The 144,179-nt window shown below is 44.0% G+C and overlaps 1 pseudogene; it reads left to right on the forward strand.

Annotated features, from left to right (window-relative positions):
* The first annotated feature begins 85,042 nt into the window (after positions 1-85,042).
* LOC144820908 (5.8S ribosomal RNA) lies at positions 85,043-85,182 on the forward strand (annotated as a pseudogene).
* Positions 85,183-144,179: the final 58,997 nt, after the last annotated feature.

The raw sequence follows: 144,179 nt of genomic DNA on the forward strand, positions 1-144,179 counted from the left end.
TTTTTTCACTCCCTCTTCTGCTGCTGAAAGCCCGATTCACCCGCCCAGCGCCCGCTCTCTCCCCTCCGCCCGCCCTGGAAAGCAGAGACGAAACCAAACTCGGGCGAACAGCAGGCCGTGAAGTGCTTGGCTTGCCTGGGACCGGGTACGGAGTGCAAACCTGCCAACAGTCCGTGACCAAAAAGACTTTGGACATTTCCAGTTTTAAACCCACTAATTCGCAGAAAAGAAACCACATAACTTGTAACCCAAGATGAACTTACTGGAAATCGGCCTATACAACATGAAGCCCTAATCAATAACCATGTCCGCCCGGTCCGCTGCTCCTCACCGGCCGCTCATCACCGCTCCTTCCCCGCGCCATGTCCGCCGCTCCTCCTCGCGCTCCTGACGTGAGCATGCAGGTCGCGGCCGGCGCTACTTCTCAGGGACTATTTTTTTTATGTAATTTTTTTAAATATAACGTATTTTTTTACTTTATATAGCCTATGTCCATCTGCACACCCTGAGGATTACAAAGATGTATCGGGTGTGTGCATTGGCACTGTGGTTCCCGAGTTTACCCACCTCAAAGCCTCAAAGTTCTTCCTTTATATAGTAGTATAGATTACCACACACAAAGTAGGTGTTGTGCGACGAGGTAAAACTACTGTTATTCATACCTTCAATGTTCAGTACAGAAATGCATTCACTTCGTCCTACGGGAATTCTCCCAACACTGCCAATACATAAATCTGCTTTTGCTCTTGTTACAGATATCACAAAGAGTCCATTGTTTTTAATAGTCCTCACATTTGTGATGACATATGTGTCGAAATATTGTCTGGTTGGTATTCATCCCATTCCCATTTAGTCCCTTTAGCTTGAGGATAACCATTTTCATCTTGGTAACATTCTTTATTCAATTGAAAAATGATTCCACCTACTGAAGGCTTCCCATAAGCAAACAAAAGAGCATACCAAGCTTGACATGAACCATTATGGGAAAACGGTGGAGGAATAAAAGGTGCTCCTCCTTTCTTCTGGTGTGCAGGTATCATCCCACACACCCAACAATTGGTAGTATTCGTAGCATTGTGGGTATGATGCAACATCTGAATTAATGTGTTATTCAAATAGGATTGTCGATGTTTCTGCTCATGATAAGGAAGAGTGTAGTAGTGATGCTCCAGTGGAGATGGAGTAGTTGCAACAAAAAGCTGTCGAGCAGGAACTGCTTTCTCAACAAACCAAGTTGTTATTGCCAAAACCACCAGGGCAACAACAAACCCTACAGCACAAATAATTCTCTTAATATTCATTTCAATGACAGCGATGATCAATCTTTCTAAGAACCTGTTGAAAACAATTGTTGGAGTTCTTCTCCCTTGGGCAGCCGTTGATTTCTTCACCACGGGCCAAGACGGGTGTCACTACACTAATGCAAGGCTGATCCCCCCTTGCCTCATTGGCTCTCCGTTTCACAAACCCAGGGTGGTAGCTCAACCAGTCTCGTTCTACACTGCAGATTCTTTTCTCGGTCTCAAATTGTATCGCGATGCTCCAGGAATTCTGTGGTCCGGTAAGACTTCCATAGACTCGTCAGATGAGATAGCTTGACCTTTCTCCGTCTCCAGAATTTCTCGATTGTTGGTCAGCACAGCAGGTTCCACCAAGGCGGGCGATACACGCTTGCAATGCGTGGTGTGGAGCCAATTCTTTTTGTTCGTCACTCGAACTGCTGTCCTTGTAGCCAACAGCACCTGCTCAGGGCCTCGCCACCTCCAGTTTGATCTGTCGAAGACCTTGACCATCACATAGTCACCAGGACGGAGAACATGGCCCTCACCTGTAGATCTGTCACGAAGAGCTTCTCGAACCTGTTGATGAATAAAAGGTCAAACTGTCGGTTAACTGTGCCAAATAACCATTCAACAGAACACAAGGTACATCATGTATGGGGCGTGGCTTCGGAACTCCCCAAATGTTCATCGGTCTTCCAAATACCACCTCATACGGTGTAAGACCTGATCGTGAGTGTGGCCCCGATCTTATGGATAACAGTGCCAAAGGCAGTGCATCTGGCCACTTTAGGGACGTAGAAGCCAGTATTTTTGCCAGCTTCAATTTTAAGGTAGCATTATACCTTTCTACCAATCCTGCTGATTGCAGGTGGAAGACTGTATTGAATTTATGTTTGATCCCTTATCCTTTCATGACATACTCAACAACTTGCCCAATCAAATAAGGTCCGTTGTCCCTCCACAAAATGTTACAAACACCGTACCTAGGAAAATATTCCTTCAGAAGCACCTTTGCTGTGGTAAGAGCAGTATTATCCTTTTTAGAGTACGTCTCTATCCATTTACTGAAGGCACATACCACCACTAGGACGTATTTTAGATTATTGCAGCGTTCAAGTTGGATGTAATCCAACTGCAAAACTTCAAAAGGTGAGGTTGGTGTAGCAAACCCTCCTGTAGGAGTTTGGGTCCCTTTTCCAGTATTGTACTGCCAACAGATCAAACAGATATGTACTATTCTTTTAGCTGTGCTGGCAATTTCAGGATGCTCCCAGACTTGTGTAAGGAATTTAGTTATTGCTAGAGCTCCAACATGTGCCAGCCCATGTGCCATTTGAATCATAGGTTGTAAATAGGCTGCAGGCAATTTCCATTTATTCATTTCTTTGTTACGCCAACAACCCTCATCATCTAGCATTCCTTCTTTAGACCATTGCTCAAGTTCTTCCACAGAGGCAGATCTCTGTATATCCAATACTTCCTCTCTAGCATCATGCCAACGCTCAGCTTGTGATTTTACTACATACATAGATGTAGTGCTTCGCTGTATTGCATGTTCACGAGCTACACGATCTGCAAAGGCATTTCCTTGTCCTATTTTATCAATGATTTTCTTGTGTGCCCTACACTTCATAATGGCAACTTTCTTCGGCTATGTAAGTGCAGTCAAGAGATTATGTACTAATTCTCCGTGCATTATCTGCATCCCGTGGGATGTAAGAAAGCCTCTTTCTTTCCAGAGTAGGCCAAAATCATGAACCACTCCAAAAGCATAGCGGCTATCCGTGTAAATGTTCACACATAAGTCAGTACTAAGCTCACACGCTTGTGTCAAAGCTATTAGTTTAGCTGCTTGAGCTGACTTCTGTGGTATGCGAGCTGTTTCCACTACTGTCTCGAGTGTGATGATTGCATATGGAGCTGAGTTGTGCCATCTGGTAACTTCAAACAGGACCCATCAACCCACAGCTCCCCATCTAAATCTGGAAGGGGAGTATCTTGCAAATCGATGCAACCCTTTGTCTGTTCCTCAGTAAGGAATATACAATTGTGAGGCTCCTTTGATTGCAACTGAGTCGCAGGATATGGCAACAAAGTGGCTGGGTTCAATGTCGCGCACCTCTTCAAGGTAATATGAGGTGCTAACAGTGTCAGTTCGTATCCCGTCAAGCGAGCACTAGTTAAATGCTGAGTCTTAGTCTGATTCAAAAGGGCATCCACTGCATGGGGTACTAGCACCAACAGTTTGTGTGACAAAACTATCCCTTCGCTCTGACGTATAGACACAGCTGTCGCTGCAGCTGAACGAAAGCATCCAGGCAACGCAGGAGCAACAGGTTAAAGAACTGCAGAAAAATATGCACAGGGACGCTGCTTGTCACCGTGTGTCTGTACTAAAACTGACAATGCACATCCATCTTTCTTGTGTACATAGCGTGTAAAGACCTTCGTGTAATCTGGTGTGCCTAAAACTGGTGCAGAGCAAAGAGCTTGTCTTAACTGGCGAAAAAGGAAAGGAATCAAGTTGTCTTTTTAAGGCTTGACTATAGATACTCGGACTCTCGGTGTACCCTTGAGGAACTCTACAAAATCTGTATGATCTGTTATTCAAAGTGAAACTGAACAAATATCGGCTATCAGGATGAATGGGAATCGAGAAGAAAGCGTTCTTCAGATCCACTACTGAAAATGTTGTTGCTGTTGGAGGGACCAAGGTAAGCAATGTCGTTATGTCAGATACTACAGGGTACTGTGGTACTACAATCATGTTGACTTCTCGCAAATCGATGATAAATCTATAATTCCCAGTGTCAGCATCTTTTTTCAAAATAGGAAGAATCGGACTATCGCAAACATTGTAAGGAACTTCTTCAACCACCCCCACCTTAATCAAATCCTGTACAATACGTGTAAGTGCTTCTTCTCCTTCTCGAGAAATTTTATACTGAGGCAATCTCTGCAGTACAGCACCCTCCTTGACACTAATATGTACTGGTGGAATAACTATTTGTCCTACATCGGTGTCTGAAGTAGCCCACAGAGTACTAGGGAGTGAAGCTAGTGCAATGTCCTCTTTAACAATACAGAATCTCTCAATCATGGGGTAGTTGTCATTTAAAATAACCCGTACTCCTTCCGGAGAACATCGTATCGTAGCCCTGAAATATTTGAGCTTATCAAGACCCACAATATTGTCTGGTGTATTTGGAGAAAGCAAAAACGGGCATGGAGCAGTAAACTTATCAACATGGAGTGTAAGTGGCTGTGACAATGGGCTAAGGGAAGATGTTCCATCGAAACCTATCGATGTAATAGTTAAGCCAGACAGGGGAGCCCTAGGAATCAAGTGTTTAGACAAGGTGCTACGATTAGCTCCTGTATCAACCAAAAACTGATCAGTAGAACCCAAAACATGTGCTGTAACATAGGGACCCTTCTGATCTACTGGAACATCAACTGATTCCTTACCCCATATCCTAGGCAATCCTATGCATAAGCAGAATCTTGCAAATCAGGCGGCTCATAGCCGGACATTTGATATTGGTTCCGTCTGTCAAAAGTATTAGACCCCTCTTGTCTACGTGTATTAGTATCAAACTTAGCATGATCATTTGTGTTTCCTCTAGGCCCTGAATATCCTGAACAATTTCTCATGTGTCCCCGACCACGTGAACCCTGCTAAGCACGCAGTACTGGACAATCAGAAATCCAATGTCCAAATTTCTTGCAATACGCACACTGATCAACAGACAAATTCGAATGAGTATAGGGAGGAAAGGAGGCACCATAAGATCCAGGTCCACCTCTATTATTACCTCCAGAAGGTGGGCCATAAGCTTGAACCATCATAACCTTAGTTTTCAACTCTTTAGATTTTTTATCCTCCTTACGTTTTGCTTCTAATTCTTATCGTTCATAATACTGAGCCATAGTTAAGAGAGAAACCGGAGAGGAGGTAGTCCATGAACTTTCACTGGCCTTTAGGCGACTAGCTATTCCTGGCAAAAGGTTTGTGACATATTTATCGACAAACAGATGCCTACCTGTGTCATATGTCAATGACTGGCCGCTAAAATCGTGGAATGCTTCTTCAAAGCGTGTGACGAAGTCTGAAACGGACACATCTATCTTTTGCTTACAAGACGCTAACATAGTCCAATCTATCTTTTTAGGGGGAATAATCGTCTTTAATTTAACCAATATAGCTACCGGAAGATCCAACATTAACTGACAAGGTTTCTGTGCAGGTTTTCTATCTTCATCTAAATGTTCTAAATCTTTCCACGATGCCCCAAATGCCACACGATCATCGACTTTACACACAGTTCTCCACATATCAGGCAGTAAAATTAATCCAAAAAACAAATCAATATCAGACATAGTCATAGTACAAGAGCTAATGGCACCCTCAATTTCTTCATAAAAGGCTGTTGGATTCTTTTGCGGATCAGGCAATGCATTTTTAACAGCCATGTCATCTGCTCTATTCCAAGGAGTGTAAACCCAATTATAAATAAAGTACCCTTTCGCGTTGGTAGAAGTCTTATCATCACTTGTACCTGCTCCTTTAGGAAGAACATATAAAGGTGCGGCTTCCCGCATGGGTTTCACATTTACAACATTCTTATCTGTTTCGGGCGTCAAAGCTTGTGCCATGTTGATTTGTGTTGTTTGTGCAGCTGCGTCTGCTGCCTTTTTCTCCTCCCGCAAATGGACTTCTTCATCACGTAGTTTAACCAAGCGTCTGATCGTGTCAGTCACCTGGGAGAAGACAAAAGAACCTTCACGTAATTGCTTACAATCAGCTGCTATATCATCTGGCTCTACTTCCTCCGTTTTTTTCCGTAAATCGTTCAACAACCTCTGCAGCAAATATCTTGGTAAAATATTTTTGTTCCTTTTCCGACCAATTCCTAATAGTATCTAGAAGTTCAGAAGCAGTGATAATACTACGATCGGCTTTGCGTGCCACGGATCTAATCTCAGAGGAACGTTCGGTAGTTAACATTGAGCGAGTATCTCGGATTTTATCCTGCTCTGTAGGAGAGTCCTCATCTGACTCATCAGGAGCAGAGGGAAGAATATTCGAAGGTGGACAACGATCTAATGAGAGAGAATCATCTTGGGGTTTATTAAGAATAGGATAAAGAGGCCTACGAATAGCGTATTGGCCATTTACCTGTAACTGACGCTCCCTAAATTCCCTTTCTTTAGTTTCTTTCATTTCTTTATTTTTCCTTTCTAATGCTTTCGCATACACACTCTTACGTTGTTCTTTTTTAATCAAGGCCTGCTCACGCTTCATTCACTCACGCACATCTTTTCTCCCATATTTGCACACAATCGAACATATCTTGCCTAGCCTTTGGCTTAAACATTCGTTGCTCCACATACTGGATCTTTCGCAAATCAAATGACCCATGCATAGGCCAACGCAACTCAGGATCCTTACGGGTGTATTTGTTCCATAACGTGCTGTACATTATGGACGAAATACCATACTTAATATACATGTCCCTATTAGGCGTCCCCTCCGGAGGGGCTGGTTGTGCTTCATCAAGTTTCAAAGTGGTACCACTACAAAAGCAACACATCCTACGAAGTGTGCTGGAAACAGGTATGCCAAAAATAGTGCAAAATTTGCAGTATTGTAATCAACAGTAGCGCTTAAGGTACTCTTCGTACGTTGCGCCGTTCAAACAATCTTAGATACAGAAAAATCTCCTCATTACCTGCCTATATGTATTTCAACACATATATATATATTTATCAAACGAGATTTAATATTGGTCAATTTCATAAACAAAAGCCACAGTAAGTGTTGCTAAACTACCTTACCAGTCAAAAGTGTCAAAACCAACAGCAAGTGCAGGAAAACAGCTCTTACCAACCAAATGGTGTCTAGGTTCCTACTGCCAAGTTCTCAAATCGACCAAAACGGTCACTGCACGGCGAATCAACAGAAGAGATCTCAGTCGAGGAGCGGCGCCACCTGAATGGTCAGATCAGAAAGAAATTGAAAACGCCATGGATGCCAAGACTCGGGTCTCCTCCGGCAGTGATCACGTCCAAAGCGAGATTCCAATCCTTCGTCTCGACCACTCCTTTGCGCATCCGAGTCGCCGATGAGCCCCACGTTGGAAGCGCCAATTTGTGGTGGCAAACCTCAACCAGGCCTCCCAGTGCAAGGGATTCGCCCTTCTCTACACAGAGTCCTTAGACCAATAGCAAGAAGTTGGCACAGAAACTGGAATAGAAAAGACAGAGTTTATTAAACCTCATGATGTGGAACTACATTCACAAAACACCCTTCTGTAGAGTATGAGGTAGCACACTGACTTGAAGGAGCTTGGACCTTTAATACCCACACAGGGGCTGAAATGAAGGCGGTACAAGGCACAGTATGCTGATTTCAAATACATGTACGGTCATACAGAGAGTGTGCTGGCAACAAGTGGGAAGGGCTGACAGTTAGCTAATTCTGGTGGACACATCTTGACAGTTACAAGTTGGCGACAGTTGTAAGCTCAACTGGGCATGTGCAAAGCAGAAGAGGACAAATATATCTGGTCTCTAGGCAGATTTCAAGAGCAGTTGACAGGAAGGTAGGACAGAGCACATGGCATACAAAATCGCCGACAGAAATACAAAATGGATTCCGTAAACGGACAAGATACTCTCTAAATACAAGATGTCTTCTGCTAATGCTTAACCTAATCATTGCTAAATGACAACAGGACAATGAAACACAGCTGCAAACAACTGGACAGAAGATAGTGCACCAGCAGAGACACCACAGGCCTAGCCACCTTCAAGTCAGCCCACAACAATTTCCAACAGCGACTCAAAGATGCAAAAAAGACACCCTGGCAAACTGCATCACAGTAAGCGCCAACCACACCGAGAAACTCTTCAGCATTGTCAGAGAGTTCTCTTGCCCCATGGCCACCAAGAACATGATCTCCCCCCCCTTACAGAAACTGTGCGATGCTCTAGAAGATCACTTCCCCAACAAGATATTCTCCGTCTACAAGAACTTTGAGCCCTAACACACTGACCTCTAAATCCTCCTCACTCCAACGGAACCCTCTCCTGATCGGCCACTCACTGCTTGGGATCAGTTCCCCACACAGAACACCACAGCCCTCATCCAATAGGGAGAACCCACAGACCCCTGCCCCCACCACCTCTTCAACCTTGGAGGAGCAAGAATATCAGCCCAAAATTCATCACCATCCTCAGTGCATCCATCGCCACTGCCACCTTTCTCGACACATGGAAACACGCAAAAGTCGGACCTCTCCTCAAGAAACTCTCCGATCACTACAGCGGACTTCAGAACTACCACTCCATATCACTGCTTCTCTATCCCCCAAAGTCCTCAAGAGGGCCATCAACCAGCAGCTCTTTCAATACCTGGAGAGTAACAACCTGCTTGATGTCTCCCAATCCGGTACCCACTACAACCCTAGCACCTGATCCTCCTCGACCTCTCTGCAGCATTTGACACAGTATCCCGCCACATACTCATCAAGAGACTGCGATACATCGGGATTCAGAAAGATGCCCTCAGACAGGTTGCATCTTCCTCACGGGATGAACTCAGAGAATCTGCCTACCGTCCTTCACCTCAGAATCTAGGAGCACCATCTGTGGCATCTCTCAAGGTTCAACCCTCAGCCCCACCTCTTCAAAACCTGCATAGCAAGTTCAGCCGACATCATCAGAGCCCACGACCTCAACATCATATCCTATGTCGAAGACACCCAGCTCAGCAGATCCCACCACCACAAAGACCAACCTCCATAACTGCATTAAAACATTTCACCGACTGGTTGAATACCAACGTTCTGAAGCTTAACACTGAAAAGACCAAAGTGCTGATCTTTGACAATGACGCCCCCCTCCCCCCCCTGGAAAGACAAGTAGTGGCCTGCAAAACTTGGACCTACTCCCTGACAGACCATGCCTACAACCTTGGCCTCATCCTGGACAGCAAGCTCACCACGAAGTGACAGATCAACACAGTCTCCTTCACCTGTTTCCACACCCTCTGTATGATCCGAAGAATCGTCAATTGGCTCCTCATCGGCACGAGGAAAATCGTCACTCAAGCCCTAGTCACCAACCGGCTGGACTACGGCAACGCACTGTTCGCAGGAACCACCACTGAACTCATGGAGAGACTGCAGACTATACAAAACTCAGTGGCCAGACTCATCCTCAAACTGCCCAAGCGGACCCACATCACCCCACATCTTAGGGAGCTCCACTGGCTCCCCGTCGAGAAAAGATGACAATTCAAGATACTGACACTTTCTGGTTTAGGATGTTAACAAAGCACCATCCAAACTTAAAGTTTTTGATTTCAGCAACTTACATCTGTTCAGATTTCGTATATCGTTGTACTGTGCCTGAACGTGTTACTAAGGTCTTTAACCAGCATATATTCATAAATAAATCTAATGAAATACATGAACAGCACTGTACAGAATTGTAGCTAAGTGCATTGTTCTACAGCAATCTAAAGCCAGTTTTTTTCTGCTACAGAAGGCAGTAAAAAAGTGCAGCGCTTTCCTGTTTTAAACACAGACCACACACACACTTCCAACTTGCATCTGTTCCAATAGCGCTTTGCATCTGACGCCCCCGGAGTCCAGCGCTAATCTTAGAAGCTGTTTTATAGGCGGATGGAGAGTGAGAGAGCGGGGGCACTTTGATGTACAGTTAGAGTGTAATACGCCGACAGCTCATAAATAATTGTCTTAATGCCTGTATATTTAGCTCCTTGTGATGACACATTCACGTGGCTTTCTTGATATTTGTCCTTAAAAGGGTTTTATTTATTTATTTCGTGAACACAAGCCCATTTCTATGAAAATCTCCGAAATTCAAGAGGCGAATTTTGCTTCTTGGAGAAATTGCCAGATACTGATAACATCTCGGCGACTGTTTGGGCCCTGGTATGAAGTGGGCTCCCCCACCCCCCAATATTAAGTAGGCACATTTTGCTGCTTGGAGAACCCCATCTCTTTCCGTCTGGCTTGGGGAGTGCTCTCTTGCTTATCGGCGGTGCGTTCTAGTCGGAGCCTCTAGGGGGCAGCCCTGCACCTTATTCCGCTGTGAAAAGAAAGTTAAAGCCCTGCGCCCTTTAAACCACGAAAATTAAAAATACCGAAGGAACATCTGTTCCTCTACGTCTAAGGTTGCCCATGTACACGTCATCACTTGGCTGAGAGACTGAATTAAAGGCTTTTGTTTCTTGTTATAAGCCTGTCATACTCTGTAAAGCTCAGATCTAGCTTGAACTTTTTAAATGACTGCCACTAATTCTCGCATTTGGACGACGTGGATTTGCAAACTAACAAGATTGGACAACAGCTTTCTTTCATAACATTGGAATCTTCTATAAGTATTTCAGTTCTGTGAAATCGTTGTTAGTGCAAAATGAGTTCACGTGTTTCTGGGGGAAAATGTGTACTCTGTTCTGGGTTTGCATGTTAACTTAGAAATTGCACAAGGTACGCCGCAACTTGGGACCATAAAGTGAGATTTTCTATCCCATCCTGTGTGGTATAGTAAACTTGGAGCAACGCAAGTCAGGGCAAGTCGCTGATTTGTGTTACTTTGCCCTGGGAAGGTGTTCCACGGGTGGAGAAAGGGAGTTCCCATGCATCCACCCATTATTTTTGCCACGTTTCCAGATTTACTAATATAATAACAATAGTAAACCTGGGACTGTGTCAAAGTGCTACTAGGCCTACCCATGGGAGGTGTAACAAGGAGAAATATATTTATATTGCCTCCCATTTTTCTCTTTCTACGTGTCCTCCAATCTGCAGCACACCTAGAAAGAGGAAAAAGCCTCAGATGACTGTTTTCGAGCAGGATGATGCTCCTTCCTGCAAAAAACACAATCCTGCGTGCAATGTAGGCACTCTTGCGCCATGGTGCAAGGATGCCTGTATTGACGCTTGGCAGCCACTTGTGCACCAGCTCAAAGAGAGAGCAGGAATGTGCCATATCTTAGTAGATACAGCACATTCCTGCCCTCTCCATTTCCTGTAGTGCAGCAAGTTGTCTTGCTGCATTGCGATGTGTCATATATTGGTAAATCTGCTACTTGGTTTTGGATGTAAAGGCAGCCGCTGCCGGTAGTGGGAGTACCGGCCGGGTGGTGACGTGGGGAGGGGCAGGGTGGGAGGTAGTAATGTATGGATTACAGACTTTAACAGGCAAGTAAACAGAAAAATAAATAAAACGAATTTAGTTGCGCGCACTGAATCGCATTTGGTGATGCAGTGCACCCCCCATCCTGCCTCTCCCCCTCCCCATGTCACCGCCCGGCCGGTACTCCCACTACCGGCCAGCGGCTGTGTAAAGGAAAAATAACTGGAAAGATAATTTTAGGAATAATGTTTTTTTCATGTTGATAGCGCTATGAATGGCACTCTTGTCTTTCCCAACTGCTGTAAATAACAGATGTTATTGTTCACCAATTTAATATTGGTGAGTTTATTCAGCTCAATATTCTGTAATACTAAGCAGGCTGTGATTCAAATTCGAGTCCTGCAGATCACCAAATATATCAGCACCAACTATACTGCTCTCACCAAGTAGAGGTGGGCGAGTCACTGAGAGCTTGAGCCAGGCTCGAGTCTGAAGCCTGGCTCTGGCTCAGTTCAGGTTCCTGTTGGACCTCGATCCCATAACAAGCTGAGCTTTCATGTGGCTTCTGACTGCCTCTCTACCTATATCCTGGATGTGGTGCTAGGGCCAGAGCTGCCAACTCTGGTCGTAGAGAAACAGGTTCAAGTCTCAGCGGCTCAACATCCTGTGATTCTGGCAGGGGCGTAACACAGGTCCCCGCAGCCCACGCATTGCGGGGGGGGCACCGCGCTCTAGGGGTCCCCTCACTCAGTAGTATAGCCAGTAAGCAGCAAGCCTCTACAACATCATGATAGTGTGCATGCCTGCCCCGACCTCTTAATAAATTAAATGTGTGCATGCCCGGACCCCGGCCTAACTTCAGAGGCTCTTTCTCATTAATGAAATGGTGGGCGCTCTTGCCTCTGAAGCTGCAGGCTGCAGGCCAGGGCAGGCCTCAGCCGAGTCTGTCCAAGGTAGGAGACGGCAACGACGTACTATGTGGCTGCCCCAGGCCACCGTAGGGGGCCTCTCAAGAGGGGGGCCTGTTAGTACCATCGGGCTTCCCCCGCCCCCCCCTTCAGCCTACTCCTTGTCCCCAAGGGGGGGTGCCGAGAGGTGGAGTCTCGTCGGGGGTCGTGGGGAGCTACGTCACGTCCAGTGCATCAGGCAGGGCAGGGGGTACTTAAGCCCCCCTCGCCATTTACCCTGCCTCTTTGATACACCGGGCGCGACGTGGATGCATCGGGAGGGGACACGCTATCTATTGTGTGCCCAAGAGTTGCGATCTGCCTCACGGTGAGTCTGGATCTTTGCATCCCCCCTCCGCTCGCTCCCTCCCCCCCCCCTTTGGGGGTTGAAGCTGGGCTGGGCGGTCTGCTCAGGCGCGGTCCGCTGTTGGGGGGAGAGTTGGCTGCAGGCCTTGCAGGGCCCCTGGGGCCGCCAACATAGGGCCAGCCTTGGGCAATGGGTCCCCCGAGGGCTAAGGGGTACAGCAAAGTGCCGGGTCATTTACATCGTAACACTGTAACGCTGACCCCCCCCTCTTTGCCCATAGGGGATTCGGGCGCGAGGCCTGTAGCTTGCAACACACTTTGCCCCTGCCAAGGATAACAAAAAACATGTGGACCGGGGCAAGATTCAGTGTGGAATAGGTACTGTTGGGCCTGTGTTGTTTGTCCTCTCTAATTTCAAGTGCCTTTATGAACAAATGAGGCCCCATCCACTGAGCAAAGGGTAGATGCACAGATAAGTGTAGCGTACTTTGAAAAACCCAGGAAGGTACTATGTCCTTGGCTCAGTCTGATCATTTCAAAATGCTGGAATGTGGATAGTCTTACTAGATAGCCAGTAAGTTGGGTTTCGATACACACATGTAAGCTGGTTTTGGCTGAAAGTTTTCGGCAAATGCTTTGGTTGTATAGGTCCATATTGTCCAGGCATGATATCAGTTAAAGCTGGTGGCAAGAACAGAAACTGCAAAATGCCAGCCGGTGGCACAATAAGCTTATGCAAAAATGCCAGCGTATGGGTCACCCACATACATATGCATTGACCAGGGATACAGGAGGTGCCGACACAGCATCCATCAGTGCAGACGACGGATGGGTTTGCAGGCTATTAGGAGGGGGTGATCCACCCTTGCCTTGGTTTAGGCAAAATGTCACACCGAGCGGCCTGGTAGGGCATGAGATAGGTTAAAATTGCACCATGTTCATTGGCTGTCGCAGCATTTGGCCATCAGTCGGTACCCTGGTACTGGGGATCATCCAGGTAAGGGGGGCGCCCCTTTAGGACTTAGTCACCCTAGAATCGTATGCACAAAGAAGCTCTGCGAAAGGCTGTGACTGCATAGGGCAATCGTCTACAAGGGCCTCCAGGAGGTACACCGGCTGGCGCCATATAGAGACATGTCCAGATATACACTGGGGGGGCATCCCTCTGCCCCTAGGGCAGGTTCCAGGTCGCGTCAGAAGACTTCTTCACCCGGGCTTTAGTCAGGGCAGCATGCGGGTGATGTAGGCGTCATCTAACGGGTGTGCAGTTAGGTTTGGTAACACAGCGTTAGAGCCATATGGCGACAAGGTATTATTAGGATTTGCACTGAAAGTTCACATATGGTTCCCACAGACTGACCTGCCCCCTGGGTCCTACTCCATGGGTTAGAGCCTGAGACTTGAAGGGGCATCTCCTGCCTTGGTGTCCCAAATACAGTGATAGTCTTCGCTGGGGTAGATGTACTATGAAGGGCCTGATTACTACCTGGGTCTTCCCCAAGCATTGGGGTCAAAATTGGTGGGAGCATTAAGTCTTCAGCCCTTAGGAAGCATTCAGCAGTCTTTCAATCCAAAGGCAGAGCTTCAACCACTAGGGTGCCAAGAGGCAAGAACCAGTTAATAGTTTTAAGAGGTGGGTCTCTGGCCTTACAGCTGTGTGAAGTCACTACCTTTTAGAGGCATGCCCAGGCGAGACTAGGGCGCTGCTTATGTTCTCATGGCCTGCGCGGTTAGGGTGCCAAGTAGCAAGAACCAGTTAATGGAGTTAAGAAGTGGGTCGCTGGCCTTACAGCTTGTGCCTTTTAGAGGCATGCCCAGGCGAGACTAGGGTGCTTCTTATGTTCTTATGACCAATGCGGTTTGTAGTACCTCCCGGAGGACACACTGGAAGTGTGCTGCAGCTAGCATGAAACTGGGAACCTGGGTTTCCAACACTGACCATGCTTGGTGGGTATGCGGTAAGCCAACCTAGTATGCTGCCGTCCCAATAATGGAGAACAAGGCGCCAAGCACTATGGGAACACCAAGCTGTTGGTTTAAAGTCATCCTGGGTCGCAGTTACCCATTAGGAGCGTTACATCGGGGTGGAGCCAGTCCAATTTAGAGGTACGCCTGGGGGAAAATGGTGCACTCCTGGAAGGTTCAAATGACCTAGGCGGTGAGTGGCACCCCCCACATCAAATGTTAGGCACCATGTTACAGACAGTGCGCCCTGATCGTATCAGACAGATTCTCTAAGCTGGTATGCCTAGGGGGCTTCACCAGAGGGAGCGGAGCGGATGTAATTCCCATAATGAATAAGGGACGCTGGCCAAGTGCTGGAGGGCAGCCTTGCTCACGGTCTCATATGCCTAGTGATGGACATTCCTGTTAGTCTCACAGGAATCTTTGGCGCAGTAGCGGTGCAGGAAAGGACAAGAGCGGTTTAGTGGGGGGCCCTGGCGGTAACTGTTGCCACCGCCAGGGCTGTGGAGGAGTTACAGGGCGATCTGGAAGCATATGGGTACAGAAGAGTACCTCAGCACGGCACATAGGGGTGCCAGAGCCCAGGAGCCTCATGGCAGGTTCCTGGAAACCGTGTTGGCACCCCGTTAGTCCTTCGGGCGGTTGTGGGCCTGAACAACCGGGGGCTTGCCTAGCTACGCTCCGCCCCAAAAGGGGTGTGAATACAAGGGACCAATGGTCAGGTGATCCTGGAAGGGATTACCAGAAGGGGCAGTACATAGGTGGTTCGCCACAGTGCTGCTTGGCTCATCAGGCGGGCAGGTGGCATGAATGCTGCCTGCCCTTGGATCGCCCGTAAGGTAACCCACAATGATTACATAACGTTGTATGTAATAAACCTGCAGCAGTTTTTCCCAAGTTAACACGTGTGTGGAGTGTTGTTATTTGAGGGATGCATGCTAAGAGGGGTGGGGGCCTGTTGCCATGATGGTACTATGACAAACTGGCGATGAAACTGGAGTTAAAGCTTGCAGACATCCATTCTGAGAAATATTTCATTGCTCTTCCTTCTCAAGTGCTGATACCAAAGGGTACGTGGCTTCACAAGGATGATACACTGTTATCAGACAGCACTGGCTTATAAAACATTGTGCTACGTTTGCAGAATTTTAATATGCAATGCAGAGCTCATTTAGAGCTGCACTTTGACTTATGGGGCCGTTTAAGAAGTATGTGATGTCGGTTAAAACAATTCCCAACACTTTACCGGGCTTGTACAGTTAAGCCAAGAACACACTTTCCTTGGTGCCCTGCAGTATTGACACACAAGATTGGACTTTGTTGTGCAAGAAGAATAGATCATTTATGTTTATTAGTCCGGTTTTGTCCCACGGTATTTGCAGCACCAGAGTATGTCAGGGAGTTTGAGTTTCAGGTCTGAGGATATAAGTTAGGCTGCCACGCTTTCCAGTACTTTTGCAAAGAAAGCCAGACAAGGGTCCGAAGTTTAACCTGGTTTCACGACGAGTCTTAACGTATCTTTTGTACTTGTGACATTACTGTTGCATGTATGAGTTGCGGGCAGGCTTCCCTGTAGATAGCAAGATATTAGATGATCTCTTAAGGCTGGTGGCCACTCCAGTAAGGCCACTATTGAGAAACGTTCTGTTTCGTGTCTTGTGGGAAGGTGCATTTGTATTTAATAGCCATATTATTACCCTATGTTTGGAGTGGGGTAAATGCAATGAGAAGCACTTATTATGATCAGCTCTCCAGCCAGAGAAGCAACAATAGTTATTCCGGCTGTGGATCTAGTCAGGTTATTTAGAAAAACACACAGCTGTTACAGACTTCAGGGGGGAAAAAGGCCTTTTTGCCCTGTGCTATTAAATAGCTACAATTTTCGTGTAAATCTTTAATAATTAATTTTTAACGTTCACAAATTCTCCTTCTTAAGTAGAAGTGCCCATTTTTTGCCTGATGCATGTTAGCTTGTTGCTTCGCCAGTAAACCTACAACAGTCTTTGCTCAGCCATTTGTTGTAGTCTGGACCTCGCTTTTTTAACACCCTTGCCCTTTAATTTAATTAGGTGGCCGTCATTAGTTAACTAGGGTGCGAAGAATTGTTCTCTGCCTCTAGCCTTCTCTCTATACCTATTTTGAATATAATAAATTAGTTGATGAAAGGAGTTTCGATATGGTTGTTGCGTCAGCGAGGACAAATAAGCAGCTGATTAGGGCTGGAGCAGGGCATGGATTTTGAAAGTGTTTTGATGGTGGATTATGCGTTGAGATGACTGCACAAAAAGATTTTTGAGGAAGGAGGGCAGAAGTGATATTTGCTTATCAGTGGAGTCTTCAATGATTATGGGAGAACTTTTAGCGTGGCAGAGTAATGAGTGTGGTTTTGGGTCTGGAGGGACAATCCAGGAATTGGGAAGCTGGGAAGTAGGTGGGAGACACACAGGCTCAATATGACTAGGTTTAAGAACATAGACAAGAAGAAACTTGGCTGTTTAACTTAGATAGGAGATTTGGCAATATTGGCTTGGGAATCACCATGGGCATTCAATTTTTCATTATGGCGATATCCCTCAACTCTAGTGTACTGAACTATTGATCAAATGCAGCCAGTTTGTGGCCATGCGTTTGCATTGTATTTTTAAAGCACTTGTTAGCATTTTAGCAAAAATTTCAGACCCCCAAGATATGGTGAAGGTTCATAACAATTGAACACCATCAGGTAAATGGCATACAGCACATCAGAGAACTAAAATCCTTTTCAATCGTCCTTATACCAACTTGCTTACAATGTGGTCTACAACGCTTGGCCACATGCTGAATAAATGTGTGCATTTATCGTGAAGATTTATGCTACAAGCGTACAAGCCAACATTTTAGTAGTCGAAAGTGGGAGATTTAAAAGAAAAATAATGGGGCGAATATTTTTCCCCTTATTGACCTCTATTAAGAGAAAGGTCATTTTTGTGGCAAGCAGCCAAAATGAAGCAATTTTTTTTCTTCAAAAATCGCGAGTCTCTGCCTGAACCGGATCTATTGGCATGTGTGTACAAGTGTAATTCGAACACACTGATTATTGATTTGTATTTTGTATTTTAATTAAAAGACCAACTCTCAGTAAAAAATAAATACAAAACTTTGGGTTCTTGGTAGGGTGCATCATTTACATATTTTTTATTCCTTATGAAGCATTGAAGCCTTGTATTTATACAAACAATGCAGCATAGCTTTATTAGATAAGCATCTCTTACAAAAGAAATCTAATCTACATGTAGCTTTCAAATTTTTTCTGACAGCAAAAAGCAAATTTTCTATTCCTTGGTTGTTTTTATATCTAATTAAATCAAATGATAATACTTCCTGGAATCTGTTAATAAAATATCCACTCTTCCATTTTTTTCAAGCACATAGCAGCTATTGAGGGAGTGTTATGTTGCGAGAACAATATTATATTTTCCCTATCACACCTTCCAGCAGTTTGAAATACTGGGTTGCCAGTCTTTCCATCAATCACATTTTCATTTAGCTCAGTTTCATTCATTCGTCTATTAAAATCACCTCCTGTAATAATGAAAGAGTTGGGCAGAATTCATCTTATCTTTCCAACCTCTCTCAGTTGTGGACAATTCATCTATAGAGAAGTAAACATTTACAATTACTTTTGAGTCAACAGTATTAGTATATTATTAGGGAAAGTGTTATAACTGCACACACATATCAATGTAAGTTTAATCAAAATTGCAGGGCACCCTTTTTCACCTAAGAAGCTGCACTATGAAAAGTGACATAGCAATTCATGTTTGGAGATGCGAGGGACCAAGTCTCTTGCACTTATATAAAAGAGCAATCAATACGTTTTTCATATTTGACAACCTAATTTATCCATTGATTAGCCCCAAATATGTTCTATGAGACAATTGTGAAATTGATATTCTTTCTGATATTTCACGCTTCATTCATTTCTACATGTTTGTACTTTCTTGCAGTTTTCCTGAAGCTATGTGTCATGTTTGTTTTGAATAGGATAATGCTGGTTGCTTACAGTTCTGTCACTTAAGTAATTCAAATGTGATCATTTATGGTTATAGTTCTTTGTGCATTTTATTAATTCCCTTTCACTCAACTGACGAGCAGTCCTATATATTTGCTCCCCTGGCAAGGTAAAAAGGGCTTACAGCTGCACCGGGGCTATGCCTCCATCTTTCCAATGTTATCATTAGCAAGTTTGAAGGCTATTAGCATGACAACATAACACAATTCTCCATCCATGTCAGTTGTCATTTTTCACATTATTAGAGAGTAGAAGGCTACCTGTGTATTGTGTTATTGGCATTAAACACACACCTAATTGTTTTAATATCTGTCCTTGAAATACCATCCATCTTTGGAATGGTTGCAAAGATTTTTTGCAGTGTGCTCCTATTTAATGGCTTAAGTTCGGGCTGTAAGATGCAGTTATTTGCATTGTCCCCACAAAACATTGTTCCCTTTAGCACCTTATTGTTATGGTTAAATCCAGCTTTTGGGTCAACATAAATGTCGTTTCTGGCGACCACAGCCTTAAGGGCTCCTTTACTACAGACTCCAACCCCTCTTAGCCTCATTATGATCGTTTGGCGCTTCTATCTTAACCATTAAAATCAGACTTTTCTTTCTATTTTTTTTAGGTGTCCTCAGTTTAATTAAGGTATGATTGACGTCTTTTACCTTCTGCGTTGTTTCGCATTGTATTTTAGTGTTTCAGACTTTGGAACATGCACAATAGATTGTACTTGATCATCAACTTAATTTCTTCCATTTACTTCTGACCCTTGCAGTTTTGGTTTATCCTTTATCTGCTTATGCGCTTTGTATTCTTCTTTAGTTGGCTATCATATTCACTGTTTGTCATACCAAGGCAGTCCAATCAGCCAACAGGGGATCCATGACACATAGTCTTTGTGGGTCAGTGGCGTAACAAAGCCCCCCGTAGCCCCTGTGGTGTGGGGGGCCCTCTCTGGCACTGGCAGGCCCCTAGCGTGAGAGCTTCAGCTTCTCACTGCATCTGGAGTGTGGGGGCCCACTGCATGTACTTTGCAGGGGGCCCCTTCAGGTTTCGTTACGCCACTGGATTCTGGGCTAATCACTTCATCTCACCATGCCTTGTAAACAATGAATGCTGACCTAGCCTACTGTAACAGTTATCTCTGTTACTTCTCGCTCTATAAAAAAGTACTGAAAGGTACACAAAGAGAGGAGAAAAAATCCTTAACATAAGGAACATTGCTCTATCATATTCTGGGCAACGTACAAGGGTTTACCTTTAAAATTGTTTTGTCTCTAAGTTCATTAATGGTTGTGTTTAAAAATTACCACTTTTAGTAAAATACTTCTCAGTGCAATGTTATAATGTGACGCATTAATGTCAAAGCTTTCACATGCTAAAGAAACAAACCTTTTTGAATTTTATAGAGACTTTATCATATTTTACATGATGTTTGATCTATGATTTGCATAGCAAACATGTTCAGGTCTCGGCTCGGGCACGAGCTCTAAGATCCAAGCTAGATCCTGGGATCGGCTTTGGATTAGCTTCTCTCCATTAATTGGTTGGCTTGTCCACATGTATCCCTAAGGCCCATTGGCCAGAACAGATTTACCAAATGGCTTTATGCGCCTATTGCTTTTGGCCCAATTAGGGCCTAATTTGGATGTCGTTGGCATCCCTGCGGTTTTGAAACTGACCTCGGATTGGCAGTCCGAAACCACAATTATGATGCGACTGCACATGGTGTGGTCGCAGACTTCCATTTCCCTATGGGAGCTTGTGTGGCGGTCAGAAACCGGCAGCAGCACAAGCTCCCATAAAGAAATGTGAGTTACTGTAAATCACTGCACCGTGTGGTAGGCACATCATGGTGCTTGTCACACGGTGAAAGGATTTACAGTCCCCCCTCATCCCTGAACTGGAGGCTGCGGAAGAACGTGGTGCTGCTAGGGGCCATCAAAGTCACTTTCTGAAAGGCTTTCCATGTCGGAAGGCCCGACATGGAAAGCCTGTCGGAAACCAACATCACAATTCCGACGGCGGAAACGCCGTCTGTACAGGATTATGTGGCGGTTCCGACTGGCCAGGCAGATTGACCGGCCGGTTTCAAATGCGGTTGCCATCATTATAATATGGCGGTCAAATTTGAAACCTTGGACGTCGATCGAAAATCCTCTGACCTGTGGTTGGAGAATTTCCAACCGACATCCACATTAGGCCCTAAATGTTTTTCCGTGTGTATTTTTAATACAGTATTCCACTGCATGCAGAATTGCGGTACAGGAAATTCGGGGGAAATACCTCAAGCAGTAAAATTGCATGTGGACTACTTGCTTCCCTGCTATTATAAAATGGGACAAACCAGAACGACCTAAGGAAGTTCCTCTAAACTCCTCCTTTTGCTCTGCAGCAGATGGTAACGGTTGCAGACCACAACTAGAAAACTTTCACAACCCAGAAAACAATGAAAGCACAGAATCACAATAAATAAATGCAAGCGTGAACAATAAAATCATACACCACTCAAAGTCAATTTTGCACATATTCGAAAAGAAAATGCATGCCCACAGTACAATCACATTTGCACATTGTGAGAAATTGGGTTGTTGGTTGACTGGGGTGTGAACCCTGGTCAAGCAGCAAACACAGTTCTTGTCAGGGTAAGGCACAAGCATGCCCAAATTAACCTGTGCTCATCCCCTGGTAACCTGGCACAGAGCAGTCAGGCTTAACTTAGAGGCAATATCAAAAGTATTTGTTCAAAACTACAAACAGTAAGACAGCAAAAAGAAACTCACAAAAATATCCCACACAAAGTTAGAAAAATAGAGTACAATTTAATTAATGAAATAAGACCAAAACAACAAAAATGTAATCAGCAGAACTGGAGTTATGAATTTTTAAAGAATATACTGTAAAATAGGACCTAAAAGCACAAAGCCCAACCGCTACCATCTGGTTATGCTGGATTGGGTCACAGTCAAAATTTCAGGCTCACCGCGATGGAGAATAGGTCGGGACAGTCCCAGGATAGTCTCAGTGAAGGTTTACTTTCTCAAGTATTGTGCCAAGAGTTCCCATTCATGTTGGAGAGGGCTGTTAGAAACAAGGAGAACATTGCAGGAGGCTGTCGGCATGGCGTGAAGAGCAGGCCGGGCTTCGGAAATGGGTGGGCTGGAGCTTAGCTCAATGCTACAGTGTGAAGAGACAGGCTAACGGGGCCTCGTGGTAATTTTCAGTGTTAGGGACAGGGTCTTGGTGCAAGCAGGCCCACTTGATATCAGCACCCGTTAACCACAACAAGGGTCCAGGACCTAAGAGGCACCACTTGGGGGTCAGGAACTCACTGCAGCTGGGTCCAGGGGCTTGTTCAGGATGTTGGGGAGTCTTTTATGTCCCTGAACCTATGTTCAGGAGGCCAGCAGACTAGCCCTTGGAGTCATCTGGGGTCCTGGGTTCAAGATTAGGTTGCAGGTCCAGTTCTCCGTCCCCATACAAGAAGGCAGCAGGCCGCAGGTCAGCACAGCAGGGCAGCAGTTACTTTGAAGCAGCAGTCCAGGGAAGTGGCAGCCCTTGTAGCAGCACATAAGTCCTTCTTCCTGTCAGGGGAACCACAGGTCCAGAAAGAGACTGAAGTTTTAGTGTCTGAGGTCCATCTTTTTTTTACAAAGTTGTGCCTTTGCAGAGGAGAAAAGCTTCTAGAGGCATAACTTTGCAGTGCCTTACTGGCTCCAGACTTACTACAGGGGATATACAGCCCTCTATGTGAAGACAGGACACAGCCATTTCAAGTGTAAGTAAGTCGGGGGGTGCCAGAGAGGGTGCACAATGAGATCGCCGCTCACTAGAGCAGCTCCGTCGGTCAAGGCCATTATTCATTAACATTTTGCAGACCTACTGAAGAAAACGGCCTTATATTGATGAATCCGAGTGTTGTAGGATTATAGGCACTTCGTGACTGAGGAAGCATTGCTGGGGATGCTGATCTGACGACGGCTGCCGTGGGTGAGTGCCCGGGCCTGTTCTGCTGGACTGTGTGGCACGTGTGTCCCCCTGTGGTACACAGTGCGGTAGCCCGGATCCGGCCAGACACTAGCGGTGTTACCACTGCAGCACGGGGTACGGAGCGAGGTGCGTGGACCCGGTGGGCGACTGACATCAGCCCCACAACCCTCTGCGGCCTGAATTGCATCAGATATCCTGAGCGGGCGCCCGGAATCACTGTTCCCCAAATCGCCAGATATTGGCACAGAGACCCTGAGGTACGCTGCAGCGTAAACGTGCTATTTTTCCAGTGCGGTGGGCCCGATATTTGAAGAGATACCGGCGAGCGCTGGAGAGGCCTGGGGGTTCGTCTGAGAGCCTTGGTGGTGCGAACTTCACTTCCACATGTCGGCCTACTTTGGGGCGGGTCAGATCCCTTCCTGCACTGAGACTGACTGCTTCACAGGTCATAGATGAGGTATAGAACTCAATTTCTTTGGCGAGTATTGGCAGGCTCCGCCGTGACAACTGAAGCCTCCCTGACCTACTGGCTCCCTGCTATTATGGCCCGGACCTCTTCTCTGCCCAGCGTCCACTCTTTGGTCTTCTGAGCCATACCTAGCAACACCCCGCATCTCTTATATATGCCCCAACGTGTGCAGTGCTGGATTGCAGCAGTTGCAGACCGAGCATTCTCGTGATTTACCCTGTGCCAGCCTGGAGGCGCTGCCTAAGAGTTGCGAAGGCCAGTATCCATTCACCACTACGTTGTGATTGCACGGAGTCCTATTTGAGCTGCTTGGACTGTGTCATACTGCCTTACTCTGTGCACAGTGGCAGATCAGTTCATATAGCTGTCCCTTTTGCTGTACAGCCTCATAAGCCCTGCTGTCTGCTGGAACAGTGCACATTACAACCTGAGTCACGCATGTGGTGTCTCTTTTACTGGCAACAGATACTGCCGGGTGCGACAGGGGTCCAACTTCTGTTTCGGGCCACTTGTGTGATGGACCTGCACTGCTGCCCATGGAGTGACAGTCTCAGACACCCACATTAACTCGGCGTTCAAAATGGGGAAGCCAGATCGGAACCAACCACGCCTCACTTTTGAATCACGACGCAGCAGTAAGACGACTCCGCATGCTGCCTCAGATAAGATAAGAAATACTAAAGAAATAACTCCATTTACCTACCGTAACTGGGAAAAAAAGATCGCATTATATGCAGACGATTTGATGATCTTCACGAAAGATTATGTCTCCTCCAAATCGACCATAGAAAAGATCTTAACTACGTATGGAAAGATTTCAGGCTACCTAGTAAATCACTCCAAGACTGAAATAATGACATGGAATACGCACTTCAAAAACTCAAATATCAAAAAGGAAATAAAATATCTAGGAATCCTGATAAACCATGATCTCGAAAAAATCCCACAACGTAACTTAAACAAAGTAGCAGGAGAAGTGAGAAAATTACTCAAAGTATGGTCCTGTCTCCCTCTTAGCATAATTGGAAGATCAAATATCATCAAAATGTCTATTCTGCCCAAGTACACCTATCTCTTTAACACCATCCCCTTGGAATTTAGAAAATCTCTACTAAAAAAATCACAAGGAGAAATCGCCAGTTTTATATGGGCCTCAAAGGGAACAAGGATAGCCTGGAGAAAACTTAGAAGAAGCAAGAAAGACGGAGGACTAGCAAGCCCAGACTTGACGGAATACTGCAAGGCGTTTCAATTAAAAAATATACGGACATTACTCAGAACCCAATATTATTATCCAGTATACTTGCAAGCATTAACGGATTCAGTAGATCATTTTTTATTCAAATTCGGACACCCAAAATACTTCAAAAAAATACAATTAAAGACCTTAAGAGAGGCGGCGAAACTCTGGACTCAAATCAGAACAGCTTTGAATATCCCTTACTACAGCAGACTGGCCCCTATATGGGAATCACCAGGAACTCCAGAATTTCTAAAAGATGCACTGGCAAACCCCTTGAAACTAGCCAATGTTAACTACTGGGGCCAAATAATAAAAGGATCCTCTCTGGTAACTTGGGAAGAATTACAAAGTATTACTAACGATTCAATAGCAAAATTCAAATATTACCAAATGTCAAGCTGGGCTAAGACCACCCTCGGAAACAATCAAGATAGTGAGAAATTGGAAAAGGATATGGTAAAAGACTTACACATCAAAAAAGAGATTGCAAAATGGTACTGGATTCTTATTGAAGCAACAAATAAGGATACACGAATGGAGGATGAAATCTGGGGGAGAGACTTGCAAATAGATAACTTGGAGAACATTTGGGAAAAATCAGTTGGGAAATGTTGGTCAACTCTAAAGTCAGCGGCACTAAAAAGAAATCACTTATACACAATACATCGTGCATATTGGACTCCGAAAAAACTCTCCAAATTCAAGAATGCTGACATTAAAAAATGTCCGAAATGTGGGGAAGAAAAAGCAGATGACATCCATATGTTTAAAAACTGCCCGTCTTTGGAAGATTACTGGGAGGAAATCGGTAAAACCGTGAGTAAGATCTTACAGAAACAACTAATTGTAAGTACAACTTTAATTCTTTTTGGAATAGAAGACACTAATGATGAAATAAGGTTATCTAAACATCATGAGAACCTTCTATTCGTATTGATAGCATTAGCGAGAAGAGAGATCTGTGTTAACTGGTTGAATGCGTCACCTCCCACTTTTGGGTCATGGTTGAACTCTGTTATAAGGGTTAATAAGCTAGATAGAAAAGGGACAACTTCCAAAAAATTTAAATTTTGGGAAATTTTGGAAAAATACTTAACTTCTAACTTAGAGTTGGCACAAACAGTCCTATGATTAATGCGAAATGACATCTGGTGGACAAGTAAAGTACTTGCCGAGTAGTCAATGTGGCTAGCTCTTACCCCATTCGCAATCCAGATATCCTAATATATAATGGGCTGAGGATACTCCTCTGCGTAACTCCTCGAAGAGGAAGATCAAGGGACCGCCCCGAAATTCACGCTAAGAGGCAGAAACCTAAAGTTCCATTCATATATAAAATCGCAATATGAGGATAAAAAAAAAAAAAAAAAATGGGGAAGCCAGATCGGAACCAACCACACCTCACTTTTGAATCACGACGCAGCAGTAAGACGACTCCGCATGCTGCCTCAGACTCCGAGGCGGAAGCACCCACCGACCAACTGTCCAATATAGATAAAACCCTGCTTTCAGTGCAGGCTCGCCTGCAATAAATAGATGGGAAGATCGACCATCTCAACCTGCATATGGATCATATGGCCACAAAGCTAGATAAACACGCTATGACACTGGTAGAGGTGGAAGGTCGTCTCTCTACAGCAGAGGATGAATTACAATATGTTACAGCAAAAACAGCCTCAATTGAAAAGGTGTTGGCGGTGATCCAAGCACGCAATGAGGATTTGGAGGCTAAGTCCCGGTGCAACAACATCGGCGTCACAGGCCTGAATCTACAAATACTGGTCGGTTAGAAACCTACATGGAACGACTCCTCCAAACAATCTTTGGTGCGGAGAACTTGTCTCCCGTCCTAATAGTCAAAAGGGCCCATCGATCTCTTGCCACCCGCCCGCCCGCCTCCAATAGCACCACGCATCCCATCATCGCACGCTTGCTCAATTATAGAGACCGAGACACCGTCCTTTGGCTAGTGCGCAAAAAAGGCACCATTATGCACAAAGGTAATACCCTTGCATTCTATCCTGATTTTACAGCTGCTGGTAAGGAAGCACGACGTGAATACCAGTCAGTGTAGAAGCTCCTTATCGCGGAACAAATCCCTTATGCGATGTTATACCCAGCACAACGGCGCATTGAGGCTAACGGAAAACCGAGGATTTTCACCACCCCTAAATCGGCAATGGACTTTGTCAAAACCCTCAAACGCTGCAGTCGAGATTCTCCCAGCCCTGGAAAAGACAAATGCAGAGGGGCCGGTGCGGCGGATAAGTGATGTTGCTGAGTGGCATGGACAGTTGGACTCTTCCTATTGCCCGCTCTCCGCCGCACCTCGACTGGTTCCCAACCCTGCACTTGACAGTTAATGATCAAGACGGTCGTGCTACAGACTTCTCCAGGACACTGGCAGTGTGCAGATAAGATTTTATGTTTTCATTCTAGTTTACACGCCGTTATGTATGACGTTTGAATGTTGCAAAATGAAAGATTATCCTTTGATGGTCAGACCGCCACTTATCCCCTACCACTTTATTAGTATCTCTTGGGCGTCGGGGTGACGTATTTTGGTTTCTTACCTTTTAACTGCATAGGCAGGACTATGAACACTTGTTGGCTCAACCACCTCCCATAGAAATGGGAGGAGATGTGTGCTCCAGTGTCCCCCACATGGGTGTTCCCCAATCTGGTTTATACTTTTCGGAACTGTTATGAGTTGCTTGGGTTGGCTTTGGCGATTTGGGGATGCCAAAGTGGGTGGGAGGTTTTGGTGGGAGGGAGGGATGGGGGAGGTATGGTTTTTACATGACATGTACTATGTTGGTGTTTTTGGATCATATCCTTTTTTTTGGGATCTGTTTTTGGGGTTGTGGGATGGCTTTGGCGAGTTGGGGTTGCTAAGGTGGTTGGAGGATGAGGGGGGAAGGAGCCAGTTGGTGTTTGTTTCTGTGGCTACCTATTGTTGCTATCCAGCTGGGTGTTGCTTTTGCACCCTTGTTCATATATTGGACTTAAGCAGATTCCTTATTCCACATGAGTTACGCTTGCTATGCACAGTAATGGTTTGACAATCTCTTGCCTCACAGGAATGTGCGGGGGTTCAATTCGCCTAAAGGAATTCGACAAGTGATAGCTCATTTAGAACGCCATAGTGTTGACATTGCCCTCCTTCAGGAAACTCACCTCACGCACCATACAGACACATTGGTTGGGGCTCGCTGGGCTGTGTAACGTCTGGCCTCCTCCTATTCTTACTATAGCCAGGGGGTACTCACTTTGGTTAAGAAAGGCCTTCCTTTCACAGTACATCACACGCATGTTGACTCTGAAGAACAATATGCCCTGGTACACGGGATGTTGGCAGGCAAGCTGTTCACCGTTGTGAATTCATATGGTCCTAACGTGGATGACCCTGGCTTCTTCGAGCGCCTCCTCGCGGTACTGCGCGATTGGCCAGATGCTGCGATTCTTTGGGGAGGCGATCTTAACACTCATCTGGATCCCAGTAGGGATAAACCTAGTGGTAAGGAGGGGCATTCCCCGGGTGCGAGTGTGATCGCTAGTGGGATGGTGGAATTTGGATTGCTGGACATATGGCGTCACAGACATTTGGAGGCGCGAGAGGGCACACACATTTCTACAGCGTATGGCAGCTGGTCTCGTCTCGAATACTCATTGGTGGGTGAGGAGGTTGTGTGCTGGGCATTAGGGTGGAGCATCTACTGCGTACACTCTCAGATCATTGTCCTGTTTGCCTTACTATTATCATACCTCAGCAGGTTCCTCGGGCCTTCACATGGTGCCTCCGCACTGAGGCACTGCTGGACCCCCTTTACTTGGAAACTATTCGGGGGGCCAATGTACGTTATTTTGATCAGAATAAGGGATCAGTTGATAACGCCTGGGTTCTGTGGGAGGGTTTTAAAGCTACCATTCGAGGTGACTGTATCAGTACCTCCGCTGGTATTTTGAAGGATTTGAGGGGACAAATTACAAAAGTGGATACCACACTGTCCGGCCTTAAACGGGAGTAAAAGAGCGCACCATGCGATGCAACCTTAGCAGCAATTAAAGAAACTATTCTTGAACATGATAGATTAGCAGATGCAGAGATCCGATACATATCGAGACGCGCTGTGGGTTCGTGCGGAGAAGGTGGGAGATCGGGACATCACTTGGCCACAAAGATTAACCCCTTCACTGCGGGTTGTTTTCCCCCCGCTGTGCGGGGGGAGGGGGGCCGCGCACGGTGCCACCGTGCTTGTGACGAGCTCAACTCGTCATGCGGCACAGTGGAGCTGCACTCATGACGAGCTGAGCTCGTCACAGCCACACCTGTTATGGAACGTTCAGCACAGCGGGGAAATTATCCCCACGTGTGAACGTTCCAACGGCCGTGACGAGCTCAGCTCGTCATGAGTGCAGCTCAACCGTGCCTCATGACGAGCTCAGCTCGTCACAAGCACTCAACGGGTTAAACACCGTATGCATCACAACATCATTACTAAAATCACAGATGGGGCTGGGCAGGACCATTTTAGCGCCACAGATATCTTAGAACAGTTCCGCCGAACAGACATGAACTTATATGCTTCGCAGTGTGATGCAGCTACTGGGGAACTGGAGGACTACCTGTCACAAGTAGCCATTGCTTGGCTGTCGGACGGGCAGAGAGCATATATCAGTCACCCTATCACTGTGGAAGATATTCGTGTGGCGATAGCCTCTTTTCCTAATAATAAAGCACCAGGCCCGGACGGATTCCCACCTTTTTTTTTGTTTTGTTTTTTTGCAGAGTTTTATATAGCGCGAACTAGAACCGAACCGAATCAGTTATCAGAGCGCTTTACATAGCACCAGTTACGTTACATGAGGACACACTTTCATTTTAGGCACGGGGAGATTAAGTGATTTGCCCAGAATCACAGGGGTTTTTTGGCGTCGTTACCGAGACTCGAACCAAGTTCCCTAGGTCCGAGGTCGAGCGCCTTAGCCGTTAGGCCAACCCCTCTCCCAATTAATTAGCCACCTTAATTTTACAAGGCATATGCTGAAGAACTCACCACCTTCCTGATAGAAATGTACGCCACTTCCCTCCGAGAGGCGCTCATCATTACCTTATTAAAAAAAGACAAATCACCCGACACTTGCGATTCCTATTGCCCTTTATCGCTCATAAACACGGATGCCAAAATAATGGCCAAGATAATCGCTACTTGTTTCGAGCCACTCATGCAAAATTTTGTGTTACCTGATCAGTCTGGGTTTATATCTACGTGCTCCACCACCCACAATCTTAGCACTTTGTTTGCCATCTTTCACAGTCTTTCTCCTGAACTCCCAGCAGCAGCTGTCATGCTTACCGCTGCCAAAGCTTTTGATTCCATTGAATGGGGTTATCTCTTCTTCATCCTCCAGCTTATGGGTTTTCCCCCCATTTTTGTCAGCTGGGTACGGCTTCTGTATGCCCGTCCTACAGCGCGAGTCTGGGTGGGTGGGCACACATCGGATCCCTTTCCCATCACTGGAGGCACCAGTCAGGGGTGCCCCTTGTTGCCCTTCCTGTTTGCATTAACGCTGGAACCGTTAGCATGTCTGATACGGCAGTGTCACAAACTTGCGGCTCTTAATCTGCACCGCCGTCCCCTCATCATTTTACTGTATGTGGATGATATGTTGCTTTTTATTCGTGAGCCCAATTTGCATCTGTTGTCTGTGCTGCGGGAGTACATACGCTTTACCAGAGTTTCCGGGTTACATGTTAATTGGTCTAAGTCGGTGATACTACCACTGACTGAAGCCACACGTCTGCATGAGCTGGAATTCCCTCTTGAATGGGTGCAGGACTCAGTTAAATATCTGGGGATTTGGGTGCATCGCAATCCCGAAAGAATCATTAGTGAGAACTACGGCACTGCTGTCACTTTGTTAGAGCAGATTGACAGATGGGTTTGATTACCGCTTTAACTCGCCGACCGAATTGCAATAATAAAAATGGTGGTATTGCCTAAATTCCTCTATCTTTTCATCAACATTCCGATCAGTCTTTCACACCCCTTTTTAAAAATGCTGCAATCATCCCTGCTCCATCTGATTTGAGGTGGAAAGCAGGCCCATGTAAGCTGGCGCACACTCACCTTAGATTATAAGCATGGGGGATTTGGGGTGCCCGATCTCTGTCTACAATCTATGTGCGCAGGCACAACACGCGCATTTTTGGTTCACTGATCACAATTTCATCCCACACGTTGCGGTAGAACACTGGGACGCGCACCCCATCCCATTAACCTCCATTTTAACACATGAGAACAGGTTCACCCACCGGGCTACGTTCAACACTATTAACATGACGATCGCAGCCTGGCAGGCGTTGGGCAGGCTGGCTGGGAAACTACCACTGTACTCTCCACTACTGCCTATCGCCTATCACGAGGGCCTGTCGGTGACACATGAGAAGGGAGTAATGAATTTACTGGCTCAGGCAGGTATTGATAAAATTAAGGAGCTGTACCCCAATGGCTCTTTTTTAATGTCCGCTGACACGGCTTACATTCAGCATCAGACTCTATTATTTACTTTCTCGATACACAGACTTAGGCAAGCAGCATGTGCCTACTATCCAACGTTCCCTACAGAACCTCCAGAATCCCTTGCATTACATGTCTTACTCACCAGTCACACTTGACACAAACTTGTCACTAAATTATATCATGCCGTGAGAGAGGACGGGGCGCTCCCCGTTGATAAAAGTCTGGACAAATGGAATGAATATTTGGACCCCCGTTCTCTCAGGACTATTAGGTGCACTGTTGTAGCTTGACCGGAGCCCTAACATCAAACAGGAATTTGCATAGTATACATTTCAAATTTCTTCATCAGGTTTACCATACACCCCATAGACGTTTTAAGTACGCGACACAGACACATGCACGCGATGTGGTGCTTTGGATGCGGACTTCTGGCACCTAGCATGGGCCTGCGGGAAGGTACGGGCATACTGGAATGCGGTGGTTGCTAAATTGTCAAAAATCCTTGGGGTGGATGTGCCCTGCACACCACAGGTGTGTTTACTGGGTTTAATCCCCTTTCTAAGAGGGGCAAGGGGTAAGCTGGCACACGTGGCACTGCTTATTGCCAAGCGGCATGTGGCAATGACGTGGAACAGCAGTAGAAGCCCCACGCAAGATTTGTGGCTTAGGGACTTGATATATTGTAGAGAGAACCTAGTCCTGTATGCGGAGGAGCTGCCTGTGACCTCCTGTCCGAATGATATTTGGGAGCTCTTGTTGATCTATCTACGCACGGCTGTCCCATCACGTACCCTGGATACTATGTCTACGTAACTTCTGAACAGAGTTTAAGTATATGATGTATGTCAGGTGTAACCATATGGAATCTGCCCCTGTCTCTTGTAAGTTATGGCCACAGAGTTGTTGGTTGGGATGCATTTGTTTTTGATTTTGTTCTTTGATATCACTGCCATTTATGTCACAGAGGTGTACTGCATAAGTCTTTCTGAATCGGTCACAATAACTTAAACAAGAACTTGTCCCACATGACGCGGCCGTCCCGAAGTGGTTGTAGGCGGCTTGCTGTGTACTCTCTTCCCAGTCTATCATGCTTTGAAACACGGTGTATTGCGATACCGGTCTGGGGATGTAGGCACCATGCTGTGGTCGACGACTCTTGCCTCTAATAAAGGTTTTTGGGAAAAAAAAGTGTAAGTGAGTTTGGGCCCAGCTCCTCCTTCCCATCCATCCTGCCAGTGATGGGCCATCCAGTCACACCTAAGCATCTCATTGTGTGTGACTGTCTAGGAGGAATTTACAAAGCCCAAATGAAAACTACACCCAGTCATGTGATCCAGAAGCAGGCTGCAGGCACCAAATGGCTAAGGCAGCAAAATGGCAACTTTCTAAAATTTGAATTTTCAGAATTGCAATTTAAAATCTAACTTTACCATAAGGATTTTAAATTGTGATTCCAGAGACACCAAGCATGAATGGGTTACCTGTTCCCATTTGGAAATTGCACTTATAAAATGTAATAAGTTAACTCAAATGTTATCCGATGGGAGTGGTAGGTCCTGCAGTATTTGAAAACTAATTTAAGAGGTTTTCACTATCAAGTCATGTAAACTTAGTATTGCATGTCTTACTTTTTAAATTCAATGCACCCTGCCCTCCGGACTGTCTATGGTCTACCCTAGGGTGACTTATATGTATTAAAAAGGAAGGTTTGGGCCTGGCAAAAGTTTAAAATGGCAGTTTAAAACTGCACACAACGACTCTGCAATGGCAGGCCTGACACATGTTTAAATGGCTACATAAGTGAGTGGCTCAATGAGTGCTACAGGCCCACTAATCACATTTTATTCACAGGCCCTGGGCACGGGTAGCGCCACTTTACTAGGGACTTACAAGTAAATTAAATATGCCAACTAGGAATAAGCCAAACTAACATCTTTTAAGGAGAGAGCACAAGCACTTTAGCATTGATTAGCAGGGGTAATGTGCACAGAGTCCTAAGGAAGGCAAAACATTAGGGGAAAACCACACCAAGTATCCAGGTCTAACACACAGGTTAGCATCAACTAACTTACACATCAACTGTGAAACATGCATTATAGTAGCGACTCACAACTAAATCTCATGGCCCAATGAGGCGCTTGAGAAATAACTTAAAGCAGTAAAAAGAAATTGGCACAGTAGGGTGGTGGTAGCCTCAGTTTCAAATTACCTGCCAACTAAGGGGCCTATTATGATTGCGGTTATCCTGCATCCTCCGGGCTGGCGGAAGCCACCGCCGGCCCGGAGGATGCGGGAAAACCGCCGCGGAGCCTTGAAAGACCCACCGCCATATTGGGATGGCTGGTGGGTCTTGCATTCCGTCCGCAGCTTTTCCGCCGCGGTCGCCTTCCGACCGTGGCGGAAAAGCTTTAACATGGCTGGCGGTGTCTATCAGACACCTCCAGGCATATTAGGATGGTGTACAAGTCATGCTTTTCCGCGGCGGCTTTTCCACCATGGAAAAGCATACGGACCTTCACTTCGGGGGCCCGTTGTGGGCCCCCTGGGTGAAGGGGGTAGTGGGGGGTGCACATGGGGGGTACCTATGGTACCCCCTTGCATTTGCGTGCACAAAGCAGCAGGCACCGTGCGGTGCCTGCCGCTTTGTGCATGCAAATGCGAAGCATGCATTTTTAACATTGCCGCGGATGCAGCTTGAAGCTGCACCCGACGCAATGTTAAATATAGAGGATGTGACCGCCACCCTGGCGGTCACATCCTAATCGGCTCGGAGGGAACGCCGCACACCATGCGGACGTTCCCTCCTCCTCAGGGGTCGCGGACGGACTCAAGTCCGTCCGCGATCCTAATCGACCCCATAGTTAGCACTGATATAAAGTCTGCATCCCTGACACTTCAAAACAGGATTCTCCAACAAGTAGCTAGTAAGCTACTGGTAGCTCTCCAGCTACCCGTGGGTGGCTCTCCTGTGTGCAGCCAAGCCTGCAAAATTAAAAGGTTTTACTTGGTTGAATTAACAAATCTATACCAAAAATTAAAAGCATGTATTCAAGAGAAAAAATGTGTGTAATTTCAGACTTCGTAAGCTAATGCTTGGAGACAAATTGGTTCATTTTCAGAATACTTAAAAAAATTATGCAGCATTGGGGAGGCCCATTACTAATATAATCACTTGGTGCCAGGGGCACAACAACTATGGTTATTATGTATTTCCATGCAGAGGCATTACAAACCAATAAAGCTAGCTCTTTACATTTCTGCTGACAACTGTCTGATGCACAGAGGTGATTTCTACTGGTAATTGTGCATATGTTGGCTACTAATATAATCTTGTCGGATGTGATAACAATTACAGTACTAGTAATAATAATAGCAGCTCAGGATGATTTTCAGTGAACACGAGTAGCTCTTGTTATAGAAAAGTTGGAGACCCCTGCTTCAAAACCACATCAGGTGACAAAGAGAAATAAGATAAAACAGCATCTCCCAATGGAGGCCAGAGAGGTCGAAGAAGGAATCTGTACATCATGACTTAGAATATCCCTCACAAGTTATTCGGTTGCAGTTGCCACACACAAGGACATTTGCATCAACCTGCATAAGTAGACTTGCCTGTAACCTGATACCATTGATTCCAAACACACAGCATAAAACATTAAAAATGAAAGTCCACACAAAGTTAAGTCTCAAAAGGTTTATTAACCACCCCACAAAGCTCCCCTCTCACTCCCCAAATAGCCATACATGGGAGAGAGGAGGCGGCCTAACGGCTAGGGCAGTCTACCTCGAATCTAGGGAACTGGGTTTCAGTCTCGGCAACAACGCTGAACATCCTGTGATTCTGGGCAAATCACTTAGGGCCAGATGTAGGTCGGCAAATACCGGTTGGTAACGGCCGAAAACCGGTAATTTCGGCTGTTACCGACCGGTATCCAGGAAATGAGATGTAGGAGTGTAATTTTTTCCGAATCGGAGAATATGAGTCGGTATTTTTCCAAATCGGAAAATATGAGTCGATATTTTTCCAATTCGGAATATTCCGAATTTACAGTTACCGAATTCTTACTTACCAAATCGGTAAATAAGAAATGGTAAAATAATGGGCATGGAGATGTAGGAAACCCGAAAAATACCGAATATAAGGAAATTCGGTATTTAGGAGTCGGTATTTACCATGGATTGAATGCAGGTGGTAACCAGGTGCAGGCTATAAAATAAGGACCCAAAATGCAACAGTGTAACCAGAATGGCAGCTTTCTACGTCATAGCAAGGCAGCAAAGGGAGGAGCAAGTGTACAGGCAGAGGATAACACTTTCCCAACTGACAGAGCTAGAAATACTCCAAAGGTACAGGCTACATCCTCAAACCATCCTGAACCTGATCAGGGACCTACGCCCACTCCTGGAGCACCCAACACCAGGGGCGCACGCCATCCCACCCCATGTGCAGGTGCTGTGCAGCCTACACCTGCTTGCCTCTGGGAGTTACCAAAGTGTGATAGCTGCAGTAGGTGGAGTGTCACAGAGCTGCCTGTCCCGTTTCTTCAGGAGTTTCCTTGACGCCATGATGCAGAGGATGGAGCATTATATTTCATTCCCTGACACACCTGCGGAACTTGCATACACCAAGTCTGATTTGTATCAACTGGCACACTTCCCTCACGTGATAGGTTTCATAGATGGCACCCACATACCACTCTGCCCACCTGCAGCCACAGAACACATATACAGGAACCGGAAGTCGACGCACTCCATCAATGTGCAGGTTATATGCAACGCTGGCAACATCATCACAGACATCGTGGCGAAATTCCCTGGGAGTAGCCATGATTCGTACATATTCCAGAATAGTGGGATATACACATGTCTAGTTGCCGGAGATTTTGGGGACGGATACCTGCTAGGTAAATGACATTGACACACCCTGACAGTCACAGTAGATGAATGTATCATGATAATGCAACTAATGGCAAACTTTCTCCCCCCTAGGCGATAGTGCATATGCCCTGCGGTCCTTTGTGCTCACCCCCTACCTCAACCCATCCACCAGGAGTGAGAGGCGTTACAATGTGGCTCACAGATCTACACGCAACGTTGTGGAGCGCACATTTGGACTCCTCAAGAGCAGGTTTCGCTGCCTCCACAAGAGTGGAGGGGCACGCCAGTACACTCCAATACTGTGCTGCAAAATCATTGCGACCTGTGCCAGTTCACACAATCTTGCCACCAAGGAAGGCACAGAGGTGGAGATCACACATCATGAGGACATTGATGATGACACAGAACAGGCAGAGCCCTATGCTACAGTAGCAGCACCAGCAACAGATGGGAGACTAAGACGGGCAGAGATCACACAGCAATATTTCTGAGTGAGTAATGAGACACAGACAGGCTAAGATTATGATGTACGTAGTTTAATTTTCACTACGCCATTCCAATAATACCACACAATGGTAACACAAAATATCAATGTCCATGACTGGGTGGTCACAGTTAACCCCACCGTGACCTGTCCTTTGGGTTGAGGGCATAGTTAATGTTTCCATCCACGGATTACAGGGTGGGACTGACATGGCTGTGTTTCACGGCTTTCGGTGTTGCCTGGCTCTGTGGATTGACGCCTGCTGCTCCTGTGTATTTCCGGAACAGGAGTGTTTGCGCCACTCCTGCTGGTGGATTCTTCACTTTCAACCACACATGTGTCGCCTGTAGTGGCTGCCTGTTGCGTAAACAGCAGTTCCATGGCAGAGGTGACTCTGCCCATCCCCATGGATAAATCGGTGCAGCAGTGCACAATTGCATCCTGCATCGCTACTGACCGTCTGCACAGCAGGGAGGTTGCAGTTATGAAGCGGTTTAATGCTTTGGTCTGCTGGCGCAAACCCACAGCCTTGCGCCTCTCCAAGTGGTCCCTATCCAATTTGTTGCACAGGACAGTCATGCACTGGGTCATGTCTGTCATGCCATTTTCCAGCGACTGCATGCTGTCCGAAATGTTCCCTATGCCCTTGTCAATGTTATCCAGCTTGCTGTTAATGCTGCGCAACTGCCTCTGAACATCCATCTTTGCCTTTGCCTGCAGGCGCTGGACCTTCACCATGGTGGCCTCCAGACCGCAGAAGACCCCCTCAACGTCCTGCCCTTCAGCTCTCTCCCGTGCCCTTCGGCCTCGGACACTAGCCCGCACAACTCTTGGAGTGGGCTGCTGCTCAACGTTGGCTGACTCTGGTGGATTGCTTGCCATGTCACCCTCCTCCTCTTCCTCCTCAGATGTTTCTAGAATGCGGAGAGGGGGCACTTCAAGCCGCCTTGCCCTTTCCTGCACAGGTGACCGTTTTGTTGGTGTGCGGGAATGTGCTGCTGCTACTGACTCCTGAGTCCCAAACAACAAAGGTGACTGAGGCTGTGGTGTGGTTGTTTGCTCAGGTGTCTTGGCTGCCTGCTCTGTGTTCTTCCCTCGCTGAACTGTGCTGGGACCAGCTTCTTCTCTCTTCTTCTCCCTATCCATTGCTGTGCTGCGCGATGACTCTCCTGTGGACAGACATGGACATTGTATCGGTGGAGTAGTTCACCTGTGTGTCTTAATTAAATCACACTACTATCACACATTTGCCTGCTCCTCATTTTCTTCTGCTAGTAGTGTGTTGCATCCCTTGCTGTATAGTATGCTGACTGCATTGCTTTATCTACCCATGACTACGTCTCCCATGAAGCATTGCTGGGCATTAGTAAAACCTGTTCTGGAGTGTGATGTAGGCACACAGAGTGGGGAAGGGGAACATGGAAATGGGTTAATGATAGTTTCCATGCTTCTTACCTTGTTTCTTTGCAGCTCTGGCGGAGCTGTCAGCGTCCCCAATGCCATGGATGCTTTCCGGCTCTAGAGTGGATTCCACAAGCTCCTCAATGTCTGTGAGTCGTGGTGCTCGGTTTCTGCCTCCCCATGTTGCTGCAGCTTCTTTTCTGTGGGCAGCTAGTTTGTTTTTGGTGATAAGACGCAGGTCATACCACCTTTTTTTTAAGTCATCAATTTCCCAGTGGGTGACCCCGATGGCATTTACCTTTGCTTGGATATCAATCCAGGTAGTGCACTTGACAGACTCTGCAACATGCAGAGACGGTAAACACCCATTACAACGCATTTTTTACAACGCACTACCATTACAACGGAACTTTTACAACGCAAATACTATTACAACGCATTTATTTACAACGCATGTTTTTACAACGCAGGTACTTTTACAACGCATACCATTACAACGTAAGTATTGGTAAGTATATAATTATATTTAAAATGTTATATGTTAGGTTTTTTTTAAAGGGGTATTTTTAGGGTTCAGGGTCAGTTTTGGGTTTTTGGGTAAAGGGGTATTTTTAGGGTTCAGGGTCAGTTTTGGGTTTTTGGGTAAAGGGGTATTTTTAGGGTTCAGGGTCAGTTTTGGGTTTTTGGGTAAAAGGGTATTTTTAGGGTTCAGGGTCAGTTTTGGGTTTTTGGGTAAAGGGGTATTTTTAGGGTTCAGGGTCAGTTTTGGGTTTTTGGGTAAAGGGGTATTTTTAGGGTTCAGGGTCAGTTTTCAGTTTTTGGGTAAAGGGGTATTTTTAGGGTTTAGGGTCAGTTTTCAGTTTTTGGGTAAAGGGGTATTTTTAGGGTTCAGGGTCAGTTTTCAGTTTTTGGGTAAAGGGGTATTTTTAGGGTTTAGGGTCAGTTTTCAGTTTTTGGGTAAAGGGGTATTTTTAGGGTTCAGGGTCAGTTTTCAGTTTTTGGGTAAAGGGGTATTTTTAGGGTTCAGGGTCAGTTTTCAGTTTTTGGGTAAAGGGGTATTTTTAGGGTTTAGGGTCAGTTTTCAGTTTTTGGGTAAAGGGGTATTTTTTGGGTTCAGGGTCAGTTTTGGGTTTTTGGGTAAAAGGGTATTTTTAGGGTTCAGGGTCAGTTTTGGGTTTTTGGGTAAAGGGGTATTTTTAGGGTTCAGGGTCAGTTTTGGGAATTTTAGATAAAGGGGTACAAGAAAAAAATAAAATAAAAATAAATATAAATTAAATTAATTAAATAAAATAAAATTAAATTAAATTAAATACAATTACATTAAATAAAAATAATTTTAAATAATATACAATTAAAAAAATTATATATACTTACCAATACTTACGTTGTAATGGTATGCGTTGTAAAGGTACCTGCGTTGTAAAAAAATGCGTTGTAAATACATGCGTTGTAATAGTATTTGCGTTGTAAAAGTCCCGTTGTAACGGTATGCGTTGTAAAAGTATGCGTTTTAACGTCATACATCCTGCAGAGACTGTTTGCCAAAGATTTTGCTGTAGTGTTTGACCACCTCTTCAACCAGCACCTGCAGTTCTGCAGGGCTGAATTTCAGTTTCATCCTGCGCTCTGCTGCATCCCTCTGGCCATCCTGGGTCTCCATTGTGCTGTTCAGGTAAGCTCAGGGAAGCCTGCTCCTCTGTCTGTCCTCCTGCTCTCCTGACTGTTCAGTTTCTGCACCTGCATGGGTGTGGCCACTCCCAGGTACTGGGGAGGGGTGCTTGATTCTGATTGGTTGATTCCACTGTACCTTTGTTTTTGGGTGTGGTTGGTGTTTCTGATTGGTTCACAGGCTCACATGTTTGTCAGTTTCAAATTTCCGAATCGGTATTTACTGAATCTGTAATTTCCGATTTGGTAAAACCCATTCATTCCCATGGGCCTCCTGGCCCATAGGAATGAATGGGTTTTACCGATTCGGAATTTACCGATTCGGAATATACCGATTCGGTAAATACCGAATTCAGATTCCGAGTGATTTCGAATCGGTACATTTTACCGATTTTTTACCTACATATCAATTTCCGATTCTGAAATACCGATTCGGTATGAGTCGGTATTTAAGAATCGGAAATATTAAATTACCTACATCTGGCCCTTAATCTCCCTGTGCCTAACAAAAATGAATGTGTCCTCATGTAATGCAACTGGTGCTATGGAAAGCACTCTGATACCCTTGGTGCACACCGCACACCTTTAAAAATATTTGCGTACCTCCGATTGCGTATGCCAGTCGTGGAACTCTACCCTACATTTACTACTGAGCCACTGACACACAACACTCTCAAAATTCTTTTAACAGCACCTACACACCAATGTTTAGTGACACACCTCTACAATGCGGGCCATCTGGAACAATTTCGAGGAGAGAAAAAACTCTACAGAGATGGGAAGAGGCACTGGGCATCCCCAATGCCAAGGAAGATTGGGATTATAGCTATGAACTAACACACACGCTCACGTAAAATTGTAACTTACTCATTAAACATTTCAAATTTATACAACAAGTATATTATACGCCGACGCAATTATCTCTGGGTGATGATGCTGGAAATGTTTTGGGTTGCGGACTGCGGCTGCCGGGCAGTATTGCTTGTTGGGAAATGGCTATGATGTGTACTAGAAATGTTTCAACATATTAATTTATGGACTCGTAAATGAAAAGCTGCAAAATAACTAACAATAATGTGAAATCTGCATACTATGCTCGACCACAAATAAAAAAATGAAAACAAAAAAAAGCGCTCTGATACCTGATTCGGGTCAAGTTCGCACTACATAAAACTCTGTTAAAAAAAAAAACCACTACATCTATAATAAACTCTATCTAACCACCAAGCTTTCCTACCTACCTGCCACCTGACCTCTAGCGATACCTTAGTAGCTACATTCATCCCTTGTATGTTCCCCAACAAATTCCTAACATATACCCGCATCCCTTCTACTACTATAGTCCCAAACGAACCCCAAATATTTAATGAAGGCTTATGGTGCACTTTTTTGCGGGTGAGGTGTGGGCTGTGACAGAGCTGGGTGGTGTGGGCTGACCTCCTTCTTCTGTGGGTTGATTGTGGAGACTTGCTTGGAAGATGGTGGGGCGGTGGGAGAGGGTAGGGGAGCATAGGGGAGCATAGCTGCTGGTACTGCTGCCTGTACACAAATCTGTGTGCTGGACAAGTGTCCCTGGACATGGTATGCTCCTCCAGCACCCTCGCCAAGCTCATATGTTCATCCAGGATGATCCTTGAACTCATGGACATCATGTATTCTGCAACAAATGGCCTACCACATAGTTTTTGCTCAGCTAAGCGCACATTTGGGCTGGCCTCTTGTCACTGCACAGCTGGATCCGATGGTGCATGGCAGACCAGTACACTTGTTGCTGGAGCCTAACTAGCTGACCAATGTTGTGACAGACCATCACCTGTAAGTTCACTCCTGCACTACCTGCATGTTGGCAGGTGCTTCTGGCAGGTGGAATCTGCTATGTGATTCCATGTGGAATCACAAGAGTTTGCCTGTAGTGCCGCATGGCCTGCCTTCATAACAGCAAATGTGGATCAGTGAATAGGCTAATGCAGCTGCCTTTAGGTTGATGTGCTATGGCTGGCGCTTGTTATGCCTCTTTCAACCTGTTGGTGCCAGGCCACTCTTCTGCCTCTTCTTCTGACACTAACAAATTTCTTTCCTCCCTTGTTCCACTTCCTGTGTGACACCATCTACTGCAGACTGTCAGATGGGTGCAGCCCCAACAGGTGTTGCAATAGAGACAGTGAGTGCTATTGAGCCCAAGACACCACAGTGGTGGTCCACACCAAGGAACAAGTGTTCCCCATTACTGAGGCCCTGATACATGTTGGTGCACAGGTTACAGGCCAAATTCCCTGGTTTAAGCAAGGCTTGATGCACCAGTGATAGGGCATCCATTTGTGGAAGTGGCAGGCACTGTGGTGGCTGAAGAACTGGTGGTGGCAATATGAAGGAAGGGTGTGATGCTCTTTGGACTTCTAGCAAGTTCTGTTGGTACATAGTTTATACAGGGCAGTACTGTGTTTTTCTTGATGGTGTCACTTGCAAGTACAGTAGGTGGGGATTGCTCAATTGCATGACACTAGTAACTCAGGATATGCAACTGCTGCAATATGATGCTATGAGTGAAAGGTACATGTAAGCAATGTTTCATCTGCTATCAGCTACCCATGCCAAGACCAACATTTCAATAGACTAGAATCTATAGAACCAGCTTCCCCTCTTTGTCAGGCAGTACATTGTTGCCAGATTTTTTCACCATTCATGCTTCGTGGGAACATTGCATATGGTGACTCACAAGCATTCCACAGAGGGATATTTGTCTCTCCTATCATAGTTGTAATGTGCCTGCTAAAGGCAACTACATATCTAGCAGTTTACCAAACTAATCTGTCACAAGTGGGTATGTGTACCATGACTGTGGTTTCCCAAAAGCATATGGCAAGTTTACCCTCAGTCTTTAGCCTGGAAGCAAGTGTATGCTTTATGTTAGACACTCACCTGCATCCTCAACTCTTTCTGCTTCATCCCACTCTAAATATTGGCCAGACTCAATATACCACAGGCCTGCTCCTTCACACAAAGTAAAGGTCAGCTTTGGTGCAGCTCCACCCATAGTTTCTCCAGACAGAAAGGGGCTATTTTACAAGCCAAATGCACCCCCCTGGTGTGTCACTTTTTTGACATACCAGTGGTGCAATGGGCTTGCCCAAATCTATAAGGCTATGTAAAGTCCCCCAGCGTGACTTTTCATGCCCTTGTAAACATGGGCCTCTTTCACGCATTTCTCTGTGTGAATGAGGCTTTCCATGGGTGTTGCTGTGGGTGTTTGCATGGAACATCCTTGGAACTTGACACATTCCCAGATGTACAACATTTTGTAAAACTGGTAATGCGTCAGAATCCTACACCTCCCCAGGGAAGGTGTAGGAATGGCGCAACAAAGAGATATACTTTTATTTCTCCGTGTTTTTCCTCTTTCTATGTGTGCTGCCATCTGCGGCATGCATAGAAAAGAAAAATGCCATTCATTATTGTTATTGTTTTTGTGCAGGAAGGTGTCCCTTCTTGCATGAAAACAATCATCCCCACAGTGCAGGCACCCTTGCAAAATGAAGCAAGGGTGCCTACGCTGGCACATGGAAGCCAATTGTGAGCCAGCGCAGAGAAAAGCACAGGATGCTTTGTATTGTTGTTAATACGACGCATCCCTATGCTTTTAAAAAGGTGCATCACAGTACAGCTAAATGGCTTGCAGCGCCGCACTGCGTCATTTTCGTGCAGATGAGGCCCAAAGTTTGAGGTCTTCAAACCTCTTCGTGCAATTTAAAGTCTTGGGGTAATACCAGACCATATAGACATTCTAGATTATCTGCTACCAGATCCACTCTCTTACCTGGGAACACTTGTGATAAACATACATGTTATGCTTTTAGATACTCTGAATGTGTGTAGCCCTATATGCACTGGCCAGCCTTGGAACACTATTCTAGTTTTGTTAAGCACACCCTCATTCTACGGTGGGTCTCATGGTGCACTGTACATTGATTAGGGTCTATTCTTGGGCATAACCATTTAATTGAGCTGATTTCTGATATTATTTGGCAAATCATTAATTTGATTCAGTTGTTGTTGTTAAAAACCCCTTTATTACATTAACGCATAGTTTCCAAATTCAATACTTCCATTTAATCTTAACAATGATGGAAGGTGCCAATGATTGTTCTGCTGGATATCGACACTAGCAATATCGTAGTACCAGAATATCAAGGATATAATGTCAAATAACAAAATATCAAAAAGTAAGTGCATAAAGGAAAGAATAGATTTACTATTACTGACTCCAGATTTACATGCTTTGACGATATATGTACAGCACAGGTACATACATGTTAGGTGCAGACGATACAGAGATTTATCATAAATCAATACTCTAATTTGGTCTACTTTAAGTTTGAGAAAACATGACTGAAAAATGGTACTCGTAAATTGTAAGAGTGTATACTAGAAACTAATAGTGGTGGAAAATGGCTATTTCTTCCTGTTTTGATACAAGACTTTGCCCATTGTTTAATAGTGTGCCATAGGGTCTTTTAATTTTCAGTGGATAGCATCCAAATAGCATGCTAGATCTGGTGTTTTTTTAAATAAATGTACAACAGGCTGATTTTTTAATCTTTCTGTAACAAATGTAACCTACGTCCACACTATGGTTCTGGAAAATGACCCTAGATTACCCTTTACATCTGGTGCATTTGTGAGGACAACTAGGTGTACCACATCCTTTTGTTTAATATGCAGTGAATATAGGTGTTTGACCAGTACTCAATATTACATCAAAACTAACCAGAATGTGCAGATTAAACTTCAGCAAAAAGAACAACTGATGGACAGAAGGCAGAACAATGTCATACATTCACCCCAGTACAGAGATCTGGGCCTAAATCCATCGTTTTTTTGCTCACCATGCCATTACAGATTGGACCCAGCCATATGCAAATCAGTCTTGACCCTGCGCCCAATGGGAACAGTCCAGCCCGAACTGCCAGGCCAGGTCCTCCCTAGACTGGAAACAATCATCCTTGGTTCGTTTTCTGGCCTTCAGCGCCCTCATCAGCCAGGATAGCTTTACTCCAATAATGTTATTGCTGAGCAAAATAAGCCTCTAAGTCCTTGAAAAATACTTAACCCCTGCGCTGCGGGGGTTATTTTCCCGCTGTGCTGGGGGAGGGGGGCGCGCACAGCGCCCGCATGCTCATGACGAGCTGAGCTCATCATGAGGCACGGCGCACCTGTGCTCATGACGAGCTCAGCTCGTCACAGGTGCATTACCTGCCGTGGAACGCTCAGCACAGCAGGGGAATTATCCCCGCATGCGAGCGTTCCACGGCTCATGACGAGCTGAGCTCGTCATGAGCACCGGATCGCCGTGGCGCATGACGAGTTCAGCTCGTCATGAGCATGGAAGAGGTTAGAGCTATCTCTATTAAGCACACATGTACAGGGTGTGGGCAACCAGCTCACCAGGGAACAGAACTTCCTCTCAGGCATAGAAAAAGTAATAAAATGCTGAATGAAGAGAAAAAAAAGAAATGATTTGCCTATTGTTGAAAACTACTATCTTTTGTGTGGTGAACTTCCAGGTTTTTGCCTTGACTTTTATTTGCTGCTAGCCGTAGAACTTTGTGCACCTGCTGTAAAGTTACTGTGCTCCCCCTTTCAACATGAAGAAATTGGAATACTTCTATTCGGTAAATTTAACTTACCTATAAGACCCTAGTATATGGTACAAAAGTGTATCTAGGGCCTGTCAGTTAAACGTCAAAAATGGACTGCAATGTCCATTGTGCCATCCACTACAGTAACTGCAAAAACAACAATGATGGACAGAATGTGGATCAATGTCACACATTCACCCCAGTCAAAAGATCTGGGCCCAAATCCATCGTTTTTCCACTCCACACCACCCTGGGTTAGACAATGGCGATATGCAAATCAGCGCTGACCCTGTGCCCCATGGGAACAGTCCAGTCCGAACTACAAAAGCCATGTCCTTCCCAGAACGGAAACAAGCATCCGAGGACCGGCCCGGTTTCGAGGTAACACCTCTCATCAGCCCGGCTAGCTTGCTTCCAGTGGTGTGGAGTGCCTGGGACTCACGTCTGAGCATCCCCAGTACACTTAGAGCGGTTACTGCAAAAACAACAATGATGGACAGAATGTGGATCAATGTCACACATTCACCCCAGTCAAAAGATCTGGGCCCAAATCCATCGTTTTTCCACTCCACACCACCCTGGGTTAGACAATGGCGATATGCAAATCAGCGCTGACCCTGTGCCCCATGGGAACAGTCCAGTCCGAACTACAAAAGCCATGTCCTTCCCAGAACGGAAACAAGCATCCGAGGACCGGCCCGGTTTCGAGGTAACACCTCTCATCAGCCCGGCTAGCTTGCTTCCAGTGGTGTGGAGTGCCTGGGACTCACGTCTGAGCATCCCCAGTACACTTAGAGCGGTTACTGCAAAAACAACAATGATGGACAGAATGTGGATCAATGTCACACATTCACCCCAGTCAAAAGATCTGGGCCCAAATCCATCGTTTTTCCACTCCACACCACCCTGGGTTAGACAATGGCGATATGCAAATCAGCGCTGACCCTGTGCCCCATGGGAACAGTCCAGTCCGAACTACAAAAGCCATGTCCTTCCCAGAACGGAAACAAGCATCCGAGGACCGGCCCGGTTTCGAGGTAACACCTCTCATCAGCCCGGCTAGCTTGCTTCCAGTGGTGTGGAGTGCCTGGGACTCACGTCTGAGCATCCCCAGTACACTTAGAGCGGTTACTGCAAAAACAACAATGATGGACAGAATGTGGATCAATGTCACACATTCACCCCAGTCAAAAGATCTGGGCCCAAATCCATCGTTTTTCCACTCCACACCACCCTGGGTTAGACAATGGCGATATGCAAATCAGCGCTGACCCTGTGCCCCATGGGAACGGTCCAGTCCGAACTACAAAAGCCATGTCCTTCCCAGAACGGAAACAAGCATCCGAGGACCGGCCCGGTTTCGAGGTAACACCTCTCATCAGCCCGGCTAGCTTGCTTCCAGTGGTGTGGAGTGCCTGGGACTCACGTCTGAGCATCCCCAGTACACTTAGAGCGGTTACTGCAAAAACAACAATGATGGACAGAATGTGGATCAATGTCACACATTCACCCCAGTCAAAAGATCTGGGCCCAAATCCATCGTTTTTCCACTCTACAGTAACAGTATACACATGACTGCAAGCCAACCCTCTGTAGCCTGGTTGTGAAGTTTTAAGACTGCAAATTAAACATGTCAAACTAACCTCTTTTCACAGGCCTAAATCTTTTTTTAAAATATTAATAATTCACCCCTAAGAAGGCTGTACTGCCCATGAGGCAGGATGAAAGGTATTTGAAATTAGGACATGTAAAAGTTTAATGTTAAGCATCTCCTTACAGTGAAATGACCCCAAAGCTATTTTCACTGTAGCAAGATTGGCTGTTCTATAGGAAAGCATTGGGATACATTATAAATAAATTGTGGGACACCCCCGCGCCGCACGGCCGCCAGCTGCTGCGTGTGCCCCCCTAGCTGCTCCTAGCTGCCTCGCTGCCTCGCTGCCGACTGACCCTGCTGCCGTCAGTTTGCCTTCCTTTGCCACGCGCTTGTGCTTGTTTTTATTTTTCAAATCCCTCCCCCGTGTTCAGCCTGTTTTTGCCAATCACTTGTGCCTGTATTCTTCTCTTAGGCTTTTTTCTCCGTGTTTAGCTATTTTGTCAATCACTTGTGCCTGTATTCTTCTCTTAGGCTTTTTTCTCCGTGTTTAGCTATTTTGTCAATCACTTGTGCCTGTATTCTTCTCTTAGGCTTTTTTCTCCGTGTTCAGCTGTTTTGTCAATCACTTGTGCCTGTATTTAAGCGTTTTTCCCCGTTTTAGCCTGTTTTTACATTCCTGTCTGCTTGTCCAGATTCTCTATCCTCTACCCGTGTTAGCGCTCGGTTTCCCGCCTCCCTCGCCGCCCCCGCTTCCCGCCACTACCACCGACCCCGCCCCTTTTCCCTTCTGTTCCCTCCCCGCTCCCGCCTCCCAGCTGCTCCGCCCACCCGCGCACTTGGCCTTATATGGCGACCGTGCGACACAGGTGAGTGTGACCCACTTGTGGGACACCCCCGCGCCGCACGGCCGCCAGCTGCTGCGTGTGCCCCCCTAGCTGCTCCTAGCTGCCTCGCTGCCTCGCTGCCGACTGACCCTGCTGCCGTCAGTTTGCCTTCCTTTGCCACGCGCTTGTGCTTGTTTTTATTTTTCAAATCCCTCCCCCGTGTTCAGCCTGTTTTTGCCAATCACTTGTGCCTGTATTCTTCTCTTAGGCTTTTTTCTCCGTGTTTAGCTATTTTGTCAATCACTTGTGCCTGTATTCTTCTCTTAGGCTTTTTTCTCCGTGTTTAGCTATTTTGTCAATCACTTGTGCCTGTATTCTTCTCTTAGGCTTTTTTCTCCGTGTTCAGCTGTTTTGTCAATCACTTGTGCCTGTATTTAAGCGTTTTTCCCCGTTTTAGCCTGTTTTTACATTCCTGTCTGCTTGTCCAGATTCTCTATCCTCTACCCGTGTTAGCGCTCGGTTTCCCGCCTCCCTCGCCGCCCCCGCTTCCCGCCACTACCACCGACCCCGCCCCTTTTCCCTTCTGTTCCCTCCCCGCTCCCGCCTCCCAGCTGCTCCGCCCACCCGCGCACTTCGCCTTATATGGCGACCGTGCGACACAGGTGAGTGTGACCCACTTGTGGGACACCCCCGCGCCGCACGGCCGCCAGCTGCTGCGTGTGCCCCCCTAGCTGCTCCTAGCTGCCTCGCTGCCTCGCTGCCGACTGACCCTGCTGCCGTCAGTTTGCCTTCCTTTGCCACGCGCTTGTGCTTGTTTTTATTTTTCAAATCCCTCCCCCGTGTTCAGCCTGTTTTTGCCAATCACTTGTGCCTGTATTCTTCTCTTAGGCTTTTTTCTCCGTGTTTAGCTATTTTGTCAATCACTTGTGCCTGTATTCTTCTCTTAGGCTTTTTTCTCCGTGTTTAGCTATTTTGTCAATCACTTGTGCCTGTATTCTTCTCTTAGGCTTTTTTCTCCGTGTTCAGCTGTTTTGTCAATCACTTGTGCCTGTATTTAAGCGTTTTTCCCCGTTTTAGCCTGTTTTTACATTCCTGTCTGCTTGTCCAGATTCTCTATCCTCTACCCGTGTTAGCGCTCGGTTTCCCGCCTCCCTCGCCGCCCCCGCTTCCCGCCACTACCACCGACCCCGCCCCTTTTCCCTTCTGTTCCCTCCCCGCTCCCGCCTCCCAGCTGCTCCGCCCACCCGCGCACTTCGCCTTATATGGCGACCGTGCGAACGCGCAGCGTTGACGCGCAGCGGGCGCGCCGATTGTGCGCCGAAGGCGCGCCAAAGGTAAGCCCGTCTGCGCCCGTCCGCGACCGGATCGCGACCAGCGCCAGGACCCCTGGCCCCCACCGACGGAAGCCGACCCGACGAAACTACAGCGCCGCCGACCTCATCGCACTCAACACCGGCCACATCCCAGGATGTCACCGAGCCGCCCCGAAGCACACCCACGGACCCTTCAGCTGCCTCGCCTGCAAGTTCACCTGCATCCGGACCTTCCCTGCACCCGCCAAGCCGAACTCCAGCAGCACCCACCTCAAGTGTATCCTGCTCAACACCCGCTCCGTCCACAGACACGCCGTAGAACTCTGGAACCTGCTCGACACCACCGCCCCCGACGTTGCCTTCATCACCGAGACCTGGATGAACGCCTCCTCAGCCCCTGACATCGCCATCGCCATCCCAGAGGGCTACAAGATCACCCGGAGGGACCGCGACAACCAGACCGGAGGAGGCATCGCCATCATCCACAGAGACACCATCCGCATCAGTACCAACACCGATGACACCCTCACCACCGCTGAACACCTGCACTTCCAGATCCACACCAACCCGAAGACCACCCTCAGAGGCACCCTGATCTACCGACCCCCGGGACCACGCACACGATTCAGCGAGGACATCGCCGACTTCGTCAGCCCGCACGCTCTCCCCTCCGCCGACTACATCCTCCTGGGGGACCTCAACTTCCACCTGGAGAACAACAACGACCGCAACACCATCACCCTGCTCGACAACCTCGACAACCTCGGACTCAAGCAACTGGTGACCACCCCCACCCACCTCGCCGGACACACACTCGACGCCGTCTTCTCATCCAGCAAAGACGTCACCTTCAGCCACGCAACAGGACTCCACTGGACGGACCACAGCTGCGTCCACTTCACCTTCAGAAGAACGACGATCCACCACCTCCAGCAACAGGTTGCTCGAAGAAGCTGGAACAAGATCACAGCCGACCAGCTCACCGCCTCCCTGAGCCAGCACCCTCCCGCCAACTCAGCGAACCCCAGCCAGGCCGCCGACAACCTCACGAAGTGGATCAGCAACTGCGCGGACGAACTCGCCCCTCTGAGGACCCCGCCCAGCAGATCCTGCAGCAGAAAAACACCATGGTTCACCGACGAACTCAAGTGCTCCAAGAAGAACTGTCGAGCCCTCGAGAAAGCCTGGAGAAGGGAACCAACGACGGACAACATGACCACCCTCAAGCTCGCCACCCGGAAACACCACCAACTGATCCGCGCCACCAAGAAAAATGAATACAAGGACCGGCTGGACAACAACGCACACAACTGCAAGGAACTCTTCAACATCGTGAAAGAGCTCTCCAACCCCAGCGCCGGAAACAACGACATCACCCCGTCGCAAGACCTCTGCAACTCCCTCGCGTCCTACTTCCACAACAAGATCACGGACATACACAACAGCTTCAACAACCAACCAACGCAAGCCACAACCGCAACGACGCCACCCACCACCACCCTCCGCACCTGGACCCCGATCAGCACCGAAGACACCATCCGCACCATGAACTCCATCCATTCCGGATCTCCGACTGACCCCTGCCCTCACCACGTCTTCAACAAAGCCGACGCTGTCCTCGCACCCCACCTGCGGGACATCATCAACACCTCCTTCGACTCCGCCACCTTCCCTGAGAGCTGGAAGCACGCCGAACTCAGCGCTCTCCTCAAGAAACCCACAGCAGACCCCACCGACCTCAAGAACTACCGTCCCATCTCGCTCCTCCCGTTCCCGGCCAAAGTCATCGAGAAGACCGTCAACAAACAGCTAGCCGCCTTCCTCGAGACGAATGGATCCCTCGACCCATCACAGTCCGGCTTCCGAGCGAACCACAGCACCGAGACCGCCCTCATCGCCGCCACCGACGACCTTCGAACTCTGATGGACAACGGAGAAACAGCGGCCCTCATCCTCCTGGACCTCTCCGCGGCTTTCGACACTGTCTGCCACCGCACCCTAGTACAGCGCCTCAGCAACATCGGAATCCAGGAGAAGGCACTGGACTGGATCACCTCCTTCCTCGACGGAAGAACACAAAGAGTCCGCCTACCACCGTACAAGTCAGAGGCCACCAAAGTCATCTGCGGCGTACCCCAAGGATCCTCGCTGAGCCCAACCCTCTTCAACATCTACATGAGCCCCCTCGCGGCCATCGCACGCCAACACAACCTGAACATCATCTCCTACGCCGACGACACCCAGCTGATCCTCTCCCTGACCAACGACCCCGCCACCGCCAGAGCCAACCTGCACGAAGGGATGAGAGACGTAGCCGAATGGATGACGACCAGCCGCCTGAAACTGAACTCAGACAAGACGGAGGTCCTCATCCTGGGCTCCACGCCCTCCGCCTGGGACGACTCCTGGTGGCCCCCCGCCCTGGGCACCGCACCCAAACCAACAGACCACGCACGCAACCTGGGCTTCATCCTGGACTCCTCCCTCTCCATGACCAGACAAGTCAACGCCGTCTCCTCGTCATGCTTCAAGATCCTGCGCATGCTACGTAAGATCTTCCGGTGGATCCCCACCGAGACGAGGAAGACGGTCACCCAAGCCCTCGTCACCAGCCGACTGGACTACGGCAACGCCCTCTACGCCGGAACCACTGCCAAACTCCAGAAGAGACTCCAGCGGATCCAGAACGCCTCGGCGAGACTCATCCTCGACATCCCCCGACGCAGCCACATCTCCGGACACCTGAGAGACCTGCACTGGCTCCCGGTCAACAAGAGAATCACCTTCCGGCTCCTCACCCACGCGCACAAAGCCCTACACGACCAAGGCCCGAGCTACCTCAACAACCGGATCAACTTCTACACTCCCAAGCGCCTCCTCAGATCAACCAACCACGCCCTCGCCGCCGTCCCCCGCATCCGAAGAGCGACAACAGGAGGAAGATCCTTCTCCTACCTGGCCGCCAAGACCTGGAACTCACTTCCGACCAATCTGCGCCTGACCCAAGACCACCTCTCCTTCAGGAAGAAGCTCAAGACCTGGCTGTTCGAGCAGTAGCGGCACCCCCCCCCCCTCCCAGCGCCTTGAGACCCTACGGGTGAGTAGTGCGCTCTACAAATGACCTGATTGATTGATTGATAAATTAAGTTTAATAATGTTATCTCCGGCTAGGATGCACCTACAAGTTATATTCTTGGACTTTTGGAAATGTTTTTTACAAACCCAATTCACTGGTGAAGATGTAATTTCCCTGTAGCCTGCTGCTGTCAGCTGCTAGAGTGCCTTTTGAATCCCAAGTGCTGTCCCAAGGTCTTGTACCCTTGGCTGGTGTTAAGGGGTCTTCTCTTAACAGATCCTGAAACGTGGGACTTAAAAACCTTTTGTCTTCATAGACCTCCGAAGCACCAGGACCAGCACACCAAGCTGATCTGACAAAAGTGTATTGCCGCTGGGGCAAGATTTAGGTTAAGCATTTCTGAAGCAGCAATTCTGATTCAGCAGGACTTTGCAGAGAAGGTGTCCGGCCTCATAGAGCCCTCTTTGGCTACAGCCTGTAGGCTTGCCCTGCTGGAAGAATCAGAGCTACAAAAAACTGACTACGTCGAATCTAGAAATCTTCACCAGGTGAAGACACAAAAAGTATTCAGCCATAGAGGGACCTTCCTTGGGTGAGACATCAATGTTCTTGGACTTGGAGCTTTCCTGCCAAAAGTCAATGGCTTCACTGAACCTCGTCCAGCGGCTATTGGAATACATGAAAGCCTGCTGCCTTTTTCTGCTGAGGATTTTTCACTTCCACTTCCAATAAGGGACTGATTTAGATGTTGGCAGATGTTTTACTTCATCACAATGGTGATGGATATCCTGTCCGCCAAAATATAAATCCCATTATATCCTTTAGGATTTATATTTCAGCGGACGCGTTATCAGTCACCATTGTGATGGACTAACCTATCCGCCAAAATCTAAATCGGGCCCTAAGTCTAAAGGTAAAACTCCGACTTGGTCAAACCTGGTTTCCGTATCTGACTCGTGCTACCTTGCAGTCGGCCTTATCTTTCACCTAGGTACTGGTCAAGTGCAACCTGATGATGATGACCGCAGTTGGCACTTAACGCTTATTGACGCTATAAAACGTCATAGCTCAGGTTTCTCTTATTGGATTTTTTCATTTTGATGCCAATTTATTTATTACAATTTACTTCATTTAAAAAAAATTGTTTGGGATTTTTTGTATGCTGTGTTTTGAATGCATTACTGTTTTATTTCAGCATAATGATTTTTCACATAGCTTCTAAATTAAGCCTGGTCGCTCTGTGCTATAGATACCAGGGGGTTGAGCCCATATTTATTTAGTGTTAGTAGTGGTTCACCGCTTGTGGCTATAACTTGATTTGATTGCCTGCTCCCCTCAGCTAATACTCCAGTTTCATTCTGCACAGCATCTCCAATACTGTGCATTGTCGCTAAAGTTTAAAAATTAAAAAATGCCTTTAATGTGAGTGCCAAGTCATTTTGTAGGTGTGCACATCATGCCTGCTGATACTGAACTGGCTTGAATTGGTTACTAAAAATAAAATAAAATGTGCACAACACTTTGTTAGATCAGGCAGTGGGAAGAATGAGAGAAAGGAGACAGAAGCTCACGAGGGGAACAGCTCGAAAATACATACTCTCCCATGCAGTGCTTAGCTGGAAAAAAAGTAGTGTTTGAAAAGCAAGCAGTGGACCAGAGATACCAGCCAATCAAAGCCACGCTAAAGAGGCAATACTGCATGGAATGGACAATCACAAAATTGACAAGCAGAGACAAGAATAACAATTAGGCAAATGAGAGTGACAAGAAAGCCAATCAATGATAAGCAATTGGTGGTTTCCAAGCCTCTCTATGTTCCTGGAAAGCCACAATATGCTTTGCGACAGACATCACATTCACGGTCCAGTAAGCTCAACCTAAAAATGAGGTAAGAGTTCCCCATTTCCTAGAATACAGTAGCAAAAAAACACTTTAAAACTATTATAAGTAGTTAGTAATTCATTTTAATGCATCATATCACTCGCCATAATATAGCTATCTCTATGTACTTTTTATGTAAAATCCCTTGTGTGAATTTCATTGGCACTATACAAAAAATTACATATAAATACATGGAATTCATGGAGGCGTGTAGTATGAGCAGTCTAAACTGTAATGTTGCCCTTGAAGGAGGGCAATTATAGGAAATTACACACACCTCGTACAAGTGGCAAGTTTCCTATGTTTCCATAACGCTGTATTGTCAGGGTAGCCTAATGTTCATTCAAAAATGGATGGGACATTAAGATGTTTAGATCTGATTTGGCCACATCGTGCTCCCCCTCTGACTCCTGATCCTAGGGGACTTCCCTGATGTCTTTTCAAGGTACATTGGAAGCTACGGGATTTGGAATGACTCCATTACTTACCGGTAATCTTCATTTCCCTGATTCATAGTCCTCTTCATCCCAGAACTAAACAGTGAGGTGACTCTGCCTCCGACTGAGGTGTCTACTACACCCTGGGTTGAAGATGCTGTCTGCATGCAGACTTCTTCCATTTTTTATCACTAGGATGAATAGCTCCCTCCTCCTTGCACACGTCCTGTAATACCATATTGAACTTGATTAGAGGTGCAGAACGTGAGGGAGGAAGGGTTGTAGTCTGAAACAAGAGGATTACGAATCAGGGTAATGAAAATTACTGGTAAGTAATAGTCATTATCCCCCCATCTTCATATTCCTTGTCCCAGAACTAAACCGTGAGGATATACCAAGTTACCAAAACATACACCAACAACAAATGATGCTCAAACTAAATTTTATTTGAACAAAAATTACATCATTGTAGTCTTCAAAACTGACGCACCAAAAGAACCCGCAGAATTCGTCAGATCCAGTCTGTAGTGCTTAACAAACATTTGATGGGTCTATTAAGTGGCAGCACCACATATCTCATGTATAGGCACTCCCCCTAGTTCTGCCCAAGATGCCGCCACAGCCCTAGTGGACCAACCCTCGATGTTCAATGGAATGGTTCTCCTGCCTGGGATATTGCTTGGCGAACCCATGTTAACCTTGTTACCCTTGTTGGCTGACCCATATAACAGAAAGAGGGATTTGGATGACCGAAACTCTTTTGTTCAGCCTCAAAGCTCTTTTAACAACCAGTGTAGAAGCAACCTCACTATCTGAATCTGAAGGGAAAACAGGAAGGACCACCTCTTGTGCCAGATGAAAGGATGAATGGACCTTGGGAATGAATTTAGTCTCCAACCTCAAGACCACTCTATCTGGCAAGAACTAGAGATATGGAAAAAGAGCCATTAAGGCACCCAATTCCCCTAATCTTTTAGCAGAATAAATGGACACCAAAAAGGCCTCTTGGTTGACAACCACGTTAAATCTGATGATTCAAGAGGCTCAAAAGGTTCTAATTGCAAACCTCTTAAAACAACTGAGAGAGCCCATGAAGGGATTGGATGTGTAGTTGTTGACCATTTCCTTGTGAACCCCGCAGCAATCTGTATAAAAACAAATGTAGCTTACCTCCAGTCACGAGGACGGAGAAAGCACAGGACAGCTGGGAGGGGGTGGGAGCTATTTATTCTAGTAAAAGAAATGGAAGAAGTCTGCATGCAGATAGGGTCTTCGACTCAGGACATGGTATACACCTCTGTCAGAGGCAGAGTCGCCTCACTGTTTATTTATTTTATTTATTTATGTAGTTTATAGAGCGCACAGCTACCCCCGAAGGGGTGTCCCGGCGCTAGATCCTGAGTCTCTAAGGGGGGGTAAGGAACGTAGAGCAAGGGAAGCAGCAGGGGGAAATCAGAGTCCAGAGAAGAGCCAAGTTTTGAGTTTGGCTCGGAAGATGGATTCGGAAGGGCAGAATCTCAGATCGATAGGTAGAGCGTTCCACAGTTTTGCCGCAATGACACTGAACCCTCTGCCACCCATTCTAGAGAGTCTAAAACGGGGAGAGATCAGGAGGCGGAGGTCATTGGATCTCAAGGATCTGATGGAGCGAGATATAGAGACACGTTTTTTCAGGTAGTTAGGTCCGAGGTCGTTGATGGCTCGGTAGGTAAGGGTAAGGATCTTGAACTGGATACGGCTGGCCACTGGTAGCCAGTGAAGCTCCCTACGATACGCGGAAACTGACTGACGGTAGGGAATGTTACCAATCAATCTGGCCGCCGCGTTCTGGACAATCTGAAGCCGGTCTAGCAGATACTGGGGGGCACCAGCATAGAGGCTGTTAGCATAGTCCAGGTGGGACGTGATGAGGGCATGGGTAACTGTGCGGCGGGAATCCAGAGGGAGATAGGGGAGTATTTTTTTGATCATGCGCAACTTCAGGAAGCAGGCAGAGGTCACTTTATTGACCTGAGTTTTGCATGAGAGGGAATCGTCAAACTGGAAACCCAGGTTACGAGCAGAGTGAACAGGAGAGGGAGCGGGATCAAGTGCTATGGGCCACCACCAAGAGGAGGGGATGGGATCCTTCTGATTGAAGAACAGCACCTCCGTTTTGTCTGCATTTAATCTGAGGTGGTTATCAGTCATCCAGACACTGATGTTATTGAGGCACTGGCGAAAGTTGGAGAATGCGGAGTCCGAGTGGTCTCTGAAGGAAAACACCAGCTGAGTATCATCAGCATAGGAGACCACCCTGACTCCGTAGGACTCCACAACGTCGGCCAGTGGGGCAAGGTAGACATTAAAGAACAGGGGGCTGAGGGCGGAGCCCTGTGGCACACCGCAAGACAGGGGTTTTTCATCCGATTTAAAAGGCCGCAGCTGTACCCTCTGACTTCTTCCCGAAAGGAAGGACTCGATCCAGCTGAAGGCGGTGCCGCCAATGCCTATCTGTTTGAGTCGGTCGAGAAGGATGGGGTGGGAGACCGTATCGAAAGCTGCTGACAGGTCGAGGAGGACCAACATGGCCTCCTCGCCCCTGTCCACGCATTCCCGAATGTTTTCCGATACTTCCAGTAATGCCGTCTCGGTGCTGAATCCCGCTCTAAATCCGGATTGTGTATCGTGCAGTAGGGAGTGGTTTTCCAGATATTCCGTGAGTTGCAACTGTACTGCTTTTTCCAGGACCTTAGCGGGTTTGGGGAGAAGGGAAATGGGGCGATAGTTGGCGAAAACAGTGGGATCGGCATCCGCCTTTTTTAAAATTGGAATTACCAAGGCCTCCTTCCAAGTGGTAGGGAAGAAGCCATGGTGAAGGGAGGCGTTCCAGATGGAGAGGAAGGAGCAGGCTAGCGAAGGCGCCAGTTCTCCCATGAGTTTCGCAGGGACAGGGTCAGAGGGGGCGCCGGATTTGCACTGTGTGAGTAACCTAATAGCATCGTCCCGGTTGAGTTTATTAAAGGAAAGAAAAGACGGAGAAACTGGGGGACTAGGGGGGGGAGGCAGAGGGACTAGCCCTATGGGGAAGGAGACACAGAGTTTGTTTATTTTATCGAGGAAGTAATCTGAGAGTCCCTCGCATAGAGCCTGACTCTGGGACAAGGAGGATGAAGATGAGGGGGTAATGAGAATCAGTGTGGAGTGGCCAAGAACATAGAGGCAGGTGTTGCTCTGGCCTGGTAATAGGAAAGTTCACCCTCCAGCGCTAGGGCCTTTTGGTTGGAATTATTTTTCTTTATTTCACACAACCCTACTGTCGAAGCGTGCACAGGTTATTCCAATAGTGGACTGCATTATTCCTGGTAAGTGAGAGTGCTCACACATTATTAGACCGTGATGGTTTAAGCCCCCAGTTAATCGTAGTATTTACTAACTTTTTGTTTTTTTTCACTTAGTTCTATTTTCGTCCTGACTCGTGCAGATCCGGTTGCTCCCCTCTGTCCTCCTGGGTATCGTAGCGCTACTCCTACGCTGCTTGTGCTCTTTGCATTCTTCCAGCTGTATTTCCATTGCGCCGCATTGTATTGTATTTTAAAAGTGCTCTGACCTCAGCGCTGCTTTGCTGCTTTAATCATTGCACTGTGCTCAATCTCATAGCGCCGCCTGATACTTTTAATGTGCTGTGCTCATAGCGCTACTCTGTCTCAGCCATTTCATTTGTAAAATAACTATTTTGTAATAAGCGCTCCACTGCTCGCCCCAACCTCTCCCTGCGTTAAGTAGTTGTTATTGTTGCAGCCATTTGCTTCTTATGACGTCCAAGCCCGTCCCTCCAATCACGCTCCCGCCTCCCAGCTGAGCCTGCCTCCCACAGATAGATTAGGCCGACCCCTCCCCTCCGAGAGCTGTGACCGTCCTGACTCGTGCAGATCCGGTTGCTCCCCTCTGTCCTCCTGGGTATCGTAGCGCTACTCCTACGCTGCTTGTGCTCTTTGCATTCTTCCAGCTGTATTTCCATTGCGCCGCATTGTATTGTATTTTAAAAGTGCTCTGACCTCAGCGCTGCTTTGCTGCTTTAATCATTGCACTGTGCTCAATCTCATAGCGCCGCCTGATACTTTTAATGTGCTGTGCTCATAGCGCTACTTTGTCTCAGCCATTTCATTTGTAAAATAACTATTTTGTAATAAGCGCTCCACTGCTCGCCCCAACCTCTCCCTGCGTTAAGTAGTTGTTATTGTTGCAGCCATTTGCTTCTTGTGACGTCCAAGCCCGTCCCTCCAATCACGCTCCCGCCTCCCAGCTGAGCCTGCCTCCCACAGATATATTAGGCCGACCCCTCCCCTCCGAGAGCTGTGACCGTCCTGACTCGTGCAGATCCGGTTGCTCCCCTCTGTCCTCCTGGGTATCGTAGCGCTACTCCTACGCTGCTTGTGCTCTTTGCATTCTTCCAGCTGTATTTCCATTGCGCCGCATTGTATTGTATTTTAAAAGTGCTCTGACCTCAGCGCTGCTTTGCTGCTTTAATCATTGCACTGTGCTCAATCTCATAGCGCCGCCTGATACTTTTAATGTGCTGTGCTCATAGCGCTACTTTGTCTCAGCCATTTCATTTGTAAAATAACTATTTTGTAATAAGCGCTCCACTGCTCGCCCCAACCTCTCCCTGCGTTAAGTAGTTGTTATTGTTGCAGCCATTTGCTTCTTGTGACGTCCAAGCCCGTCCCTCCAATCACGCTCCCGCCTCCCAGCTGAGCCTGCCTCGCCCCTCCCCTTCCACTATCCACTTATGACAGAAGCTTTTGCGCGCAGCGGTCACGCGCAGCGGTCGCGCCTCAGTTGCGCCGAAGGTGCGCCAAAGGTAAGCCCGTCTGCGCCCGTCCGCGCCCGGACCGCACCCAGCACCCGTCCCCCTGCTCTATGCCGCTCCCAACCCCCCAGAGTAACTTATGATGCCGCTACTCTCCTCGCCCTCAACCCCGGACGCACCCCACTTTGCTGCGCAGCAACCCCAGGACGTACCCACGGCCCATTCTCTTGCCTCTCCTGTAAGTTCAACTGCTTCAGGACCCTCACCAAACACACTTCCTCCACACTCAGCTCCGAACCCAACGACTTGAAATGCATCCTACTGAACACCCGCTCGGTCCACAGACATGCAACCGAACTCTGGGACCTAATCGACACCGCGTCACCTGACATCGCTTTCCTCACTGAAACATGGATGAATGCATCCTCTGCCCCTGACATCGCCATAGCCATACCGGACTCTTACAAGATAATTCGGAAAGACCGCACCGATCAAACTGGAGGAGGCATCGCCATCGTCCATAGAAACACCATCAAAATTACAACCAGCTCTGACGACAATCTTGCATCCGCCGAACACCTCCACTTTCAGATCCACACCGACCCCAGGACCACACTTAGAGGAACCCTCATTTACAGACCCCCAGGCTCCCGATCTCAATTCAGCGACGTCATCACTGACTTCGTCACCCCGCACGCCCTCGCCTCAGAGAACTACATTCTTCTAGGAGACCTCAACTACCACCTTGACAACATTCTCGACAACAACACCACCACTCTTCTGGACAACATGGCCAATCTCGGACTCAAACAACTTGTTAACGCCCCCACTCACACAGCCGGACACACGCTCGACCCTATTTTCACCTCCAGCAAACACATCTCCTTCGATCACACTACAGCTCTCCACTGGACGGATCACAGCTGTGTTCACTTCAGCTACAAAACAACCCTGACCCACAACCGTCCACAACCCATTCCCCGAAGAAAATGGAACAAAATCACCACCGACCAACTCCTCACATCACTCAGCCTAAATACTCCCACCCCTGCAACGGACCCAGACCAAGCGGCCACCAACCTCAGGCAGTGGATTACCCACAGTGCAGACGAACTAGCACCCCTGAAAAAACACCAGTTGAAATCATCCAGCAAGAAGGTTCCCTGGTTCAATGATGACCTTAAAAAATCCAAGAAGACATGCCGCACCCTGGAGAAGAATTGGAGAAAAGAACCAACCTCAGACAACATGACCTCCCTCAAGACAGCCACCCGCAAACACCACCAACTGATTCGATCCGCCAAGAAATCAGCATTTAAGGACCGTCTCGACAACAACTCTCATAACAGCAAGGAACTCTTCAATATCGTCAAAGAATTCACCAACCCTCCCGCAGCATCCAACGACATCACTAACTCCCAAGTCCTCTGCGATGCGTTATCCTCCTTCTTCTACAACAAAATTGCCGACATCCACAACAGCTTCAAGAATACTCCCAATGAACAACTCATCCCACCCCCTTCAGATCCCACCCTTCCAACTAACTACCTTAACTCTTGGAACCCAGTCACCATTGAAGACACCATTCGCCTCATGAACTCAATCCACTCTGGCTCACCTTCTGACCCCTGTCCCCACTACATCTTCAACAAAGCTGACTCCATCATCGCCCCCCATCTCCGCGACGTCATCAACTGCTCCTTCAACTCCGCCACCTTTCCAGAAATATGGAAACACGCCAAACTCAGCGCCCTTCTGAAAAAACCAACAGCAGACCCCTCAGAACTGAAAAACTACCGACCCATTTCCCTCCTCCCCTTCCCGGCCAAAGTCATCGAGAAAGCCGTCAATAGCCAACTCGCAGCCTTCCTTGAATCCAACAACTCCCTGGATCCCTCACAGAACGGCTTTCGAGCCAAACACAGCACCGAAACCGCCCTCATTGCGGCGACCGACGACATCCGAGCACTCCTGGACAACGGTGAAACAGTGGCCCTCATTCTACTCGACCTCTCCGCCGCCTTCGACACTGTCTGTCATAACACCCTCATACAACGCCTCAACAACATCGGCATTCAAGGTAAAGCCTTGGACTGGATCATCTCGTTCCTAGCCGGGAGAACCCAGAGAGTCCGACTCCCCCCTTTCTACTCAGAGCCCACCGAAGTCATCTGCGGCGTACCTCAAGGCTCCTCACTCAGTCCCACCCTCTTCAACGTCTACATGAGTCCCCTCGCCTCAATCGCACGTCAACACAACCTCAACATCATCTCCTACGCCGACGACACCCAGCTAATCCTTTCCCTCACCAAAGACCCCAACACCGCCAAAAACAACCTCCACGAAGGTATGAAAGAAGTAGCCGAATGGATGAAACAGAGCCGCTTAAAACTAAACTCAGACAAAACGGAGGTGCTCATCCTAGGATCCTCCCCCTCAGCTTGGGACGACTCCTGGTGGCCTTCCGCTTTGGTATCAGCGCCCTCACCCACAGACCATGCACGTAACCTTGGCTTCATTCTAGACTCCTCTCTCTCAATGTCCAGACAAGTCAATGCCGTATCGTCCTCCTGCTTTAACGTCCTTCGCATTCTCAAAAAGATCTTCCGCTGGATCCCCCTCGAAACGAGAAAAACTGTCACCCATGCACTGGTCACGAGCCGACTGGACTATGGCAACACACTCTACGCCGGAATTACAACAAAATTGCAGAAAAAGCTCCAGCGCATCCAAAACGCATCAGCGAGACTCATATTAGACATCCCGCGCCAAGAGCACATCACCGGTCACTTAAAAAACCTCCACTGGCTTCCCGTCAACAAAAGAATTACTTTCCGCCTTCTTACCCACGCACACAAGGCCCTTTATAATCTAGGACCCGAATGCCTCAACACCCGACTGTCCTTCTACTATCCCACCCACCAACTAAGATCATCCAATCAAGCCCTCGCCGCAGTCCCGCGCATCCGAAAAACCACCATGGGTGGCAGATCCTTCTCCTTCCTGGCTGCCAAGACCTGGAACTCACTCCCCACCCACCTCCGCCTTACTCAGAATCACACCTCCTTCAGAAAAGAACTGAAAACATGGATATTCGACAAACAATGAACCCCTCCCTCTAGCGCCTTGAGACCCTCTGGGTGAGTAGTGCGCTTTATAAATGCCTGAATTTGAACTTGAACTTATTTTAGTGACTAATTTGGTTTCCATTATGTAGTACATGCCGCATGTTATTCTTTTTCCGGATTATTGTTTTCATAGTCTTTACACCCTCTATGAAAAGCTAGACACAGCTGTTGCATTTTCACTCAATTGAATTAATTATGAGCTAGGAAAAGGCTTGCTCAAAAATGTCTTAATGACTAACATAGGTATGGTTTACATTGTTATTTGTAAAAACTCCATATTCAGAGTTAAGAGACATTCCTTTCAAGACAAAAAGCACGTTAATAGGTAGATGTTGGTTCCCCCTGCAAAACTAGTTCTGGGACAGGTTCCCCCCCTCCACTGGGTTTGATGCCACTCTGGCTACTTGGTCAAGGGGCAGGCCTAGGTATGAGATCCAAATCCATGTGACAGGAGTTGCCCCTTTGAGGCTCGTACAGTTGGTAGGTGCATTTCTTTTGTGTTTTCTTTGTACATTTTATGTAATGTTGTATATATGTTTAATGTAGTTGTGTATATTATTGTATTGTTTCTATTTTCACATGATTTTTGTGTGTTTGTTCTTTTGGAGACATGTAGAGCCAGTGTATGGTCTTTTATGATGTGTTTGGGTCTCTTTTCCTATTTATGTTAAATGCTGTTGATTGTCTATTATATGTATAATGTTTAAATATGTGTTTTTTAGAAAGGAAAACTTTGATAAAACAAATTACAAATAAAAAAGAATGATACAATATATTTTTTGATAATAAATTATTGAAAATTTAAAGTCGTGTGGGGCATATATTTTTCTGGATATAGTATAAAATTAAAAAATATTAAGTGGGGGAAGTTGTTTACGTTGATTATTATTGTACAGTTGGTAGCCACATCCCCCAGGCTATCCGGTCAGGAGGAGGTCACATCTCCTCCCAGACAAGGCCCTTTTGTTCCCTTTCCCGAAAGCAATTCACACCTCCCAGCAGGCTGCCAGGTGACAGTAGAGGATTATCTTTTAAAAGACTACTCAACCTTTTAAAAATGGCATTTTCTAAATCGTAATTTAAAATTAGACTTTACCATCAGATTGAATTTTAAATCCCTATTGATTTGGGCACATGAACCATGGTTTCACCTATTACCAAACTGAAATTATGCATTATGACGTGTTATAATGTAACCCAGTGCTTTTCTATGGGAGAGCCAGCCTTGCCATAGTGAAAAACAACTTTGGAGATTTTTTGCTGCCAAGACACATAAAACACATGTACTGTTTTTTAAATATCCTGCACCAACCATGCACGTGAATCCAGTCTGTTTATGTGACAAGCACATGCCGAAGAGAGAGAAGACGTTTGCAAGACCCTTACTGCTCCTTTGGTTGGGCATTTTATTGACTGTGGGCATTCAGAGAATGATTTAGGATGGCAAGTCATTACAGTGATATCCACACCTAAAAGAGCAGGCAGCACTGAAGAACTACTCAATAAAGACATACTCATATTGGACACTAGTAGAACTGAAATGAACCATCAAGAAGATTGGACCTTTCTCATACACTGACTTTATGTACATGATACTTTTTACACATGGACATTTTTGTTCTAAATTTCAGTATTTATTAATTACTTTTTCCCTTGATCATTTTGCATTCTGCAGCTTATAGTCTCCTGTTTCTGTTCTTCCAATTTCCGCTTTTATTTTCATATTTACAGTACTCGTTTCAATATAGCTACCCTCTCTCGTAACTGCCGTCTGAAATCAGCCTTCCAAGACTTCTTTCAATATGGCTGCCCTCTCTCCTATTTTCTGTTCAAGCATACTTTTCTCTGTATCACAGGTAGCTGCCTTTTGTTCTTCCATTACATAATCCTGGTGGACACGTCTGATGGACCCGATGTATCCAGGGTCCCAGAAGCTCTCTCCCTACTCTGCTGAATAGGACAGCACTTCTTTGCCAAACCATTTCAATATCCCTCCATTTTTTCTATAGGATGCACAATTTCTTTTGGGTCATCATACTCAATGTGTCCTGCAAGCATTCAGAAAATCATCAGACGCTAACCTTTGCTTTTGTGAGGTATTTTTTTGTTGGTTTAATTATTGTCTATTTACACTACACTGTTTCCCACCAATGGAGGGGTAGAGCTTTCACTGCATTCTAATTTCTATTTGCCTTCACTCTGTCCACAATGCCTTTAACTCATCAGTTCTGTAGATAGTCTATTGATAATCTCATTGTGCCTCTATACCAGAATATTTATTGTTGTGCATACAGCTTTTAGTCATTTCTTTGTTTTCATTACTATTTACAGTACTTTTCTCTGGCACAATATATGCCATTGAGTGCTGATGATGATCTTGCATCACCACTAGGATCAAAACATCATTGACTGTTTCACGGAACCTTAGAAACACTTTTGTTTTTTATTTAGTGGGACATACCGTTCTTGTTAACATGATACGCACTTGATCCCTTTTTATCCAGGTGTATCATGTATAAGATTGAACGAGCATGTTTGTCACAGGCACCCGCTGCATCATTATTTTGCTTTATTGTTTAAAATATGTTGTAATAAATTGAAAATGTTTAAAAATGTTGTTTATTGTCTTCTTAGGGACTTTTGTTTGAGGAAAGGCATCATTTATAGCAAAGCTGTTGGATTCAACCACGTTTCTGTAAGAGCACAAATATTTAGATTACTTTCATGTAGGATAGCAAAAATAGCTCCAGTGCGGGAGTCATCAGAATTGCAATGTATGAGGACACACTTTAAGTGAGTGAGTTAAGACTCGTTTTTAAAGAGGGGCAGGTGTGTTTATGGTTTTGGGGTTGCCAAGGCATTCAGACATGGGCTTGTTTAATAGCATCAGATCCTAGGTATAAGTAGGAGTTGTGGTGTGTGAGGGGGATCTAGTTTTGTCATGCAAGCCAGTATAATTGTTATGGAATGTAAGGGGATGGGTGTAGGTGGAGGAAGGACGTCTGAGAAGTTCAGTGACTACGGATTTGCTGTTCAAGATGGGTGTTTTTGCTTACTTATTTATAAATTTAATTTTAGGGAATTACCTAATTGGAGGATATATTTTCTTCATGGATCTTTAGATGCTAAGAGGGGGTATGAAGTAGACCAAGTTAGTTTGATGGATAGGCTGTGTGCTTGAGGAGGTGGCTTAAGGAATGGGCGATGAGTCAGTATGAAGGACTGAAGAGTCATTAGGCGGATCAGAAATGGTGTCTAAGAGTTTATAATCTGTCTGTCCTAAGTGGAAGCACAGTGGTATTTTTAGCAGTCGTGGCTAATCAGGTGTGTCATTTGAGGATTCAGATGTAAGGACGGAGCAATGGTTAACATTTGTGAAGGGAGTGTGGTGACGTGAACAGTGGGAGTGCATCCAAGAAAGGCGTGATTGGTAGGAATTGTAGACGCCGGAATTGGTAGGTGTTAGAAATGGGATCTCTGGTTGGCTAAGGCTTGCGCCAAAGCCAGGCAGAGACCACCACTCTCGTCAGGGCAAGGAAGTTGCACAGCAAAGATAACCCCTGCTCACCTCCTTGGTAGCTTGACACAAGCAGTCAGGCTTATCCCGGAGGCCATGTGTAAAGCATTTGCGCACACACACAGCAACAACATCCCAGGCACACTACAAAAGCGACTCCACACAAGGTTATATCAAAAATAGCCATTGTATTCTCATAACACATTAGAATAGTTAACACGTCATATACATGGTGCCACCTGGCACTAGGTCATTTCTACAAGAGATTATATACACCTGACTGGGCCAAAAGGACCACTGTCAGAACCATCACAAAGTGAACTTAGTAAAAGTAAAGCATATCATAAACGTACAACCAGTAACCACTGGTAACCACTGTACTTAGAATCAGCCAGTAACATAAACTACATTATGCACAGTATCAGATTAGGCTCGAATTTACATTCTGCGCCAACCTCACCAGCATAAACACATTATGCAATCCTCTCATAAGTCTAAATGCATTAGACCCTAACCTCCTAAATATAACTCACATTAGGAAATAATCTCAGGGAACATAATCTCCCTAGCATAAACCATAAATGCAAAACAACCTCATAATCATAAAAGCCACATTTAGAGGTATCAAAACAGGGTGCATAAAACATAGTACATACATTACATTTCCTAGCACCACACATTAGGGCCTGGCGCCCTACAATCCTAACAGCCCCCCCTGGCCAACTGACCATCTCTCAGGGGCTTAGATGCCCTATGTCCCAAAGTCAGGGTGCACTGCCAGTGCAGCGGAAGTCAAGGATGCGCCTAAACGTTGCAGCTGGCACTAAGTGCTGCGCAGCTGTGAAGATATGGGGCAAAGGAGTGCATCTCACTCCTAACTTCAAAAAGACATGCTCCCCCAAAGCACTGAGGCCTAAACAATGCAGCTGCCCACTACTTGCTGGGCAGCTGTGAATATTAATATGAGGCCTGGCACCACTGTGCCTTCTGGACAAATAGTTATGCAGAACGTTGCAGCTGCCTGCACTCTCGCAGGGCAGCTGGGAAAGGAGCAACTGGGCCCTGGTACATCTGGGCCTTCGAGCCCCACTAGGGCTATTAAAGAAAATTGGCTCCATGTTGGAGCATACGGGCTCGCCTAAACAGATATGTCCCAAAGGAGCACAGTTGCGCTTAAGAACAAACATGCCCAGGATGGAGCAGCCCCCAAGGAGGCGGGGCAGATTGAGACATGACACCAACACCGTGCCCCGAAAAGCATCCCCACATTGAGCCTTCACTCACTGGCTCCTTGTGGGACTCTGCGCTGCTCCCCACAGTCTCTGCTCTTCACCCGATCCCTCTCCTAGGACCGGGACTTCCACATGGAGCCTGTAATCCAGGCTGCACGCGTATAGCACCGCCACTGCCCCCTCGCTGACACAGACCTCTGCGGGCTTTACGTGCACACGCAGGGCTCCCACTGGCACATGGGAGCCCTGCTTCAACAGACGCCGCCTTCCTCCATTCACCCTCTCCACGCCTCTCCAGTACATCCCGGCGCGGGGTAGGCTCCCGCCCGGGTTTTCCAATGCCAGTCACGCTCTGGCCTCTTCCCCTTCTGTCCGCAGGCCCCGCCCACAACCAGGCGAGCCGCGGATCGCGGCGGCAGGGGTCTTCTCTTGGCGGCAACGAGGGGTAGGCTTCCTCTTATTAAATTAATCCTTGAGGCGGGGTGGGCACCCACGAAGCAGGCTAAATGCGGGGTGAGCACCCGCCATGAAAACAAAACGCATAAGCGGGGTGGGCACCCGCAATCCCACTGGCATCACGGAGGAATCCCTACGTCGGAATTCCCTCAAAAAAAGGGTAGCAGCTATGCGCTGCAATGCCCACGGTCTCTTCCTGCTTGAAAATATTGAAAATATAGCACTCCCCAGGCACTATGACCTTTTGAGTCCAGGGAAATTTAACAGAACAGCGCTCCCAGGTGCTAGGGATAAAAGCACAAAGTACCTTTATGGTCCTGGAGGTCAGGAAAAGCAAAAGGGGTCCCAAAAGTCCTTATTGGCAATATGGGGCAATGCAGGGCCCAGAGAGGCAAGCCCTCATGGCAACCTCCCCTGGGCCCCAGCAGCAGGACAACCCGGCAGGTACAGCACACCAAGACTGAACATCTTTATGGGGTCACAGCCCCTATATTTATATTAGCAAATTCCTTTGTCACATCACAGGGCTTTGGGATACCAGTTAATACTGGTTTAGAGGGGTTTTGGAGCACTTTGTTTTTCTCAGCTCCTCTCTCCTTTGTCAGGTGGGGGCTCAGTGATCTGCTACATCACAGGGGGCGGCACCAGCATTGTGGAGGGAAGGCACAGTCCTATTCAGGTCCCAGTTGCAACTCCTCCCTCCCGTCTGCATGCAGATCTCTCTATTCACCACTGGGCTGACTCCCCCTAGCTCCTGGAGCCACCCACACCTCTCAGCTCCTGTCAATCACAAGCCAGACATGCAATTCACATCAGGCAGGCAGACACACAGTACACAGAAATGCCAACTTCTAAAAGTGGCATTTCTCCACCAGTCACCATAAATCTGTGCACATCACTGTGCAGCATGTATACTCACAAGTTCATACATACTAAACTCGCCCCTGCACTCTATGGGAGGGCAGGCCCATCTCACCACACATACACAGAGAGCGCACGCACTTTACGCTAGACCACAGTGCTAAAGTGCTCAGAAGCCTAATATCACCAAAACCAGGTTACAGAAAAAGGCTAGGGGAACGCAAAAAGTTTTAGGGTGAACCTGCCAAAAGGGCAAAATCCAACATTAGGTGAGGTGGGGTAGAAGGGATGGTAGCTGTGGGTGAAGGTGGGATGGGAGGTGGTATGGACTGGGTCCGTGCTTTGTTCTTCAAGGTGCTGAAGATAGTATGGTAGGAGTGTACAAAATAATTATGCCTACTTGGCTGATAGCATTTCTTGCAAAAAAAGAAAATGTGGCTCATATGCAGGACTCAGAGCTGGCACACTCAGACTTGCCAATGGGCCACATCTGCCTTGAGAATGAAGCATTACTGTTGACATACTAGCCAAAACATGATTTTGAAGCTTGCATGCTTTATTAGGTGGATGTCTTTAAACTTAGCAAACACTGGCATCTGGAGAAACTCTGCCCTCTGTAAGGGTGCTGGTTCTGGCCAGTGCCTTGAGTTCTGACCTAGATGACCTGGCCCCAGATGTCCTTATAGGCTTCATCCACCTCTCACTAGGGCTTATTCAAGCTGATTGACCCAGAGGAGCACAGGACTTCTCCGTAATTAGGCACTATCCTCTCCTAAGATGAGAAGGTGGCCCTGGCCATTGCTGAGGAACTGTGATTTTCAGGATTCTTTCCTGCTTCACCCATTTCTAATTGGGACTTGTTTAAGCTTGTCAGCCCAATGCGGCACTAAACTCCTCTTTCATCAGGCAACACCCTGCCCGAGTAGGATGGTGGCTCTACCTGTTGCCTGCGGCCTGGACATGGGGGGTGCCCCAGAACACTGTCTGCACAGGCTTTTCTCACTCCCTAGGGTTTCTTTGAGCTTGTCACCCCAGAGTAACACAATATTCCTCCTCAGTCAGGTGCCTCTCATGCTCTGGGTAGGGGAGGTGGCTTTGAGCAGTGCTATAAATATCAAAGATGCAATGGATCCAAGGAGCAAGGCAACTTGAGCAGTGCCTGGAACCCTGACCTGAGGAACCAGGCTCCTAGATGTCTGTATGGGCTTCATCCACCTCTTACTGAGCTCCTTGCAGCTGGTCAGCCAGGATGAGCAGATTTTATACATGATGTCATAGAACTCCGTTCATTGTAATATTCCAGGTTTTTACTCTGGCCGGTTGTAGAAAAATACCGCAGCTGAGCTTTTTGGCAAGTGTATTTAAGTCCTGTGCACCCACAGAGTGAGTCTTACTCATATTACATAACAGCTCTAGTCACCGTTTATGGGTCTTGGTGAACATTAGGGTCTTATATTATACCTCAGATGGCCAATGTGTGGTCTTTCGGACATGTATCTACCCTATGGATATTAGTTTATTTTCAAGAATTGTGACATTTTAAAGTTTTCCATCTGAAGGGGACCAAATCAAATTTTATGTCCATTGCCATGGAACTGTGAGCAGGTAAGATTCCAGCTTTTTCATTTCTCCCATTCAGAGGGGTGAAATATCTATCTATCTATCTATCTATCTATCTATTTATCTATCTATCTATCTATCTATCTATCTATCTATCTATCTATCTATCTATCTATCTATCTATCTATCTATGTAGATGATAGATAGATGTAGATATAAATATATATTTATATTACTACATATTATTATACAAATTATAAACTATCCATATTATTATAATATACACACACACACACATGTATGCAACCCCCCTTCCCCAAGCCTCTTCAGGCCACGGGGACCTCATCCTCAGCCCTATATTAGTTTTAAAGGGGAGTATCAGTGGCTCCCGTCCCGAGCTTTAATGAGGCCTCAGGGACTCCATCCCCTGGAAACGCATTCAAATGTAAGGGAGCAGGCAATTTGACCCCCCCTTCCCCAAGCCAACATTGGCCCTGGGGACTATAATCAGCAGTGACCCGGGGAGCCCCCCGTGGGACACTGTGATTCCCTGCCCGCACCCTCCTGGACAGGGAAGTAAAGTTTGTTCCTACCACACAGGAGCAGTAACAAAGGCTGCTCCCTCATGGGTAGGAGCAAAAGACTGGTACTGTCTCCTGCCAGCACCCAGTATGGTACTGGTCGGGGAGCTGATAGGGGCCTTGGGGGCCTTAGGTCACCCCCCACTCCCTCCCAACAAAAGGTGCCTTATTGGTGACCTGGGTAGTACCGGGGCAGACACTATTTTTTTATTTTTTAAATGGCCTGCTCTCACCAGGGGAGCCAGCTGTGGCCACGGAGGCCCTGGGGCTCCCTCCACGGCCATCCAGAAAAATGGCACACACAAATACTGCCTCCTGATGGCACCCATGATGGGTGCCGGCTGGTGAGCCAGCTATGCTGCGGGGCCCTTGGGTTCCTTGCAGGAGACTGAAATGAGAAATAAATCTATGGGTGCCTCAGCTGGAACCAGGACACCCACAAAAATTGGACAAAAGTGAGTAATAAATGAATGGCAAGAGGAACTCATTTGTTATTCATTGTTCATAGAAACAAGCACCCCATATTGCCCTAGGGCATTTTGGAATAAAATATTTTCTTGCTGGTGGTGCCACTAGAACACGCAGTAGCACCACCAAACATTTTTTTAATGCTGTTGGGGGGCTCCAGGGAGTGCAGCAGCCACCAGCAACATGAAAAAAGTAAGTCTCCAGGGTCAATAAAACCATGACCCCAGAAGAGCTTACAATAGTTTCTTAATGCACTTCTGTCTGGAGCTCTGTGCTCTTTAGGTGGAGTACAGGGTAACCCAGGCAGAGAACAAGGAGAAGGCAAATCTCCGCACACTCCGCAGCGGAGCAGAACGGAGCGGAGTTGGCCAGCCCCCGCCTCCACCCCCCCATGAACAAGTAATTAAACATTAATTAAAAATTAATTTAAAACCACGTACTGCGGCGTCTCCGGGCTGCCCTCCTCCTCTTCCTCGACATATCCGTAATCCTTGAAAAAACTGCGCATGCGCGCACCCGCGCAGTTTTTTTAAGGATTACGGATATGGCGAGGAAGAGGAGGTCAGCCCGGAGACACCACAGTACAGGTAAGTGGTTTCGAATTTACTTCTAATTTGTGTTTAATTACTTGTTAATGGTGGGGTGGAGGCGGGTGTGCGGAGTTCCCCGGAGTTTGTTTGCAACTCAGTGGACCTCCGCGTAGCCCTGCTCCGCATACTACACCCAAGGTTAGTACAGGGCCCCCGTGGTTGTTTTTACAACTGTATTTTGTGGGCTGAACAATCTTAAGAAAGACTCAGAAACATATTGATTTTCTTTCTTTTTCTCATACAACTTTATTAAACATTTTTTTCAAAATCACTTTCATTAAACTGCAGTGTGTGAATTAGTGACATATAGATTTGATTTTAGGTATTGGGAATTTTTGAACAAAGATAATAGGTCTGTTTAATATATGTTGATATGCTCACCCCTTGATAAAGCCAATAGGCCCACTTTTTATATTTTGTTATTGGGACCCTTTGTCTCTTTAACAAAGTCAGTAAGTCTGCCTGACTTAAAATAACACACTTTAATCTGTAACATCACATAGTCAGCCTGTGACGATTGAGTGCTAGGCCTGGCTGCTGGACAGGCCCTGGACCCTACTACACACTGTGCACAGTCGACAGCTGTGTGCTGTAGGTTGGAGAATGCTTGCAGGGGGCTGTGCGCAGGGCCTGGGAACAGGCAGGCCCTGTGCCCAACCCCAAGTCATGCAGAGCGAAAGGCTGTGTGTAGGGGTGTAGTTGGGTGCCAGCAAGGGGTTGGGCACAGAGCCTAGCCACAGTAATAAATATTTGTATTGAAGTGCAGAGGACAGTTGATGACTTATGTTCAGTGTGCTCCACACAAGTTTTTGGGTCTGCAGAAAAAGTTTCCAAAAGGGCAAAGATTCTACATAGTAGATACTAAGGGGGATATTTATGGCAAAGTAAAACAGCACAGCCCGTCACCTTCCTGTGCGGTGCTACGCTGCATCAAAGGAAAAGGGCAGGGATGCACCATATTTATCCCAATAGGGCGCATTCTTGTTCTTTCCTCAGCGATTGCGCAAAAAAGGGCTGCCCAGCGTCAATGCAGGCACACTTGCACAATGGTGCAAGGGTGCCTCCGTTGCTTGCAGGATTTTTTTGGTGCATGAAGGGGCACCTTCCTGCACAAAACCAATTCATGAGGCATATGTATCTTTCTGTATGTCCTGCAGAATGCGGGACACATAGAAAGAGGAAGTAACTAGGAGAACTAAAGATATTTTTTCTTATTATGCCTCCCCTGGGATGGCGTAGCATTCTTGCGCATTCCCAGATTTAGCAGTTCTGGTAAACCTGGGGACGCATCAACATCCATGGGAGTTGCATGGGAACACCCACACAATGCCCATGGAATGCCTTTCCAAGTGCAGAATAATGCAGCAATTTGTGTTGCATTGCATTACTTCAGATTTATGAAGTCAATCAAGGCCACGCGAAACAGCCATGAGTGGCTTCATAAATCTCCTTTTTGAGTCGCGTCGCCCATGCACCAAGTTGCATGGTGCAAGTGCAAAGCACCTGGCCTCATAAATATGCCCCCAGTATTGTAAGCAGCACAGAGTTATTAAACAGACTAGTTGTCTCATAATAATTTCTACATAACATGAAAGACTGTGTGCACCATGTACTAACATATGGACTTGTACTTGTTTATCTTTAAAAGATGGGCTATCTGTAAAGTTTTCACCACAGTAGAAAGGCTGCAAGTAGTATGATCTTTAGTACCTTCAGAACATGGCTATTTTAAGAAAATAGTGTACATTGTTCTAAAAAGATACTTTTTTTAATGCTCTGGTCTATTTCACTGTATGCTGAATGTGTGGATAGGGTAAACTCTATCCATAGACTAAACACTGTTTCAAGTACCCATGTTTCTACTCATATCAACTTCATTTCGCAATCGAGGTTCCATACAGATAAAAGCTGTCCATAGTAGGGCAGTCATTATAGAACAGACGTTGAGGAACTTGGCTTTCTCTGAACAGTTGTATACATATTGAACACATGTATAATGAGGGTTTCCCATATATCTATGGTTGATTGTTAATTCGAATTAGGCTACTGGTGAATTGTATAGTATAGGGACAATGTTGTACATAACACATTCTTGAAACACCTTAGGGAGTTCTATCTTTGATGGCATTAATGATATTCTGAGCTATTTTGTACTTACCATCAGGTCTCTAATACCCTACTAGTTTATAGAGTAATGCAAAAAAAGAAGCTTGGATGACGTAATCAGCAATGTCATCAATGATGTCATAGAATATTCCAGGCAGCCCCCTCCCGGTTTATGAAAAAAGGTCCTGGTGGTGGGGTCTCCAGGGCCTGATACAGCTCTGGCAAGGGGACCGCGCTGCCCCTGCCAGAGTCCTGTTTGGCCCTAGGCCTTAATAAGGCTCGGGATGGGGGTCATGCAGCACCCCTACCCGTTCATGGAAAAGGATCCTGGGGATGGGGTCTCCAGGGACTAATAAGACTTGAAGAAGAGTGCCACACAGCCATTCTCCACTTTAATTAAAAAAAACAGCCCTGGTTGAAGGGGTCCGTACAGCCAAATAAGGCTAGGGGAGGGGACTACATGCCCCCTCCCCTTTCATAATATAAGCAGTACGGGATTGGGCCCCATGATGGTTCGGGAGGGTGGCATACTGGCCCAACTCCCCTTTATCAGGGCCTAATAAAGCTCGAGGAGATGGGGCACTTGGTACCCTCCCTTTTAAAAAAACATAAGGCCCTGATGAGCTTAACCCCTTCGCTGTGGGGGTAATTCCCCCGCTGTGCTGGGGGGCAGGGGGGCGCGCACAGCGCCCCCATGCTCATGACGAGCTCAGCTCGGCATGAGCCACGGCGCTCCTGTGCTCAATCATGACGAGCTGAGCTCGTCACAGGTGCACCAGCAGGGGAATTCTCCCCGCACCTGAGCCTTCCACGGGCCATGACGAGCTCAGCTCGTCATGAGCACCGGAGCGCCGTGGCTCATGACGTGCTCAGCTCATCATGAGCATGGGAGGGGTTAATTATGCCAGGGAGAGGGCAACGTGCCCGCCCTTTAAAAAACATAAGACCATGTGGCCAACCCCCTGCCAATGCAATGTCATTTACAATGTCATTAGTGATCTCATAAAATATATTATATAATATGTCATGAGTGATGTAATATGTGAGGTCATAAGCAGTGCATGCAGGGGGTGCAAGTTATAATTAGCTCTGCTAACTATAATGGTGAATTTCTGTGTTTCTTCAAGTGCAAAAGTCACTGTTGTCACTGACAAATGCACCTAGCAATAACATTACATTAAGTTTTGTTTTTTCCGGCGAGAATATTTATTTATATATATATATATATATATATATATATATATATATATATACTATTAGGGACAGCAGGCGCTACCAAAGACTGGTTTGGTATGGTCTCCTTTCAACCTTCAAAGCAGGTATGCTACGGAGCAACAGTAAACTCAAAATGGACTTTATTCCTGATGAAATCTTGAACTCTATGCGGCATCACCCACGGGAGGGTTTGAACTAGTACCACAAATCCCAGGATGCAATGTTAGCATCCACTAATAGACGCTCACTAGGGGGCTTGAAATAGGGAGGAAATTAACATTGTGGCAACTGTGAGGAACCTTTGAAGAAAGTCGATGTTGACTGAAACGCATTAGGACTGCCAAGAAATTGAATAACACCCTTTTAATTTTACCGTTGGAGTGAGGCTCCTTGCTTTCCGAGAAGGAGAGATTTGGAGTGATATATATATATATATATATATATATATATATATATATATATATATATATATATATATATATATATATATATATATATATATATATATATATATAGATATATATATAGATATATATATATATATATATAAGATGGCATGCTCTTACCAGGTCTTGAAGATAGAAATCAATGTACTGGCCAACACGTTCTGTCATGCTGTTGATGGCCGATATGATTGAACGCCCTGGAATGAGCGTCATCCCCTTATGTATCTTCGGTAACAAGTATATAAAGGGTATCTCAGGGTTTGCATTATGCATGAAATTGTATTCCTCTGAGGTAATAAGTCTTTCATTTTTCCACTTAAGGAGTTCCTTCTTCATGTTATCTTTTGATTTGCTGTATGCCTTCATGGTTGTCTTCTCATAACATTCTGTGTTGGTAAGCTGGCGCATTACTTCCTTTTCATAGTCTACTTTGGGCCATAGGACAATGTTCCCGCCCTTATCTGATTTTTTGACGATAACCCGTGGATTTTTTCTGATTTTGTCCATGAGTTGGTTGAACTCTTTTTGTTTTTGGTCCATTTGCTGCTTTTTAAAGTTCACTTGAATGTTAAGTTGTTTTATATCCTCAATCACTCGTTCGTGGAACACATCAATTGCATCTTTCTGCATTAGCGGAATGAAAGTTGATTGTGGCTTAAATGGGCTTTCACCCGCGCCTTTTTGCAATAGATCCAGCTCTTTTAATTTAATCTGTGTGGAGATTTGTGATGTATTGTGCTCATCATTGCTTAACTCATGCATGGCCCATAGGCGGGGACTTCCGCAACAGTCAACGTTGAACCTGCTCCACTAGTTTCTCTATTTTTTCTGTCTTCCTACCCACTTTTGAGCGCAAAGAATTTTTTCAATTTAAGTTTCCTAATGTAGCAAAACAAATCCACAAGGGTTGAGGCATAGTTGAAGTTGGTGTTGGGGCAGTAATTGAGCCCTAAAGCTAGGAGCTGTTCCTCTGCTTTGGTAAGTGTCAGAGTCGTCAAGTTTATAATAGTTTTTTCCTCCACCATTACTTCTTGCGCCAATAATTTCGCTTCTTTTTTGGCTTCCCGCTTATGTTTCCTGCGCCTTGTTCGCCTGATGGTGTCACGCTTTTTCCGGCCTGATATGCCTTGATCCGAGGCCTTAGCGTTTTCATCCGCTCCTCCACTAAAAAATCGACCTCCTCTTCTAGGCTTAAAATCATTGTATTCATTGCGCTGGTGTTGCTGTCCTCATCTATGCTTGAACCGCTTGTGAGAGAGTCAGTATCTGTTCCATCTGTTGTTTCATTCACTGGACTCACCCGCAAAATGTTAGGTTTGTTTAAATTTTCACTTTTTTGTTTGCGTATGCTGTCATACTTTTTAGCGAATGTGTATATGTGTCCCAAGCGATAGTCCTCCAAATCACGAGCAAACTTTTGCACCTTTCTCATTTGGATCTTCTCCTCATGTTTCTTGAGGCGTTCTTTAATCTCTTTCTTTCTCGCTGTAATCCAGTCCTGTTTGTCGGATTTGCTGAGTTAATTTTCTATTGCCTCAATCTCCGGTATCAATGCTAGGCGATCTATTTCTGCATACTTCACGAGCATTTTAACAAGGTTCATGGATGCGTGCAGGTTGCTCTTGCCCCATTCGCGCAGCATAGCCGGATTCGGTTTTTCAAAGCTTGATGCTAACAATATTCGCAGTCCTCGCGGAACTCTGCCTGCCTCTACATATTTACTCAGCGATTTGTGTTCCCACCATTTGGTGGTTTCTGATTTCATCTTCTTTTCCAGGTTTTTCAATAGCAAGTTCACATCTTTATTGATATCCTCACTGATCGTGGTAACATTAACATTCACTGTGCTTTTATTAGTTATGTTGTTATATAACGCATCTGCATTAGCTTCATGGTCTCGTACCGCGTCCGTTAACATTGTTGCCATTTTGGTTGAGAAACAGTCTATTAATTATTTTCTGCACCGTGGTGCTTTTTCTTTTAAGGAGAAACTGACCGTGTCTGTAAGCTGCAATTAGCCCTGTCCCGTGACTTCGCCTTTTTCCACTCACCGAATCAGCAAAAACAATCCCACGCGAGTCCTCCGACTCCAGCATCGGCGTCTTCCGCTATCGGTACTCGTGCTCTCTGACGGCTCACAGGGGGTTCAACCAGCCTTGATTCCTTTACAGAAAAACAACAGCAAACGACGGTTTGAAGGCGGCCACCAACTTTCAGGGCGGGGTCCAAGAGGCGGAAGAAACCGGGCTTCCGCAATTGCTATTCCATTCCTTCCTGCTTCTCCAGGCACGACACGCAGGACACAAGGACCATCACACAGCTTATCCAGTGCACAAGGTCAGTTTATTATCACCTTTTGTTTCTCTCTGGCCTGACGCATTTCGGGTATGGACTACCCTTGATCACATAACGGTTCAATGGTACAGAAGACCTTTAAATACTCGTTTTTTTCTCTCTTTGCTAAGCACACCACGTGATTCATAGAAAGTGAAAACATACTCATAAGAGACAGGATGAGTGGCTACTTCGTTACTTCTTAAGCACATTTGTAGTGTATAACTTTCTGAATTTGTCATTATAGCTTTTACATATTATAACAGCATAAATGCGTTTGCGGTAAACATGGACTGAATTTGTGCAAATTTACATAAATAAGTTAGTATGGCATATATCATTGCATTTGTAAATAATTTAAAATGAATTTTAAAACCATTTACTATATACACATTGAAATAAATGTACATATATTACAATTAATCAAAAATTCTTATAGCATGAATGCTAAGAATATATGTGCAAAATGATGCCCTTCTGTAAACTTGACTACTCTCCTTCCATATTTTACCATGTTGTAATCTGCTTGGTGTAATCACTTTGTGCAAATTTTCTGCCTAAATGCAGTCGCATATGTGCAAATAAGCCATCTGTGCAAAAATATCAGCTTTCATACATCCATGTGCAAAAATTGCTAGATAAATTCATGTTAGCTATTGACAACTGATCCCAGTTGTCATGAAAAGCTCACTCCAATTCCTATATTAAAAAAAGTGCTAAGTGCTGGACAAAAAAATTAGTGAATGTTAAACAATATTGCATTAAAAGATATATATCTATACAGTGAAGCTTTCTGCAGAATTGTCAACTATCCATTATTCATTACAATACATATACTATCACAAACGGCAAAGGGGGCTTTACAAATGGATTTTCCACACAACTTGTAGAGCATATGTCCATATGGTTTGAGTCAGTTGTATCCAAGTCAATCATAGTTCTGCAGTCCTGTAGAACGCTTCGACCCATTGGCAAGAATATATGTAAAGACTTTTTTAATCTTTTTCTTTTCTTGTGGTGTTTTTTCAAAGTTCTACAAAGTATGGATGCAAGAACACAAGGAAGGTAGTGAGCACATGGCTATAAGTCATATAAGTAAATAAATCAATAAATGACTGATTAACAGGTTACTTTAGAGAAATGTGTGTAAATCCTCCGTATTATTAAGGCCCTGGGGAAACTTGCAGTTAAGATTCAACATGTATTTAGTCTCCAGTTGTCTTAAAAGAGTTTCCCTGTCACCTCCCTTCCTGGGCATGGGGACGTGATCGATTACAAAGTATTTTAAACAGTTGATGTCCTTATTGTGCACGGACTTGAAGTGCCGTGCTACCGGATAAGCCGGATCACAATTGATGATCGCTCCTATGTGTTGTAAGATTCTCACGTGCAATTGTTTCTTGGTGCTGCCCACGTACCTAAGCCCACAAGTGCACGTGAGAACATACACTGCATAGTCCGTGCGGCAGTTAAACTATATATATGTTGCTTATAATGCTTGATATTGAGTCGCTGTATACCAGCATCGATCACAAATTGGGCTTACGAGCTGTTAAACACTTTCTGGGAGTAAGAGCTTGTGACTATTATCAGCATAACAAAATGTTAGTGGCATTGATAGACTGGTGTCTTAACGATAATTTTTTTTCATTTGGCAAAAATGTGCATCGGCAAGTACAGGGTGTGGCCATGGGGGCCTGCTTCTCCCCTAGCTACGCGTGTTTACACGTGGGCTATTGGGAGGAGCAGGTCCTCATGGTACAACACCGAGAAGTCTTTGAACATAAGATCTCTCACTTTTTACGCTACATCTATGATGTTTTTATTGTATGGAATGATGGATTAGACAGTGCTAAGGACTTTGTGAAGAGTATAAACAACAATGACATAAACTTGCACTTCACATCTCATTTTAACCATACTAGAATAGAATTTTTGGATGTTAGCATTTTGGTATACAAGAATAATCTTGACACTACAGCATATAGGAAACCCACGGCAGGCAATGCCACACTGGACGCTACAAGTTGCCAGCCAAAGCACTTGATTGCTAGTATTCCGTATGGTGAACTTTTGAGGTTAAAACGGATATGTAGCACCAAGGAAGAATTTAAAAAGTGCAAACTAGACACCTTATCGAGGCTCAGGAAGAGAGGTTACACTAACAAAATGTTAAGTGATGCAGTTAAAAAATCTGACAGTAGAACAAGAGAATCACTATTACCACATAATGAAACCAGTGACGATGAGGTCATTGAATCTACATCGGATACTCCCAGGCTTATCACAACCTTCAATTGGCAGGAGAGAACAATTTGTGCCATAGTAAATAAGCATTGGCCGATTGTATTAACAGACAATGTATTGTCAAATAGACTCCCATCAAAACCCAGAGTGACCTTTAGAAAAAAACTAAGGGGCTCATTATGATGGAGGATTTTCCGCAGCCTCTGGGCCGGCGGTAGCCACCGCCGGCCCGGAGGATGCGGAAAATCCTCTGCGGACCCACCAGAGACCCACCGCCACATTATGATGGCTGGTGGGTCCTGGTTTAGGTCCGCTGCTGTTCCGCCGCGGTTGGCTTACAACCGCGGCGGAAAAGGCCTGATATGGTGGCGGTGTCTCTAAGACACCGTCCACCATATTAGGATGTCTGTATTTCAATGCCTTTACACGGCGGCATGTCCGCCGTGCAAAGGCATATGGATTCTTGTTTGGGGGCCCGTTGCGGGCCCCCAGGGGTGAAGAGGGGGTGGGGGGTGCACATGGGGGGTACCTATGGTACCCCCCTGCATTTGCGTGCACAGAGCGGCAGGCACCACGCGGTGCCTGCCACTTTGTGCATGCAAATGCAATGCGTGCATTTTTAACATTGCTGCGGGTGCAGCTTGAAGCCGCACCCGCCGCAATGTTAAAAATAGAGGATGTGACCGCCAGGGTGGCGGTCACTTCCTAATTGCACAGGAGGGAACTCCGCAGGACATGCGGAGGTTCCCTCCTCCTCTATGGTCGCGGACGGACTCAAGTCCGTCCGCGATCATAATGTGCCCCCTAGGTATGGTGGCAGCATTAACTAGAGTTAATCCTGAAACCACTATTAAAGAAACATGGTTGAAACCAAGACAAGGATTTTTTAAATGTGCATCATGTCGCGCATGCAAATTTGGAATTAACACATCTCATTACAAGACCCCGTTTAAAGAGGATGTGATAAAAATTAAGGGAAATTTTTGTTGCAGAATGGATCATGCAGTGTATGTGCTCACGTGCACCAGTGGTCTTAGGTACGTGGGAAGTACCAAGCTGCAGGTGCACGTGAGAATACTGCAACATTTGCGGGCAATCGTCAACAGTGATCCTGCATACCCTGTTGCCCGGCATTTTAAGGATGCACATGATAACAATGTTTCCTGCCTGACATACTTTGTTATAGACTCTGTACCATTGCCCCAGAGAGGAGGCAATCGGAAAAAACTACTCAGACAAAGAGAAACTAGATTCATTTTGGATCTTGATAGTAAATTCCAGAATGGATTAAATAATAAAGAGGATATGTGTACCTTTTTATAGGATTACAGTTGAGATTATGGTTGAGACTTTTTAAGAATTTCTATACAATTAATTTTTGGTAGTTTTTTGTAATTTTTTATATGCTTTTTTAAATGATGGTTTTTAACGATTTATATAGTTATTATACCTGGTATACATATCATATTTATAAAAATGTCACTCTTTACATTGTCTAGTATGGAACTTCAGATTTTCCTCAGAATAAGACTATGAGATAGTGAAACTACCCGACAGGCTTGCCGGGTGGTATGATGATTGATTTTTTAAATTTTTGGGTGAAAAGGTTTTTTTATTGCACTAATCTATAGTCCACCAGATGGCTATCTGGTGTGGACAATCTGTCTTTCGCGCTTTTTTTAGATAACATTTTTATCACTTCTCTTTTTATATCACTTGTCACCAGTTTTTTATAGACATATACAGGTTTCTCAGAATTAGGAGACACCAGGTTGCTGCATTATGCAGTTTTATATTATTTAGTCAGGCACGATTCATTTAATGAAACACAGGCACACATAAAGGATACTGAGAAGCACCATGCACTTTAATATGACTTACTTTGAAGGAATATTAATAACTGTATTATGCAGAAATTTAATACTTGTGTCATAAAGTGATAAAAGCATTCATGCTGAAATAAGTCATCATTTTTGCAGTATTTTGCACATTGTATCCCAATTTGCACCTATGTGATATATTGTATATTTTATTATATGTATGCAGTCTTAATGTGATTTTAAAAAACGAAATGATAATATATATTTATCTATTTATTTATTCATTTAAATCACAGATATGTGCTCAACATAATGAAAAGAATACATTCGAGCTAAATCGATCAGCCTAAAATTGCTGACGCAAAATATACTGTACCGACGGCTAGCTTAACATAATGTTATGAACAAGTTTTTTCTTTCATGGTATTTCACTGTCATTGATATGCTATAGTGTTTCTTCACTTCCCATGATCACGTAGTGTGCAATGTGAAAGAAATGTAAAAAAGAGTAATTTTATAAATAGCGATGACGTACTGCTTACCTGTTATGATGAAGGGCACTTGATGCCTGAAACGCGTCGTGGAAACAAGGAACGAATAAAATAAAAATATGCCATTGAAAAGGTCCCGGTGGTCCGTTTATCCTCAGTTCGCTGTTCGGGAGGTGCTGGAGGGTTCTTTGCCGTTTTATATATATATGGCTGGTGGACTGGAGTTATAGTGTTTTGTTTGTTGTCAGCTCCGCTTGAAGGAAGCTGCGCCCAACTGGGCGGCAACATGATGAAGACGCAGAAAGAAACCACCGCCAACACGGATGCAGGACGCCACAAATCTCTGACCCAAGGAGCCAGGTGGGGTGAAAGCAGTGAGTGCTTTCCGATTCTATGCTGGCTGTCGCGTAGGAGCACAAATCAAAAGAAATTGTATGTTCAACAAACCTGTTTTGCAGAATGTTCAGTGACAGTGAGAGGTAGGAAGCAGCAGCGAGTCTTTTTACCAAACGGGGCGAATCCGCCAATAGTAAAGACAATGCGGGAGGCAAGACTGCTCCAAACACATTATGCCACATTGGAGAAAGTGTACGAAAAAGAAATACGTAAGTGGTTGGAAACAACACGTTTACAAAAATACTTGGACGTTGGACGAATCCCACGAGGTCTTAGAATATATACCGTCCCTTCGTACGAGAACCCAGATCCAGCTCTATTAGAGGAATCTAAAATGGGCGGATTTTACATCAGAGGTCACCAAAGGAATGGTCAAGATATTGATCAAATATGCATGGAGTGACCGGGCTAAGTAACAGGTGGAAATCAAGAAAGTAGAAGCACAGATAAGTGGAGAAAAGGACGCAGGTAGAAGTGATGAACTGAAACAGCAAATGAAGAAACGTTTGATTGAGTACGAGGCATCAATCAAATACAGAAAACAAACCAACTTCCTACGGGACAAACAGGATTACGAGAGTGAAAGCATTCTCACGTTCGCGAGGAAGTTCGACGGAAACAGCTGAAATCAGCAAAACGATCAGAGGAGATGCAACAGGAGACCTCTGAATCGGAAGTGGAAGTATCTGAGGGGGAGCAGTCGTCCAGTGAAAGAGAAAGCGCAACCACAAGTAAGCCAACTTTTTTTCAAGAATACAATCTGATACGTGGAACACAACAACGACCGGCTCAAAGAACGCATCCCCCGAAAAGGAAAAAAGAAGGAGGACGAGAAGGGGCAAAAAAGGCAGGGGGCGAGCAATCAAAACCAGTGATCACACAAACCAGACGGGGAGCAAAATGGAAATAGAGGAGACAAAGCAAACAGTACTGAATCTGTCAAATCGAACTTTGACAGAGACCGAAATTGGAGTCTTGCAGTTGGGCCTGACGTTTTGTCCAACTCCCCAAATTGACTATACGCAAACACGTATAGACATTTACAAGTTTGTACACAAGCTCAAGTTAATGGAAATGTATTTGCTCAACCCAAAGAAAAGAGAAGGTGACTTCATCAGCGCAACATAATCATCAGATAACCTAACAGTAGCTGACCTAAAAACAATGTCGACACTTCGCAAGTTGGATGACAACTCGGGTTTCCAAAGAAAAATGGAAGGCGGTGCAACATTGATGTTAGAAGAGACAGGTATATCTCAGAAGAGCTGCAAAAGCAATCTGAGAAAGAAATCAATAACAATCCCACGCTACCCACACGATGGAATAGATACTTTTCAAGAAACTGTGATTGAGGACCTGAAAAAACTGCAGGAAGAGAAATTCAATAGCAGGATAAGAAATCTATCCAAAGAACAGTGGCAAGCCATTATGAATTTAAAAGAGGATGACTCAATTATAATCAAGCCCTCAGACACGGGGGAAATGTAGAGATCCTTAATAAGGAGCAGTATGAGAAGGAGGCTCTAAAACAACTTCATAGGAATGAGCACTATACCCCCATTTCTAAAAAGGAGTATGAAAGCAGCACTGCATCATTATATGAACTTATGACAAAATGGAAGGATGTAGGAATGCTAGAAATGGAGACTGTAGGTCTTGAAATGTGAATACCCCGAAATAGCAACCTTCTATCATCTGCCGAAGGTCCATAAAGACAGGAACTTCCCATCAGGATGTCCAATGGTGTCCTCCAAAAACAGCTTATTGGAGAACACTTCAATGTATATAGATTACTTTATTGCTCCAATGGTTAAATACTTGAGTTCCTACATAAGGGACACAAAAGATTTCATGAGGATCATTGAAGGGACACGATGGGAACAGGACATGCTGCTAATCACACTAGATATCACAAGTCTCTACACCTGCATCGTACATGACAAAGGCCTGAAGGCTGTAAAATTCTTTCTACAAAAGAGACCATTGAAATTTCAAGAACACAACCAACTATTGATGGAGTTAATGCATTTTTGTCTGAATAACAATATTTTTACCTTTGCAGGACAACTGTACCTACAAAAACAGGGTACCACTATGGGCACGTGCTTCGCCCCCAGTTATGCGAACCTTTTTGTTGGCTGGTGGGAGAAGCACATGGCCTGGGCGGGTACCAATGAGAAGTGGGTAGATAGCGTGCCCCAATGGACACGCTATATTGATGATTTATTTATCATCTGGAGAGGCCCCCGAGAGGAGGCGGAGGAGTACATAAAGTCACTGAATGACAACGATCTTAACTTGAGTTTCATGAGCTGTATTGACAGACAGTAGGTGGTTTACCTCAAACTTAGAGTGTATGTAGAAAAAGATACATTACATACTGCACTTTATCATGAACCTACCACTGGAAACTCAATCCTCCATGCCGGCAGTTACCATCCCCGGAGTGTAATTAATAACATCCCCTTCGGGGAATATCTGAGAATAAAAAGAAATTGCGCCTGGCACTGTTTTTTTTCTCCCAACGGTGCAGTCTTACTCCTAGGGGGGAAGCCTTGAATGGGGTGGCCGGGCCGTCTCGCCACACGGGTGGCGGACGGACGGCGTCGCCTTCCTTCCGCCTCTCCTGCGCCCGCAGGTGGGCGAACGTTTTCGAAAAGTTGCCTGTGACTCTTGGCAGTGGATCACTCGGCTCGCGCGTCGATGAAGAACACAGCTAGCTGCGAGAATTAGTGTGAATTGCAGGACACATTGATCATCGACACTTCGAACGCACCTTGCGGCCCCTTGAGGTTCGCTTGATCGTCAATCGCCCGGGGGCTTCCCCGGGACGAGGCTGGGGCTGTCGCAGGGTAAGCTGCACTTCCCACAAGGTCAGACCCCCCGATCGCCCGTGGCAGGGTCCCTCGCCGGGTCCAGCCCCGGAGGTACGCCGCTGGTGCGCCTGGCCCCCGATAAAGGGGCCCGGCGACCGGTCCGCCTGGCTGCGTGCTGCGCGTGGCTGTCTGTGGTGTCCCACCGGCTGCCTGCACGCATGTGCCTCGGGCGCCCAGCTCCGCGGCCGGCTTCCCGGGGAGGGCGAAACCCTTCCAGATGCGATCCGGGGAAAGAGGGCACGCACTGACGGGATGCTGGGCCCCCCTGCTCCGGCAGGGGGGCCCGGCCTTTCCCGGCAAACCCCCTTTGACGCTCCGGCATCATTCTTCCGACTGCGACCTCAGATCAGACGTGGCTAAAGGAAAAGCAGGACAAAGATTTCTCAAATGAGGGTACTGCAAGGAAATGTTAGACAATGCAGAGATAAGGAGTGATGCAATACATAGCAATCATCTCCTGGTAGAAAAAGATGGGGAAACAAAATCAGAGAGGAGAGAGATGCAGGAAAACAACATACTATGAGTGATCACAGACTATACAGAGAAATCTTCGGAATTGTTCAAAATCCTTAGAAGGAATTGGCCCATCCTGAAGTCTGACAATGTAATTGGCAGCCTTACATTTATTTGTTTATTTTATTTGCAAGCTTATACCGCGCTGGGAATCGACTCCCTAGGGAGTATCTCCGCGCAGTTGGCAACGTCAGAAAGCAAATAGCCCTGTCATGTATAAATATCATACTGCAAGTATCAATAGGTGAATAAAAAAGTTTTTAGTTTTTTCCTGAAAGGAAGATGATCCCTGCAGGCTCTGATTTCCAGGGGGAGTTCGTTCCAGAGTTTCGGGCCGGCCACTGACAGAGCTCTACCGCCTTGTCGTGATTTCCAGAATCTGGGGACACATAGTAGTTCATGGTCTCCAGATCTCAGAGTTCTTACGGGAATATATGGGGAAAATTTCCCTGTTAAGATCTCCGGGCCACTACCAGACAGGCACGTATGGATAGTGCAACAGGTTTTAAACAGCACTCTCTGTTTTATGGTAAGCCAGTGGAGTTTTTTTAGAAGGGGTTTTGAGGGGGTTCTGGCCGGGACGTTTAGAACAAGGCGGGCAGCCGTGTTCTGCACAACTTGAAGTCTAGCGATGACCCCTTCATTGGCGGCTAGCAGCAGACCATTGCAATAGTCCAGTCTACTCAACACGAGTGACTGAACCAAAGTTCTTCTGGTCGAATCAGGTAGCATGGGAAACACCCTACGGAGAAGACCAATAACGTGAAAACAGGAGCCTACTACAGAAGTAGCGTGATGTTTTAAAGTGAGCTCCTGATCCAGTTTGACTCCCAGATCTTTCACTACCATTTTTGGCTCTGGGACTGGGCCAAGATCACAAGGCCACCAGTCCGGAGTCCATAGTCGTTTTGCTTCCCCAAAAAGCATCACCTCCGTCTTGGAGACGTTGCACTGAAGGAGATTTACTGCCATCCAGCGTGCTACTTCTTTCATCCCTTGAGCAAAGGAGTGGCGCACTTCAGGAGTCAAGATTTTAAAGGGAAAGAGGAGTTGTGTGTCGTCTGCATACGATACAGGGATAAACCCGTGGGATCTCACGATGTTAGCTAGGGGTGCCACGTAGATATTAAATAATGTAGGGCTCAAGCAGGAGCCCTGTGGCACCCCCTTTGAGATCTCCACCTCCTCTGACTGGTAGGAACCCAGTATAACTCTCTGAGTGCGCTTTCTAAAAAAACTCCTCAGCCAAGCAAGCACCTTGCCACCCAGACCGATGTTAACTAGTCTGGTGGTCATGATCTCGTGTGACACCGTGTCAAACGCCGCTGACAAATCTAATAGCACCAGGATAACGGAGTACCCCTTATCCTGAAGCATACGAAGATTGTCAGTGACGGACAGCAAGGCGGTCTCGGTGCTGTGCCTAAGCCTGAAGCCCGATTGAGAGGGATCTAGTCCCCCTACACTCTCAATGAAGTTGGATAAGTGCCGATTAACAAACTTCTCGGCCAGCTTCCCTAGGAAAGGGAGAAGAGAGATGGGTCTCAGGTTCGTGAGGTCAGTCCATGGAATGGAGCTGTTCTTACGTAGAGGCCTCACCAAGGCACGCTTCCAATTAAGGGGAACATCACCTGAAGCTAGAGATAAATTAAGCACCTGTTGAATTCCTACTCCTAGATCTTCCCTTAGGAGAGACATGATCCGGGCTGGAACAATATCTGACGGGCAACCGCTCTTAGTCTGGTTGATAAGAGTATAGATTTCCTCGATAGATATAGGGGGGAATTCAACCAGTTTATTAGCTCTAACTCCTGTTGTGCAGGGGTAAGGTGGAGCCACACTATCCACAGTGCTAGAGATATTAGGAGAGGAGTTTGAGGCCAGAATCTTTGCATAAATACCCTCAATCTTCCTTACAAAGAACTGCGAGATACTGTTGCAAAGTACCTGGGACTCAACGTCCTCAGTTTCACAGGCTGCGGGTTTAACAAAGGTCTGTAAGATCTGATAAAGGACTTTCACATTATTACCTGCAGCTGTTATTTGGTCTGCTATGTGATGTTTGCGAGCAGAGCGTATTGCTTTATGGTAATTTTTCTGTGCGGTCCTATAAAAGACCTTATCCTCAGCCTTATGAGTGGCTCTCCATAATTTTTCCGATTTCCGTGCCGCAATTTTTAATTGCCTTAGATCATCTGTGTACCAGATTTCTTGTCTTGGGGCAGGACGGGGCTTATATGTTTTAAAAGGAACAACAAGATTAATGGAAATAGCTACTGCTTCATTGAGGGCTGTTAGTGCAGCATTAACATTGTTCCCATATTCAGGCCAGTTGGGTTCAATAAAGTTGTCCCTAAAGCTCTCAGGCTTCAGTTTATTCCAGGGTCTTCTGACATCGGCCAATATTTTATGTGCTCCCTTAGGCACATAAGTGGATCGAGTGTAAAACTCAATAATAGAGTGATCCGTCCAATCCACTTGGCAGGGAGGTAAACACTTTATGGAGGCGGAGTTATATAGCACAAGGTCCAAAGTGTGACCAGCTAAGTGCGTGGGTCCCTGATTAGCTTGGTGTAGACCTAGAGTGGTTAGATCTGCCAAAAGAGTCTGCGCCTCCACACAAGAAGAAAGTTCACTGTGGACATTAAAATCCCCTACCAGGAGAAAGTCAGAATCAATCTGTATGTGTGGGGCCAGAATTTCAACAAGTTGGAGAGAGAAATTCCCAAGCGAGCCAGGGGGTCGATAGGCTAATGCTTCCTTCCTTATATTTTTCGAATTGGGGTTTATAGTAAAGATGAGGAGCTCCATTTGTGAATTACATAAGGTCTCAGTAACCACAACCTCAAGGTCTTGTTTGAAAACAATAGCCAGTCCCCCACCAGTTTTGATGGGTCTGTCCACCCGTACTAATTTGTATCCTTGTGGTATCCCCATAGTAATGGCTGGAACAGAGTGGGGCTTCAGCCACGTCTCTGTTAGAAAGCATAGATGAGGTTTTTCACCACTTATAAAGTACAGAAGAGACACCTCACTGAAAGACCATCTAGTCAGCAGTCATTACAGAGTCAAACCCAGAAAACGTGATCCAGTCAGAGGGTTCTACCCATGCACTAGATGCAAGGCCTGTTGAAACAGCAGTAAGGAAAAAGAATATACCATACCAGGTAGGAAAATGAAAATGCATTGAATAAATTAATGAACTGCAACTCTGACCACACAGTGTACTGTTTGGTATGCCCATGCAGTAAACAGTACATGGGAAGCACCATTCACCCCACAAAAAAAAGGATTCTGGAGCATCTTCGGGCAAGTACTAATAAGGATCCAATGTATCCGGTTGCCCGACATTTTGAACTCGAACATAACAGCAATGGTAATCTGTTAAGATTTTTTTGCCTAGACCAGGTGGAAAGAGATGAGAGAGGGGGATATAGGGTGAGGAAATGACTCGGCCTAAAATCCAAATATATCATAGAGCTACAGAAGAAGGCCCCAAGAGGACTAAACAACGAGGAAGAAATGTGGATCCACATAGGCTAAGACACTAATGTAGATCTCACAATTAGTTTGTTTATCATATATCTGAGGCAGTAACTTAATCGCCCATTCAAGGCATTATTCCTGAGAAAAGTGTGGGGACAATTGTCTGCTTAGTTAGAGTTCTACCATAGATTTGTATACCAACTAAGACTGATGATGTTGGATATGTAAATATTTTATTTTGTTTCTTTCACGTTATGCATCCATCTACTGATACACAGACAGAGGGACGATTTCATATCCTTGTACAGAATATGATTTATCACTGTCCCATTGGAAAGTTCAGAGGAGACAGAATGTGGTAGATGAGTATTTATAAGAGTTGAACTTATAAACTTATAGATTTGATGAGGATGAGTTCCGATATGCTGTGCAAAGTATTGAAATTGCCCATTCAGGGTGCAAATGATGGTGGTACCATGACCTGGCACTTGATGTTGATTATATCTGCTGATTATTAGGTAATACCTCAGTAATCACATGGTGAGAATTGTATATACTTTATTTGTGTTATGTACACCACAATATGACCGACATGTTAACATGTAAAGAATATGATTTTGCCCATACAGGGCATCATTTACAATGATGGTGTTATTTCATGAGTTGACCATCACATGAAACGGATACTAAAAAGGATGTAGATATGCACACTAGCATAATGAAAGATGCATGGAACTATGGGAAATGTGTATACTTTATTCCAGGTTAAAGACAAGCCAAAACTGGAGGTATTGCATGTTCCAAGATGGCTGCAACGCTATCCCTGTAAAGATTTTTACTCCTTTACTTTCACTGTCACTGATTTCCGGTTTTGAAATGCACAAACTTTATTTAAATGTGGACAGAAATGAATTAATTGTTGACACTGAGGAAGGCGACCATGCCAAAACGCGTCTGTCATCCTGGTTGCGGTGGAATAAACTATTGAAATTTATAATTGCTCCAGAGTGCGCTCATACTTGTGCTATTGTCAGGACGGGCGATAGAGGTCAGTGGATATATATATACATACATATATACATACACAATGCGAGTAGAAGGGAATATGTTGCAGGTGAGCCCACCACCACTAGGAAGGAGGAGCCATATAAACTTAAAGTGGGTGTCATCGCGGCTTAAGGACTACGGCATTGAGGAAGGCACAAGCCGAAACCGGTCTGCCTATGTATCCTGAATAAACCATCTTTGAAAAGCCCCGAAGTGTCCCTGGTTATCTTCCTGATGTAAGAGAAGTGTACGAGTTATATTTAGCACGGTTCCAATACGTGCACGAGGGACCCTTTCAGCAAGAGACCGTGGGTTAATTGGAAATGAACTGTGATTACCGAGGGATCGGTGAAACACCACGGTCCGCCATTGAAACCTCCGAGGAACTTCTGGCAACTTTGACCATCGGGCGCAGAGGGTACGGAGAGACGCCGTACTTTGCCTGCACTCCTGTAGCGATACCTCGGAGGCTCTGGCAGAAAGTATGGGACTTTAACAGCAACCATTTGTGTTTCAACAAAACGAAGCCCCACTTTCCAGCATCTGTATTCACAAGCACGCTGCATGTCGGGACTGGTAGTCCCTAATACTCGATGCGAGCAGAAGGGAATATGTTGCAGGTGAGCCCACCACCACTAGGAAGGAGGAGCCATATAAACTTAAAGTGGGTGTCATCGCGGCTTAAGGACTACGGCATTGAGGAAGGCACAAGCCGAAACCGGTCTGCCTATGTATCCTGAATAAACCATCTTTGAAAAGCCCCGAAGTGTCCCTGGTTATCTTCCTGATGTAAGAGAAGTGTACGAGTTATATTTAGCACAGTTCCAATACGTGCACGAGGGACCCTTTTTCATTAAGAGACCGTGGGTTAATTGGAAATGAACTGTGATTACGGAGGGATCGGAGAAACACCACGGTCCGCCATTGAAACCTCCGAGGAACTTCTGGCAACTTTGACCATCGGGCGCAGAGGGTGCGGAGAGACGCCGTACTTTGCCTGCGCTCCTGTAGCGATACCTCGGAGGCTCTGGCAGAAAGTATGGGACTTTAACAGCAACCATTTGTGTTTCAACAAAACGAAGCCCCACTTTCCTGCATCTGTATTCACAAGCACGCTGCATGTCGGGACTGGTAGTCCCTAATACTCGATGCGAGCAGAAGGGAATATGTTGCAGGTGAGCCCACCACCCATAGGAAGGAGGAGCCATATAAACTTAAAGTGGCTGTCATCGCGGCTTAAGGACTACGGCATTGAGGAAGGCACAAGCCGAAACCGGTCTGGCTATGTATCCTGAATAAACCATCTTTGAAAAGCCCCGAAGTGTCCCTGGTTATCTTCCTGATGTAAGAGAAGTGTACGAGTTATATATATATATATATATATATATATATATATATATATATATATATATATATATATATATATATATACATATATATATATATATATATATATATATATATATATGTATATATATATATATTTTCACTGAAAAAACATAGGTTTTAGCCACGTTATAGTTAGGAATTAGCATTTAAAAAACCTGAGAAATTCACTGAAAAAAACATAGGTTTCACACATGTTATAGTTAGCTGGACATTTCACTCATACAAAACCATTGAAATTCCCCCGTTATAGTTAGTTCAGCTAACTATAACTCACGCGCCCGCAATCCACTGCTGATGACGTCACATATTACATCACTCATGACATGGTCAGTGACATCACTCATGACATCTCAAATGACATCACTGATGACATCATCCAGTGAATGTGTGTCTTTCTGAAAAACAAATATTTGTTATATATTTATATCTAAAGGTCGATGGAAGAATAAATGGGTAAATAAGTGTCTAACTGGATGTTTTTTTGTAAAATTGATTGTATAACTGACTTATTACGTGTATCTTAGTGAATACATGTATTGGCGAGTAATGTTTAAATATTTCAATATCTCTATCAGTGTCTCACTTTGTGTATAACTGGCTGCAATGGTTGGTGAGTTGCTACATGAGTGTGTATATGGGTTATTAGTTGGTTTTTCTGAGTATCAGTATGACTGTCTGTATGGTTCGCTGTGGGATATTACTTAGTGCATAGATGCATGAATAAGTGACTCACTGTATGTGGTTTGAAGACAGCATGTGTGCAGGACTGTATGGGTGGATGAGTATGTGTATGGATGCGTTAGTGAGTGAATGACTGTCTCAATAGTGTCTTTATGAATAAGTATATATGTTTTCAACTAGTATATGTGAGCATTGATGTATATAAGTGAGTATATATGAGAGTGAAAGATTGGAAGAGTTGCTTATAAATAAGTATGTGTTTCTATAAGTGATTGTTTAAGAGAGTAAGTATGTGTGGGTTTCTGTAGAAGTAAGTGTAGTGGTGTATGTATAGCTGTATATGCATGTAAATGGATGTTTGATAGTTTTTTTGCATGTGTGAGTATGTGTGTGAGTAACCCTATGGATGACTATTAGTGTGTAACAGGATGTATAGGTGTATGAGTACATATGATGAGTGACTACATGTATGAGTGACTATATAGAACTGTTGGTGAATGAGTGGATATGTATGTATATTTTGGAATTACTGAATAGGTTCTTCTAACTGGTAAAGGTATCTCCATTGTTTTGAAAATTTTAGTTTCTATTTTTCAATCTGTTTATCAAAGGTTATATTAGGGTGGGAGGAGGTCTGCCACTCTTTCACAAGGATGATGTCATCAGTGATGTCAACAGTGATGTCATTTGAGATGTCATGAGTGATGTCATAAGTGATGTCACTGACCATGTCATGAGTGATATAATATGTGACGTCATCAGCAGTGAATTGCAGGCGCGCGAGTTATAGTTAGCTGAACTAACTATAACGGGGGAATCTCAATGGTTTTGTATGAGTGAAATGTCCAGCTAACTATAATATGTGTGAAACCTATGTTTTTTTCAGCGAATTTCTAAGGTTTTTTAAATGCTAATTCTTAACTATAACGTGGCTAAAACCTATGGTTTTTTCAGTGAATTTGCAAGGTTTTTAAATTCTAATTCCTAACTACAACGTGCCTAAAACCTATGTTTTTTTCAGTGAATATATATATATATATATATATATACATATATATATTCAAGGAATAATCCGAAATGGCGCAGAAATGCTTCTTGACTGCAAGTACGGACACAAACCCAGTTTTAGTGCAAAGAACAATTTATTCGACCTCGGTGCTCCCGGTGCTTCTTCATCAATATATATATGTATGTATGTATATATATATTCACTGAAAAAACCATAGGTTATAGACCATATATAGTTAGGAATTAGCATTTAAAAAACCTTATTTTACTCAAACAAAACCATTGAAATTCCATATATAGTTAGTTGCACTAACTATATATCGCGCACCCGCAATCCACTGCTGATCATGTCACATATTACATCATTCATGACATGGTCAGTGACATCACTGATGACATCACTGATGACATCTCAAATGACATCACTGATGACATCACTGATGACAACATCCAGTGACTGTATGTTTCTGTAAAGTTAAAATATGTCTTACATATTGAAGAATGAGTGGATGTATAAGTGTCTGGATGAAGGATTTAGTAGGTGCGTGACTGACTGTATGAGTGAGTGATTAAATGTGTCTCACTGAATGCATGGGTTAGTGACTAAACTGTCTTAATTTGTGCATCATTATGTCTGTTGTGATGTAAACTGCTGCATGTGTTGATCATTAGCTATACGAGAGGCTATATGTGTTATTAATTGGTTGCCCAAGTATTTCTATGGGAGATTGAGTTTGTGTGGGGGTGGCTGGAAGGTGTGTGACTCTGTGCATAGATGTGTGAGCAGTTTATTGACTAGGTGTATGAGTTCAAGAGTGCATGTGGAAACAGCTACATGGGCAGTTGACTGTGTGCATGAGTGTATTGATGAGTGAATGGATATCTCAATGCTACATGTCATAGTAAGTACATATGTAAAACACAGTACATGTGAGAGTTGGCATATATAAATAACTGTGCATGAGAGCCACTGAATGAGTGAGTGGTTGTATCGATCATTGTGAACTTGTATCAGGGATTGTATAAGAGAGTAGATATGTGTTAGTATATGTTTCAATAAGTAAGGTGTGTTTAACTGTATAGTTGAAGAAATGGAGGTGAGATTGTTTCTTTGCATGACTGACTGGGTGTGTGAGTAACTCCATGGATGAGTGGCAGTGTGTGAGTGTCTGTATACACTGAGTGTATCTAAGGTTATATTAGAGTCTGAAGAGGTTTATCGTATTAGCACAAGAATGATGTCAAATGAGATGTCATCAGTGATGTCATCAGTGATGTCATTTGAGATGTCATCAGTGATGTCATCAGTGATGTCACTGACCATGTCATGAATGATGTAATATGTGACATGATCAGCAGTGGATTGCGGGTGCGCGATATATAGTTAGTGCAACTAACTATATATGGAATTTCAATGGTTTTGTGTGAGTAAAATAAGGTTTTTAAAATGCTAATTCCTAACTATATATGGTCTATAACCTATGGTTTTTTCAGTGAATTTCAATGGTTTTTTAATAGCAAATATCATAAGCTGTCGAATGTCAAGTACGTGGTAAGTAAAAACATTTTCGTGTTTATGCACACTGATCTGCTTTGAATGCTGCCCCCCACCCCTCATTTCTATTAGGAGTACTCTCTCTTTGCAGATAGTGAAGGGTAGTTAACGCAGGCCTTTGCCCCCGTTGTAATCCGTCGTGCCTGCTTCTCTCTCCATTTGATTGATTGTTCTCTTTGGTTCATTCTCTATTTACAAACAAGCACAGAGTCGCAATACTCTGTTTACTCTTTGCAGATAGCGAAAAATCGTGTAAAAAAACAAAAGGAATCGAGCAAAATCAGTAGGCCACTAATGGGATCTCTTTTTGACCTCCCTAAAATAGAAACATTAGGAACAACCTGTTGATAATACCAATGTGTATGTACATAAGCGGCGTTCATTTGTGTTCACAGTACCCCTTCTTGATTGTTTGAATCGAGCATTCAATTGTTCGAAGTTGGTTCTCTTAAGAATCTTCTCTGCCTGCAAACGAGGAAGAATAGGAATATTCTCTCTCCCTTTGCAGATAGTGAAGGGTAGGTAACGCAAACCTTTAACACGTCGTGCCTATTTCGTTCCTCATTGATTGATTGTTTCCCCAAACATTGACTGTTTGGGAATTGGTTCTTTTTGGAGGTATTCCCTGTTTGCAAATATACGTAGGAAAATCTTTGCAAATAGTGAAAGGGTACGTAATGCGGACCTTTCTCCCCCGTTGTAATCTGTCATGCCTATCTACTCCCCACTGATTGATGCACCTGTTTCACCCGGACCATTTACTAGAAATACGTCATCTGGCCCGACCAGAGAGCACCCCTAGTGAAAAGGACATATGCAATAATAACGAAGTGATCACTGTATCCTGTTAACAGAAACTTTAGCATGAAACAACCTGGAAAGAAAAGAATAGGAAAACGAAAATCAGTAGGCCACTGATGAACATGAACTTTTATTAAACAACGAACAAAGAAACGATAACATAACGTAATGATAAAACCTATTAATGTCCTAGAAACAAGAAAACGTTAGAAATGTGCCAGTGGTGAGAGACCAGAAAAACAGTAAGAGAAACCAAATCACCCCTCGCTGTCCCACCGCCTGCCACGCCAAAAAAATCGATAGACTAGGGAAAATGCAAGTCAGTAGAACATCCGCCCCCACTCTGGAAACTTCCAAGGTGGGGCAGGGTTGCGGCTACGCCCAGCCGGGAGCAGCCCATATAAGGCGGGTCCTGCTGCCACGCCTCGGCCAGGAGATCCTAACGTAGGGTGTAGCCGGAGGAGTGGCCGAGGCCAGCGGGACCCGGCCAGGGGATTGCCTTTACAACGCTGAAGAGTTGCAGGGGGGGGAATGTCTCCTCGACCCTCCCCTCTCTCTCCCAGTCCGGCCGCGGTGGCCCTTGAGAGTTTCAGGTAGTCCCGCCACATGCTCTTCCGGTCCGGCCACCAACGGTCGGGGGGCCGAGGCCGACGGGATCCGGCTGCAGCCGATAAACCAAGGAACCCGTTCATGGGGCCAGAGCCAGGGGCGTCCGGCCGACATCCACCGGAAGCCCGGCCCGAAGACACTTCTTCTTTCTTGAATAATGGCTGCGACAACACTGGGGGGGGATGTCTTGCACATGCCTCCGACCCCCCCCCCCCTCGTCCTCATCGCCTGGTCCGGCCATAACAAATCTCAAGCGAGACGCCGTGGGGTGCACTGGGAGGGAGAGACGATGCGAACAGGCCTCTCCCGCCTCCCCAGTGGAGGCTTCCCACCTGCACCCTCAGCGCTCCAAGCGCCCGGAAAAGGGTTCTTCCACTGTGGCGATGCTGCAACATCTCGCCCGGCAGGGTGGAGCCCGTCCGCTCATTTGACCCCGCGATCGCCAGTAGCTACCGAACTCTCAAAATGGCGGTCGACCTGGCAAGAGCGGGCCCAGCATAAAGAAATGGCCCGGTCACTGGTTGACTCCACCACCGTAGTCCTCCACGACCTTGAAGATTCTAGAGGAGCCGCGGGAGTCTCCGACCCCCGCAGACACCCCCGATGGGGAATGACTGCCATGATCGCCCGTGGAGTGACGAAACTGTATCCGCGGGACGTCGGCGCTCCCATGCTGGCGCCAGCCTCACTTTGAATTACTAGAATCCTGCAGACCTCAGTTCCGGTGAAAGCACAGTGTGACCCGGTAGGAAAAATTGTTGCACCCCCTCCCCTTTTTGACTGATAGTTCAAACCACCGATCCTTTCCTTTGCCCTTTTAACGGAACCTTGGACTGCCTCCCCCTCTTTTACATTTTCTAGAGAAAACAAAACATTAACCACTACATTAGCATAGCAGTTGACACCAGAACTGTTTTCAAATTGAAAACCAACAACATCTTCAACAGAATCCTTTTTGTTTCTGCTGTGACCCTGCTACAGCACAGGCATTGTCCCCAGCAGTAATTCTGCAATGCCGGTAAGAATAGCTGTGGTGCCTACTGGACTCACTCACCCCCGCGGCGCCCCACGCCGTTATTTGCTGGGCGGCAACTTACTAGACATCACTTTCGTGCCATCTAGATTTCAGCGCGTTCTGCTGCCTTGGAACTATTCGCACAACAGACTGCTACTGACGACCCACCCCCAGGCAACATCTTCTGAATTTTCATAATTTGAAAGAACTAGTAACATGTCCTCATCAGGAATTCAAAAGAAATTGCCACGGTCTCTTCGTTGTTTAAATGTTTTTACTGTTTTTGTTTTGTTGTATATATTTATATGTTATTAAAGTTTATATTCCTACTACTTTGTTGGAGTGCTATATATTTTTAATGTGACACATAATTGTAAAAACTTTGATGTACAAAGAGTCATTCCTGGAATCTTCCGCTTCAGGCTCGGTCCCCTCCCCAATCACAATACAGGATGGTTTTCAGATAGTAGGAACACGTGTGGTGTGACGGATCTCATCGGGTGTGGGCCTTGATCTACTATAACTCCTTTGAAGAGGGGTGATTCTTTACAGCTGGAGCCATAAACTACATCTGCAGGGCTAGCTGATAGCCTGGACAATCGGACACAGAGGAAGAGGAGTGTCAGAGGGTGCGGTAGTGAATAGGGCGAAAGGGAGGTGTCGGGCGGGCACAGAGTGTGATTCTCAGGGAAGAGCAGCGCAGATGGGGGGAGGTTTATTGCCCATGCATAAGACAGAGAGCGGGGGTGACCAGTGCCTGGGGAAGATGCTTGCGAGGGTGGGGAGCCATGCTACGAATCGACAGCGTGCAGAGAGTGGGTCTGGTCAAGGCATCTAAAATGGCTGCCGTGCACGACAAAAGTGTGGCATTTCAAAAAAGGCAAGATGGCGCAAACAATGTTTTTCAACACTTCCTCATTTCCTTCGAATCGAACGTTAACAGACGTTGGTGCATATTACCAAAGTTAAGCGATATTTATCGCTAACGATGCTTACCAACGAATTTTTTACCGCTAAGCATCGTCAGAAATTATCGAAGATAAACCTTGCTATTATCAAGGTTTATCGCAAATGCGATAAAAAACGGCCGCAATGCATGACTATCGCTAAAAAGTCAGCGATATTCATGCATTACCGAGCTAATGCTCTTAGCCATGTTATCCACCTCCCATTGGATAACATGGCTAAGAACTGCTCAGGGCAGGTGTTACTTTTTGGAGATATTCGCGCTTAGCGCGAATATCTCCAAAAGTTGGTAATAGGAGATAGATATCTTGCATGTTGTAATGCAAATTATTGTGGTATATGGAACTCATACCATAATCTCTCAGGAAAGCAGAAACTGATCCTTTTGGGACCGCCTGAAAAGGCCTAGGGGGTGAGGGGTACTCTACTTTGCCCCCTTTTTACGTTCCGAACTATTTTATTTTACTCTCTTCTGTAATTACACAAAATAGCAGCGATAAGATGCATCGGAGACACACAGTGAGAGAAAGGAGGCCGGAGATGAAGAAGAGATGTCAAATACACATTGGAGATAATATAGTGGCAGAAGGGAAGTAAATATGAGTAAACTTACCATGTAACATAAAAATGTTGCACTCTATACTATAAGTCTCATTTTATACTACAATCACTTCGCTACAACCTCATAAATTAAAAATAAAAATGAATAATGTCTCAAACAATTTTTGATTTCTAAATATAAATTTATTCTTCAGAATTTTCTAAATTTGAAAGAACTAGTAACATGTCCTCATCAGCAATTTCCTCATGAAAAGTCTGCAATGATGATTCTTGTAACTCTATGGTCTCCAAACATTCGATAAATTCGCCATCAACAGATTGATCAAAAAAATCATTCAAGTCATCTCCTCCTTGTGACAATATTTCATTATTGGTGCTGTCAATTTCAATCAATGTAGTGGAATCATTCAAGTCATCTCCTCCTTGTGACAATATTTCATTATTGGTGCTGTCAATTTCAATCAATGTAGTGGAATCATTCAAGTCATCTCCTCGTGACAATATTTCATTATTGGTGCTCTCAATTTCAATCAATGTAGTGGAATCATTCAAGTCATCTCCTCCTTGTGACAATATTTCATTATTGGTGCTGTCAATTTCAATCAATCTAATGAAATCATACACGTCATCTCCTCCTTGTGACAATATTTCATTATTGGTGCTCTCAATTTCAATCAATGTAGTGGGCAATTCAAAAGAAATTGCCACGGTCTCTTCATTGTGAGCCATTTTATTTTGAAATTGCTTGCTGTAAATTGCAGAAAAAAATAATCACTTTCATTTATCGTTTTTAGTAATACATAATATAAAACTAACTTTATCAAGTATTTAGTATAACAGAAGGACTGCAAATAAATAACAGAAAACATTTTTCAAATTATCTTCAAGTGTACAACATAGTTCCCCTTACAAATTAACAACTCACCTTTTTAAAAGTAGGAGAAGTGTTAGTACTGTGTAAATCAAACACCAGAAATTCACCACCAAAAATTCCTCACAAATGTACCTCAGACAGTAGTATCACAAAATGGCTGTGGTTTCCTCTCATTTGACATATATACATAACCAATTAACTTTCATCACACACAAATACAAAACCAAAGTAACATTTTAATTGGTTCTAAATTTCAACACTTTCAAATGTGTTTTCCCCATGCAATTTTCCATAGGACATTTACATACGTCTACAGCCTGAATGGCTGAACGGAATTACACCAAACTTGGCAAAATGGTACATCAAACCTAAGAGGTCAGGAAGGATCTACTATGCCCCCTTATGGTCATTTGCCCCTTCGCTTTGGCCTCCTCTTGTCTCTCGATCCTACCGAGAGACAAGATGGCGGCCGCTACGAACTGTTTGGAATGTTGACAGACGCCGGAGAGCCAATCAGCTTCGCAAAGCTCCGTAACGCGAAAAGTACGCGAAGCGGAGCGCTGTTACAGATATATATCTTTTTTTGAACGTTAATTTCTCAAAATCCACTGGAGCACATATATTGAGACCTAGCAAAGGCACATCGGGCTACCAGTCCCTAATATTTTGCCAAGTTTCGTGCAAATCCATTCAGCCGTTCGATTATTGACATTTAGATACATCTACAGCCTGAATGGCTGAACGGAATTACACCAAACTTGGCAAAATGGTACATCAAACCTAAGAGGTCAGGGAGGATCTACTATGCCCCCTTATGGTCATTTGCCCCTTCGCTTTCGCCTCCTCTTGTCTCTCGATCCTACCGAGAGACAAGATGGCGGCCGCTACGGACTGTTTGGAATGTTGACAGACGCCGGAGAACCAATCAGCTTCGCTTCACAAAGCTCCGTTGCGCGAAAAGTACGCGAACTGGAGCGCTGCCCGGTCCGCTGTTACAGATATATATCTTTTTTTAAACGTTAATTTCTCAAAATCCACTGGAGCACATATATTGAGACCTACAAAAGGCACATCGGGCTACCAGTAACTACAATTTTGCCAAGTTTCGTGCAAATCCATTCAGCCGTTCGGGCTAAAAGTGAGGCCAACCGCCCTATGGAAAACTCAATGTTAAAAACACGTTTTGGGACCCCCCTTTTTTCTCGGCCCCCCCTGGACGAACCCCCCCCCAAATTTTCAAGGGCTGCTCAGAAACAAAATGTGCCAAAATCAGCCAATTCCGTCCACAAACGCCAAAGTTATTAGACATAGAATTTTCAAAAATCCCATAGAGAAAAAATCCTAACTATATATACCTACTGGCGACCGCCAGTAGGTAATATATATATATATATATATATATATATATATTCACTGAAAAAACCATAGGTTATAGACCATATATAGTTAGGAATTAGCATTTACAAAACCTTGAAAATTCACTGAAAAAACCATAGGTTATAGACCATATATAGTTAGGAATTAGCATTTAAAAAACCTTATTTTACTCACACAAAACCATTGAAATTCCATATATAGTTAGTTGCACTAACTATATATTGCGCACCCGCAATCCACTGCTGATGATGTCACATATTACATCATTCATGACATGGTCAGTGACATCACTGATGACAACATCCAGTGACTATGTTTCTGTAAAGTTAAAATATGTCTTACATATTGAAGAATGAGTGGATGTATAAGTGTCTGGACGAAGGATTTAGTAGGTGCATGACTGAATGTATGAGTGAGTGATTAAATGTGTCTCACTGAGTGCATGGGTTAGTGACTAAACTGTCTTAATTTGTGCATCATTATGTCTGTTGTTCTGTAAACTGCTGCATGTGTTGATCAGTAGCTATATGAGTAACTATATGGGTTATTGATTGATTGCCCAAGTATTTGCATGGGAGACTGAGTGTGTGTGTGGCTGGATGGGAGGTGTGTGACTCTGTACAGATCAATGTGTACTTGTATCAATGATTGTATAAGAGAGTAAGTATGTGTTAGTATATGGTTGAAAACGTAAGGTGCTCTATGTTTAACTGTATAGAGTAGAAAATGGAAGTGTGATTGATTCTTTACAGGACTGACTAGGTGTGTGAGTAACTCCATGGATGAGTGGCAGAGTGTGAGTGTCTGTATAGGTGTATGAGTGCATATGATTGTGTTGTAAACATGAGTGATTGTATGTATGAATGATTGTATGGGTGAATGAGTGAATGTGTGTGTAGACGTAGGAATCAGTGAGTACGTATGTAGTAACTAGTATTGGTGTGTCAATGGTTTCAAAAATTATACTCTGTTTTTAACACTGGGTGAAACAGAGGTTATATTAAAATGTGAGGAGATGCATTGTATTGTCACATGAATGATATCATCAGTGATGTGGTCATTGATGTCAAATGAGATGTCATCAGTGATGTCATTTGAGATGTCATCAGTGATGTCATCAGTGATGTCACTGACCATGTCATGAATGATGTAATATGTGACATCATCAGCAGTGGATTGCGGGTGCGCAATATATAGTTAGTGCAACTAACTATATATGGAATTTCAATGGTTTTGTGTGAGTAAAATAAGGTTTTTTAAATGCTAATTCCTAACTATATATGGTCTATAACCTATGGTTTTTTCAGTGAATTTTCAAGGTTTTGTAAATGCTAATTCCTAACTATATATGGTCTATAACCTATGGTTTTTTCAGTGAATTTCAATGGTTTTTTAATAGCAAATATCATAAGCTGTCGAATGTCAAGTACGTGGTAAGAATTTTTTTTTTCGTGTTTATGCACACTGATCTGCTTTGATTGCTGCCCCCCACCCCTCATTTCTATTAGGAGTACTCTCTCTTTGCAGATAGTGAAGGGTAGTTAACGCAGCCCTTTCCCCCTTTGTAATCCGTCGTGCCTGCTTCTCTCTCCATTTGATTGATTGTTCTCTTTGGTTCATTCTCTATTTACAAACAAGCACAGAGTCGCAATACTCTGTTTAGTCTTTGCAGATAGCGAAAAATCGTGTAAAAAAACAAAAGGAATCGAGCAAAATCAGTAGGCCACTAATGGGATCTCTTTTTGACCTCGCTAAAATAGAAACATTAGGAACAACCTGTTGAAAATAGCAATGCGTATGTACATAAGCGGCGTTCATTTGTGTTCACAGTACCCCTTGTTGATTGTTTCAATCGAGCATTGAATTGTTCGATGTTAATTCTCTTAAGGATCTTCTCTACCTGCAAACGAGGAAGAATAGGAATATTCTCTCTCCCTTTGCAGATAGTGAAGGGTAGGTAACGCAAGCCTTTAACACGTCGTACCTATTTCATTCCTCATTGATTGATTGATTGTCCGAACATTGACTGTTTGGGAATTAGTTCTTTTTGGAGGTATTCCCTGTTTGCAAATAAACGTAGGAAAATCTTTGCAAGTAGTGAAAGGGTACGTAATGCGGACCTTTCTCCCCCGTTGTAATCTGTCATGCCTATCCCCACTGATTGATGCACCTGTTTCACCCGGACCATTTACTAGACATACGTCATCTGGCCCGACCAGAGAGCACCCCTAGTGAAAAGGACATATGCAATAATAACGAAGTGATCACTGTATCCTGTTAACAGAAACTTTAGCATGAAACAACCTGGAAAGAAAAGAATAGGAAAACGAAAATCAGTAGGCCACTGATGAACATGAACTTTTATTAAACAACGAACAAAGAAACGATAACATAACGTAATGATAAAACCTATTAATGTCCTAGAAACAAGAAAACGTTAAAATATGCCAGTGGTGAGAGACCAGAAAAACAGTAAGAGAAACCAAATCACCCCTCGCTGTCCCACCGCCTGCCACGCCAAAAAAATCGATAGACTAGGGAAAATGCAAGTCAGTAGAACATCCGCCCCCACTCTGGAAACTTCCAAGGTGGGGCAGGGTTCCGGCTACGCCCAGCCGGGAGCAGCCCATATAAGGCAGGTCCTGCTGCCACGCCTCGGCCAGGAGATCCTAACGTAGGGTGTAGCCGGAGGAGAGGCCGAGACCAACGGGACCCGGCCAGGGGATTGCCTTTACAACGCTGAACAGTTGCAGGGGGGGGGAATGTCTCCTCGACCCTCCCCTCTCTCTCCCAGTCCGGCCGCGGTGGCCCTTGAGAGTTGCAGGTAGTCCCGCCACATGCTCTTCCGGTCCGGCCACCAACGGTCGGGGGGCCGAGGCCGACGGAATCCGGCTGCAGCCGATAAACCAAGAAACCCGTTCATGGGGCCAGAGCCAGGGGCGTCCGGCCGACATCCACCGGAAGCCCGGCCCGAAGACGGACGGGACACTTCTTTCTTTTATAATGGCTGCGACAACACTGGGGGGGGATGTCTTGCACATGCCTCCGACCCCCCCCTCGTCCTCATCGCCTGGTCCGGCCATAACAAATCTCAAGCGAGACGCCGTGGGGTGCACTGGGAGGGAGAGACGGTGCGAACAGGCCTCTCCCGCCTCCCCAGTGTAGGCTTCCCAGCTGCACCCTCAGCGGTCCAGGCGCCCGGAAAAGAGTTCTTCCACTGTGGCCATGCTGCAACGTCTCGCCCGGCAGGGTGGAGCCCGTCCGCTCATTTGACCCCGCGATCGCCAGTAGCTACCGAACTCTCAAAATGGCGGTCGACCTGGCAAGAGCGGGCCCAGCATAAAGAAATGGCCCGGTCACTGGTTGACTCCACCACCGTAGTCCTCCACGACCTTGAAGATTCTAGAGGAGCCGCGGGAGTCTCCCACCCCCGATGGGGAATGACTGCCATGATCACCCGTGGAGTGACGAAACTGTATCCGCGGGACGTCGGCGCCAGCCTCACTTTGAATTACTAGAATCCTGCAGACCTCACTTCCGGTGAAAGCACAGTGTGACCCGGTAGGAAAAATTGTTGCACCCCCTCCCCTTTTTGACTGATAGTTCAAACCACCGATCCTTTCCTTTGCCCTTTTAACGGAACTTTGGACTGCCTCCCCCTCTTTTACATTTTCTAGAGAAAACAAAACATTAACCACTACATTAGCATAGCAGTTGACACCAGAACTGTTTTCAAATTGAAAACCAACAACATCTTCAACAGAATCCTTTTTGTTTCTGCTGTGACCCTGCTCCAGCACAGGCATTGTCCCCAGCAGTAATTCTGCAATGCCGGTAAGAATAGCTGTGGTGCCTACTGGACTCACTCACCCCCGCGGCGCCCCACGCCGTTATTTGCTGGGCGGCAACTTGCTAGACATCACCTTCGTGACATCCAGATTTCAGCGCGTTCTGCTGCCTTGGAACTATTCGCACAACAGACCGCTACTGACAAGAATATTTCATTATTGGTGCTGTCAATTTCAATAAATCTATTGGATAATTCAAAATAAATTGCCACGGTCTCTTCGTTGTTTAAATGTTTTTACTGTTTTTGTTTTGTTGTATATATTTATATGTTATTAAAGTTTTATATTCCTACTACTTTGTTGGAGTGCTATATATTTTTTATGTGACACATAATTGTAAAAACTTTGATGTACAAAGAGTCATTCCTGGAATCTTCCGCTTCAGGCTCGGTCCCCTCCCCAATCACAATACAGGATAGTTTTCAGATAGTAGGAACACGTGTGGTGTGACGGATCTCATCGGGTGTGGGCCTTGATCTACTATAACTCCTTTGAAGAGGGGTGATTCTTTACAGCTGGGGCCATAAACTACATCTGCAGGGCTAGCTGATAGCCTGGACAATCGGACACAGAGGAAGAGGAGTGTCACAGGGTGCGGTAGTGAATAGGGCGAAAGGGAGGTGTCGGGCGGGCACAGTGTGATTCTCAGGGAAGAGCAGCGCAGATGGGGGGAGGTTTATTGCCCATGCATAAGACAGAGAGCGGGGGTGACCAGTGCCTGGGGAAGATGCTTGCGAGGGTGAGGAGCCATGCTACGAATCGACAGCGTGCAGAGAGTGGGTCTGGTCAAGACATCTAAAATGGCTGCCGTGCACGACAAAAGTGTGGCATTTCAAAAAAGGCAAGATGGCGCAGACAATGTTTTTCAACACTTCCTCATTTCCTTCGAATCGAACGTTAACAGACGTTGGGGCATATTACCAAAGTTAAGCGATATTTATCGCTAACGATGCTTACCAACCAATTTTTTACCACTAAGCATCGTCAGAAATTATCGAAGATAAACCTTACTATTATCAAGGTTTATCGCAAATGCGATAATAAACGGCCGCAATGCATGAATATCGCTAAAAACTCAGCGATATTCATGCATTACCGAGCTAATACTCTTAGCCATGTTATCCACCTCCCATTGGATAACATGGCTAAGAACTGCTCAGGGCAGGTGTTACTTTTTGGAGATATTCGCGCTTAGCGCGAATATCTCCAAAAGTTGGTAATAGGAGATAGATATCTTGCATGTTGTAATGCAAGTTATTGTGGTATATGGAACTCATACCATAATCTCTCAGGAAAGCAGAAACTGATCCTTTTGGGACCGCCTAAAAAGGCCTAGGGGGTGAGGAGTACTCTACTTTGCCCCCTTTTCACGTTCCGAACTATTTTATTTTACTCTCTTCTGTAATTACACAAAATACCAGCGATAAGATGCATCGGAGACACACAGTGAGAGAAAGGAGGCCGGAGATGAAGAAGACATGTCAAATACACATTGGAGATAATATAGTGGCAGAAGGGAAGTAAATATGAGTAAACTTACCATGTAACATAAAAATGTTGCACTCTATACTATAAGTCTCATTTTATACTACAATCACTTCGCTACAACCTCATAAATTAAAAATAAAAATAAATAATGTCTCAAACAATTTTTGATTTCTAAATATAAATTTATTCTTCAGAATTTTCTAAATTTGAAACAACTAGTAACATGTCCTCATCAGTAATTTCCTCTTCAATCATCTCATCTGGAATCTCCTCATTAAAAGTCTGCAATGATGATTCTTGTAACTCTATGGTCTCCAAACACTCGATAAATTCGCCATCAAGAGATTGATCAAAAAAATCATTCAAGTCATCTCCTCCTTCTGACAATATTTCATTATTGGTGCTGTCCATTTCAATCAATGTAGTGGAATCATTCAAGTCATCTCCTCGTGACAATATTTCATTATTGGTGCTCTCAATTTCAATCAATGTAGTGGAATCATTCAAGTCATCTCCTCCTTGTGACAATATTTCATTATTGGTCCTGTCCATTTCAATCAATCTAATGGAATCATACAAGCCATCTCCTCCTTGTGACAATATTTCATTATTGGTGCTCTCAATTTCAATCAATGTAGTGGAATCATTCAAGTCATCTCCTTGTGACAATATTTCATTCTTGGTGCTGTCCATTTCAATCAATCTAATGGAATCATACAAGTCATGTCCTCCTTGTGACAATATTTCATTATTGGTGCTCTCAATTTCAATCAATGTAGTGGACAATTCAAAAGAAATTGCCACGGTCTCTTCATTGTGAGCCATTTTATTTTGAAATTGCTTGCTGTAAATTGCAGAAAAAAATAATCACTTTCATTTATCGTTTTTAGTAATACATAATATAAAACTAACTTCATCAAGTATTTAGTATAACAGAAGGACTGCAAATAAATAACAGAAAACATTTTTCAAATTATCTTCAAGTGTACAACATAGTTCCCCTTACAAATTAACAACTCACCTTTTTAAAAGTAGCAGAAGTGTTAGTACTGTGTAAATCAAACACCAGAAATTCACCACCAAAAATTCCTCACAAATGTACCTCAGACAGTAGTATCACAAAATGGCTGTGGTTTCCTCTCATTTGACATATATACATAACCAATTAACTTTCATCACACACAAATACAAAACCAAAGTAACATTTTAATTGGTTCTAAATTTCAACACTTTCAAATGTGTTTTCCCCATGCAATTTTCCATAGGACATTTACATACGTCTACAGCCTGAATGGCTGAACGGAATTACACCAAACTTGGCAAAATGGTACATCAAACCTAAGAGGTCAGGAAGGATCTACTATGCCCCCTTATGGTCATTTCCCCCTTCGCTTTGGCCTCCTCTTGTCTCTCAATCCTACCGAGAGACAAGATGGCGGCCGCTACGGACTGTTTGGAATGTTGACAGACGCCGGAGAACCAATCAGCTTCGCAAAGCTCCGTAACGCGAAAAGTACGCGAAGCGGAGCGCTGTTACAGATATATATCTTTTTTTGAACGTTAATTTCTCAAAATCCACTGGAGCACATATATTGAGACCTAGCAAAGGCACATCGGGCTACCAGTCCCTAATATTTTTCCAAGTTTCGTGCAAATCCATTCAGCCGTTCGATTATTATTATTATTATTTTTTTTTGCCCCGCGGGGCCCTTTTAAAACCTCCACATCAAACCTAGGGGGTCAGCGAGGATCTACTATTCCCCCTTATGGTCATTTGCCCCTTCGCTTTCGCCTCCTCTTGTCTCTCGATCCTACCGAGAGACAAGATGGCGGCCGCTACGGACTGTTTGGAATGTTGACAGACGCCGGAGAACCAATCAGCTTCGCTTCACAAAGCTCCGTTGCGCGAAAAGTACGCGTCCTGGGACGCTGCCCGGTCCGCTGTTACAGATATATATCTTTTTTTAAACGTTAATTTCTCAAAATCCACTGGAGCACATATATTGAGACCTACAAAAGGCACATCGGGCTACCAGTCCCTACAATTTTGCCAAGTTTCGTGCAAATCCATTCAGCCGTTCGGGCTAAAAGTGAGGCCAACCGCCCTATGGAAAACTCAATGTTAAAAACACGTTTTGGGACCCCCCTTTTTTCTCGGCCCCCCCTTGACGAACCCCCCCCAAATTTTCAAGGGCTGCTCAGAAACAAAATGTGCCATTTTCCTGAAAATTTCAGCCAATTCCGTCCACAAACGCCAAAGTTATTAGACATAGAATTTTCAAAAAACCCATAGAGAAAAAATCCTAACTATATATACCTACTGGCGACCGCCAGTAGGTAATATATATATACATATACATATATTACCTACTGGCGACCGCCAGTAGGTAATATATGTATATATATATATATATATATATATATATATATACATATATTACCTACTGGCGGTCGCCAGTAGGTAGTTATAGTTAGGACCTAGTTTCCATAGGAAATCCGCAACATTCTATTGGGAATAACTTTGGCGCCGGTTGTTGAATCTTCGCGAATTTCTCAAAGAAGATGGCCCGTTCCGCTCCTTCCTTGAAAGTTTGGGGGGTATTTGTCAAGTGGGGGATGAGATAAAAGGGGGGTCCCAAAACGTGTTTTCCCCATGTTATTTTCCATAGGACCTTTAGACACGGCTACAGCCCGAACGGCTGAATGGAATTATAAGAAATTTGGCAAAAAGGTAGAGTCTGGCTCACAGATTACGCTTTTCTCTAAATGGTGTAAATCCCTCCAGTAGTTGCTGAGAAAATTAAAGTTGAAAGCAATTCTATATCTATAAGCGCGCACCGTGCGCGCACCCGTGCGTGCACCCCTGTGCACGAGCGGAATTCTGATTTGCTGTTTGACGTCTGTCAACATTCGATTCGGAGGAAATCAGGAAGTGTTGACCGCCATTTTGTCAGTGCGAGTCAACATATTGTAGAGAACAAAGGGGCAGAACGTGGAAAGGGGGCAGGGTGGAGACTCCCTGACCCTCTAGGTTTTCTCAGGGGGTCCATTAAGGACCCCCCAGGCCCAAACAAATCTTTATTTTTTTTCTAAAAAGTTGCGGGGTGCGCGCACCCGAATGCGCACCCCGTCTCAAAATGGCGTTTAACTTGATTTCCATAAAAGTTTCAAAACGTGAGAAGGAGGCTTGGTAGACAGTCCCTGACTCCCTCGGTATTCTCAGGGGGTCCATTAAGGACCCCCAAGGCTAAAAAAAATCTTTATTTTTTTTCCAGACCTACCCCAGTCAATGTGCCTAAATCATTTCCACCACAGTGCACAAATATGACGTCAGGGTGTGGTAAATGCATAAAGGATTTTACCAATGGTATAAATTGGTGACTTCTCTATCCTCTCTGTCCAATCCATACAATGTCCACATTTGGTAAATCAAGGTTGTAAATACCTCTGTTAGCTGCGTATTTTTGTCTCCAGTGGACAAAGCTATGACCCACAAACCAGACTTTTGGCATCTTGAAGGTAGATGTGCTTGTATTCAGATGAGTTGTGGAAATGAAATGGCAGTTTGAAAGTAGGAGTTATGAAAAAAAGTGGTTGAGATTCAATGCACTTGAAAAACAAGAAATGATTGCTGCTTTCTTAAAATTCAGCACTGAAAATTAGGGTGCATGCATTTTTTTTAAAGAATTCATTTCAATGGTTGAGGAAAAGTCATTTCAAGAAAAATTGCACATGATTAGCTGGTACATTGAGAGGTCAAACACACTTGCTGCATTTTTTGCAACATAGTATGATGAACTTTTCAACAGTGTGCTGGGTTAGGAGGGAGTTATCATGGTAACAGGGGAATGAGCACTGGGGGGATGGGTGAATGTTATGTGACTTTCAAAGAGTTCAAATGTACAACCAATTAAAATGTGCAGTTTGGTTTTGAATATGTGTGGGAAGAATTTTTATTGGTTATGTACAAGAATATGGGTCTGAAATGAGAGGGAATTTGTGCCATTATTCTCAGGCTCCAGTGAAAGAAGCATTATGAAGAGATTCTGCTTAAGAAAATCTGTTGAGTGTGACTGACACTGTTCTACATCTTCCAAAGGTGAGTAATGATTATTTTAATAAAGATAGACTGTTGTATGCACTATGGGGAAGATTAAGAAGCATATTGTGCTTCTTTATTCTTGTATTTTGTGTCATTTTTTTTGTAATGCTGTTTAAAAATAGAATGGTGCATATTGGAAATGTATTTTGAAAATGAGTTAGGTTTCTGCTTTGTTTCTGTAGTGGTCATTTAAATGAGCTGTGCTTTGTGTCAAAAACGATTTACTATGGAAAATATTTTCTGGTAAAAAGTCTGGTTTTTAAATTTTGGTCAAGGATTACACTGAGTGTCTGTTTAAAGTAAGAAATTATATTTTTATAATTTTCAATAATGTCACATGTGCCTTCTAACAGTTTGCCTCTTTTAGCTTAACCACATCAATGCTGATGGTATTCCCCTCATGTGCTGAGATTTGTTGATTCCCATGTTTCATGACGAGCTGGGCTCGTCATGAGCGTGCGAGGAGGCTACCTCATGACGAGCCCAGCTCGTCATCAGCGTCGAAGGGGTTAAAGGGTATTCTGTGCCTATGTCTCATCTTACTCTGTGCCTGTGTGTTATCTGAAATATGATTCATTTAATGAAGATACACTGCTGTATGCAGTATGGGGAAGATTAAGAAGCATATTGTGCTTTTTTATTTTTTGCATTGTGTGTCATGTTGTTTTGTAATGCTGTTTAAAAATTGTATGGTGCATATTGTAAATGTATTTTGGAAATGAGTTAGGTTTCTGCTTTGCTTTGTAGTGGTCATTTAAATGGGCTGTGCTCTGTGTTAAAAACGATTTACTATGGAAAATGTTTTCTGGTAAAAAAGTCTGGTATATATATATATGCTTATATATAGGTGGGCTGTTTTTGTCCAGTAGAGACAGTGACATATTATGAGCAGAGACACACATACTGCTTGTAGAGACAGACATGGTAGATTATATGTAACATTCTGGTCATGTGCCTAAGATCACACTGTGAGTCAAGCTTGATTTTAAATGGATCTGGGTGAATAATATGCTTAGCTGATGTCTTTAAAAATATGGAAGTACATATTTTTAAAGACATGGTAGATTACATGTAACATTCTGGTCATGAGCCTAAGATCACACTGTGAGTCAAGCTTGATTCACCCATCAGTGTGATCCTAGGCACATGACCAGCATGTTACATGTAATGAGAAATGAATGTTATGTCTTGCTTATATATAGGTGGCCTGTTTTGACATACTGCCTATGATTCTCTAGCAGTACATATCATAAAGATTGCATGTAACATCCAGGTCATGTGTCTAAGATCACACTGTGAGTCAAGGTTGATTTTAAATGAATCTGGGTGAATAATTTGCTTACTTGATGTGTTAAAAAATTATTTCTTGAAGTCAGTTAGGCTTTATGATATGCACTGTTAGAGAATCGTAGGCAGCATGTCTGTTAGATCTCTTAGTTGCCAAAAGATCCATGGAGATTCCTTTTGGCAACTAAGAGGCCTAACAGACATGCTGCCTAAGATACTGTAGCAGTACATATCATAAAGATTGCATGTAACATCCTGGTCATGTGTTTAAAATCACACTGTGAGTCAAGCTTCATTTTAAATGAATCTGGGTGAATAATATGCTTAGTTGATGACTTTAAAGATATGGAAGTACATGTTTTTTAAAGACATGGTAGATTACATGTGACATCCTGGTCATCTGCCTAAGATCACACTGATGGGTGAATCAAGCTTCACTCACAGTGCGATCTTAGGCACATGAGCAGGATGTTACATGTAATGAGAAATAAATGTTATGTGTTGCTTATATATAGGTGGCCTCTTTTTGGCCTGGAGAGACAGTGAAATAATATGATCAGAGACACACATACTGCTTGCAGAGACAGATATGGTAGATTACATGTAACATCCTGGTCATGTGCCTAAGATCACACTGTGAGTCAAGCTTGATTTTAAATGAATGTGGGTGAATAATATTAATATTAATATTAAGATGATGACTAGATGGGTGATGACTTTTTACAAGAAAACATTTTACATAGTAAATCGTTTTTGACACAAAGCGCAGCCCATTTTAATGTCCACTACAAAGCAAAGCTGAAACCTAACTCATTTCCAAAATACATTTCCAATATGCCCCATACAATTTTTAAAAATATGGAAGTACATGTTTTTTCAAAGACTTGGTAGATTACATGTAACATCCTGGTCATCTGTCTAAGATCACACTGATGGGTGGATCAAGTTTCACTCACAGTGTGATCTTAGGCACATGACCAGCATGTTACATGTAATGAGAAATGAATGTTATGTTTTGCTTATATATAGGTGGCCTGTTTTGACATGCTGCCTAAGATTCTCTAGCAGTACATATCATAAAGATTGCATGTAACATCCTGGTCATGTGTCTAAGATCACACTGTGAGTCAAGCTTGATTTTAAATGAATCTGGGTGAATAATGTGGTTACTTGATGTGTTAAAAAATCATTTCTAGAAGTCAGTTAGGCTTTATGATATGCACTGCTAGAGAATCTTAGTCAGCATGTCTGTTAGGCCTCTTAGTTGCCAAAAGATCCATGGTGATTCCTTTTGGCAACTAAGAGGCCTAACAGACATGCTGCCTAAGATTCTGTAGCAGTATATATCATAAAGATTGCATGTAACATCCTGGTCATGTGTTTAAGATCACACTGTGAGTCAAGCTTCATTTTAAATGAATCTGGGTGAATAATATGCTTAGTTGATGTCTTTAAAAATATGGAAGTACATGTTTTTTAAAGACATGGTAGATTACATGTGACATCCTGGTCATCTGCCTAAGATCACCCTGATGGGTGAATCAAGCTTCACTCACAGTGTGATCTTAGGCACATGAGCAGGATGTTACATGTAATGAGAAATAAATGTTATGTGTTGCTTCTATATAGGTGGCCTCTTTTTGGCCTGGAGAGACAGTGAAATAATATGATCAGAGACACATACTGCTTGCAGAGACAGACATGGTAGATTACATGTAACATCCTGGTCATGTGCCTAAGATCACACTGTGAGTCAAGCTTGATTTTAAATGAATGTGGGTGAATAATATTAATATTAATATTAAGATGATGACTTGATGGGTGATGACTTTTTACAAGAAAACATTTTACATAGTAAATCGTATTTGACACAAAGCGCAGCCCATTTCAATGTCCACTACAAAGCAAAGCAGAAACCTTTAACTCATTTCCAAAATATATTTCCAATATGCACCATACAATTTTTAAAAATATGGAAGTACATTTTTTTTAAAGACTTGGTAGATTACACGTAACATCCTGATCATCTGTCTAAGATCACAGTGATGGGTGAATCAAGCTTCACTCACAGTGTGATCAGCCCCAGAGCTGAATCTCACGAGACTGAGGAGAGAAGCGAGAGAAGCGAGTGAAGCGATCACCGGCGTTCACCAGGCGGCGTTTGGAGCATTTCAGAGCCTGTGACCGAACCCTGAAGCCTGAAGCCTGAAGCCTGAGGCACGGAACTTGGAGCTTGAAGTCCCAGAGTCTGGTGCAGCACCGAGGTTTGGTGAGAGGTGTGGCGAAAATGCTCCGGGTGGCGGGGAGCCGGCTCAGGGCTTGACGGCGGGGGCTCGGCGGCTTCTGCCCAGCGGCTGGGAGCAGGGGACGGCGCAACCATCAGAGGAAGCAGAGGGAGCAGAGGCAGTAGCTCTGGTTGTGGAGCGGGGCAGGATGGGATTGGAGCGGTGATCAGGAGGGCTGCCGGTTCAACCGCTCACCCGTTCTCCCGTGATCCGGTCAGCCTCAGAGCTAGCGTTTGTTAGTAGTCGCATTCCGCAGCGCCCTGGTATTATTGGAGGCCCCCCTTTTGAAACTGGCCTCAAGGGGAGGAAAAGCGGTCAGCCTCCCTTTCCCTCTCCTGCCTTTGCCTCAGCGCAGTAACTTTGTTTCTCAGCAGTCACCTTTTAACAGCCCCCTATCAACCTCTACCATCTTTAAATCGCCTTAATCGCCCTAACAGCCTCTACTTACGGCTTTTGCTTCCTTTGTGCTGTTTCATTGCTGTGCTGCCTGGAGACTGTGCTGTGTGAGGGACCCTGAGTATTAGGACTCACTGTGGGAGCCCGGGACTGCGAGGACCAGCTCACCTTACTCCACTCTTAGCTGCTGCCTCTTCCCGGACAAGCCCCGCCCGCCTCCACCAGCTGATTACTGCTCGCGGCCCCCGCTACGCGGGTACCACTCGCAGCGGTATTCTTGCTGAAAGCCTGTTTGCATATTCATTTCGGACTTCTTTTGTGCTGTTTCATTGCTGTGCTGCCTGGAGACTGTGCAGTGTGAGGGACCCTGAGTATTAGGACTTACTGTGGGAGCCCGGGGCTGCGAGGACCAGCTCACCTTGCTCCATTCTCAGCTGCTGCCCCTTCCCGGACGAGCCCCGCCCACCTCCACCAGCTGATTACTGCTCGCGGCCCCCGATACGCGAGTGCCACTCGCAGCGGTATTCTTGCTGAAAGCCTGTTTGCATATTCATTTCGGATTTCCTTTGTGCTGTTTCATTGCTGTGGCTGCCTGGAGACTGTGCTGTGTGAGGGACCCTGAGTATTAGGACTCGCTGTGGGAGCCCGGGACTGCGAGGACCAGCTCACCTTGCTCCACTCTCAGCTGCTGCCTCTTCCCGGATGAGCCCCTCCTACCTTTGTATATTTAACACACGCCCTCCCCGCGCACCCGGGACGCGCGTGGGTCAAAGCACGGGGTTAAGCCCGGGCAAAGACCAAAGTAGGCTGGGCTGGGGCCGCCCCCCTTAGTCCTATCTAAAATACATCTATTATTTGGTGTCTGTAATAATCTTGTGTTGTGGTTCCTTTGCAGTAAAGGCTGCTTTGGAGCTAGTTGTGTTTGCAATCCACTTTTTTTGTATCCTTACGTCAGGGAATATTCAATAGGAGTAAAGCTGTTTGCTATTTTATTGTTTCTTAACGTTACTGGTTCCTGCACCTCTTACTGGTGAATTGTCTTTCGTAATGACGGCTAAAAAGTTAAGGTCTGGGCAATTATTGGTGGGCAGGACCTGCTCTAAGACCAAATCAAATCCCCTACGAAATAAGGATGCTTCTGTCACGCAGTTAAAGGGAAAATGTCAATTATATAGTTTATGGGAAAGGGGAAAGGATAAGGCCCAGACTGGGGGCTCAAAGTCAGAAGACGCCAATGATAAAAGTAAAGAAGAAGGTAGAATTACTATGAGAGGGCATAGCAATCAAGATGCTTCTATTGTTTTGGTAAATACAGTAAAGGTTGCTGATCTTCCCACTGCTGGGGTGGGTAGGCCCTCAGACCCCCTGAAATCGCCGGTGCTTTTAAAGCTTGTTCCCGGGGAAACAAGCTTAAATAGTATTGTGCCTCTCCACGGCTTTACCACTAAAACAGTTGAGGTGTTAGTGCACAACTCCTCATCTTCTCCTGGTGAAGGTCTAAAAGACTCCCCTGGACCGTCCCATCCTGCGGTTGCTTGTGGTAATGATTTTACTCTCCCTGATATAGATATCGAGCTCTGTAAGAGATATATTACTTATGACTCTAGCAAGGTTTTAGATCAAGCAAATACTCCAGCAGGATCAGCCCCCACAGGGCTTCAACTATATAGTAGTACCCCCTCTAATAAATCTCAATGTTTTATATCACAGTCAAACATCTTGACAAGCCCTCATTTTAACATTACTAACATCCAGTCTAACCATCCCATTAGGCACAATAAACCAATCTCCGATTCTTTGACATCCTTAGAACACCTGCTTTCCTCTATTTTACTATTACTGGAAAAATGTGTTGGTGGCTCAGATTGTGTGCTAGAAACGGTAACCCAAATACTTAAGGTATTATTAACTAGTAAACAGGGGGTCGAATCTAGCTTACACCACGAGTCATTCCCAGTAGACGCGCAAGTAATGAAAGATAAGATGGCAGAGAACAAGTCTGAGAGCGCCCCTCAAGATCTAGATTTAGATTTAGCCCGAATTGGACATGATTAGGATTACCATCCTACTGATAGAAAGAAACTAGTAGTTACTCTGGGGAATACCCCGGTAAGTACATCAAAAGCAGCCGTAGCCAATTGTGTTATTGAGCTTGATCAAGAAATAGAAATCTTGATGGACCCTGAAAAAAGGATAGATAAGGAGTTATTCCCTATATTTAAACCCCAGATAAATGAAGAGAAAGAGGGTGCCTCGGACTCTCCGTATAAGGGAAAAAAGGGAAAAACAGGACAACATAAAAAGTTCAGAGGAAAAAAGAGGAAACCAACTCGTAGATTTGCAAAAAAAAGACAGAGGAAAATTAATTTTGATGAAAACCTAGATACACCCACAGAAAAAACCTCCCCCAGGACTCTGTGCTTAATGCATCCCAAGATATGATTGGGCAAATCAAATCAGACCAAGAACTTATGATCACCGTACCAGGGGGGTCTTCTAACAGTATTCGATCTGTCAAACAGATAAAACCTGCTAGTCCTCTTCTAATAGCCCTTAATCCCTTAGCCAAGCCATTCCCCGATATGATTGGATGTGAAAAGGCTTCTAAGTGGCTAAATGCTGCTCCTGAAAAGGAAAGTATAGATACCTTCCAGCTAAATTCTGTCCCTGAAAAGGAAAGTATAGACACCCTTTATCTAGATTTTGTTCCGCTGTTCGACACGGATCTCATACTAAATAGATCTTCGCTCCTCAAATGTTTCTGGGAGATTGAAAGTCTGAAACTCATTCAAACTAATGATATAGATATAGTTTCCATTGGGAAATTAGAGGTTGGGAATCTAGCGAGGGTTAGATTTTATTCTAAACTTGTTGTAAATCATATCTTACAAAGGTCTGAAGGATTACAAAGTAGGGGGATCAATGTCATTCCATTTCTAGTGGAATCTCGTAATGGAAGATTCGCCAATAAGCCCCTACTCCCCCAGGCAATTTTGGCCAGTATAGATAGGCCCGTTAAAACTGATGAACTAAAAATTTGTATCTCGAAAAATGTACGGCATGTGACATACATAAACCCCCTACCTTGCCAACCGAATGCGGCAGAAGATAGTCTTAAATGGAATTGGTTACCCGGTGTCTTGTCAAGCAAATCTATGAATAACCCCAAACCATATTCCCATCTTTAGCACTGATTTAAAAATAATATCGTGGAATGCGGCCGGAATAAAGAATAGTCCAGAAAAATTACAATATTTGCACACATTAAAAGCTGATGTGATCTGTCTCCAGGAGACCTGGTGTGATGAGAAATTTTTTGCGGGTAAGGACTACTACTTGTTGGATGGCAGAGCCACCTCCTCTAGGAGAGGCCATGCTAAGGGTGGAGTGGCTTGTTTGCTGTCTAATAAGATAAAATGGAACTTTGCCCATTATTTAGATCCTAGTAATCTTTTCCAGGCAATAACACTATCCAACCTTGTTAATGGTAACCCATGTAAATCGACTGTATTGATAAATGTTTATATTCCCCCAGGCACATGTTATGATGTACGTCTAAAGAAGGTTTTCTCCCATATAAAGAAAATTCTTGATTCTGAAATCTCCTCCCACATAATTCTATTAGGGGATTTTAATTGTAAAATCTCTAACTGTAGTTTAGAGCTGTTTAGAAATAAGCTTAAGGAGGAATCCTTACAGATACCTCAAGCCCTTTTTCCAGGCAATATCAAGACTAATAAGAGAGGGAAATTATTTCTGGAGGAATTGTTAGAAGTTGATGGCATTATAGTAAATGGAAGGCTGTCGTCAGATACTCCGGCAAATTTCACTCATAAGTCTAATAACAGTGAGTCAATTCTTGATTATGTGGTAGTGGGAAGTTCCTCTTTTTCCCTCCTGAAAGATCTTTCGGTCTCCAACACAGTATTTAGTGATCATAAGGTACTCACCATTACCGTAAATTTAAATCCGCCCTGACGGACCTGTGGTTTATAAATAGCGAATTGGTGAGTTTTGGAGACAAATCTGGGAGATGTCATTGGAATTTCAGGGCTATTAAGGGCTTGGCGAGTATCCTAGAGGCTAGCGTGGAGACTTTGGTTGATTGGAGGGTTTTGAATTATTATGTTTTGCTGATTTTATGAATGTGGTAACTTCCATTGCAAAAAAACCCTATCCTATAGGAAATACAAAAGTAATTCCCAGTTGTCTTCGGTATCTTAATATTGAAATAAACAAACTAGTAAGGGAGCAGTACCTGATTTATACTCCCGAAAGATACCATAGAATAGTCTTACTAAGAAGAAGGAGAAGCAAGGTGAAGGCCAAATTAAAAAGAGAAAGTGAAGACACCTTATGGATTAAACTGCGGGAAGCAGCATGCAAGGGTCAAGCTAGAACATTTTGGTCACTTATTGGGGAGGGTTGTGGAGTAAGATCTAGACCACTGCCAATACCCATTGAAGAGCAAACTTGGCTTGGGTATATTGAGAATCTATACGCCAGCAATGGATTGGTGTTTGAATGTGGTAGAACATATGTGGATAGCTCTCCATATGGACCGCCGTCCGAAAAGAATATCGAACTGCCTATTAAGGGCTTGTGTTCTTCCGGAGCAATGGGTGCGGATGAGCTTCCCATTTCGGTCATAAAACAAAACAGTGAGATGTGGAGCAAAATTCTCTTCCCGGTTTTTAGCTTCTGTTTTTCCCGTAAATCCGTTCTCCCCTCCTGGAGGGGGAGCATACTGGTGCCCCTCCACAAGCAGGGAGACCGTGACGCTCCACACAATTACCGTCAAATTGCCCTTTTGGACGCCTTAGGCAAAGTTTTCGCAAAATGCCTTCTAAAATTGATTAATGATTGGGTGGTCAAGGGTGAAATATTACCCCTCGTGCAGACTGGGTTCAGGCAAAGGTATGGTACTATGGACAATTTAACGGCATTGCAAGTCATAAATGAAAAATATATCAAGGTCCGAGGAGGGAGAGTCTATGGAGCTTTTATAGACTTCTCCACAGCTTTTGACAAAGTAGATCGTTCTTTGCTGTGGAGGAAATTATTGGACCTTGGCATGCCGTCCACCCTCCTGGAGCTAGTCCGGGCTCTTCACTCTGACTCCTGGTATAGAGTCTTGTTAGGTGGGGAAAGGGGACTTTCTCAAGTAATTTCTTCAGCCAATGGGTTAAAACAAGGCTGTTTATTGGCCCCTTTATTATTTTCCCTTTACATATCTGATCTCCCTCATGTTTTGTCCTTAAGTGAAGGAATTGCACCCGTTTTGGGGGGTATACGATTGTCTGTCTGCTGTATGCAGACGATATATTAATTCTGGATTTAACACCAAAAGGATTAAATAATCGCCTACAGATACTTTATGAATATGCAGAGGCACACCATCTGAAGATAAATGTGTCAAAAGTAAAGTAATGTGCATGACGGGAAGGAAAAAGTTGAAATATGTGAGCTTTCCTTGGTCTGTAGGTGGACAAAGATTGGAAGTGGTGCAATCTTATGTCTTCCTCGGAAAAACTATTGTTGGCAATCTAAGTGAAAAAGCTCACATAGCAAACAACACCCGGAAAGCAATTGCCCAAGATAAAAGTTTATTCGCCCTCTATAATTCCACAGGTGGAAGACACTTCGCTATTCTGCTAGAGGTTTATCATGCTAAAATCCCAGCATCGCTACTCTATGGTATTGAATTACTTGATATAAGAAACTGGGGTTTCTTAAATACTACGGAAGGAAAAATGTTGCGGTATTTAACCACAGTTAACACAGCGTGCTCTATAGCCGCTTTCAGGTTGGAATTTGGCCTGCGTAGTAGTTGGGTTCAGGGCCTAGCTGGGATAGTGCGCTGGGTCTTTAGCCTTGCAAGGGGAGAAACTGGTACTCTAAGACACCTCATTCAAAAAGAATTTCTAGGAACTTTCAAAGAGTATTCTTTAATTGTAAACAAACTTTAGAACTGCAGTTGATCTTATACAACTTGATGAATCAGTTCTTTTTACTTTATCTGCATATCAGCTGAAGTCCATTCTGAAGCTGGCTTCTTGGAAATTAAGCTTTAAGATGGATAGGGAAGCCCGTATCTTGAAGAAAGGTGTCTCTCTAGCCATCAATGCCTGCCTAATAAGAAAAGCGCAATCATATGTTACCTGGAATCTTCCACATGGTGTACGCCGGTTTTTGTTTTTATTAAGGCAGGATCTACTTCCTTTGAATAATCTATTGTCCAGATGGTATGGCTCCTCAGAAATGTGTAATTTTTGTAATAATTCAACTCAGGATATCACTCATGTGCTCTTTGTCTGCCCGGCTCTACTTTTGCATAGGCGTAAGTGGCTGAGACCAATTTGTCTTCAATTAAGTATTCTCTCCGCCACTGCATTTCTAGACGCTATTTATAATCCCCCCAATAAAATGTTTTGTCATAAAAAAATTTAACTTTTTCAAAGGTTTCCTAGATATATATTGGAGGGTTTTAAATGTTCTTTTCCCTTTGTATTTTCATTTGTGATTGTATGAAAATGTATTTGTCTTTGTTAATCTTTTATGTGGATCTCACTTGAGTTCCAAAATCATAAATAAAATAAACTTGAAACGTGTGGGATCTTAGGCACATGACCTGCATGTTACATGTAATAAGAAATGAATGTTATGTCTTGCTTATATAAAGGTGACCTGTTTTGACATGCTGCTTAAGATTCTCTAGCAGTACATATCATAAAGATTGCATGTAACATCCTGGTCATGTGTCTAAGATCACACTGTGAGTCGAGCTTGATTTTAAATGAATCTGAGTGAATAATTTGCTTACTTGATGTGTTTAAAAATCATTTCTTGAAGTCAGTTAGGCTTTATGATATGTACTGCTAGAGAATCTTAGACAGCATGTCTGTTAGGCCTCTTAGTTGCCAAAAGATCTATGGTGATTCCATTTGGCAACTAAGAGGCCTAACAGACATGCTGCCTAAGATTCTGTAGCAGTACATATCATAACGATTGCATGTAACATCCTGGTCATGTGTCTAAGATCACACTGTGAGTCAAGCTTGATTTTAAATGAATCTGAGTGAATAATTTGATTATTTGATGTGTTTAAAAATCATTTCTTGAAGTCAGTTAGGCTTTATGATATGTACTGCTAAAGAATCTTAGACAGCATGTCTGTTAGGCCTCTTAGTTGCCAAAAAAACCATGGTGATTCCTTTTGGCAACTAAGAGGCCTAACAGACATGCTGCCTAAGATTCTGTAGCAGTACATATCATAAAGATTGCATGTAACATCCTGGTCATGTGTCTAAGATCACACTGTGAGTCAAGCGTGATTTTAAATGAATCTGAGTGAATAATTTGCTTACTTGATGTGTTTAAAAATCATTTATGGAAGTCAGTTAGGCTTTATGATATGTAGTGCTAGAGAATCTTAGACAGCATGTGTGTTAGGCCTCTTAGTTGCCAAAAGATCCATGGAGATTCCTTTTGGCAACTAAGAGGCCTAACAGACATGCTGCCTAAGATTCTGTAGCATCACATATCATAAAGATTGCATGTAACATCCTGGTCATGTGTCTAAGATCACACTGTGAGTCAAGCTTTATTTTAAATGAATCTGGGTGAATAATATGATTAGTTAATGTCTTTAAAAATATGGAAGTACGTGTTTTTTAAAGACATGGTAGATTACATGTGACATCCTGGTCATCTGCCTAAGATCACACTGATGGGTGAATTAAGCTTCACTCACAGTGTGATCTTAGGCAGATTAGCAGGATGTTACATGCAATGAGAAATTAATGTTATGTGTTGCTTATATATAGGTGGCTGTTTTTGGTCTGTAGAGACAGTGAAATAATATGAGCAGAGACACACATACTGCTTGCAGAGACAGACATGGTAGATTACATGTTACATGTGGGTCATGTGCCTAAGATCACACTGTGAGTCAAGCTTGATTTTAAATGGATCTGGGTGAATAATATGCTTAGTTGATGTCTTTAAAAATATGGAAGTACATGTGTTTTAAAGACATGGTAGATTACATGTGACATCCTGGTCATCTGCCTAAGATCACACTGAAGGGTGAATCAAGCTTCACTCACAGTGTGATCTCAGGCACATGAGCAGGATGTTACATGTTATGAGAAATAAATGTTATGTGTTGCGTGTTAAAAAATTATTTCTTGAAGTCAGTTACGCTTTATGATATGTACTGCTAGAGAATCTTAGCCAGTATGTCTGTTAGGCTTCTTAGTTGCCAAAAGATCCATGGTGATTCCTTTTGGCAAGTTTGAGGCCTAACAGACATGCTGCCTAAGATTCTCTAGCAGTACATATCATAAAGATTTCATATAACATCCTGGTCATATGTCTAAGATCACACTATGAGTCAAGCTTGATTGTAAATGAATCTGGGTGAATAATTTGCTTACTTGATATGTTAAAAAATCATTTCTTGAAGTCAGTTAGGCTTTAGGATATGTATTGCTAGAGAATCTTAGGTAGCATGTCTGTTAGGCCTCTTACATGCCAAAAAGGCTCTATGCTGTGTAATAAAGATGTGTGTAACATGGTAATAAAATTAGTGTTTTTTTGTTTTTTTTAGTGTTTGCTGCTCAAATCCAAGAATCTGGAGTGTAATGGAGAGTGTTGTGAACCCTCAAAACCATTTTTAAAGGTGTGTTGCTAATTTGTAAAGGGGATCAATTTTTGTGCAGTTTAAAATAATAAGAAAAAATTCTCTCAATGTTTCCACTATTTGTTCTGTGTTGTACCATTTTATCTTTTATGTGTACCTTGTCTGTATCTGCTTGCACTATTTATGTATGTTGTCATACTATTTTACTGTCTCTCGGCACCATCTTTTTATGGGACTGCTCCATGTGTTGTATTCTTTGCAGTCCTACTTTATCTATCCTCTGCCTGTAACAGTTTAGTGTCTGCGTGCATTATTTCTTGCTAAATCTGCATTATCTCTCTAACTCTGGCTGTACCATCTGTCTGCACCCGTTCTTGTGTATTTGCAGAGGCCTATTATGATATGGCTGTTGGTGTGTGTTATGCAGTCCTACCATGATAAATATTTTCCCTCTCTGTCTGTAGTTTCGCACTCTCTGGTCGTACTGTTTTCTCTCTGTCTTCTCTATCTGCGCCTCTGTGTGCTTCATGTAGCCTCTGGATGTAACATTTCAGTGTCTGTTTCTAGCATTTTTTCTCTATTGTACCATTTTAGTATCTGTGTCTACCATGTTTGAGTCTGCTTGCACTATCTGTGTCTGTTTTCATACCATCTAACCGTCTCTACTGGTAAAAAACAGACCATATACATGTAACCAAGAAATAACATTCCTTTTTCATTTCAACAACACACCCTGGATCTTTATTGCAGAACATAGAGCCTTTTTAGCAAATAAGAGGCCTAACAGATATGCTGCCTAAGATTCTCTAACAGTACATATCCTGAAGCCTAATTGTCTTCCAAACATGATTTTAAAACACGTCGACTAAGCAAATTATTCACCCAGATTAATTTAAAATCAAATTTGACTCACAGTGTGATCTTAGACACATGACCAGCATGTTACATGCAATCTACTATGTCTCTCTCTGCCTGCATTATGTGTCTCTCTGCTCATACCATCTCACTGTGTCTCTGCACCTTCTTTTTTTGTAACTGCTCCATCTGTTCTTTTACTTGCAGCAGTGCACCACCTATTCTCTGACTGTAACAGTTTACTGTCTGCCTGCGTTATTTCATTTTTCGTCAGCACCATCTCTCTATATCTGTGCCTGTACCATCTCTCTGCACCCTTTTATATGCATTCGCAGAGGTCTATTATGATATGGTTGCAAATGCTTAGCATGAAATTTTGTACATGCTGTGCAATTTAGATGCTGAGTGTGCTGTTGAAAGGCAAAAGCAACTGTCTCTGTGGCAAGTAGTAATCTTTTTAGTGAATTTAAATTTGTGCACTGTGAGTTCCACCTTCAGTCTGTACACAGTTTAAACACCAGTTTATTGTGCTAAACTCAGAAAATCCATCCCTAGAAATAAATTATAAAGTCTTTCAACAGTTCTACAGTCCAGAAAACCCTTAAACAAAGCACACAGTAAGACCCCCTTTGACTGCAGTAATTATTTAAATAAATTGCAAGGGATAGTGTTATGTGTCTAGGATCACAGTGTGAGTCCGTTTTAAAAAAAGAGGAAGGTGGCAGATTAATTTGTGTAGTTAATGTGTTTAAAAGTATGGTAATGTATGTACTTATAAAATTGATAAAGGTAGTTTTTAATTATCTATTTGTAAAAAAGATATAATTAAGTATTTATATTATTTTGGAAGGACCAGCAACATAATATTATTGATACAATGGAAGAGCATCAAGAAAACTTTGCTTTGAATTTTGACATCTCAAGTGATTTATTAGAGGAAGTGAAAGATGGACTTTTTCCAGAGGAAAATGATACTGGAAATGAAGATTTTTTGGATGAGAGTTTGGACAGTGCTTTTGTTGAAGTGGTAGAAGATTTTGAATGGGAAAATGAAAATTTTGTTTATGATGAAAATGAAATACCGGATGAAGTCATGTTGCAAGTTTTATTGGACTATGAAATGTTTGACGAATACATTTATAATTTATAATAAAACATTTTTCGAGTCAGTCTTCTTGTAGTATTGATCGTTCATGTGTTTAATCAAAATGAGAATAAATGTTTTAATGAAGTGTGTTAGAGATTAGGGTCAGAAACATTAATTCCACTATGACCCCGTACACCGCCTGAAAACCACTGTACTGTTCTTAACCCTGAAATATTATTCTCAGCAAATACGTCTATAATGTTGACACACCAATGCACTGCCATCAAGTCAAAAACAGCACTCACTACATGATTTCCTACTCTGTTCAGAGACTGTTGCTATGCCTTAATTTTACTTATAAACTGAACGAGTATTTACATTATTTAATGGTTATAATTTCTATGTTATATGTTAGTAGGGGTCTATAATATTTTTTTTTTATTCATAACAGATTATAATTTTGAACAGAAAGAAAAATCAACATGCCTAACAAAAATGAAAAAAACAAAAAAAGACATACTATTCCAAGAGAAAACAATTAGAAGAATTATGTAATCAACAAAGGACGGACAAAAAGAAGAGTGCTCCTGGTAAGACAACCAAGGATTTTATAAAGAAATTATGTCAAAGGAAAAATTTTTGGGATAATGTGGGAAAGGAAAAACATTTGGCAGTACCTACAAGGAGAAATCAGAGAAAAAAGAAAAATGTTTCCCAACTCTGCGGTGAACAAATTAATAGACGTACTAATCAATTTGCGGAATCAGGAAGCGTATGTTTTTATAATAGAGTAGTTTCGAATTTACTAAAAAATGTAAAAATTTCTAAAAGGAAATCTGCTTTTTATAAGAAAAAAAAGTATATTGAGAATATTGTTGAACGCGCATTTGAGACAATTTTTTTTAATTTGTTTTAGTAATTAATAGAATAAAGACACTGAATAAGGGAATCAAAGTTTTAAAAGCTAAGAGTAAATGGAAAAGAGTAATTAATCGGACTAATTTTTGTGATGTTTTTTCTGGAAAATGAATGCATAGTTCAAGTTGTGAGCCATTTTTTAATGAAAAGAGTTACTTCAAAGTAATGATTTGTTGCATGCAGTTGACACCAGTGGTCGAGCATATGAGGTGAAGGACGGTTGTCCTATTGAAAAAGAGAAAATTGTGCCTAGAAATACAGAAGAGGTGATAGCTGATGAAGTTTTTGGGGGACGTCCTAAGGCTCCTGTGTACACTTGGAATTGTAGTAGTATTTGCAGTGTACGACAGGATTCAATTGATTTCTTTCGCAATTTCTTACATAAGTATGCTAAGAAAAGTCTTAAATAAAAAGTTAACATGTTGCAAGAATTACACCCTTGCAGAGTGAGAGAAAAAACAGGTCTGCAAGGGCATTCTCTGGCTTGTCTTTCTAAAAAAGTCAGCCAGAGTGTTTTTCACCATTTCAGGATGTTAGTAGTGCATCATACCGAAGTGAGGAAATTAGTGAGAAGGTTGTATTATGCAAAAAGTCCAGCACTTAAGCTCAAACAGTTAAATAGTGCTCTTTTGCATGGATCTGAATTAGATGTTAAGAAGATCTGTGAAGAAATTGAGGTTAGTTAATTTGGTCCAGAAGAAGACAGTGCAGAAACTGATACAGTAATAGATGGAAATGTGGTAGAAAATGTCCGGAATTTTAATACTGAAAATTTTGAACAGGAAATAACAAAGTTTAAGGTTATTTCGGGTGAAAAACCAAATTTTCCTTGTGTGTGTTGTCGACGCACTCATTACAAAAATCAAACCAGGTTAGTTGATTTATATTTAAAAAGTGAAGAGGAAAATAATAGTGAGTGGAAAAATTTTGCAACTTACTTGTTGGTAGAAAATTGTTTTGATTTGGGTTCTGATCAACGTATTTGTAAATATTGTTATAATAAATTAAGTGATAATAGAATGCCTGCTAGAGCTGTACATAATAATCTTGAGTTGGTGAGTATTCCATCTGAACTGAAGGATTTAAATACCTATGAGACTATTCTGATTCAATGTGTGCATCAATTTCAGGCTATTGTTCGTATGGAGCCTAAGACAGGGAAATTAAATCCTTCAGATTTACAAAGAGGATTAAAGGGAAGAGTTGTATATTTGCCTCTTGATTTGGTGTGCCTACAAAGAGTAAGAAAATCTGGCAAGATTTAGTGGATGTTAGAAAAGTCAAAAAGGTAACGTTGTATTTGGTCAAAAACAATAAATACTATAAAAATGTATACGTAGGAGAAGAAGAAATAAATGAAGAAGAGGATAATGATTTGTCTGCTGGACAAATTGAAAAAGTGGATGTGTCCGGAAGTGAAGACATTTATGAACATTACAGTGCTCATCCACTGCATTCCAAAGAAGCAATGGGCAATGCTATTGAATTATTTCAGATGAAAAAAGCAGAAGGAACTCCCATTAGTGTATGGGAAGAAAGCTTGGAAGCATGTTGTTTTCCTCAGTTATTTCCAACAGGTCAAGGTGCACGATATGATGACCGACCTATGCAGATTCCTGCATCTGAATACCGGACAACAAGATTATATGCAGAAGATCTGAGATTTTGTCAATGTATTCCATATTTGTTTCATCTTCTGTTTGAGAGTGACTTATCTGGACTTTCTTATGCAGTACACCATATACTAAAAAGTGGAGTACATCTGCAAAATGTTTCAGCAAGGGAGTTTATGGATAAAGTCCAACAGAAAGACACTGTTTTAGATTCTCACCTAATTAATCTAATGGCATGTCAGTGTGGTACTAATGAGTATTGGTACCGTCGTCATGGGGATTTGAAATGTATGCTAAGAAACTTAGGAGCACCTACATGGTTTCTAACTCTAAGCTGTGCTGAGTATGCTTGGGAAGATTTACTTGAATTTCTTCGAGAGGCAAATGCAAACATCGAAAATATAGAGTACAAGACACCTGGAGAACTGTGCTCTTTGGATCCAGTTAATGTTTGCAGATATTTTAATCATAGATTTGACGCTATGATGTCTTTTATTACAAACAAAAAAAATCCTCCTCTTGGCGAAGTTCTGGATTTCTTTTGGAGAAAAGAGTATCAAGCGAGAGGTGCTCCTCATATTCATATGCTATTATGGATCAAAGATGCTCCCAAATTTGGAAAAGACTCAGATGACACTGTACTGTCTTTCATTGAAGAATATGCAACATGTGATATACCCAAAAGTACAATTGACAAGGACTTAAGAGGGAAAGTGTTACGATTTCAAAGCCATCGTTGTGGCAAATATTGTCGACGAAAATTCAAATCAAAGGATAAATTCCATACCAAATGTCGTTTTGGATTTCCACGACCAGTAATTTCAAAAGGAAGAGTGAACAATTTTATGTTGTCTTTGCGACATACTGTCACAAGAAGATCACCAAAAAATACGTACAATTTAAGAGGAAATGAAGAGTCAAAATACATAATTGACTATAACCCAGTCATTTTGTCCATGTGGAATGCTAACATGGATATTCAATATATTTCAGACAACTCTATTGCTGTGGCTCGATATGTAACGTCTTACATCACCAAATCTGAAAAGACGGAACTAAAGGATATGTGGGAAGACATTTCTCATGAAAAGAGCCTAAGTAAGAAATTGTATACCTACAGTTTGAAGATGTTATCTCATCGAGATATTGGAGCATATGAATGTTGTGATGGATTATCATCAGCAAGTCTTTACGCAAAATCTTGAACAATCATTTGGGTGAGTTTAGGTCTTGCAAGAACACAAAACCGAGTTTTGAAACCTGTTCAAGATATTGAATATTTAGCAGAGAAAGAACCAAACAGTGTGATGTATTCCTATAGGTTCTGTATCGATCCCCCTATTCTGGTTAAGAAGTTAACTAGCAGCCATCCCATGAGGCAGAAAACCCCCATGATGCAAGAACCGTTATCTGATTAAGCCACACTACGGCACAGGAACGTGTTATCTGATTAGGTCATAACGCTTGCCATCTAATTAGACAAGCGATATTCCTCCAGCCCCTGATAAGGCATACGGAGTTCTCAAAACAAATCAAACCTATGACAGACCTGGGAAAAACCCTGCGGCCATTGTTTTGATTTCACCGAGAACTTCAGCAAAAGAATGTGCTAACGACCAGGTCGTATGACATCCTTATTGACGTATCTATGTCCATCCTTACGTCAATCTCGGCACCTTAAAGGTATAAATATTACCGATATTGCCCTATGCAAACACACGCGGTGGTGACGAGATCGGAGCAGCCAGACTTGCCGAAGCCCAGAGCAGACCCCGCTGGCGCAGCCCCGCCTTCCTGACGCGCTGAGAACGAGACGCTGCTTTCTCCTGCCGAGAAATCCAGCTCCGGCGCTTCCGGGTAGCCCTCGCAGGCAGCCTGGAATATCGAGACCAGAGACGAGAGATACCATCCCTCATTCATCCTAGACTCCAGGTACAGAACTGAATAACCCCTCACAGAGAATTCTTGAGTCAGTCACTTGGCAAAACAAACTTAACTTAAACTGCTACTTTCTACTCCCGCCCACGTATTAGGCTTAGGTCAGGTACATCTGGGGTAGGCGTAGTTAGAAACACCAGTTGAGTACGATTAGTCAAATGTATATGTGTATGTATCTATTTTATCCATTTTAAACCATCATATGGCTTAGAAACCATATCAATGTTTTTACAGTATTATTTTATACTTCTGCTTTTAATGTATGCACTTTACTTAACCATAAGTATTGCAATAATATCGATCCATTTCTCTTGTATGAGAAAAGAGACTGATCAATAAATAACATCTTTTATTGAACACGCCCGTCTCTTCCTTTTCTCTACAATCTGGTGAGACTAAGAATGCACGTACTGACTGAGTAAAATAAGTCGTCTTTTGTTTTCACACGACTCTAGAGATACACTCTTGATTAGGGGAGAGCAAAGTTGTCATGTTCTATGGTTGTCAGAAACTAAATCCCTTCTTGTCTATCCAGGGAGGTTCAACTCCTCCTTGCCTAGTCGAGAAAGTTTCTAGTGAACTCTGAGCTAGCTGGCAAACCCAAAACTTTAAGTCTAATATCGACAGTAGTAGACCTAGTTAACGTCTGGTCTAGGCCTATACTATTGAAGGTATTATTCCAATGCGCAGAGCCTATTGGGATAATAGGAACTACACTACATGGCGCCCAACGCGTTTGGATGGGCGATAAAACTAACGTAAGACATTTAGAGTAACTCAGTCGTGCTTTTTCACTCAGACCCCTTTTTCCCATAATACTCCAAAGACGTCTGGAGTGGGTGAAAGGTAATATCCGCCAAACCACGCAGGAGGAAACTCCTATGTATGGTCCTTGGTTTAGTCAACGTTGAAGGATACACTGTTCCAAAATATTGTGCATCTAATCTTTGTTTCCATAAGAACCTGATCTGCAAACAAACAAAATAACCTTCTGGACAGTACAATGTCAGACAATGAAGGAGAAAGAGAGGCAGTTAGAATAGCAACTGAACTCGCAGCAGCTGATAATGCACTGCAAGACGCTGACCCGGAGATAATACTCATCGCGGTCAACACAAGAAAATCTATAACTTTAAAACTTATAGAAAATGGACTGACACCTAGAGGTGGCGCGGTCATATTCGTAATTGAGGCACACGAATATCGGCAGACAGAGGTATTCTATTCATGGATACATTTTCCAGCAGCAAATGCTGTAACAAAGGTCTTCCACTATTACAAAACAGAGGACCCTCCTAATGAGTACACTCCTTTCGAGGAGGTGGAAGTACCACTTAAATTTCAAGAGCATCTGCTCTTATTTAATGGCGCCCTAAAACATAATAATCACATCACCAGGCTCGGTCCGTTAGGTAGACCAGGAGCAACGTGGCCGGTCCTAGCCGGATACACACCACATCCAGACATCAATGGGATGTCTGCAGCAAACCTTTTAATACAACTAAAACAATTAATAAAAATACATAGACAATTAGTCCAATATGTAATGCGGACTTCAACAATCCAACCAGCAATTAAAATTCCACAGCTGACCCCTCATCAGGGGAACACAAATAAAATTACACCACAGAACATACAGTCCTGCCTAGGTAAAGTACCAGCTAAACGGGAACAAATACCATTCTGGTTAGCACAAAAAATCACCCAAATAGAGGCGGTGTTTCCAGACACCACCCCGTTAGAAAAACACAGGATTCTGACTATCTGTCTTCCAATGGGAATCGCACCACACGTGGAGGACTGTGACACTTGGGGTACAGTCTTTGCTTCCATCTACACAAAAACGCACGGTGTTCCATCCATTTCGGTAATACCAGATGTGCTAAAACAAATTCAAGACGAATACGGTCCAGAACCCGCTTTAACTCTTGGTATGAAATTACTGAAAGACTTCAAGCAGGTCTCGGCTATATTATTAGCCAACATAAAGGGAGAAGCAGCAAACGTGGCGATCCGCCAGAGGTTAAAGGAGACAGATATAGCAGACCAACCAGCTGAAATTGCCAGAATTATAGAAAAATCCTATGAGGAACTAGGTAGAGATAGTTTAGGTGGAATACCAGTAAAACCACAACTGATTGAAAGTCCTGAAAAAATATTTTTTAATAATAATTCAACATCACAAAAAAAGAGCTGGGATGGAAACAAACAATCCAATCCTAAAGAAAAGAAATTCCAGTCCAGAGGAAGGTCTCCTCGGCGGAGAGAAACATCTCCGAACCAAAGACACAGGTCACCCCAAAGTGACCCCTCTGGGAAAAGATATAACCTTAGGAATAGGGATAATATAAAGAAGCCTGATAGATATCAAGACATTGATACACGTCCCTCTCAATCTTTTCAGACTTCCTCGCAGAAATCGAAAAGAAGAGGACGATCAGAACAAAGAGAAGAGCACGCCAAGTCCAAAGACAAGGAATCTGCTCATCTAAAAAAGAAACTACAATTTCCAAAAAAGAAGGTAGCCAGTATCAAGGTAGTAAACAATGCCGAGAATACTGAGGACACAACTGAAAAACGGAGAATGGGCTCAGACAATGCTAGACAGCGCAGCAGAAGTGAGCATAGCTCGCAAAGTCCTTATGAATCTTCTGGAGACAGTGGACACGAATGAATATCTTCAAGTGGAAACTGCAGACACCAGAGTTAGCAAACCTCACAAAATATATGAAATAACTTTACGTATAGAAGGGGATAAGACTAGAAAAATAAGGGGACTATTTTGGGATAATCTCTCCAAGGGCTATGACATCCTTCTAGCTGAAAAAGACTGGCCACCAGAGTTTGTCAGGGAGTGCCCTCATGGCGAAGAAATAATTATGCCTGCCTTCTCAAATCATATCCCAATTCATAAAAAATACACACTTGCCAGAAAGTGGGCAGTAGCTCAAGCTCCTGCTTTATATAAAAATCATGTAGGATGGGATGAGGACTCTCCTCCTCACAAAATCCAGTTAAAATCACAACCTACTGCACAAAGACAGTACCCAATTAAGCAAGAAGCTAAAAAACAGGTAAAAGAAATCCTAGATCAATTAGAATACCAGGGGGTGATTGAAACTTGCACCTCACAAATGAACAACCCTTTGTTTCCGGTCTCCAAACCAGACAATTCATATCGTCTAGTTTTGGATTACCGACACCTTAACTCATGTTGCAAAACTTTTGCAGGGCAAAACTCGCATAGTGCTGCACTAATGAATAACATAGTGCGCAAAAAATACAAAACAACATTAGACATCTCTAATGGATTCTTTTGTCAAAACATAGCACCAGAGAGCAGATATTTGTCTGCGTTCTCAATAAATGGCACTCAAAAACAATTCTGTCGGTTAGCCCAGGGGTACAAGAATAGCCCAGGGGTATTCTCAGCGAGAGTAACAGAGTTACTACAAACATACGATGACGAAGCATTATCTTATGTCGATGACATATACCTAACAGATGATGACTTGGATACTCACTTGAAGAGAGTGAACACCATAATACTTGGGTTCGCAGCAGAGGGTTACAAATTCAACTTTAAAAAATCTAGAATTGCCCATCTAACAGTCCTGTTCTTAGGATACGAATTATCAAGTGAAGGCAAAAGCCTGGCTGACAATTTCCTAGAGAAATGTGCCGTACTCCAAGCACCTAGAACACTAAAAAACCTACAGTCAATTCTAGGCTTCCTAAATTTAGGAAGAACATACATTGCAAATTACGCAGAAAGGGTCAAACCCCTTTATGATCTAATAAAACCAGATTTTAAAAGAACCAATTGGACTCAAATACACACAGAAATTTTGAGATCCTTACAAACAGACATGTTAATTAAAACAAAATTAGAAACACGTGATAACACACGCAATCTTGTGATTCGAGTCATCCCAGGAAGATGCGGATTCACATACCTGACCGCTAATGAGGGAGAAAAGGTACCAATTGCATTCAAATCACACTTGTACACAGAAGCTGAAAAGAAATTCAGCATTAAAGAAAACATTGTTCATGCAGTTCAAACCGTAATAGCTAGAGAAAAAGATCAAGCGGACGGTAGACACATCACAGTCAGAACAGCGGAATCAGCCTTTGAGGCATTTACAACACCTTGTAATTTACCAACAACAACATTGAATCCAGAATGGATACAATGGGTGAATTCAATTACAACGGACAAAGTATACTACTACTTTGATCCAGAACTAAAGGAATTGAAAAATCTAGAATATGAAAGAACATTCCCTCTGCCTATCGACATTCTGCCCTTACGACAATACGCTTGTGTAATCTATACAGACGGACATGCTCAACCCTCCGTTTGGGGAGAACAAGCATACAACCCAACATGTGAGATTACAAAAGAAGTGTGGCGCGGAGGTAAACTAAGACCTCTATTAACAAAAACACACTCAGTAGAAACTAATTCAGAACAACAGACTGAAATAATGGCATTGAAAATGGCGCTAGATAATGCGGATCGCGAATTCCCGACACTCATAGTGTCCGATTCATATTACTGCGTCAAATCATATAACAACGATTTGCAGACATGGATTCAAAACGGTTACAAAGATGACACAGATGCAACAATAAAGCAGAAACTGCTTTGGGAACAAATAGCTCTTTTACAAAAAGAACTACCAAAGACTCACGTGACACACTCACTGAGTCATCAGCGTGATGGCGTTCACGTTGCAGGGAATTCATTGGCTGAGACAGCCACAGCGGTAGCAACTAAATCAGCTTCCGTAGCTCGAAAAAAGCGTACAGTGAAGTATATTGATGGTGAAACAGTGCTGGTGGTGAAAACGTCATCAAAAGGCGACTGCTCAGCGCTACTGAACAACTATCCACTCAATTATACATACATAATCGATGCAAACTCCGTCCCTTTTGCTCGAATCCCTGGAGTGGGGGATAGAGTGATTCCAAACATGGACAGGAGAACCTTGTTAATAGCAGACGCACATATGGGCGAGGGTCTCAGACACCTCAAACTAAAAGATTCTCTGGAAGAATTACAATCAAGGTACTGGTGACCAGGCATGAGCCTGCATCATACCATGTTTGTAAAGAACTGCCCAAACTGTAACAGAAATCGCAGTGGTGAGAGAAACGGTGTAATACCGTGTCGTTTCACTCCAGAAAAAATCAACAGTAAAAAGCAAAGCATCCGATTAACATATACAGGCTAGTTTCCACTTATAATGTAGATCACCAGCACTCGGCTGACGTCTGGACTGTTATACAAAGATTTGCGAGTCTTTATCGGCACATACGCAATTGGCATGCTGCATTCGGACCATGGTCCTGCTTTTAGCTCTAGAGCTTATAAGGAGGCCATGGTCAGCATGGGCGTTACATTGCGGTACTCTTGTCCATTTCACCCTGAGGGGAACGGAATTGTTGAAAGAAAAAACCGTGACATAAAGCAATCTATAACGGCAAAGGTATTAGGTTCGGGAGCTGGGTGGGTCAAACATCTAATAAGTGTCCAACGTAGTCTAAATAACCTGCCAAGAAATTCTCTGAAGGGATTCAGTCCGTACGAATTATTATTTGGAACTAGGATGTTAGTCTTAGACCTCGACAGTCAGACTTCAGTGGTGAAGGAAAAATGCTTTGATATCAAAGATCGTTTGGCTATTTTGCAGGACTTAAACGAAACAAGAAAAGACCTGAGCAACATAAAGTTGAAACAGCAGCCAACAACCACTGAAGAACCACCACCTGTCCCAGCAAGACCTGTCTGGATTCCAAAAGTCGGGGATCTAGTCAGAGAAAAGATCGCGGTAAAGAAGGAATTTGGGCCTTCTTACAGAAAAGCAGTTCCTGTCTTGTCTATCAACGGGACAAGATCAGTTGTACTACCGCCGCTTGCTGGTAAAAAGGAGAACCGAGTTGTATCCATCGACCTGGTAAAACCACAATCATGTGGCCAATAACAAATAGTAGGCCAAGTGGACTCCCGAAAAGTAGTAGAACACCAAGATTTGCTACAAACACAGAGGTTCAATCTAAGAGGCTAATCACATTCGAAACGCCTACAGAACTACAACAAGGACTATGCAACAATGCAATGGAACTTAGACCTATGAAAACCCAAATAAAAATATTTAGCAGAGACACACCAATCTATAATGAAGTAACAAACGACTATGCAAGAAACAGTAATCCTGAAGCAATTGGAACAATTGACAGAACTGCATCCGGCTACTTCATAAACTTCGATGATTCCTCTGAAGGCTTCACTGAATCAAAAACACAGCCATCAACAAAAACCTTTAAAGATAAAGTTAAAGTACTTTTGAAACAACTGAAAGAAACATATCTGATTTCTCCATGGATTGAATTTTGGGTGGGTTTTGGTGCATTTATCCTCATACTTTGGCTCATCATGGTACTAACTTTGGGACGCTTCATTGAGGGAAAATATGCTAAAATGGACACAGCAAGTCAGAAAATCAACTTGATCCTCAAACCACACACATCTTCACACGTCGAGAAAAGAGAACTTTCTTCAGTCAACTTCACAGCCAATCCTATACCGGGTGGGGTAGCATGGGACATCACTGACTACGAAATTTATGGTCCGGTTGAAATCCTGAAATATCCACACCAAATTAAGATCTCGTTGAGTGACTTTGTAAAACCAAGCTCATTTGCTGATGATTGGGACTTTGAAAGTATAAATAATATGATGTCTGACTTAGTGATGTCTGCTAAATTGACCAAACATGATTATTTGCAGGGTTCGACAAATTATGATAGTATGTACTGTTATAACCACTATGGTAACCATTTTCTACATAGATCTGCACAACCTAGAAATGTTTTAAATTATAATCAATGGGAACATTGTGCAACCCCTCCAAAAGGAAGCTCAAGAACCGTTTATGACAAATATTCATACTTTTCAGGTTTTAACACAAGTAATGCTGAAACATTTTATTTCAAATTGTCAAATAAGACAGGGACAAAGACCATGATAACAAACACGAAATTGATATATTCAGACTCATTCTTTGAACAAATGAATACTTTTGGTTTTGATTATTGGGACAAAAATGTTGAAGTAAAGAGTGTGTGGGGTACAAAAGAATGGCAAGTACAGGGTATAGAATCTTTGTTTAGAGCCTGCATGATCCCAGAACAAATTATATTTTTAAATGACACTGTTCAACAAACTACCTGTCTTGGCCTAGCCAAAATCAAAGACTTAAATAAACCGTCTATTCCAAAACCAACAATGAACAGCAATAGCTCTACAGATGAAGAGATAGACGTAAATTATGTATTAAACCAAAACAGAACACATCCTGATTGGAAAAAGTGGTTGATCTGGCCCACAGATACAAATAACTGTCAAGACAGATTCCTGAACAAAACACAGGGGTTCAAAATGACCAGGCCAGACCCTAGATATTCCCAAAGACAACACCCAGGAATAATAACCACCTACAGTGTGGGCAAATTATGCCTTCAATGGCTACAAACTTCCACACTGGCAGAAATTAAGCAACACCTAACTTTACTTACTGATGGTGCTGACTTGCGTGATTTCATTATGGGACCGCGCAAACAGCGTCAGAAACGTTTCATAGCAGCCTCTGTATATGCAGCATACAACGAGGCCTGGAAGGTGACTCAAATTGAGACAGCAGAAAGAATACGGGAAATTGACCGTATTAATTTGGAAAAATCACTTTCTGTAGTGGACAATGGGTTAATGACTCTGTCCTCCAGAATTTTTTCTCTGGACAGCATTGTGTCTTCAGCAATCGACATAATATCGCAAGACTTACTGTTGTTACAACACGGTCAGTCTCAATTGCGTTCTATTGTACAGCTAGGCTGGACGTTACAAAATCTTCGTTCAGGCTATGTGCCTTGGCGTTTAATCAACACAACGTCACTATTCAATATCTTTAACCTTACTGATAAACAAATCAGTATGGCACAAAAGGGTGCTGATTATACAATCCTGAGCATTGAGAAACTCGAGAGATTACCAGTGACAATGTCAGAACGACCTGTCAGTGAATGGATAATACATGGGATAATTAATATTCCAATATCTACCTTCAGGTTTCAATACTGCCAAAAATATATACAGGCTGGCATGTACGAAAAATTGGGAAAAGGGTACATTAAAACAACATGGAACTTGCCCTATTCACATGCATGTGTCAGTAATAAAGGACAGAAAGTGTTTCTTAGTGGCAATAATTGTGCAATGTCACTGAGCGGTACACTTCTGTGTAATGGAATTAGTTTGCATGGAGCCTGTGAAGGGAACTCAAATAACCTTTCATGTCACCAACTAGGCGCACCTGCAACAGAGATAGAACCATTCTTTCAAAGACTCTATAATGGGAGTTACGTTCTAATTGTGGACCGCAGATGCTGTAGTCTTATGCCCGGGACTCCTTATCTCGTAACTACGACTGCGAAGGTCAAGTGCTGTGGACGCTTATTGTTCCCCAGCTCCCTTCCAGACAGGGAGGCAAGGGCATGGCCCAACTTGAAAATTACTTCTATTCGAATAGATACTTTAAGCAGAATGAAAACAGTGCTTCTTCAGACGCCGACCAGGCTCACGTCATCAAAAGAAACGTATGATCTCCTAGTCGCAAGGACGACTGCAGAGATTCACTCATTGTTATCAACTAATTCCCCCATACATTTCGCAGAAATCCTGAATGGAATCTTAAATATTTCTGATACCAGTGGAGTCTCAAAAGTATTTAAGACAGTATTTTCGATGGCATTAACACCATTCAAAGCCATACTGGGTGTTTTTCCAGATTTCGTCCATTCGATTTTTGGCGGACTTCCCCTCATTTTGGGACTATTTGCAGGAATCCTATTCCTAGTCCTCATATTTCGTTATGGCAAACCATGTCACAGACAAAACACCTGCGACAAGGGAAGAAACAATCCTAGCCATTGGATACCGGGACCGGATATCAAAAATCCTTGGACTATCCCGGCTTAGAGACCTGAACATGACTTGGTTTCTTTCATTTCGACCAATGTGGCAACGATGTGTTTTACCTGTATTAAGGTGCTTGCTATGCGGAGAAGAATGCGTGTTAGACACCTGTCTGACGCTACAATCAGATGCGCCAATGGATGCAGAAACATTGTTGAGTCCAATAAAGGCTCATGCTTTGTGCTGCCCTCAACGGCTACCAATCCTGATGACGGCATTCGTGGAAGCTTCACCACTACGATTAAGGGGTAGTGAAGTTCAAGATGAAAGCAGCATTGATCAGGTACGACCTTCTGTCAACAATTCTAATGAAAACGTCAATGGAGACAATCATGCGCACGAATGCATGGTTACATCCTTTTCCGAGTTAGTGGAACTCTCCCAGGAAGCTGTTGACAGCTTTTTCGACAGTCTAAATGATATGATGTTCTCACCAGAGCAGAAATAGAGACTTTTGAGCAAGCTCGCACACGGCGTTCCCTGAATTTGGCCTTCAACTAGAATAGCAAAATACCATGAACAATTTTCCCTCCAGTTCACGGACAGCAATTTTTTTTCAGCAGCCCCAAAATATTTTTACGAATTTTTCGGGACACTTATTTTCTGCTTAAAGTAGGAACTATTCGTAGAGAACTAAAATTTCTATTTTTAGATACTTTATAGACATTAGCTGCCCGCTGGTATGTTCATAATTATTTTATTCTGTGATGGAATGGTCTCGAACCTTTTTTCTGTATTAAGAGCCATTTCATGTGTAAATTCTCGTATACAAATTAGTGATAATGTATAGATATGCGTGATTACTTTAGCATTATTCTACAGCTTGAGTGCATATATTACATGTGACTGTTTTTTCCGTATATTTGATAATTTCAAAATGCATTCATGTATTTTGGGGTGGTAAGGTATACACGATACTCTACAGTATGTTTTACTATGCATAGATTCGTAAATATGTCCATAGTTAGCGTGGAGTGGGTGTGATGTATTCCTATAGGTTCTGTATCGATCCCCCTATTCCTGACCCTATTCTGGTTAACAAGTTAACTAGCAGCCATCCCATGAGGCAGAAAACCCCCATGATGCAGGAACCGTTATCTGATTAAGCCACACTACGGCACAGGAACGTGTTATCTGATTAGGTCATAACGCTTGCCATCTAATTAGACAAGCGATATTCCTCCAGCCCCTGATAAGGCATACGGAGTTCTCAAAACAAATCAAACCTATGACAGACCTGGGAAAAACCCTGCGGCCATTGTTTTGATTTCACCGAGAACTTCAGCAAAAGAATGTGCTAACGACCAGGTCGTATGACATCCTTATTGACGTATCTATGTCCATCCTTACGTCAATCTCGGCACCTTAAAGGTATAAATATTACCGATATTACCCTGTGCAAACACACGCGGTGGTGACGAGATCGGAGCAGCCAGACTTGCCGAAGCCCAGAGCAGAGCAGACCCCGCTGGCGCAGCCCCGCCTTCCTGACGCGCTGAGAACGAGACGCTGCTTTCTCCTGCCGAGAAATCCAGCTCCGGCGCTTCCGGGTAGCCCTCGCAGGCAGCCTGGAATATCGAGACCAGAGACGAGAGATACCATCCCTCATTCATCCTAGACTCCAGGTACAGAACTGAATAACCCCTCACAGAGAATTCTTGAGTCAGTCACTTGGCAAAACAAACTTAACTTAAAACTGCTACTTTCTACTCCCGCCCACGTATTAGGCTTAGGTCAGGTACATCTGGGGTAGGCGTAGTTAGAAACACCAGTTGGACTTTATGTTGGAGCAAATAAAATCGTGCTCCACAAATTGCAGATGGTCCAAAACGCGGCTGCCCGCCTCGTACTGCGTCTGCCCCGTAGATCATCAGCCTCCGCAGCCCTGAATACCTTACACTGGCTGCCAATAGGAAAGAGAATTTTGTTTAAACTTCTCCTTATCACCTTCAGGGCCTTCCATCAACGTGGCCCGACCTATCTACGAAGGAGTTTCAAAAGATACTATCCTGCACGCTGCCTGAGATCTGCAAGCCAGAATTTACTTACCACTCCTCGTTTTAAACTGGCTACAAAGGGTGGTAAATCCATCTTTGTACTAGGAACTAAGGCCTGGAACAAACTCCCCTTCTCCTTGCGATCTTTCTCTCAAGAAGCCCCCTTTAGGAAGGCATTGAAAACTTGGATTTTCTCTCTGTCTGACACCACATGTAGGACCTTAGTGTAGTGGATGTGTATAAGAAATTAGGACTTTTTTCCCTATCCAACTCCTCCATCTGGGTTGTGTAAGCGCCAAGATACTCCTTGGAGTGGTAGCAGCGCTATATAAATGTCCATTACATTACATTACAGTTGAGTACGATTAGTCAAATGTATATGTGTATGTATCTATTTTATCCATTTTAAACCATCATATGGCTTAGAAACCATATCAATGTTTTTACAGTATTATTTTATACTTCTGCTTTTAATGTATGCACTTTACTTAACCATAAGTATTGCAATAATATCGATCCATTTCTCTTGTATGAGAAAAGAGACTGATCAATAAATAACATCTTTTATTGAACACGCCCGTCTCTTCCTTTTCTCTACAATCTGGTGAGACTAAGAATGCACGTACTGACTGAGTAAAATAAGTCGTCTTTTGTTTTCACACGACTCTAGAGATACACTCTTGATTAGGGGAGAGCAAAGTTGTCATGTTCTATGGTTGTCAGAAACTAAATCCCTTCTTGTCTATCCAGGGAGGTTCAACTCCTCCTTGCCTAGTCGAGAAAGTTTCTAGTGAACTCTGAGCTAGCTGGCAAACCCAAAACTTTAAGTCTAATATCGACAGTAGTAGACCTAGTTAACGTCTGGTCTAGGCCTATACTATTGAAGGTATTATTCCAATGCGCAGAGCCTATTGGGATAATAGGAACTACACTACAACAGTACAGACATTCTGAAGACAAACATGTTGGATACATACTATCCAAATAGAAGTAATCTGCTTGAAAACATTTGTCTGTATGAAATACTACAAAATTACACTTTTAAAAGGAATATTACAGAGGATATTGATAAAGGTGTATATGCTGTGATTGGATGTGAAGGATGTCTGGTGAAACAAAGAAAAGGATATTTGATTAATCACCGAAAACTGAGTGGTGAAACTCCTGACAAAAGATAATTTTACTATTTAGCTCTTTTGCAACTCTTTAAACCATGGCGTAAAGAAGAGGAACTACTTGGTGACTTTGACAGTTATGAAGATTCATTCAACGCATCTAAAAATAGTATAGAATGTCCTGTTTTTAGTAATTATCTGCAAATGTTGAAGGACGAAATAGAGCAAGAAGCAACAATAGCAGCGGAGATTGCTAGAGACAGTTATCAAGATAGTCAAAGTTCTGCTTCGTTGAGTCAAGATCCACTAGGATAACCAATTATCCAAAATGAAGCAGCCAATGCCATGGATGAGGTGGAAAGAGTAATGGAACAAGTTCAAGAGGGCGTAATAAACTTAGAAGAATTGGAAAAGCAACTTAATCTTGAGCAAAAACAAATATATGATGAAGTGACAGAGCAGATTGAGCATGGTTTTCGTCATGAGAAAAAAGAATGCTCAAATATGTCATTTCAACCTGTCCGACTATATGTGAGTGGAGAAGCTGGAACTGGTAAACGTTTTCTAATTAAAGGAATTGCCACATATCTACAGCAAAGAACTGAGTCATCACTCTCTTGTGTTGTTACTGCTCCAACTGGGTTGGCAGCACACAACATTAAAGGGATTACTTTACATCGTTTATTGATGCTGCCAGTTGAACATGAAAATAAATTACAATACCACAAACTATCTGGAGAAGCTTGTTGTGAAGTTTCTAGAGTCCTTACAAAAATGAAACTTCTCATTATTGATGAGGTAAGCATGGTATCAAATTTAATGCTTGCCTTCGTGCATTTAAGAATGCAACAGATTCTTAAAACAGAGTATGATGTGTTATTTGGAGGCAAACACGTCATAGTTTTTGGAGATCTACTGCAGCTAACTCCTCTAAAAGGACAACCTGTATTTAAAACTGTTACACATGAAGACACCAGAAAGTGTGTATTGGAAATGTTAATATATGGTCACATTTCAAATATACTGAACTCATTCAAAATATGCGACAGGCAAAGGATGCTAAATATGGAAATATTCTTTAAGATATAAGAATTGGAAAACTAAGTGAACATGCCAAAGAAACTTTACAAACACGATTACTTTCCAATTTGTTTCCAAATGAAAATAATGTGGGAGAGAAAATATATAGGAAAGAGGCAGAAGATAAGTCAGTTATATGCTTGATGCCAACTGTACAAGAATGTTCAATGAAAAAATGTTGAAGTTAGAAAATCAAGAAATTAAGAAACTGGAAGCTAAAGATAGAATAGAGCATGAAGGAAGTACTATTATTCTGTCAGAAAGGTTGAAGTTAAAATTGGATTCTTTAGAGAAATCAATATCTAAAACTGCTGGTTTAGAAAAGAATCTGTATGTATGTTAAAATGTCGGATTATTTTACTAAGAAATTTACATGTGGAAAGAGGTTTGGTGAATGGAGCAATGGGTAATGTTGTTGGTTTTGTGAATTACCCAAATAGAGATGAGATTGAATTTTTAAAAATCAAATTTGATGGAATTGAAGAGGTACAACAAGTGAGTCGTTGTTCAAATCGATTTGTGCTTGTAAAAGATTTATATGTCCAACGAAAACAGTTTCCTGTTTGTTTGGCATATGCGGTGACTATTCATAAATCTCAAGGTTTAAGTGTAGATAGTGCTTTGATAAATATTGGAAGTACTGTGTTCAAAGAGGGTATGGCCTATGTTGCTTTATCTCGTGTTAGAACTTTATCTGGATTGTATCTGATTGATTTTGATGAGACAAAGATTAGTGCAGATCTAAATTGTGTGAAGGAGTATAACAGGTTAATAAGAGAATATGCTCCAAGTTTACCTCAATATCCTTTCATTGAAAAGTGTGCGGTAGGTCAAAAAAGGAGATATGAGGAAAAATGTACTGAAGTAGTAGAGAAACGAAAAAAAATAGATGAACCTGTGATTGGTAGCAAAAAGAAAAAAGTTACTACTGAAGAGATTGTTGGATTTAAATTTGAAAACAGTTCTGGTGTCAACTGCTATGCAAATGTAGTGGTTAATGTTGTTTTTTTTCTTAAAAGTTTACAGCAACAGATTGTTGAAAATCGGTACCAAACATGTTGTTGTTCATTAAATTCTGTGTTTCAGAAATGTAACAGTGATAATAGTCAAATAGCAAATGTTTCTGAACTTCGAAATGTTTTAGACATATGTGCTGGACTAAATCAATTTTCTCTGAATATTCAGCAAGATTGTCAAGAATTTATTATGTATATGCTTACAGTTTTACAAGATGAAGGTGTAGCTATTGATAGTCTTTTTGGCCTTTCTTATAAATGGCAACATAACTGCAATAATTGTTCATTTTCAAGTTTTACTGACATACACACTGAAAGATTTATATATTTAACATTAC

The sequence above is a fragment of the Lissotriton helveticus genome, chromosome 2_1 (genome assembly GCF_964261635.1).
Source record: "Lissotriton helveticus chromosome 2_1, aLisHel1.1, whole genome shotgun sequence".
NCBI classification, from domain to species: domain Eukaryota; kingdom Metazoa; phylum Chordata; class Amphibia; order Caudata; family Salamandridae; genus Lissotriton; species Lissotriton helveticus.